We start from the raw sequence: 144,179 nt of genomic DNA, 5'->3' as shown, positions 1-144,179 counted from the left end.
TTAGACTGTGGGGGATTGAGAACTGTGGACTGTAAGTAGGAAGGTCCTCGGAGTGCAAAGCGCAAGTTAAAATCACACAGGCATGTATTAAAACTAAGTTAAAAACACCCAAAATCGCATATAAAAACCAGTTCAAATATGCCCCAGATCGGATTTTAAAAAGCAGCAAGTGCTGGGTGAGAATTCAACAAGTAGTGCAAAATATAGGCAAGTATCAGAAAGACTAAAGGACGGTCTCTCCCGGCTGAGCCTCAGGAGGACTTCACCTGGCGCGCTCGCGTCTGCATCTGCTTATGTACCGGCAGGGTCTCCCAGCGCTAGACCGCTGACCGGAGTTCAGCTAAGATGGCAGCGGTCCCGCGTTTAGACTGTGGGGGATTGAGAACTGTGGACTGTAAGTAGGTAGGTTCACGGAGTGCAAAGCGCTAGTTAAAATCACACAGGCATGTATTAAAACTAAGTTAAAAACACCCAAAATCGTATTTAAAAACCAGTTCAAATATGCCCCAGATCGGATTTTAAAAAGCAGCAAGTGCTGGGTGAGAATACAACAAGTAGTGCAAAATATAGGTAAGTATCAGAACGACTAAAGGACGGTCTCTCCCGGCTGAGCCTCAGGAGGACTTCACCTGGCGCGCTCGCGCCTGCATCTGCTTATGTACCGGCAGGGTCTCCCAACGCTAGACCGCTGACTGGAGTTCAGCTAAGATGGCAGCGGTCCCGCGTTTAGACTGTGGGGGATTGAGAATTGTGGACTGTAAGTAGGTAGGTCCACAGAGTGCAAAGCGCTAGTTAAAATAACACAGGCATGTATTAAAACTAAGTTAAAAACACCCAAAATCGTATTTAAAAACCAGTTCAAATATGCCCCAGATTGGATTTTAAAAAGCAGCGAGTGCTGGGTGAGAATACAACAAGTAGTGCAAAATATAGGCAAGTATTCATCTAAGAGCACATGTATTCAGTGGCAGCCGGCACGGATCGGGTAGTGGGTAGGAGGAGGTTGTCGGGGAAAAAGAAAAAACACTTACCTCTTCACAGCTGCCGTCTCTCTCACACTTCTCTCCCTGACAAGTCTCGGAAGTAGGAAGCACACAGGCTCCCCTAAGCTAATCACGAAGCTGCTGTCACCAGCATGACAGTAGTGTTGTGATTGGTCTGAGCGCATTGGTCCCGCGCTCAGGCAGGGAGTGGGAGCCTGTGCATGTTCTCCACCAGGCTGTGCAATACAGCCGGGTGGAGAACCTGCTGAGAGCGCATGACTGTCTGGACGGCTCCAGTCACCACTCCTCCCCCTGCTCTGAACTGCCCAGCTCCACCCCAAGAACTGAAGCACTACAAAAAATTGAAATGATAATAACATTGTGTTATTTTTTTTCCCTATTTGCACTGCTGAAAAGAAGTGGGGTGACAATCCTCTGACTTAGTGGAAGAGCAGCTGCTGTATGTACTGTCTCATCACATTCTGTGACAAGGAAAAGGTATCACTCCTCACAAAGCATAGCAGTTAAACCTTTTTTTGTGAAGTGTAACATTAAGTAATTAAATCATTGAAGAGGGCAATGTAGATGAGAAGTAAGTTTATTTATTTTTTGCAGAGTTTTATATAGCGCGAACTAGACCCGAACTGAATCAGGTATCAGAGCGCTTTACATAGCACCAGTTACGTTACATGAGGACACGCATTCATTTTTAGGCACGGGGAGATTAAGTGATTTGCCCAGAATCACAGGAGGTTTTTTTGGTGTCGTTACCGAGACTCGAACCCAGATCCCCAGGTCCGAGGTCGAGCGCCCTAGCCGTTAGGCCAAAAGTCCCAAAAGGATGAAAAGTCCCATCAATCAACCAGCTGGAGTCAGATGTAACTGACTCTTCTCAAGCACTCAGGATTCCATTACCATGGTGCTACTCAAAAGGTAACATAGCAATGACATATAGTACAGTTGTATAAGAATAACAGGAGGACAAGAAATAAGAACAATGTTACATGAAGCCTCCAAGATAAAGCAATAATGCTCAATGTCCCCACTGGCTCCAAACGCTAGACCTATTTTAGTATTGCTATAGCTAGGTTTGTGTATCAAGTGCTTAATACATAGGTGCAAAGATTTTCTTACCACATAATGTTTATATCTTAATGCCATATTCTCATAGATTTATTGTAATTGAATATATAATCAACTGACATGAAAATCTGGATTTTACAGCCGAACCAAGTGAGAACGATGTTAATAGTAAGTTGTCTTCTTACACACGGTCCCAACCCATATATTTATTTTTAAAAATATTTATTGATTTTGAATAAGGTACAATCTTCGATGATACCTGCAGGGGTCACAGTTGACATTAGATGGTACTTTGCACAGTGTATTCAGGTAGAGTAAAATCCCATCAAAAACAGAACATTTCTACAACAGAACTTACTTTCATATTTGTGACCTCCCAGAAAAAAAATTAAACAGGTCCTCTCAGGAACGCCCCCTTGGAAAAGTAAAAGAACCTCCAAAGGATTCACCCATGTCACATGTAGCATAGGGCAACTTAAAGGGGGAGTAACCTAAAACTGCCGTATAGAGTGCCTGAAGGTAACCATGAGGGTTGGTGCGGGTGGGCTGTGTGTGTCCGGTCCCGCTGGGAGCTAGCCTTGGGGGGAAGTGGGGGTTGGAGAAGTAGTGTTTATGTTCCTCTACTGAGAAAGACACCGGTAATGGTAGCTGCTTGTTATCTTTTTCAGCTTTTTTTGAGGTTGTGTATGAGTGTATCCCACTATTCAGCACTGGAATATTTCCGTAGGCAGGTCACCTTCTCCCTGTGGATTCCACAGCCTTCAGCTGCAGGCCATTATTCACAGTTTCCTGCGCCAAATGTTCGTCACTAGGGAGTGAGGGAATTCCAATCTTATGGTGATTGCCCTTTTGGTAAGGACGAGGCCAGGTCAGTGAATTTTGTGGTGGCTTTCGAGCTTTTTGGGCCTAGAATATATACCTAGCAAACAGACCTCAATGGTATCAAGGTGTGGCCTAGTAGTGATTATGGCTATAAAAGTTGTAACTGAATACCAAAAACCGTGGCATTTCTGGCATGCCTATGTCATGTGGTGGAGCTCCGCTCTGCCTCTAGGGCAGGCAGCGGGTACATTGAGGATTAATTTTATGCAGCCTATGGGGTGTTAGGTAGTCTCTATGCCGTATGTTAAATAATATATACTTAAAAACGGGCATTTCTGGATGCCTTCCAGAGTTCTACACCATTCTGCTTCATTGTAAGCTTGCTCCGCCATGAATGAATTAATGTGGGATTTGTAAAGCGGACGGTTACCTCTAGGAGTATCCCGGAGCTAAAGGACCAAGACGTTACTGCCCCAGAGAGAAAAGCCACGTTTTTAGGGCTCGGGCCTACGTCACACACTGCGAAGCAGTGTGGGCGGAGCCAAGAGTCCTATAATCAGGGTCTCCGAAAGGCTACCCAAACATTCCTGAATGCTCGTGATTTTGCGTGTTCTTTTTTTGCCATCTGCATGGCAATTGGGCCTCGCATGCCTGTCTTTTTAGAAGACAGCACGCAATAGGCCATAGGCTGTAGAGTTGCTCCACTTCCTGCATATTCCGTGCGGACACGAGCAGCAGAAGGGCATATATCATCAATTAACAGCTGTCAGGGCCGCGGTAATTGGAGCCAGATGCTGGGCGCGCATTCAGCACTCTCCAGTTACTTTTTTTTTCAGCTGTGTGTGTGCGCATGCTGGCTCCCTGCCAAAGCTTGTGTGTCTAGTTTATGTTGACTCAGATCGGCACTGCTTCAGGCAAGTCAAATTCCGGTAAATGTCCGAGTTCTCAACACATCAGAACAATGACTTATTCCCACCTTACAGTTAGTATTTATTGCGCTTGTACGTACATTGTAGATGTCCGTCTATTTACAACCACAAGCATTATTTTTATGTTGGCGCAGAACGATACTGCTCCCGGTAAGTCACATTCCGTTAATACACAATATTAAGAACTGCATACGTGATTACAGTAAATGCCGTTAACGCTCTTAAGCACTTTTTTAGCTGGTGTTTTCAGCGATCACAGTTGTTTAATATTAACAACTACCACTCCCACAAGGCACAGTAGTTTTTAGTCACGTGACTAATAGGACTTTGAATGGTATCATTACGCGGTAAATACAACGGGCGAGTATAGCGTTTTTTGGCAAGACGCGATCACCGCTTTAATACAGATTCGCTGAGGTACGTTCATGAGGCATTTATAAGGTATTGGCAAAATTAATGGTCCAGGCGTACAAATTATTCACGGCAATTCATGAATATATGTTGTTGTTTTTTTAAAGGCACGATTACTCACGAGCGTGTGAAGGACCGTTTATTTTCCAGACCATTGGATTCTTTTTTTTTCGCTATCACAAGGTATGTCAATTAAGACACTTTTTTTTTAAGACACACACTAATGTGGATGTAAGTTTGGAAATGACAGGAGCACCATATTTCTTACAGATGATTATGAAATCGGATGATTCGGCGATTGCATAGAAAAAACTTCCCTGGAATTCCTTTGGTCAGCACCTGGTCCTGCTTTAATCAGGTCAGCTACATTCTATACTTATTTGAGGGTGTTATCGGAGAGAGTAAGCAGCACAGCACTTTTCAACTCAGGTGGCAGTAGTACATTTGTTGATGTATGTACAACCATGCAACATTTGTATCAGTGCTCCCTTCACACCTCGCCATAGCCTTGTGCCCCAAAACGCTTGTATTGATCATCACGGGTCAAACTGTGTGATCCTGGACACATCGCCCACCCCTCCTTTGTCACCGATCTCTGGCAAAGGTGGGAGCGCTTAGAAGCAAGCGTATACCTGTGTTAAGCAGCATATATGGAACTGGGCCGGTACATTGGCAGCTGCGGCTAGCGCCCCCCTCCAACACCCCCACAGCTCCCCCATCCCAGATGTAAGTCTCCCGCGCCCAGTATTGACTACTTTACATGTCTCTGCCTGGGAGTTCATTCCGTAGGGACCCGGGCTCACTTAGCTGACGTCTCAGGGCAGGGAAGGATGTGCGCTGCCACGTTGCCACCCACTCCCCCCCCCGCTCTCATATAACACATGTAAGTACGTGCCTGCGGTGGCCCTGTCTTTGCATTCCTATTTGCATTCAGTGCTCTTGTAAGGACATTTGATACTCCCACAATTTAAATCATCCCTCAAGGTAGAGCTTTGTGAGTTTATCAGGCGCCCGGGAAAGGGTACCAGCATGCTACAATAGAAGTCGGACAACTCGGTGGGTCGAGTGCCTGCTACAGAGATCTGAGTAACCTGCAGGGGTAATATTCGATTATAGACAGGGCCAACTTAGATTTTCATCCTTTGGAAGTTGATGATAATAGAGTTTTTTTTTTTTTTATTTGTTTTTATTGTTGCATCATCAAACATGGGTACAGTGTATATCAGCTGCCGGCATGGCGTCAACATTCAGCCGCGGTCAGCCGTTCGCGCAACTTTTCTATACATAAAACCTGTGTAATTTGGCATTTCATCCACTGAACTTTACAGACCAATCAGACAAGTTTTCAGGCTGGGATACAGGAAGCAATCTCCACGGGGGAGAAAGAAGATTAACAATAGACATGTGAGTCCCCACCATAGGGGTCGTTGGTTCGGGGCCTGTATAGTTCGCACAGCGGTGGTGCCAAGTAACTGGGGGGACGGAACTGTGGGGGGGAGCATGTAGGCGTTGGCAAGAGCATGGCAGAAGGAGACGGGTGTCGGGCGTCGGGTGGCAAGGGGGTCCCCAGTGGTTGCTCATAGGGAGGCAGAGCGGCCAGAGGGCGGAGGTATCCCATGCATGTGGGCAACAGGACGATCGACATGGGGGCGGGGTGGTGATGAGGAGGCGTGGAGAACCGGGGTCCGACACAAGTAGAAGGGCATCAGGTCAGGATTATGGACTCACTCGAGCGGGGGAGGGGGGAGGAGTGGTCGGGGCAGGTGGTGGGGGGGAGGGGGATGTAGGTGTAGGCGGGTCATCAGTGCGCAAGGACTGCCGGAAGCTATGGAGGAGCATGGCCCATTCCATAGAGATGGGATGTTTGCGTGCGCCCCTGGCCTCCTCCTCCCGAAGGGCATCCTCCTCTGCCACCGCAGGGCCATGCTCCTCCCGGGGGATATCCGGTGGATCCGCATCATGCATTGACGTGCTATCGCGACCTGAAGGGGGTATTTACGTCCTGGTTTGGTGCCCGGGAGGAGAAGACGGATGAGCTCCGGGGTCGTGACTCTGCCGGTCGGGGTGTAAGTCTCCTGGGCATGGCGGGCCGCCGTCCAATACGACAGCCATTGGAGCTGCGCCGCCAGGAAGTAGGACTCAACGGAGGGAGTTCCGAGCCCACCCTGTGTTGTGGGGAGTTGGAGGGTTTTCAGGGCCACTCTGCGTCGACCTGAGCCCCATATAAGGGCGCCAAGGAGAGAGTCGAGGTCTCGGAAGAAGGACCTAGGTGGCACCACAGGTAGGTTAGTGAAATGATAGAGGAGCCGGGGGAGCATCACCATTTTAGCCAGGGCTATCCGCCCTACCGGGGCCAATGGGAGCTTGGTCCAGAAGGCAACAGTCGGGCGGAGGCTAGCTAGCGCCCTACAGTGATTACCGTCGAAGATGTCGGACGGAGAGTGATATAGGCGGACACCGAGGTAGCGGGGGGCCTCCGCGGACCATGAGAGTCTATGAGTCCCCAGCCTAACGTCACGGGGTGGCAAATCCGGGTGGAAGGGGTAAACCGTGGACTCACTCCCAGTTCACTCGGAGTCCCGAGGCGTCTGCGAACTCAGTAAGCGTCACCCCAATGGGGGCAAGGTCAGCTTCGATGTCCCGGACGTAGATGAGGAGGTCATCTGCGTACATAGAGACGTAGTGTGTGACGTCTGCGAGCGGGATGCCCCAGTGGATTCCCTCCTGGCGCAGTCTGATCGCCAGCGGTTCGACAGCGAGGGCAAACAGAAGAGGCGACAGAGGGCACCCCTGTCTCGTGCCCCGTCGGACCTCAAATGCAGGCGAAATGTGTTTCCCAATTCGGACTCGTGTCGTCAGATCGGTGTACAGAAGGCGTGTGTACGCCATGAGTATCGGGCCAACGTTGAGACGACGTAGGACCGAGAAAAGGTACGGCCAGGTGAGGGTGTTGAACGCCTTCTCTAGATCCAAGATGAGACAAGCGGCGCGAGGGAGTCTGTCCCGTACCTGGTCCTGGATATGGAAGACCCGGCGAATGTTCTGTGAGGTGTTCCTCCCCGGAACGAATCCGCATTGGTCGGGGTGGATCAGTGGGCATATGACCTGGGCGTATCTGTCAGCCAGTATCTTCCCGAGGATCTTACAGTCCGCCGACAGGAGCGTGATGGGGCGATACGAACCCATGTGGAGGGGGTCTCTGTGCGGTTTGGGGAAGGTGACAATCACCGATTCTCGCAGTGAACAGGGTAACACTCCCAGGTCAAGGGCCGCTGCGAACACCCGAGCCAGGCGAGGAACCACCAGGGGGGGAAACGTAAAGTAGTATTCCAGCGAAAACCGTCGAGACCCGGGGCTTTATTACGAGACAAGGCACGCAGTGCTTGGGTCATATCTGAGGGTGCTATTTTAGCGTCGAGCGTACGCTTGTCAGCGTCCGATATTGTGGGCAGCGACAGTGGATCGAGGGAGTGATCCACGAATGACGGAGAGAACCGGGTTGGGGCCCCGTACATCTTAGCGTAATAGTGTTGAAACGCCAGGAGGATCTCAGCCTGAGACCGCACCAGCACACCCTCCAGGTTGATAATGTCCGTGATCGGTTTGATCTCGGTGTCCTGCCTCGCCATCCAGGCAAGCAGCGCTCCCGTTTTGTCCCTGTCTTTATGGACTCTGGTGGCATAGGCCCTGAAATTATATTTCCTGAGATCAGCGCAGGCTGCCTGGTATGTAGACTTCGCCTCGGCCGTGAGTGCGGCGCGTTCTTCCGAGTTATCGGGTTGTTTAGTGAGTGTAGCTAGGCGCTGGTCCGTGGCTGAGAGTGTCCGCTCTAGTGTGCGGTGAACCCCTGCGATCTCGTTGATGCATTCCCCCCGTGCCACTACCTTGAACGCATCCCACTCCACCAACGCCGATGATGCCGTGTTCGCATTGCGTGAAAAGTAGTCTTGTATGCTGTTTTTGTGTGAGTCCCTGAACACCTGGTCCGCCAAACAGTCCCTGGGGAGTCGCCAAGTGGGGACGGGTGGGTGTGGGGGGTGCCAGGTCAGACGTAATATGTGGGCGTCATGGTCCGAGATGATCCGACCGAGGTAGTCCGAAGAGATCATTTTAGGGAGGATTGGTGCAGAGCATAAGAACCTGTCCAGGCGGACCCGAAGGTTGTGGGGTATCGAGTGGAATGAGTAAATGCGGGCATGAGGATGTAGGTGTCGCCAAGCGTCAGTAAGCGCCCAGTGCGTGGCCCATGCTCGAAATAGCTCCGCTTGTCGGGGGACTGGGAAACGTGCAGGGGGGGTGTGAGCGGTCCAAAAGAGGGTCCAGTGTGCAGTTGTAGTCACCCCCTAAGACCCAAGGAACGGTAGTGAACTGGGCCAAGATACCTCCAAGGTGATCCCAAAATTTATCCTGCTCAGTATTAGGGGCGTAAATGCTACCCAGGAGGATTCTCTGTCCATCTAAGAGTCCCTCTAGTAGTGCATATCTGCCTTCGCTGTCCACCACCCGTCTGAGTGCTCGGAAGGGGGTGCCCAGCCTAACCCATATTAGGGCACCGCGCGCAAACGCTGAATATGTCGTGGCACAAAGGGTCCCCCGCCATTTGGCCTGTAACCGGCCTAATTCAGTTGCATTAATATGTGTCTCTTGCAAAAGAGCAATACTGGCTGTCATGCGCTTTTTGTAGGAGTAGACGGAGTAGCGTTTATTGGGTGTGTGAAGGCCTCGTACATTTAGTGTGAGGACATTAACGTCCGAATGTGGAGCCGTCATTACTAAAGGGTCGTGTATGCGATCGGGGCCCCTTTGCTGTCCCCGCGATCAGTGTGATCATGTGTCCTACGTTGGCTCCTGTGCGCCATGCTTCCATAGGTATGGGGGGGAACTGTCGGGAGTAAAAGCAGGTAAAACCAAGGGCGGGAAACAGTCCCAATACAGGGGATATATCACCGGGGGTGGCATATCCAAACTTGTGTCCCACTAGGGGAGAAATACAACAGAATTCTGCGGGGGTGGCAGCATGTGTTACCGCTAGGCCTGTGCGCGGATCGGGCTTTTGTAGGAGATGTGTCTATCGCACGCGAGCGCACATAGTTAATTGGTAATGCAGCTTTGGCTCACAGACAGCACATAGAACGATCAAGAAAAGAGGATACAGTGATTGTCTCTCCGTCTATCATGAAGAGGTGCCAGGTTGTCCGGCCAGGGTAGCGTCCACTGTGTGTGCGACGATGAGAGGGGAACTGTAAGAGGGGACTTAGAATTCGCCAAAGCTCCTGTTTGTCTTCTTTCTGACCCACTGTCCCTCCTTAATGGATCAGCAGTGGCCGGCATTGGAGTACTAGCTTTCCCTGGCATCTGAACCATACCTGCTCCACTGATTGTAAGACTCCCTCCTGACATAGTTTCTTCCCCTTCTCTGGTCTGCTGATGATTTTCACTTACTCTCTCATTTGTATTATAATTCGAAACCACAGGACCAAATGTAACTGGTACCGTAAGAGAGTCCGGTAACTGCATGGCACATGCAATACCATGGTGCTCAGGATCTGGATATCCTGGCCCTCTAGATCCCCCTGGAATCCTTATTCCTACCGCCAGTCCCCCTCGTACTCCTGCTGTCTGCTCTTCTGAACCTGTTCGATCAACCCCTAAAGCTTCCCCAGGCTGCTGCGTTCTTTCTAGCTCCAATCTGGAGTCATAAGGTGGGGGACGTTCTGCCAGCAATCTTTCTAGAAAGCTATCATTTGTATCACTGTCTTCTGCTGTCTTTTTTTTTTTTTCTTTTTTTTTATTCCTCATCTTGCGGATGTATAGGTAATGAGGATTAGGGAGTCTGATGGTTCTTTGTTCTTAAACCTTCACTGCCCCGTTGTCGTCGGTTTTCCTTGTGCAGTATACCCTTGTCTGTTATGACCAATCAGTTTACTCCTATCACCTTTTATCGTTATCAATAATTCCTTGGTTTGGGGGAGGAGCTAGCCTATTAGGCTACTCGTCAGTGATCATTCCTGCCTGGAATTATTGTCTCCGCTTTAATCATAGGATTTTATTTTCAATTGTTGTGAAGGAGTTAATGGTTTGTCTAAAAGTGTTGTTCCCAAATTTCCCAGAAGCTTATTCTCTTGGAGTTTTTCCCTTTCCTATCAAGTTTGTTAGTTTTTATTATAGAGTTTAGCCAGCTATCGTGTGTAGGCGCTGCCGGTTTGATCCAATTTATGCAGATCTCTCTACGCGTAAGGAGGATTAGTATGAACATCAAACTTTCATGTTTGTTACTTAGCTTACCCTTACTGATTTCGCTGTTGTTATGTATCCCAAAGATAATGAGAGGGGTACTTACAGTTATGTTGACTCCCAGTACTGTGGTTAGCGTCTTACCAATCTCGTTCCAGTAGGTAGAGAGTTGGGGGCATTTCTGGAACATATGAACATCATCTGCTTTTACTTCTCCGCACTTGGGACATGATTTTATGTTTGTACCTTTAAATTTAGACAGTCTTTTTGGAGTCCAGTAGGCTCTGTGTAATGAGAATAAATGGTTTCTTTTTAGTGAGGCAGGTTTTACGCAGGACCAACATTTTTCCATAGATTTCTTCCAAAGGAGTTGTAAGTCCAGATCTTGGTCAGGCATATCTTTTCTCCACGTTTTTTCCGGGATTAAGAAGTCTTCTTCTCCTGCTTCAACGAAGGCCCAGTACCATTTCGCTATTTCTTTCTTTATTGGTGTTGTTTTAATCATTTCGCTTTCAAGGTTCTCATAATCGCTCTTGTCTTTTGGTAAGCTGTTGAACCAACTGCTTAGTTGGTAGAATTTAAATTTTGATAGTTTGCCTTCAGTGATTGTATATAGGTAGTCCCACGTGGTTAGAGTATTTTCTGTCAGTAATTGCCCCCATCTTTCGATTCCTGCATTTTTGAGTGGGATCGCTAATGAGTCTTTTAAGCAATCCGGAGTCCCAGGAGAATTCCAAATTGGGGCTGTGTTACTATAGTACGGTATGTTTACTGTTTTTCTGATTTGGCTCCAGAGTTTTGCAGCATTATATAGGATCTTTAGTTTTACTTTTTTAAAGTATTTGGGATGGCCAAATTTGAATAGGAAGTGGTCTCTTCCTCCAGTCATAATTTTTAGGAAATTTGGGTATAGTTGATGTTTCCTTAGGAGAGGTCTAAAGTTTTTTAATTGAAATGATCTATAATATTCATATATGTCAGGACTTGCTATTCCGCCTTGTACTTTCCTTCTCCTAAGTTTGTTCCAGGATATCCTTGTGCCCTTTGATGCCCAGATAAAACTAGCTATTTGTCCTTGTATCTTCTTTAAGAATTCTTTTTTAAATTCCAGTGGAATGGTGTTGAACAAATAAGTAAATTTAGGAATGATGGTCATTTTTACTGCATTAGTTCTTCCCAGAAAACTTAGTGGTAGACCTGACCAGATTTTAAAGAGTCTTCTCATTTCTTTGGTTGCTATGTTTAGATTCAGTTGTGGAATGTTTTCGAGTTCTTTTACAACTGTGATTCCCAGGTATTTTATTTTGTCCCTGGTAAATGGCGTGTTGGGGCTTGTGTTCCAACTCATTGCTTTTGTTTTGTCTTTATTGGTTAAGTATCCCGAAACTTTGCCGAAGTTGATCATCGTATCTTCTATTACTTGATTAGCTTTTTCATAATTATTTGTGAATATCATTAGATCATCTGCGTAGAGTGCCACTTTTTTTGACCAAGTTTGATATTTGAAAGGTGCTATTAGAGGATGGTTTCTGATCGTGCAAGCTAGTGGTTCAATATAAAGGTTAAAGAGTAACGGTGATAATGGGCAGCCTTGCCTTGTGCCTCTTTGGATCTCGATGTTGCTAGTCAAGTTTCCATTGACTATTATTTTTGCTCTTGGGTTCTTATAGACCTCCCTTACCATATGGCCAAAACTATCCCCTAGTTTGTTTTTCTCAATGATTTCATTTAAAAAGGCCCAATTGACTCGGTCGAATGCCTTAGCCACATCATAAGTGATTATGGTTAAGGGCAGTTTTTCACAAATAGCAATATCAGCAGCTGCCAGTAGTTCATGGGTGATCTCATGAATTTGCCGACCTTTTATGAAACCTTTCTGGTCAAGATTGATCAATGTTGGCATAACTTTGGCTAGTCTTTTAGCAATAACTTGCATGAATAGTTTGTAATCACAGTTGAGTAATGATATAGGTCTATAAGACTCACATAATTTTGGATTTTTGCCAGGTTTTAAAATGATGCTAATCGTGGCGTCATTCCAAGAGTCGGGTATTTTTTCATGGTCCAGATATATGTTGTTCATGATTTCTGTCAATTGATTAATTAGGGACTCTTCTAGTGTTATGTAAAACTCGTTTGGGAGCACGTCAGGGCCCGCAGCCTTTCCTTTTTTCAGATCTTTTATTGCCGCTCTAAGTTCTTCGGGTTTAATTTTTCTGTTTAATTCTGATTTTTCATCTTCTGTTAAGGATGGGAGTGGTACGGTATCAAGATAATTCTTAATTTCGTCTTTTGTTGGGTTTGTACTTTCTTTATAGAGACTGGAGAAAAACTCTGTGAACTCCTGCCTTATTGTAGCATCGTTCGAGCTTTGCGACGCTTGGTTTTGAGTCTGAATACACGGAATGTTATTCCTTACCTGATCAGTTTTAATTCTCCAGGCTAGCATTTTCCCGCATCCTTCCCCGTATTCATAGTTTGATAATTTGCTATTATCCCATTTTTCTTGAACTATGTTCTCCAAGTAATCATTCAGATTCTCTTTAAGTTTACAGTTTTTTTCTGTTAATTCTTCCATTGGTTCTAAATGGTTTCCACTGACCAGTTGTATCTCTACCGCTTTAATCTCTTCTTCCATTCTTTTGATTTCCTGCTTTTTAATTTTTGTTTTATGTGCGCCTAGGCTGATTAGTTTCCCTCTCATCACGGCTTTGTATGCGTCCCAGATGATTTGTTTTGATGTGCCGTTTGCATTCTCTTCAAAATATTGTTTAGAAGCTATTTCAAGCTGGTTCACGCTTTGTGCGTTTTTAAATATGGATCGTTCTACTGTCCATCTAGGGGGGGTATTGTTATCTGGCAACGAGAGGGTTAATTGTACTCCTGAATGGTCTGATAGGTGGGCAGGGATGTGTTCAATTTTTTTAACGCTATCTTGGAGAAGTCTGTTTACTAGAAAGAAATCAATTCTCGATCTATGGCCGAGTTTTTTATTGTGAAAAGTGTAAGGATGTGTTTTCTCCCCTTTTTGTCTCCACATATCCTCTAAGCCTAAATCTTTTTTATAAATTCCTAACCACTCTCTCATTTTAGGAAGATTCATCTGTTTGTTTGGGGGTAATCTATCCAATTTAGGGTCTGGTATAATGTTATAATCTCCCCCTACTATTATGGGGGCGTGGTTGTTAGCAATTCCGTATAAAGTTTTTGTAGGGGTGTCGAATCGTCCAGGTTCGGGCCATAATATCCAGCTATAGTTAAGATATTATCTTCTATCCTGATTTTAACCACTACCCACCTTCCTTTATTATCCATTATCTTTGTTTCTATCTTGGCTTTTAAAGATTTTTTTATGATGATTGCCACCCCCTTTATGTTACAGTCTTGCGTAGTATAAACGCAGGCGTCCACCCAGTTATGATTTTTTACTATTTGGTCCCACTCGGTACTTACAAGGTGAGTCTCTTGAAGGATAATAATCTCACAATCAGTCTCTTTTAGGTATTCCAGAATTCTTCTTCTTCTGTTAGGAGTTCTAAGTCCATTTACATTCCATGAGAGGACTTTAACTAGTTTTCCTTTTGTCATTTTATGCCTGTTTTTAAGTCTTTCCTTTCTGAGTTTGGGCAGGTATTGTATGAACTAGTTGACTCCCATTTTACTCCACTTTTTTTGTTTTTTGAGGATATTTTTTCCCTATTTTACTCCCCACCCGTGTCTTGTCGTTTCTGACGTTTTAAAAAAATTTGATTTCATGTTCCCACCCTGAGGAAGCCTCCCTTTTTCTTCTTTTGGGTAGTATTTCTACCCCGTTCGTGCTCCAATAAAACCAATTTTATTTAGTTATATATGGTTATGTAATCACTTTCCTTTCTTGATTCTCTGATTTTATTTTACAAATCTCTTTGCGTTCAATTATAACATTTAATTTTATTATGTTTTGAATTTCTTACAAGGTCTAAATTGGAGCTTTAAGTTTTTTTTTGTGTGCATTTTTTGATGCCTTTTGATGCCTTTTGAAGCCTTCTTTAGTTAGTTTTTTCGGATTGAATCTGATCCTTTATCAATTGTATGAGGTTTTCCACCTCGTATGGTTCTCTGATGTTATGCATTTTATTGCGCCACATGATTCTTAATGCTGCCGGGAATTTCATTTGTACAGTCGCTCCTAGGTTTTTTAGTTCTTGCATGTGCTGCCCCAATTCCCATTGCCTGTCTTGGGTGGCCTTGCATATGTCAGACCGAATTCTAAAAGACCAGTTGTCTTTATTTTGTGTTCCATTTTTTAGACCTTTGCTTAAAATCTTCTCTTTTAGAGTGTAGGTCTTAAAGTTAATTAAGATTTTTCTTGGAGCTTTTCTGTCTTTACTTTTCCTGAAGGGGTCTCTGTGAACCCGCTGGATATCGTCCGTTAGGTTGCAGTCTTTAGTCCATGGAAAAAATTCTTTGAAAAGGGAGATAATAAAGGTTTTTATGTCTGTCCCTTCTAGGTTCTCGGGTACATTTAGCACCCTGAGGTTGTTTTTTCTTCCTTGGTTCTCTAGGGACTCGAGTTTCTCCTTGATGATTTTATCACTTTCTTTCAAGTGTCTTATGACCTTTTGATTTATGTCTACCTTTTTATTGAGTGTACCAACTGCCTTTTCTACTGTGGTGACTCTTTCAGCTAAATCGTTAAGTTTTTGGTCCAAAATTTCACATACCTCCCGTATTTTGCTTTGGTTTCCCTCAGAAATAGAGAATTTCTCTCTCATCTCTCCCATTATTTTGTCCATAAATATCACCATCATTTTTCCCATTTGGTCTTCTGCTGTCTTACTCTGTCCTTCAGACCCTCCTTTTAGCAACCTGAACGGATATAAGCGTTCTCCCTCTATGGTATCTACTCTCAGCCTCTTCAATTGTGCATCCACCTAGCATCCTGATATGCCTTCATAGCTTTCTTCATTCTTCCCAGTGAAGCTTCTCTTCTCTTTGCCATTGCTGCTCTCATCCATGCATCTAATGCCTCAAATTGAGTTTGTCTGGGTGGAGGCTTCAGAGAAGACATCACTGCTCTCAGCTGGTACAACACCTCCATCCGAAATGACCCATAACGAGGGAAATCCAATTCTCCCCCTTTCTCTGTAATTTTGTGCCAATTTTGCAACCACACTATAGTATGGAGTCCTACAGTGGTTGCCATATAATGTGCCGGAGTATCCCCTGGTGGAGCTTCTTCTCCCACCCAAGTTACCACTCCTGTGTCGCCTCTACACAAATCACGCAACACCTTAAAACATTTATTGTGAAAGTCAATTATTCGCACTCCAAAAGTCAATAGTAAACTTCTGACGAAATTCCACCAATCCCAGTGCGGCATTGCACCGACCGACCAATTCCAGCGCGGCTCACACTGACGTCACAACTCCCTCCTTGCAGCGGGTCACCCTCCTTTACAATTTCACTTTGTACACTCGCTGACACATTCGCACACAAGTAACTGAAAAACCAAAAGTTAGTAACCGAGTAACTGATTCCTACTACAGCCACAATAATTTACAGTTACATTAATAAGTAATTGTCCGTCTGCTAAAAGATCGATAGAAGACTCTCACAAGAACATCTGCTGTGACCCCCGTCCTGCGTTGGTCACCTAATCACCGTAGTCTACCCCCGGTACCTGAGGCTTTCCACTGCGACTTTCCACTGCTACATTCACACAAAGATTCCTACCACAAGTGGATCGCCGATAGCGCTTCACAACACCCCCAATTTTGATCGGACAATCACATACAGAAAACTATCCCGGGATCTTGGACTTCTCTTGAGTCCGCTCACCAAAACTTCCTGATCCGCACGTGTCCAGACCATTAAACCGATTAACCCACAATCATTCGACTTGCATTCTCACTTCGCAAAACAACGCACAATTAATTCATCACCACAATCTAGCACACCACACGATTTCATACTCACACTACCACTGCTTCCGTCGCACCATCAGCATCCGCCGACCTCCGTCAATCTTCGTCTTCTGCCGACGTCTACTCCAAGTCCAGAGCCAAATTTTCCCCCGCTTTTACTCTAAATCCCTCATTTTCCCATCACTTTAGAGGCAAACCATCCTCTGCTACCATTTGATTACGCTAACTTTAGTCCTTGCCTTACCTTCCAAATTTAGCACTGATGGTCTTTTATTTGCCTGCTGAAAGCTGTCGAGGGGAATAACCACTTCAAGATTATACTTATAATGTAGCCATGTTTAAAGGACCACAGACTCCGAATTTCAATTTTATGGATTTTATTATAAGGCCAAAAATAATTGAATATACACGCATCGAAGAATCAATTAATATAGGTACATAAAAATCAATTTTAGAGCTGAATCTAATATAATTAATTCGGCACAAATGGCAGAAAGTGACAAATTCAAGAAGTAAAATACAACACTGGATTGAGGCTGAATCTACTTCCTTGTTCATTAGGAAGGAAAGCATGAATTATCTTTCCCTACACTACTCTCATCAGGGTTTCTGACTAGAATGGAATGGAAAGACATTTATAGAGCGCTTGGCTACCCGGAAGCATCCCAGAGCTAAAAACCGACACGGGGGAATCAGAAGAGTCTTCAGTTGTTTATGGAAAACCAGATGATTGGGGACTGTGCGCTGATGTAATGGCAGAGAATTCCAGAGTTTGGAGGCATTATAAGAAAAAAGCCGACCTCCACTTCTGGACTTCTTGATACAAGGTACAGGTCATCTGACCGTAGTTTCCTATTTGCTTTATAAGGGCGTATGATGGCTGAATTCATAGGAGGACCGAGCCCCTGCATCAACTTATGTGCCAGACATAGAGCCTTGAATCTAATGCGTTCCTGCACTGGGAGCCAATGGAGGGACCGGAGTGCAGGTTTTCCCAATTGTCTGTTTGTGGCTCCTGTCAGAAGTCTGGCGGCGCTATTTTGAACAGACTGAAGTTTAGAGACTACTGAGGTGTGGGCGCCCAAATAAAGCGTGTTCCCGTAGTATCAGTCTAGATAGTATGAGTGATTGGACCAGTCCTTTTTTTGCTTGGGAGGGAAGAACTTTAAGTGCCATGCTAAGTAGGCCATAGCAGAGGGCTGCCGTCCTCCTGGCCTGAGTCCTAAAGCTCAGGTCCTGGTCCAGCCATATGCCCAGGCTCTTAATTTCTGACTTCGGGACCAGGGGTGGCCCCATGCTAGAAGGCCACATGGAACTGGACTTAAAACTGAGGGGGTTACCCAATATCATAATCTCGGTTTTACCACCATTAAGCTTGAGCCCCGATGCACCCATCCAGTTTAAGATGTCTTCTAGACAGGTATAGAGGGCACTGTTTTTTGGGTCTGCTTGGTTTAACCCAACCACCAGTTGCGTGTCATTGGCAAAGGTAACAATCCGGATACCAGAGGGGGCTACAATGGCTGCCAGAGGGGCCATATAAACATTGAAATGGGTGAGGCTAAGCGACGAGCCCTGCGGTACTCCCCTCAGCAGAGAGGAGGGTTTGGATGCAATAGTTATACTCTTGAGACGCTGGGCCAGAATCATATGGTTCACCGTGTCAGACGCTGCACTCAGATCGAGGAGTAAGATGGCTGACGAACCTCCTGAGTCGAGAATTTTCCTACTTTCCTCCACCACTGCTAGCAGAGCCGTTTCGGTATTCTGACGCGGTTGGAACCCTGTTTGAGAGGAATGGAGTAGGTTGTGGGTTTCAAGGAATCTGGAGAGGGTTTGATTAACATATTTCTCTGCTATCTTGCCCATTTCAGGCAGAAGGGAAATGGGGCGGTAGTTGCCTAAATCTGTCGGATCCAGATTGGGTTTCTTAAGTAGGGCTTTTACCATAGCCCCTTTCCAGTTAGTGGGAACTATTCCTGTGGACAGTGAGGCATTAATCAGATCCGTCATGTTGGGGGCTATAATTGGGGAAACCTGTTTCAGAATGTTAAGTGGGGCTGGATCCTCAGGCGATCTGCTCTTTACCGAGAACAACATGGTAAGAAGAGTTTCCTGAGACGGGGGGGGCCCTCAAGAGTGTGTTCGGAGGGACCGAGGTTAAAGTCAGTCTGTATGTGCGGGGACTTGCCATCATCATCATCCTTATGTGGCAGGGATTCCAGCATATGCCGAAGCTTGGTAGTGAAATATTCGGCCAGCTTGTTGCACCGTTGGCCAGAAGTGTCCAGAACTATTCGTGGAACGGGGGCTTTAAGTAATTTTTTAATAATAGTAAAGGTTTCTTTAGGAGAGTTAGCGGCTGATAAAATCCTACCCTCGTAATAGGAGGCCTGGTCTCTTCTTAATTCTGTTTTATAGATATGGATGGCTGTCCTATAATCCAGTTTTTTGCTGGGTGGAAATTCTTTCCTCCACTGTCCTTCCATAATCTTAAAGCACTGTTATAAGGTGCGCAATTCAGGGGAGAACAATGGGGAGTTGTGAGGCCCAGTAGTCTTGGAAAGGCAGAGTCAAGTGACTCCTCTATCCAGCTGAGAAAATCCTCATTGGCTTTGACTGGGCACGGGTTCGAGATAGGTCTGGTCCTTTCCAGTTCCTGGGTCCATTTCTCCAAGGGGAGCTTGGTCCAGGAGCTACCATGAGTCCAGATAGCTTGCGTGGGAGGTATGATAGCCTGTGGAGACCAGGAAAGGGACACCAGGAGATGATCCGACCACAGAAGTGGGATGGGATCTGTCCCTTTAAGGTCATCTAGACTGAAGAACACCGGATCGAGGAGGTGTCCTTTGACATGAGTGGCATGCCTGATCTTTTGGGACAATTGTAGAGCCGTAAGGTCTCTGGCCAGCTCGCCTGCCATCAAAATGGAGGTTGACATCTCCAAGTATAGTAAAGTTAGGCGCCGAGCTGGCAAGATTAACCACTGCCTCCAACAGAGATTTATTAAAGGCTCCTATCAATCCAGGAGGCCAATAGATGAGAATGCCTGTGAATAAGAGAAGTGGGGAGAATTCTATGATAAAATGGGAGTTCTCACAGTCTTCGAGAGGGTTCCCCAACAGGCGACAGATAAACTGTTCCTTGTACATAATGGCGATCCCGCCACCTCTACCTGTTGATCGGTCTGTTCTCTGCATCACGAAACCAGGAGGAAGTGCTTGCACAATGTCAGACTCCGCGCTGGTGCTGAGCCAGGTTTCCGTGAGGAACAGCACATCGGGGTCATAGTCTTTAAGAAGCATCCAAATCTCTGCAGTGTGTTTGGGCAGAGACCTACAGTTAAGTAATAAGATTCTGAACTGATCTTTAGGTGAGGTGTGCCCTAGCCTTTTAGAAGGGAGGTCACACTTACAGTGTGGGCATTTTTCGGGAACTTTATCTGGAGGGAATGAGTAAGCACAAGTGGTCCCCAGGGTTCCGTTTAACTTCTTGAGCTGAGTGCTGGAATAGCAGTATTGGGTTGAAGGAGGAGATGTAGGGGTTCTGACCCCTGGGCCCGGGCGGGGGCGCGGACGGGTGCAGACGGGCTTGCCTTAGGCGCACCAGCAGTGCGCCCGCTGCGCGCGGTCGCGTCATAATGCACTTTTTATCAAGATCAAGCTGCGCCAGGAACAGCAACTAGACTGCTCACCCAGCGATGTGGAATACAGAAGTGTGAGTGCCCCTTAGCCCCCAGCGCATTGAACACAGCTCTGTCCCCCACAGAATGTTAAAATACGTTTTTAAAAGAATAAAATCACAATACGAATTATAGCAGCAAAGTGAGTTATTTTAAAAATCACTGACCTGCACATTACATTTCTTGTTAAGATGTGGAACAAATGCATTTGATAAACATAATACAATGTAATGATAAAAATAAATGCATGTGCGTTTAAACCATGAGTATAATGCACCCATACAAGTTAGTGTGCTGTAAGCGCTCTATCACCTTCATCTCCATTGAAGACCTAAAGAATGTGGTGCAATCCCTAGCCCTCTCCAAGCTGGACTACGGCAACGCAATGCTCATGGGCGCCCCAAAAACACATTTTGCCCCTTTGAAAGCTACACTCCACACAGCAGCCAGACTACAGTTGGGAGAGAGTCGCTTTGAGCTCATCACTCCCACTCTCAAGAAATTCAACTGGCTACCAATCAAGGCAATATATATTCTCAAAACTGCCTACATAACCCGCAAAGCTCTCTACTTGAAAAAGCAAACAAACTATCAAAAACAGGCCAAAAGAGACATCTTCGAAAATCTAATAGTCTACTCCTGATTCTGCCCAAATTTAAGGAAGAAAAACTTTGCACCCACTCTTTCTCTGGAAATGCTCCCAGAATCTGGAACTCGCTGCCTCAGAAGCTGTGTGACAATCACTCACTCACTTTAGGAAGAAACTTAACGTCTTCTCAATAAATACCTAACCCAACCCCACTAAACCATCTTACTGACCTGATGCTCTTACTCCACACCATCCTAATACTACTGAGCATCACTACCTCTGGGAAAATCTATGCCTATACTCTTCCCCATCCTGCCATAACTACCTCAGAACTATACCGTACTCAAATCCTACTGTATAGATTATACTTCTCTAATATACTTTTGCTATGCATTTTTATCTACTCCATTTGTATCTCATGTGATTGCTGCTTTGATAACTCAGTAAAGCACTCTGATACCTTCGGGTCTGGTTAGCACTATCGTCCCCATATACTGTTGTCCATCGTATACTTCTTTTATCTACTGTTACTATGTATTAATATTTACTCCATATCTAACTTGTGTATTTACTGCTGTGCCAACTCTGTAAAGCGCTCTGATACCTTCGGGTCAAGTTTGCGCTATACAAAACTCAATAAATAAATAAAATAAAAACCTCTACCCCCACAGTTGTGGGCCAGTAGTCCCTGCGTATCATGTGAACCCCTTTTCCACGAATGGGGTCTGATGTCGAGGAACGTTTTAACAAATGATGCTTGTTTTGGTGCGTGTGGTAGCTTGTGGCTTAAATGTGGCAGAAAATCGAAACATACACCATGTCACCTAGCTTGTAGTGACCAGTGACTGTACCACAGAACAGCACAGGCGGCAATCATTAGTTATTGCAATGACTTTGTTTTATACATACGAAGTAGCATTTGTGGGTTTGGGCTAAGCCTAGGCAGTCTGCTGAGGTCGGAAACAGTACAAATCTAAGCAAAACTGTTTGCAGGTGACAAACAAGCAGTGCTTAGTTTGTAAAATAAAATGCTCAAGCTGCCTGGTCTTGATTGTTGTACCCCATGTCTCTTTCTTTCACCTCGCCTCACTTCCTCAATTTTCACTTCACACTTACAGCCTGTTCTCTGTCCCTGCTTTCTCCCTTTATCATGGATTTCCTCAATCATCTCCTTTCTCTCTCTCTTGCTATGTTTTTAGTCCAGTTATGAATAAGAAGTCCTGGTCCACAAACATGTTTTTCGGTGCCCACCGCCTGTAACCAGTGGCCCAAAGTATACCCTGCCAAAGAAATGAATTCTCTAGATGAGCTGCAGGGGCCTCTGTTAATCTTGTACTTGTGCAAAGTCTACAAAAGCACCTCAGCTCTGACACCTAACACTCTGCTGTTTCAGTACTGACTGCCACCCACTGCTATGCTTAAGAACCCATTGCTGACACTCAGAACTCTTGCCATTCAAATACTGAATCCTACAAATTCTTTGATGAATGACCCTCAGTCCATGCCCCAAGCTTCCCATAATGGGGACCCCCGCACAGCTCCTCCAATGCATCTCATTCTTGATTTACAGCGCCTGAGGTTTTTCTGAACTGAGACATGCCCATACCTTGGACGATGTAAATAAATGTATTTTATTTTTGCCCAAAGGCATCAGAGCGCTTTACAACAGTAGCAGGATACAAGTGTACAGCGAGTTACAGTTACAATAATTACATTCAGACATTTGCATGGGTAGACCAGGACAATTGCAGCAGATTGGTCAGAGGTCGTACACACTTCAAGCACCGATTAAGATGGTGGGGTCACATACCGAAGGTATTTCGTGTCCTGGTCTGCTGAGGATCCAGCAGGGCTTTAAATTGGCCGGGTCTCACCGGTGCTGAGCACCTGTAGTTTTTTAAAGGGGGCCTCAAAACGGGTTTCTATCGGGCTCTGTTTTGTGCCCTGGCACAGGCAGTCTGTTTTCCCCCAGACTGCAGTGACAGTAGGCACAACGATGTGCGCAGGCTCACACTGCTTACTTCTCACTAGTGGAGAAGTTACGGCATGACATCATGCCAGGTGAGCGTTGTAGGGGAAGGGAAATCCTTTAAAGAGAGTCATTTTCTCTTTGGGTTTCCCTTCTCTACTTGAAACTCAGGAGAAGCAACATTGTTGTGGTGTCACCAGGCCTTTAAGTGGAAGCTTTTACAATATTATATACCAGCCATAGTTGCTGCTGATTTATCTTACGCAACTAACAACCATTGACAAAGCCAATAGTCCTGACTTGTTGTAGGTTTGATGTTACTTGTATCATATATCTGGATGCAATGACAGAAACAGCAAAATGCAAGTTGGTGGCGCACTATTCTAAGAACAGATTTTTAGCTTATATGTTTTTAAGCCACAACCTTAATTAGATTGTCCACGCCCCTTTGAGAGACCCCCAGTTTTTTCATCCCACTTATAGCCCTGGCGTCCAGTACTGAAGTCCATACACAGCTTTGCCAATGCCTGTCAATTCACAGTGCAGGAAGCCTCTAAGGTGTTAATATTGAAACCCACAGAAAAGGAGGAACTTTCCCTCACCTCTGAAGTGCAGCACTCTTTTGATAAACTACACTTACACGGTTTTGACTGTAACCCTCAGCTTAAGTTTGACCGTTGTACCCCCACTTTAAGGGTGAGCACCCACACAGTTCTGCCAATGCGCCTTACTCCTGACCAATAGTAGCTAAATGGAATGTTGTACTTGGTCGGAGTAACGGCTCTGTTTTCGTGTCTTTGTTCTGTCAATATATGTTAGCCCTATAATTATTTTTTTATGATTTACTTTTTTAAAACTATAAATTGTATTGTAGTTCTGTGGAATGTACAATAATAGTAAAACTGACGTGCATTTATTTGTTTTGAGCCAGAGTTATTCAAACCTTAATAGCAGATATATTCACGAGGCGGGCTAATGCAGAATAGAAAGTCATTCCAACTTGTCTCACTGATGAAGCTTCACAATAAAGGGCAGCGAGAGAGACAGCATGTTCTTTAATCTCTCTCCCATCTCCCTCATAATAACTAAACATTTTGTGGGGTAACCCCGAGGGCCGGCCCTCCGCACTGTCCCTTCCTTATCTCCCCCTCCATATTTGCGAGCCGGCTCGGCTGCAGTTGGTGTGCTGCCTCCGGTCCCGTCTCTGGCGGGCCCGCGGGATCCCTCGCGCCTTTGTTCGGGCCCTACGAGAAGGCGCCAGGAGGCGACGGAAAGCGCGGCAAAGTCAAGCAGGCCTCACTGCTTCATTAGCGGCATGCGTATCAGAGAGAAGTCTATTCAGAGGCAATAATTAGGCATCGGAAGCCCACTCCCCTCTAGAGAGCGCCCCTCGGCCTCTGCGAAGCTCCCCCAACCCAACCCCTTTATCCTCTGTTTCAGCTTTTTTTTTGTTTTATTATGTTTTTTTAATTTGCGCCCATTTCCCGCCATTGTTTGGCCAGCAGATAAGTGGAGCGCTTTTCATTCTTTCATCATTTTAATGGTTTCTTATAATTTTCTTTGCTAATGATAACTCTGTCTTTCCGTCCGCGGAAGCCTCTGTCCCTGTCGTGCACGCAAGAGATTGTGGTGAGCGCGTGACAGGCCGGGACACTGCAGTCCGCCTCGCGACAAGTAAGGGCCTGTTTTGCGGGGACCTGGGTAGAGGTGGGCGCGCCAGCAAATTAATAGGGGGAGCCGACCCAAGGTGGTCCGGCCTGGCTCTCAGAACCAGAACATGAGGCAAGATATCGAAGGATTCGGCGTGTAAATGATGCAGAAAGAAGACCCTGGTAAAAACATGCTAAAGATTCTTTAAAACTTAAAACAGTAAATTACATTATGAATAAATGTCACTTTTCCATTTTGATTGATTTCGACAATTTGTTCCTGTCTGCATTCAAGAATAATAAAAAAATATTCAGAAAAATACAGCAAATCAGTTTACTTTAGTGACTCACCATGCTGTTAATACTCCCAGGCCAACATCTATGCACATTGACAACATGAATACTTTAAAAAAAATGCTGGAATGTTCTTAAATAATTTTAAATGTGCACTTGTTTGCACTGTAGTGGAACTCTTTGCGCCCAACTTGGCATGAGCACTTTCACTGCAATGGATAGCTCATATCCCAGGAAGATTACAATCAAATTGCATATCCTGGATCATCTGAAGTTCACTTTATAACCTGCCTCTTTAATAACTATTCTGTCTACATGGTGAAGGTGTTCATTTAGATCATCATTAGTGATGTAAAATGTCATCTACATAAGAGATCACCCAGAAATCCTCCTGCAACACTACAATGATTTGGGGTGAGAAACCCCTGAGTAATCAAGTAAATCCACAATGTGTCCCCACTCCCCCCTCCCCCCTCCCCCAATGAATGCGAATAAGGATATATAGTAGGATTTAAGAGCTACTCTCTGGGTGAAGAACGCAGTTACTGCATCAATAGTAGTTTGGTAATTTTTGCAGGCAAGTTGTGTGATTCTAAACAGGATGTTTTACAATGCTGGTTCGTTTGAAATAGTCCAGTACTAATCTCCAGGACCTTTCGGTGTTCACAATTGGGAAAATAGAGTTGTTCACCGTAGATGCGCATTGGGTAATTATTGCATGAAATTGCAATTCCTCCAGATGTGTTTTAGATACCTGTCACATCCAGTTTCATCTGATTCTGCTTCTGAACCTGTGGTTAATCACGCATGGGGATAACATTGGGAACTGATTTTTTCTTTTGTCACAACCCCCTTAGTTCTTATAAAACACGGAGGCAGTTGTAGTGCCCACTTTGTTGCATACTGGTCATTCAGTGGCTGGTGCGTTGCTGAAGAGAAGGCTCCCATGATAACTTCCTCCCCAGAAGGAGCATAAATTATACCTTGTGGATGTAATCCTCCTCAGCTAATATGGCGTGACAAAAATATGTTAGTGAAGTGCCGAAAACGATGAATAACCTGCCCTCAATGCCCCCCCTCAATTGAAATCTGAAACTTATTAATAAATCTGGTTTATTTAAATACCCATTCGGTGTCTCCTCTGGAGCATAGTAGTTAGTGTCCTCTGTGATCAGGAAGGGCCTGAGTTTCAGCTGGGCTATTATGATTTTCACTGTAGTGTCTAGGATGAACACTGCCCATTTCAGGCTCTTCAGTGCTTTCTTGGTCCAAGGCCTCAACCCGCTTCGTCCCCTCTTCCCTGAATAAAGCATTTGTCCATAGTCAGATCCTTTGAAGGAATGGGCACCCCTGGAGTCTGGTCTTTTATCTCCATAATGTTTTTTCCCATGGAGGATAGTTTTGGAAGTTATAGTTCTTTATGAGATATTGTGGAGTCATGGTGCATCTCTGATGAATGGCCAACAAACTAGCATTGCTTTTACTATGCCTATCAATGCCATACCTAGAACCAGTGAAGGTGAGGCACCCTGCTCTTCCTGTATGCGTTTGAAGACCTCGGATAACACAGTTATAGATGGTATGTCACTTGTAGTAGTGTATAAGGCCACACATATATTTTCCTGCAACTGAACCAGTGCTTAATTTCACCCCGTGGTTGCCCGTGAGGCCCACCGGCACTCATTCTTTGGGGAACGGCACTTATTTTTTCTTATCAGACGTTGACTGAGAGCAAGAGAGGAAAAACATACAAAGGGGAAGTAAGAGAAAGATGGAAAAACTGTGACAAAGGGAGAAAGCAGGAATCTCCAAGAGTGGGTTAAAGGGGAATGGAGTGTCTGGTAGTGAATTAAAGAGGCATGAGGTGGATTCAAGACTACTGAGCCTTGATATTCGGCATGCCAACATTTAATAGCACTGGCGAGAGCTTATGACACCGGCACTCATTCTTTTACAAATTCTGCACCAAAACTGACATTGTATGGATTTCGCACTATTGTCATGGGTAGGCACATGTTTATGATCTGGGTTTTATCTTGCGGGGTCAACTAACGATAAACTACCTGCAACTGACAGGTCTTTCTATCCACCAAAATTGAATGTCATTCTGTTAGGCTGGGCCATACCCCATTGGTGCATTTCTAATCTGTGGATTAATGTTTGTCGCTTGCGTTTGGTAATGTGTCTATGACCTCAGTAACTGATGGTGTCAATACAAACTGCCTCAACTATCAATATGTTACTGTTATCTCCATCGACATTACTCTAGTTCTACTGTGGGCACTCGATCCCCTTCTGGGTGAGGTGTCTATGTAGCTAACTTGGACCGTATCTGCCCATGGTAATGTTGAGGATTCTTGTCGCACTGCATGTGTTAAATGCAGTAGCGTTAGCATGTGTTCTATATAAGTTAACGATACTCCAATAAATCTACATGAGTCACATGACATAGGATATATTATTTCATAATGTGTAAATAGCCCTGCTAGACCTCAAAGACCTGTAATTTATATTGGGTTGGCTTAAACCATTACCATGAATTCTCTTCTGGTCAATGGGAATCCTTCTGCTGGTACATGAGAGGTAAAGGGGCGGGGGCACACATTCTGAGGTATATCCACAGTTTCTAGATCTACCCACTATACATCATCTTCAATGCTTACACATTCTTAGACTGTACTAGAGACTTGAGCAGATCCTTTCCATCTGTTAAATGTTCATCAAACCTCAGTTAAGCAAAGGGACAACTTCCTGAATATTGAGGAAGATCGTAAAATCCCTTAAATCTCCCGTTAAGTTTGTGCATGCAACTTACTTTTGGGGTACTGGGGCCTTAAGGGCCAGGACCCACGTTGGGAATATCGTATTCCCAGTTTACTAGAGTCACACTGGATAGATCCTTAAGCCCCCAAAGATTGTTACAACTATCTCAGAGAAAAAGGTAATTAGCCGATGTCTCACTCCATCCACACATAGTTAAGGTCTAGTGAAAGTCAGACAAACCTGTCAGAGAATCTCTCATTCGCAGCTGGTATGTATGGGGCTCTTCCTGTGCCACTGAATTCCGTATGCACACACAATAGTTGGTATTTTGCTGTATGGTTATTTATTATACTCTACGTGTCTGCAAATTACATATATTAGAATAATTGAAAGTATTATAAACAGCGCAGTAACAATTATGCTTGCATATTAAGGCAAAGTTCAAATACGCCCCAATAATAATTCCTCACGCATCCCTATTTGATTGGTTTTACTTGAATTGGTTTACAGACAACCTTCTAGCAGCATGGTTGAGTTCGTTTTAAGTTATACAATAATTGTATATAATACGTCATGTCCCCCTGCATACTTTACAGTGCTTTCAGGCTTTAAGTCATAACTCCATACCATAGTTCTTTGCTTGCTCCAGTAATCAGCCTCTATGTTAACCACGCCCCATATATTAAACACCTTGTAAACCTTTTCCACGCATGATATTCAATAGATCTAGAAGGAGTCAATTCATGCTCTGCTCCTGTATCATTATGCAGGATATCAAAAAAATACATTTTGTGTATGTATAATCTTACTGATAGATTCCTTCCCTCTTCCTACAGCGAAAAACACAGTCATCTCCCTTGTACCTAACTGTTTAGCTTCCCCACTCTAAACAATGCATGAACCAGAGAATGTACATTTTCCTTCTTGTTAGCATGAGTTAGAAACAACATGGCAATCCAAGCACACATCTAACTGCAAAAATAAAATGACAAACTGGCCTTTTATCTGCTTCAAGACATTTCACTTGCACCTCTCACACACACACACAGTTTTGAATGCAAAATGGTATGTTAAGTCAGTACACATTACATGCTGCACGTTAAACTCCTGACACACATCTCCGCTCCCCCCTCTGGGAGAAATACAAGAACTCCTAAAATGGTGGCATGATGGATAAAGTAGTGGCTATTTTTAGGTCTCGCACCTGGCGATGCAGCGCGAAGCGCTGTCTCGCCTGCGAGACCTATAGTCATCGGCTATGCTTTCAAGGAGACAGGAGATGGGCACGCGCAGCATGCCGGAATCAGATCAGGTCGCGCGCGTGAACACTTGCTCCATTCCTCCATTGTGACTGTGAAATCGGATCTGGACGCGCGCACACACACAGACACACGCGCGCACACACAGACACACGCGCGCACACACACACACAGACACATGCACACACACTCTCTCCCCCCCACTCACCGGGCTCTTTCCGCTGCTACAGGCTCCGTCACTCCGCCGCATCACCTGGCACACGCTGCGCTTCCTGGAAAGTAAAGGTACAGCCTACCACGCTGGTTGTCCCTCTCTCCCTCGTCAGCGGGTCAGTCTCAGCAGCAGGCGGGGCTCTCCACGAGCACGGGAGCCCCGCTAGCTCACACGCTCACTTCCAGGTTCATGGGCACAGGAGCGCTGGGTAGGCTCCCGTCTGCTTCCTGTCTTTTTGCGGCCCCGTCCCCGTCCCAACACAGGTTGCCTGGCTTCATGTCCAAGCCGGGCTGAGGCGGTGAGTTCCTCAATACATGACTTGTTATGTTTTTGCTGGACATGGACATCTCCATGCAGCTGCAGACTTTGGCATACTTTTCAGTTTTCTGGTAAAGACTTGTGAGGAGATCCATGGTGATAAGCCAACTGCTATCGCAGTGATGACAGCCTTCAGTTTTTTTGTCCCCATGTTCCACCCGGATCCAAATTTGAATTCACCATTGCTTAGTTTGATTATTTTGCTTCTGTGAACCCAGGTCATTGAAAAAGTCATAACATTTTGTTAGTATCTCTTCCTGATGGTGATTGCGAAAGTGATAAGTCGGAGTGTGTCTGTAGTGTCGCAACTGAAATGAATGATACTTCCTGCTTTGATAATAAAAAGCGTGACAATGGTGTGTCACAATAGGAACAACGACTCCCTCAACTGGTATGGGTGATTTGTTGTCTTACGAAAAAATTGCTGACTCGGTTGTGGAGTCAGAACAGTTCTTGTGATGCGTTCTGTAAGGTAACAGTGATGAGCCTGTGTCTGTTTGAACCACGACTATAGGAACTTGAACATGCATCCTACGCTTCAGTGCAACTTATTTGTTATTGTCTTGCAGTCAGCCATTCATATGATATGACTTCATCTGTATCGTCCATCATATTCAACACATCCTAGCTTACTGGTTCCCCGTGCACGAATTTGACACTTTGTTAAATTGGTGTGTTGTGGCTAAATGTGGGTAACGTTTGTGTTGAGCAGCAGTCTTTGCCAAAACGAACTATCTTTCTACATGCTGAGCAAGTGTTTCCTCTTGGTAGTCATGGCGGACGCGCTGGCACAAATAAACTAAATCACTTTGCACCAGCAATTCAAGGGTCTGCTCTTCGTCATTTTCTGGATTTGGCAGCTTGAGCTCTATGTGTGACGGTTATCTGGATATATATGTATGTAAGTTTCTGATCCCTAACTGTTTCAGGTTGGTAGCTGACAACCAAACGTATTGTTCAGGGATGAAAATAGGTACATTTCCCCAATGACAGTCAGAGAACTGCTTGCCATTTTCTTTAAACCTTTGTAACAAGGAAGGTAGATCCTTATTGGAGTGGGAGATGGCCACCACAGCAGAAACATAGTCTTCACTTTTCCAGACTGGTCTTACTTTCATGGTACATCAGAAAAGATTTTAATTCACTGATCGCCGTGTTTCTGAGTACATGCAGGGGTTGTCAAAAGGGGCTCTATGTGTGACACGCAGGCTTCTGTCTCATCATGAGAGAGTCCCAAAACCAACATTCTGTAGCCTCATCGAAGGTTCCCTAATGATTAGCTGATGCAGCTTCACAGAGCAACATTTTTGGCGTTTCTGTATGCAAATTTCTTCTGCCACATTTGCCACTTCACCTTTTGTAGCCATTTTGCACCGTTGTTCATGAAAAATATTGATGAATTCTTTTGTGCACTTTTTGGCTTGAAAAGAATAAACCATTCACAGTTAAGATTAACTGTGGTTCAAAGTATACTTGCAGTGCAGAGTGCTATGCTGATTAGCTTGACTGGTGGTTAGATGCTCACTTCCACCAGGCCCACACACCACTAGCCATTAGTGCACGCTTCCTCTAGACTCACACACGACCAGCCATCATCAGCAGTCACTTTCGCCAGGCATACACACCACCAGCCTTCAGTGCACACTTTCACCAGGCACACACCACCGGCCGTTGGTTGGTGGTGTGTGCCTGGTGAAAGTGTGCACTGTCAGTGCACGCTTTCACCCCAGGCATACACACCAACAGCCATCAGTGCACGCTTCCAACATACACACACACCACCAGCCATCAGTGCACACTTTCACCAGGCACACACCACCAACCGTCAGTCCACACTTCCAACAGGCATACACACCACAAGCCATCAGTGCACAATTCCAACAGGCACACACACATCACCAGCCATCAGTGCACTTTTCCACCAGGCACACACACACCACTAGCCATTAGTGCACGCTTCCTCTACATACACACACCACCAGTCAGTGCATGCTTCCATCATGCACACACACTACTAGCTGTCTGTGCACGCTTCCATCAGACACACACCTCCTGCCGTCAGTGCACGCTTTTACCAGGCAGACACACACCGCCAGCTGCCAGTGCACGTTTTAACAGGCACACTCCTCCAGCTGTCAGTGCACACTTTCACCAGGCATACACAACACCATCTAAAATTGCATGCTTCCACCAGGCACACACACCACCGTTTGTCAGTGCACGCTTCCACCAGGCATACACACCACCAGCCACCAGTGCACGCTTCTAGCAGGCAGACACACCACCATCCGACCCGCCTAATGGTTAGACAACTATTTTTTTATGTATTGTCTTTTACACACTTTTGTTAGGCTGATCTATTTTAGTACACATTATGCTGCAATCTGGTGTTTATGAGTTTTTTTCTGGCACACCTCTACCCCAAAGCCTCTCACTGAAAGGTGTGAACTCTAGCACTGCCACGCTCGCGAATGCCTTACAGTGCAACGACACACACAACCACACACACAACCACACACACAACCACACACACAACACACAAACACAACCACACACACACCAACAACCACATACAACCACACACACAACCACACACACAACCACACATACAATCACACACACAACCACACATACATACACAACAAACACACAAACACACTCACAACTACACTGAAAACCAAACAGTCAGTGCACACTTTCACCACGCACAGACACCATCACTCATCAGTACACGCTTTCACCACACACAAACACCACCAGCCATCAGTGCACACTTTTACCTGGCACGCACACACCACCAGCCAATACGGCACGCTTTCACCAGGCATACACACACCACCAGCCGTCAGTGCACAATTTCACCATTGACACACACACCACCAGACGTCAGTGCACGCTTTCACCAGCCACAAACACACCACCAAACGTCAGTGCACGCTTTCACCAGGTAAACACCACCAGCAGTCAGTGCACGCTTCCAAAAGGTACACACACCACGAGCCGTCAATACACGCTTTCACCAGACACACACACAACATCACTCAGCGCCACCACAGCATCAATCTGTACAACCATTCAACAACAACTGGTTCAAATATGTTCTCTCAATGTTTCAAGCTTTATTACAAATGTCACAAAAAGATGTTAATACTTCACTTTTGTACTTGTATTTTCGTCACAATAAAATACACTGAACGTAATCTTCACAAAAGTTATTTACAAAAGTTTAAGCTATTGCCATTATAAAAGACCTTCATTTGCAAGACAAATACATTATCATCTGGACTATGGTAGATCTCTGCACTAAAATCGCCCATTTAATAATTTTGAGAGTTCTTCCTACTGACAGGACTCTTGCTCAGTCTTTTGTCTAACACATTTTCCATGCACATGGATTATCCATTCCTTTCTAAGTTCTGGGGCGATTCACAGACTGCTCGGAATCCTAATATGATATTCATAAGTGTATCATTCCCAGAATGAGGAACAATCAGAAAGAACCAATCAGATAGTTGAACAATATCTCTGTTGTTTTTTTACATAATAGGACCAGAATTGGTTTGATCCACTACCACTGGTGAGCTTGCGTGTGAAAACACGACTCATTCAGCTATCGAAGTTAGGTGTTGCACATACCATCCACGTACAACCCATATTTATTGCCTTTACCTTCTCCTTTTCTAGGCACCAGTGGTTTAATGCAATCCTCAAATATGGATATAAGATAATGACTTCCTTGTTACAAAGGTTTAAAGAAAATGGCAAGCAGTTCTCTGACTGTCATTGGGGAAATGTACCTATTTTCATCCCTGAATAATATGTTTGGTTGTCAGCTACCAACCTGAAACAGTTAGGGATCAGAAACTTACATACATATATATATATATATCCAGATAACCGTCACACATAGAGCTCATGCTGCCAAATCCAGAAAATGATGAAGAGCAGACCCTTGAATTGCTGGTGCAAAGTGATTTAGTTTATTTGTGCCAGCGCGTCCGCCATGACGCGTTTCGCCTCGAAAAGAAGCTTGATCACATGACATACTGCATGTTTGGAAAGACAGACTTTTAAAGTGACAGTGCAGTTGCTTTGGTAGTCAAGTTGTAAACATAGACAAAATACTGTGCAATTAAACGCAATGGAATACATAAATAAATATTGTTCCATACATACAGCAGCATAATGGGGCACATTTAAAAATATATCAAAGGTAAAAGCATGATTAAAAAATTCATAAAAACCATGGTGGCAACTGTTACAGGGCACTCTCATATTACCTTACACATTGTTATTCATGGGTCCCAAAAGGAACAGCATAACCCCAATATCTCTAGGCCCAATAACATGATGCTGCTGCATATTGTAAAACTCTCTTTCAAATATTGCACAGTCCCATAATTGAGGATAGCAACTGTCCAAGAAATCATCCGATTTCATACAGCCCAAGTGGGCAATGCCGGTAGTCATGAGCATAAGTCCAACATTAGACTGAGAACAGAAAAATCCAATGTTGCCATGCACTTTGTTGAAGCACGCCATTCCATCGCTCAATTAAAGTTCATAATCTTGGAGATTATATCCAAAAAAGAAGGCATTGATAACACCAAAACATTGCTAAAGAGAGAACTTGAATGGATTTATTTATTACAAACATTGAAGCCTCATGGGCTTAATGACCGCACCGAATACAGTTGTTACCTTTAAATCATGTATAGCTTAACTGTTTAACTGTTTTACTGTGTCCTTGCACCGCATCCACCGTGCATGTACCCCGTCACCCTTTTTAACTTTTCACGTAACCTTTACCACTTTACTTCACATTAGTCTCACCAGTTACTTCAAGATGGCCGACGCACTGTTTGTGCATGAGTCCATCATCTTTTTTCATTCACCTCACATTTATAACCGTTCGTTTGTAGTAACTTTTGAGACAGCGAGCGAACCACCGGCCGACAGCGTCGTTGCACGCTACGAGTAACTATGAAGTAAGAATCCGATATCACATTAAGTGACCGACTACTTGTGTTTACTTGCGTCATGAGTTAACTGGCACCAGCGGTAATATGTCCTCACACACCCAGTATCCTCACTATAGTACCGAGCACGTTGTTATCTAGTCAATCCAACCCACGCACCCATAGCACTTGTATATTCCCCACCCGTTCACCCTACCACGTTTCTTATACTTGGTTTTATTTTCTTCCTCCTCAGCCCTCCGTGACCAAGGGCACCTATGCCCGAAATGCATTGGAGATTGAAGTTTATATGTTAACGTTATCTTTTGATGTGCAGTCAATATCAGTTTGAAAAACTTTAAAGGAAAACATGAAATAATGGATTGAATTGAATAAATAATATTCGCAGTGAAATATTGAATCACGTTTTTTGTGACCCACAACGGAGTGCCTCATATGGGGATGTACTTGCAGTTTTCTGCAACCACAACTTCAATGCCGGTAGTCCACATCTGCCCAAAAAAAGTTTAAATTGCCAAGTGTAATGTGCAAAGTGCAAGTGAAATAGTGCAAAATATGCTAATAGTGTACAAGACAAACAGATCATAAATACATATACATCCCAAGTAACTGAACTTCGCTCAGCCTCAATCTATAATCAAAATAAATTACTGCATCTAGTCGAATCCCCCCGGACAGGCAAAGTCATACTGATTGATCCTTAAATACAAGTGTAAAGGTCCTCCCTGTCATTTAATCCATTTGGGTTTTTGCTGTTCAACTCCAATATATCTCGTCTCGAGGAGACGGAGTTTGGCCTCTCGATCTCCTCCTCTCCTGGATGCTACTACTGTATCGATGACATATTATTGGAATTGACTTGGATTACCTGTGTGTTTCAGTTCCAAATGCCTGGCAACCGGGTAGGTCTGGTCATGCCCAACAATCGCCCGTATGTGTTGGAGTATCCGTTTGTGGGCGGGTAACCTGGTACTCCCGACATACCTCAACCCACACGGACACTCCAACACATACACTGCATAATCAGTCCTGCATGATAAGCGATTGGTTCCTGCCTAAAGGGGCTGCTGTAATGCGTCCTATTACTGCCGTAATGGAAGGCTTTGCATTGGGGACATGTTTTAAATCCCTTGCTAAGGGACAACCATGTGGTGGATAGTTGGGGTTCCAACCTATTCCTAACTAAAGCCTTGGCCATAGAGGGTGATCTTCGGAAGGTAAGTAGTGGTTTACTGGCTACTTTGTGTCCGATGACTGGGTCACTTTTTACTAGGTTCCAATTCTTATATAGAATCTTTCCAAGTTCCCCATGTTGGCGATTATAAGTTAATATAATTTGTGAGGGTACATTGGAATCCTGACCTCTATCTTGATCTACCCTTGTCTTAGGAATCATGGCCTCCTGTCTGGTGATGGTTTGAGTGTGGTTGATGGCTTTTGTAAGAATTTGGTTGGAATAACCTCTCTCTAGGAAGCGTTTCTTGCTGTCCTCCTGAGCTGCTGCGCACTCAGAAACTGTACTACAAATTCTTCTGATTTGAAGCATCTCCTCGTAGGGGATGCTCCGGATCAGATGTGTCGGATGATGGCTAGCGGCGTGTAAGAACGTGTTGCCGGCAGTAGGCTTCCTATACAACTTAGTCGCAAGAGTATTATTCTCAACATATATTTCCACATCTAAAAAACATAATGAAGAAGAAATAATAGTGGATGTGAAGTTAAGATTTACTTTGTTGTCATTCATTTCTTCCACACATGACATGGCACTATCTTGGGAGCCCCTCCAGATGAAAAATAAATCATATATATATATATATATATACCCATACCATGTTGGGCGGACATGAGTACACCTGATACCGTTTTGGTGTGGGAATCGACAGACCGCAGGACGGCGGTTCCGAATACTGTATTGTGATGCGACCTCAAACTCCCATTCTCTATGAGAGCTTGTGCTGCAGGCGGTTTCCTTGCGGTGCCTGCCACAGAGTGCAGGGATTTACAGGTGGGCACCATATGTGCCTCCCAGCCCCCCAACCAGAGGCTGCTAAGGGATTGGGGCCCTGCTTGGGGCCCCCTAAGTCACTTTCCCACAGGCTTTCCATGTCAGAAAGGCCAACATGGAAAGCTTGTCGGAAACCAACATCATAATCCCTACGGCGGAAACGCAGTATGTAAAGGATTATATGGTGGATTCCGACGGGCTCTCTGAGCCCGTCGGAAGCCAGACGGAATGACCAGCGGTTTAAACTCCGACCGTCTACATTGTAATTAGGTAGTCGGACTTTAAACCATGGATGTCGGTTGGAAACCCTCCTACCTGTGGTCGGAGGCTTTCTGAGGCTTTCTGGCCGACATCCTAATGAGCCCCTCAGTCTTACCTTCACATTTTATATGCCGTGCTGTATTCCATGTGTCTGTTGTGAAACCTGTTTTATAATCCAAGCACTTTTCACGCTTTCCTGCCAACCCTCCTTCAGTACTAGTTGAAAAACATCAAGAATATGTATGAATTAAAGATGCCTGACATTGGTGTATGGGTGTGCATGTATTTCTTGATGGATTGAATAGGGAATGGGTCAGAAGGTTTTTCTTAGGTTGCAGGAAAGCATGTTACTAGGACCTAGTGAAATGTGTGGACAATTGATGGTGGGAGTAAACTAAGACTAAGTGCCATGCTTGTGGTACAGTCATCTATGTGTCACTTATTTTGACGCACCGGCGGTGCAGTGTGCCTGCCCATATTTACAAAGCCATGTAAAGCCCCCCTGCTTGGCTTTTCATGTCCTTGTAAATATGGCCCCCTTTCAGGCCTTACCCTGCGTGAAAGGGGCATTCCATGAGTGTTGTTGTGGGTGTTCCCATGCAACTTCTATCGAATCTGACGCATTCCTAGATAAATAATGTTTTGTAAATCTGGTAATGTATCAGATTCCTATGCCTCCCTAGGAGAGGCGTAAGGGAGGCGCAACCAGGAGAAATACCTTTATTTCTGCTTGTTTTTCCTTTTTCTATGTGTGCTGCATTCATCATCACACATAGAAGATGAAAACACCTTTTGCTTTTGTGCAGGCATGTGCCTTCCTCCACAAAAACAATCACACCTACAACACAGACACTCTTGCACCATGCCACAAGGTTGCCTACATTGGCGTATGGCAGGCATTGTGCACCAGCACAGGGGAAAAGGACCGGAATGTGTTGTATCTTGTAGGGTGCAGGGACAGAATATTGATTGAAAATTATCGAGTTGCAAATATCGTGGGTCAGAAATATCGACATACAGATTCTCGTGGTCAAGAATATCGATTTTAGGTAAGTAATATCATTCAGTCAGTAAAACTTTATTTGGTTAGTTACAACCATAAAAGTATACACTTTACATCTATCCTTCAGTTAAAAAACATATGCAATCCATTCATAAACAATATAGCACATGTACAACACGCATAAAATCACCCGTATCCTTTAAAATCCGAATTACATATTATTCTAAAATGATAAAACCAGATAGTTCATACATAAACATCCAATGTTTCCGATAAATCTAATCCCATACTCAATCAATCAATCAAAGACATTTATAGAGCGCACTACTTACCCGGAGGGCCTCAAGGCGCTGGGGGGGGGGGGGGGGTGCTGCTACTGCTCGAACAGCCAGGTCTTGAGCTTCTTCCTGAAGGAGAGGTGGTCTTGGGTCAGGCGCAGGTCGGGAGGGAGGGAGTTCCAGGTCTTGGCGGTCAGGTATGAGAAGGACCTTCCTCCTGTTGTCGTTCTTCGGATGCGGGGGACGGCGGCGAGGGCGTGTCTGGCTGATCGGAGATGGCGTTTGGGAGCGTAGAAGTTGATGCGGTTGTAGAGGTAGCTCGGGCCTTGATCGTGTAGGGCTTTGTGTGCGTGGGTGAGGAGACGGAAGGTGATTCTTTTGTTGACGGGGAGCCAATGCAGGTCTCTCAGATGTCCGGAGATGTGGCTGTGTCGTGGGATGTCGAGGATGAGTCTGGCTGAGGTGTTCTGGATCTGCTGGAGTCTCTTCTGGAGCTTGGCGGTGGTTCCGGCGTAGAGGGCGTTGCCGTAGTCCAGTCGGCTGGTGACGAGGGCCTGGGTGACCATCTTCCTGGTCTCGGTGGGGATCCACCGGAAGATCTTCCGTAGCATGCGCAGGATGTTGAAGCATGACGAGGAGACGGCGTTGACTTGTCTGGTCATGGAGAGGGAGGAGTCCAGTATGGAGCCCAGGTTGCGTGCGTGGTCTGTCGGTTTGGGTGCGGTGCCCAGGGCGGGGGGCCACCAGGAGTCGTCCCAGGCGGAGGGCGAGGAGCCCAGGATGAGGACTTCCGTCTTGTCTGAGTTCAGTTTCAGGCGGCTGGTCGTCATCCACTCGGCTACGTCTTTCATCCCTTCGTGAAGGTTGGCTCTGGCGGCGGCGGGGTCGTTGGTCAGGGAGAGGATCAGCAGGGTGTCGTCAGCGTAGGAGATGATGTTGAGGTTGTGTTGGCGTGCGATGGCCGCGAGGGGGCTCATGTAGACGTTTAAGATGGTGGGGCTCAGCGAGGATCCTTGAGGGACGCCGCAGATGACTTCGGTGGCCTCTGACTTGTACGGTGGTAGACGGACTCTCTGTGTTCTTCCGTCTAGGAAGGAGATGATCCATTCCAGTGCCTTCTCCTGGATTCCGACGTTGCTGAGGCGCTGCACTAGGGTGCGGTGGCAGACAGTGTCGAATGCCGCGGAGAGGTCTAGGAGGATGAGGGCCGCTGTTTCTCCGTTGTCCATCAGGGCTCGGATGTCATCGGTGGCAGCGATGAGGGCGGTCTCGGTGCTGTGGTTGGCTCGGAAGCCAGACTGTGAGGGGTCGAGGGATCCATTCGTCTCGAGGAAGGCGGCCAGCTGTTTGTTGACGGTCTTCTCGATGACTTTGGCTGGAAACGGGAGGAGCGAGATGGGGCGGTAATTCTTGAGTTCGGTGGGGTCCGCTGTAGGTTTCTTTAGTAGGGCGCTGAGTTCGGCGTGCTTCCAGCTCTCCCGGAATGTGGCGGTGTTGAAGGAGGTGTTGATGATGTCCCGTAGGTGGGGTGCGATGACATCGTCGGCCTTGTTGAAGACGTGGTGAGGGCAGGGGTCGGTCGGAGATCCGGAGTGGATGGAGTTCATCATGCGGACGGTGTCTTCGGTGCTGATCGGGGTCCAGGCGCGGAGGGTGGTGGTGGGGGGTGGTGGTTCGTTCGTGGCGTGCGTCGGTTGAGTGCTGAAGCTGTTGTGTATGTCCGCGATCTTGTTGTGGAAGTAGGAGGCGAGGGAGTTGCAGAGGTCTTGCGATGGGGTGATGTCGTTGTTTCCGGCGTTGGGGTTGGAGAGCTCTTTCACGATGTTGAAGAGTTCCTTGCAGTTGTGCGCGTTGTTGTCCAGCCGGTCCTTGAATGCAGTTTTCTTGGTGGCGTGGATTAGTTGGTGGTGCTTCCGGGTGGCAAGCTTGAGGGTGGTCATGTTGTCCGGTGTTGGTTCCCTTCTCCAGGCTTTCTCGAGGGCTCGGCAGTTCTTCTTGGAGCTCTTGAGTTCGTCGGTGAACCATGGGGCCTTCTTGCTGCCGGGTCTGCTGGGCGGGGTCCTCAGTGGGGCGAGTTCGTCTGCGCAGTTGCTGATCCACTTCGTGAGGTTGTCGGCGGCCTGGCTTGGGTTCGCTGAGCTGGCGGGAGGGTGCTGGCTCAGGGAAGCGGCGAGCTGGTCGGCTGTGATTTTGTTCCAGCTTCTTCGAGCAACCTGTTGCTGGTGGTGGTGGATCGTCGTTCTTCTGAAGGTGAAGTGGACGCAGCTGTGGTCTGTCCAGTGGAGTCCAGTGGCGTGGCTGAAGGCGATGTCTTCGCTGGATGAGAAGATGGCGTCGAGCGTGTGTCCGGCGAGGTGGGTGGGGGTGGACACCAGCTGCTTGAGTCCGAGGTTGGCGAGGTTGTCGAGCAGGGTGATGGTGTTGCGGTCGTTGTTGTTCTCCAGGTGGAAGTTGATGTCCCCCAGGAGGATGTAGTCAGCGGAGGGGAGGGCATGCGGGCTGACGAAGTCGGCGATGTCCTCGCTGAATTGTGTGCGTGGTCCCGGGTGTCGGTAGATCAGGGTGCCTCTGAGGGTGGTCTTCGGGTCGGTGCGGATCTGGAAGTGTAGGTGTTCGCGGTAGTCAGGGTGTCGTCGGTGTTGGTCGTGATGTGGATGGTGTCCCTGTGGATGATGGCGATGCCTCCTCCAGTCTGGTACTGTTATCCTTTGAATGCACACTCTCGCATTAACGTTGGGGAACACAAACGTTATTTACTCAGTGCACTTAAGGAACACTTTGACCTTACACATAAATTTTCCCATGGCACTAGCTATGTCTAAGTTCCTCATTCCCGCTAGAAGGTCAACAGCTTGCGTCCTACTCAAAATCCTGTATTTATTTAATATTGGACATAAAATATCCTTTCATATATCTAAAAATGTCAAGCAATCAAGTAAGATATGCAAAATATCACAGGGGGTGCCCAAAGTGCAAGTGCATTTCCCATCCCAATTCGAGCTTTTAACATCTCACGTCGTAAACGGTAGCTAGGTGACCTATCAACATAAGGATAGTGTTGATCCTCTTCCCAAGCCAGGATCCTATGGGACACTGAAGTTTCCCACGAAAGATACTCCCGATCATATATACGGGACATATCACGACCCAATAGCCTAAGTTCCTTCTTATCCATTTGTGGATGTCCTAGCTGCGGGCAAAGCCTTAAACCTGATACTCCATATGCTTCCCTTAATGAGACTCTTGTCTCTTTCGCCCAGGACAGCTCACTGGTGGCAATTTCAGCTTTACACCACTGGGAAATTTTACGGGGCTCTTCTGCTCCTAGTCGCTGCCAGAAACGTACTAGGGCCATACAGGCTGTAATGGCCCAAGAGGTAATTCCCAACTCTAATCTTGCTGCTTGTACCATAGATGATTTTGGCAGCAAGAACAAGCTTTTTAGAGTATTTCCCTCTTCTTTATCCCAACAGATGTTGTCACTTAAGTAAAGTACTTCTGCCCCATACATAAATTGTGGAGGGGCCATCGCTAGATAGGCCTTTATAACAGGCCTGTCCGATATTTCTCCATAAATACTATTACATCTTTTTAGTCCCCTCACAGAAGTCGCTGCCCTCATTTTTAGGGCTTCCAGATGGGTGTACCATTTTAAATTACTCGTGAACCACATGCCTAGCTATCTGTATTCTATTACCCTCTCAAGGAGTTCTGTGCCAAGATTCCAAGAAAACTTAGTTTTACTCCTCCCGAAACATAGAATTTTGGTCTTTTCCATGTTCACGACTAATTTTTTATTTAGACAATATTCTTTGAACATGTTTAATTTTCTCTGGAGATCTATCTCCGTCTGGTGCATAATCACCAGATCGTCTGCATATAGTAAGCAGGGTACATGGCGTCCTCCCACTTTCGGACTAGCCCCTCTAACCTCTCCCAATTTTCGAGGTAGGTCAGCTATGAACAGGGAAAAGAGTAAAGGGGCAAGCACGAACCCCTGCCTCAAGCCATTCCCGATCTTGATCCTCCCAGACAATCCTCCCTCCTTATTCAAGGTTATCTGGGCCCAGTTTTTAGTATGTAAGACCTGGATCAAAGCCAAAAGATCGTCCTGTATTTTATACCCTACCAGGGTTGACCACAGCTGCTCCCTGCCCACAAGATCAAATGCTGCGCGGAAGTCCACAAAACAGCAGAATAAATTGCCCCTCTGTTCAATCGACTTCCGCGCAATGGACCAGAGAGCAGAGCAGTGGTCCACCGTCGATTGCCCTTCTTTAAAGCCACCCTGTTCTGGGGGTACTATCTGATTATCATAAGCCCAATCCTTTAGCAAGCCCAGGATTACTTTGGAGAATACATTTTCGCCTATGTCCAGGAGTTTTATTAGGCGGTAATTTTTAGGGGAATTTATGTCGCCTTTTTTGTGTATTGGCCTAACGATCGCCCCTTTCCAACTATCTGGCAGGGTTCCTGTATTTAGTATCCTCTGAAACATATTCAAGAAAAACTCGGCCCACCAATCTGGATTTGTTTTTATTACGACTGCTGGCAAATTATCTGGGCCTGCAGCTGGTGTTAGGTTTAACCCCGCTATTATACTCCTAATATGACTTGGGGAGAAATACTGTTTCACATCTTCCCTGACACCTGGCCAGTTATTTAATACTATTTCCCCCCTCCTTGGCCATTTACCATAGATTTCTTTGAGATAAACTACCCACTTATCTTCCAAAACGGAGCACTGAAGAGTCCCTACAGCTTTCCCCGTGCATTCTTGTATCATTTTCCAGAAGCCTTTAACATTTTTATCTTCAATTGCCTCCAGTAAATTAATCCAGCATTTATCTTTATAACATCTCTTTTTATCTCTGATAGTTGCTTTGTATTTTATCCTTAATTTCTTAATTTCACATGATAATACCTCATTGTAACTACATCTTAGACCTCTTTCATATCGTCTAATCGCTGCCTTTACTTTCCGGCAATCATCATCAAACCATGGTTTATTATTAGGATATCCTTTAACTTTACTCTGTGGGCCTTGATTACCCCCTTTAATTTTTATCCTGAGGCATTCTACCAGTTGCCTTATTATATCCTCATACCAGGATATATCCTCTCCTTTTGGTAGATTTTCTAACTCCACTGTTAAATGGAGTGCGCTCAGTTTCTTTAAATGTTCTTCGCTAATCCTGGTTGTGAGACGCTTAGGATATTCAACCTCTACTTGCAGCACTTTTTGTCTCTGCGGGTCCTATTTAGCTGTAATTCTATGAGTAGTGGGTAGTGGTCACTGCCCTCTGCCCTGCCTATTTCGAAGTGTTTGATTAAATGGAAGCTCCTTGCCTGGATAAATACATAATATATAGGGCACTTTTGCTGCCCTATTTTGAAAGTGCGCTTAGCGGGCCGATTCGTTCCTTCCATTAACACAGACCAAACGCATGGCCCCCAACAGCTTACCTAGCTCCACATCTTGGGTTGAGCTGTCACACCTAGGGAATTTAGCAAACTTAATGTTATACACTCTTAGCAGCTCCTTCTGCCAAGAGGCGTTTTTTTGAGGGTTTAGTCTATGATTAAAATCGCCCAATAGCAATAGCACATCTCTAGTGTAATTATCTTGTAAGCCCTCCAAGTCCTTTTTTAATCGTTCCAGATCCGCTTTATACTCATTTATTCTACCTTTCTCTATGTACACATTTATAATGCATAGGCCTTCCCAATTTGGACTATTATTTAATGTCAACACCCTACTTCCTAGTGCCCAGTTACACTTAAGTTCTAGGGGTTCTATATTTCTCGCTATCCTTGTTGAAACCGGTGTCATCTGACCACCTGATGGCCTTCCTAATATATTCTTTCTTGCAGGTTTTACATGGTGCGTGAAGCCTTCCGTAACCGGGGTTTCGTCGCACAGCCAAGTCTCCTGTAAGCAGACGATATCAGCCATCCTAAGAATATCTTTAAAACTTTCGTGGCTCGATATTCTTTTATATCCATTGATATTCCAAATCAAAATGACTAGGCTGCGCGACGACCCTAGTTCCTAATCCACATTACTCAGATACCCGTCTCCTTCACCATCCATATAAGCCAATTCTCTATATCTATTCCCGGCCAGAACATCTGTATCTTCCCACCCGGAGTTTTTAGGGTCTATAGTGATTTCGAGGGCTTCCTTCATACCTCTTCCTGAACTGATCATTTTTATTTGCCGTTCTCCCAACCCCACGTGGTTCTTAAGGAATGGTTTCCCTTGTTTATCCATCAACACATCCTCTCTTTTTATTATCCTAATTCCTTCCCTTTGCATCTCTGCTTCTGCCTTTTCCAATGCAACTTTTATTAATGCTGAATGGAGTAAGACCTTTGTTATTTCTTCCCCTTTGGTGTTCATCAGGACCCCCACTTCTTTTAGATCTTCTGTACTAAAGTATCTTAGACTGGGACATTTTGCAAATGAAGGGAGGAGCTGGGACCGATTTAGGGGGTTTAATTTCTTAACTCTTTCCCCCCTTTCCCTGTCCTATTGGTTCTACAAATAGCCAGGTATCTAAGGGCCTATTTGACTGGATAACTGGTGATCTTTCCTCTGGCATTACTCCCCTACCTTGGTAAGATACTTCTTCTCTGCCTTTGTTCCTGCGCCTTACCCCAGGAATTGGGTTACTAGGCCTTGCAAATCCGGGCAACTCCAACCCCCCTTTTTGTCCTACATCCTCCTTTTCTCTTGGGTATTTCCTCCTGATACCCTTAGAGCTCCTTGTCATACTTTTTCCTGATTCCCACCTTGGATGTCCCTCGGGACTATAGGTACTCGCTCCTGTATCTGCAAAGGTTTGCTTTTTTGTTTCTGGCCTTACTAACTTATCACTTGGCCTTTGATCTAGAGTTACTCCCTTCCCTTTCTCCTGTTGCTTTATAGGTTGGTTTTTGGGTGTGACCTTTTTCTCCCTGCTTCGCCGCCAGGTATTTTGTTTAATATCCCTCCTTTCCCCTTATCTCTTTATAATCATGGGGCAATGGAATATATACTGATGGTTCGTTCTCCTTCGGACAGCTAACTCTTACTACATCAGTCCCCCTATCTGCCTTAGATTCCTCCTGTATTTCTACTGATCTTACTAGGGAGGGCATTAGACTTTTAATCTGTGTCAGTTCCCCAATTACATTCCTGAACTGGATTATTTGTGTTTTTAAAATCTCATTATTTAAAACAGAAACCTCTAGAATGCCCTGCAAGGTTTTCTGCAGCATCAACATGACTTCAAGCATAGACAAACTGGAGGAACCTGTCACTTCCAAACTATGAGGCGGAAGGCCTGATAAATCAATATGGGCGGCATTGAGGATTCCCAAACTTGCTTTCCAAATCGGACTCTGGGCAGAGTCTTCCTCACACAGGGATTTACACAGTTTTTCTCTTTCTTCCTCCACCACCTCTACTTCCCTGTCATGAGTGGATAACAACTGAAATAACCCTGGCGAGGAAGACAAACGTGGTTCTATCGGAATTTCAGCAATGTCAAAATTAGTCTGGTTCAAGGACTCCACGCTTATGTCTGCAACGTCCTCTGTGGCTTGCGGAGTCTCTATCACTCCCATCTCCTTATCTGGCATCTCCTTCGGTTTGAAATGCTTGCCAATAAAGTCTTTGATGGATTTTGAAACTGCTGAGCCGCCTTTTGCGCCTACAGTCTTGGAAGGTATCGGCGTTTTTTGTGGGCTTGCGCCCAAGGGAGGGTTAAAACCCCTCACTGGTGTTTTACTTCCGGAGGGTGACACCATATCACCATGCATATTGTTCGAACCCTTAGGTAGTTTATTCACATCCTCCATCCCAAGGCTTTTGTTTCCTAATTTCTTTAGGTTTTTTGTGACTTTCCGGGGTTTAGTTTTCCCTAGGGCCATTACTTCTGCTTCTTTTGGCTCCTTCCTCGGGGATATGTGATTTTAAGATTACCTTTTCCTTCACTATCTTCAAGTTCCCGCTACTCATTAGGTGCACTACAACTCCAGGCTCCCTGTGCACTTTATCTTTCCCTTTGTTATTATTATAGGGAAGAAGAGAAGACGAGAAGTATTTTCCACTTACCTCTGTTCTGTGAACCCGCACTCTTGCCTCCACCTCTTCTCAATTACAGCCTGCTTTTCTTCCTCAATCTGCTTCCAGTCCAAAAACTCTGGCACACTGCACTTCCCCACCTGGGTCTTACAGCTGGGTTAAGCTTCCATGGGCTGTTTAACGCCAATTACCCCTTCGTTTCTTACTTTCTTTATTCAATGCCTCCTACATAGGTTTGAAGGCAATTCTCAACATTCACTCCTTCCGACTTCTGATTCTGTTTTTACCTGCTCCATCCCCATATGGATATTGCTGGAAACAAAACTGCCCCAGAATCGCGGCTCGCACCTCCCGCACTGCCCGTTACCGGGCTCGTGGTCCACAGCGCACCCTTCCGCGTTACTGCCTTACAAGGGACAATGCTGGCTCCTCAGACTCGCTGTACTCCGCGAGTTAAAGCGCCCCCTGGCACAGATCACTGGTGTGCTCCCGCTGTGCGGCTCCCAATGGCGGCGTCAAAGACGGAAGACGGGAGACAGCGGTCGGAAGTGCTGCGTGAGAAGTGGGAGGTAGGAGGATCCCTTGCAAGAGCGTGTAACGTAGCCACACAGAGCAGAAGTAAGTAATATCGATGTTGAAAATATCAAAGTGTTTAATATTGTTTGCAAAAATATTGCTGTTAAAAATATTATTTATTAATGTTATGTATTTTAGTATGTATTTTATATGCATGTGTTTTATGTTTTTTTGTATAAGAATTGTTTGTATTTTTAATATATGTGTTACATTTTTAGTAGTTATTATTTTTTTTATTTGAATTTTGCATTTTTAGTTCCCGTAGCGGGTTATGGGTTTATAGGGGAATAGGGTGGAAAGTAATTTAATTATATTACATTTATTGATTATTGTTAATTTATTAATATTTGTTTAATTGAGATGTTATAGTGTTAAATGTTTAAAGGAATTTAATATTAATTAATAAATGTTTGTTAATTAATTTAAATTAATTAATTGGTAATTAATTATGGTAATTGTGTAATTTATTTTAGGTGTGTGTTGTAGTGTTTATAGGTGTTAAGGGTGGGAAGTAATTTATTTTTAATTGATGAATTAATAATTGACTTAATTAATTTTAACTAGTTAATTGGAAATTAATTATGGTCACTGTGTAATAAATTTTAGGTGTTTGTTTTGGTGCTTATAGGTGTAAAGGATGGGAAGTAATTTGTATTTAATTAATTAATATATAGTTGTTAATTAATGTTAATTATTTCATATGTATTTTGGGTAATTGTTTATTTTTTGTCTGGTGTTTTTACTTTTAAAGGGGTGAAGGGTGGGTATTAAATACATTTTAATTACTTTATTATTACTTGTTAATAGTAATAGTTTTTAATTTATAAATAAGTTTTAATTGTGTTTTATTATTTTAGAGTTAGATTTGGGTGTGTGTTGTGGATATCAGTGTTACAGTGTGTGTAGTCAATGAATGTTTATTCGTTTTGATTTATTAATAACATTTTTTTAATTGATTTTTAATTATGTTAATTTTGGGGGAAATTAATTAGAAATGTTGAAGTCTTTTTTTATTGGTGTGGTGCTATAGGGTAGGAAATACAATAAATACATGTATGTATTAATTAATTTAATTGTAAATATTTTCTAGTTTAAAAGAATGTTATTTTATAAATCTATTTATTATTATATATTTATTACTTGTAGTTTTTTCATATGTAAAAAATATTATTTTTTTATTTTTTATATGTTTAATATATTTGATTTTTCATGTCAAAATTTGTTTTAATGTTTTTTTATTTTTTTTTATTTTTTTTTAACTGAGTTTGAATCCAACTCTTTCCTTACGGTTGCACTTACTTCAGTGGGAATAGTAATTTTACCTCGCTATCCAACACTTTCCCTACTATTGCATTCACTGGAGTGGGAATAAAAAATGTTAGCCCTCTGCTATCCAACAGTTATATTACTGATGCATTCAGTTGAGTGGGAATAGTAATGTTTACCCCTCCGCTATCCAACACTTTCCCTACTGTTGCACTCTTTGGAGTGAGAATAGTACTTTTTCCCCCTCCGCTTTCCAACACTTTTACTACTGTTGCTCTCACTGGAGTGGGAATAGTTATTTTTACCCCTCCGCTATCCAACACTTTCCCTGCTGTTGCACTGTTTGGAGTGGGAATAGTAATTATTTTGCTTCTGCTATCCAACACTTTCCCTACTGTTGCTCTCACTGGAATGGGAATAGTACTTATTACCCCTCCGCTATCCAACACTTTCTCTACTGTTGCACTCACTGGAGTGAGAATAGTAATTTTTACCTCTCCACTATCCAACAATGTTTCTACTGTTGCATACACTGGAGTGTGAATAGTAATTTTTTCCCCTCCGTTATTCAACACTTTCCCTACTTTTGCATATACTGGAGTGGGAATAGTAATTTTTTCCCTCCGTTATTCAACACTTTCCCTACTGTTGCTCTCACTGCGGTGGGAATAGTCATTTTTACCCTTCCGCTATTCAACACTTTCCCTACTGTTGAACTGTTTGGAGTGAGAATAATGATTTTTACCCCTCCGCTATCCAACACTTTCCCTACCGTTGCACTCTTTGCAGTGGGAATAGTAATTTTGACTTCTCCGCTATCCAATACTTTCCCTACTGTTGCATTCTTTGGAGTGGGAATAGTAATTTCTTTCCCCTCCGCTATCCAACAATTTCCCTACTGTTGCTCTCACTGGAGTGGGACTAGTAATTTTTACCCCTCCGCTATCCAACACTTTCCCTACTGTTGCACTGTTTGAGGTGGTAATAGTCATTTTTCCCCTCTGCTATCCAACACTTTCCCAACTGTTGCTCTCACTGGAGTGGGAATAGTAATTCTTACCACTCCGCTATCCAACACTTTCCCTACTGTTGCACTCACTGCTATTGGAATAGTAAATGTAATATTTTTGTTATCCAACACTTTCCCTACTGTTGTATTAATTGTATTGGGAAATCTAAGTTTCAATATTTTTTAATTGTTTAATGTCTTAAATTATTGTACATTGTTTTTTTAATTTTTTTATTATTGATATATATCTTTTATTTTTATATAATTTTAAAGTTTTTAAATAAATTAAAGATAATAGTTTATGAATTATTTTAAAGTAAATATATATGCATTATTATGCTTGTGTGTTTATTTTTTATTACGTTTATTTGTTATATTTTGTTAAAATGGATATTAAATTTAGGTTATTTTGTTAACATTAATATTTGCCTTTAATATATATTATTTTATTTTATATACATATTTAAATTGATTTTTTTTTACATCTATATTTTTACATCAATATTGTTGTACTTACCTGTGTAGGTATGGGAGTCAATATTTTTGTATTCTATATATTTTTTTGATATTTTTAACATAGTTGTTTTTGTCATTGATATTCTATCAGTGAACCACATGTGCAATATGCTCAGTGTCACGCAAGTTTCCTGACAGCATTCTTCCAAGATACAGGCAAGATTTGACTACTTCTAAGGTAGAATCAATGATCATCCAATTATACTTTATGATAAGGCATCAAGACATCTCTGAAGACCTTTAGGTTTCAGATCTAACAAAACAATATTGTCTACATAAAGGAGTGGACCTAAAGGATACAAACCTAAATTTGGGGCATCAACAGCTACTTTACTCAGCACATCAGGCAAATCTGTCATGTAAGTGAGAAAAGTCTTGACTTGACTTGACTGACTTGAGAAAAGCAGGGGGCCAACAGACATCCCTATTTTAAACCATTTCCAGAAGTGATTCTCGGGGGTCATACCCCGCCTACCTCCTAACATAACCTGACACCAAATTTAGGTATGAAGAGAGAAAAGAAGTCTCAAAAGTCCCTCAGATATTTCCATTGCACTCAACTTCCTCCAGAGGGTCTGCCTGTCAACCATAGCAAACGCAGTTGAGTAGTCAATATAGGTTGCATTAACAGGCATCCCCCTTCGCTTCACATATTTCCCCAATATAAAATGTATTGCAGTTATATTATCCAAAGTGGAATATCCTGCTCTAACCCCTGCCTGCTCCAGTGGTATAATATTATTTTCCACCGACCACTCTAAGAGATTAACTAATACACAGTTCGAAAAAAAATTCCTTTGGTGTCTAAAAGGTTAATCTGCCTATAGTTGCTAGGAAAATTTGAAGGGCCTTTTTTACCTGGAAAATAAAACTACCCCTCCATAATTTTCATTGGCATCCACGTATAATAACTATACATTTGTAGTCAATATCATTTTTGTGTGAGGTGGAGCCTTTGTTGCCTTCACAGACTATTGGTTTTTGTTTTAATAAACTTGCCCTGTCTTCAAGTAGGCTCAAGATATTATATTCTTCAACAGTTGCACTCTTTACTATCCCTCTTTGCATGTACTTCACCTGTTTATGTGTCCTATTTTCGGCTTTGTATATACCTGTACTGGACTCTCCTTTCTTAATTTGCATTTTCACGTGCTGCACTATTTCCAATACTCCATTGTATTAACCTACATTTTGTCCTCTACCTTTCAGCTATTGCATGTGCAGGGTTATCGCCCTTTCCCCCCTTCGAATGTTCATGTGTTGAAATCTTCTCTTTCTTCGTGTGTACATGTCACACCACCCCCTTTGCTTGTACATTAATATCACCTCTCTCTGCCTTTGAATGTATGTGTGCTGAAATCTCCTCTTTCTTGTAAATATGTAAATATGTCTTTGCAAAGAGCGAACCACTCATCCTTACGGGTCTCAAGGCGCTGGGGGCCGTTGTGGAAATTAAGTGAGCTATTGCCCAGAGTCACATGTGTGGTGTGCGAGGTCAGGGCCTCGCACGCAGCCAGATAACAGTAATGATGGGCACACACACAATAGCTGGAGGTATGCCGGAAAGACCCCGAGCGGTCTTCCGCGCTTTTATTATATACCTCGGGGCGTGCCCGTCCCGAGGGTGAATGCGTGCGTGGGTGCATTGGATACATTGTTGTTTAGAGACCGGGTGGCTCTCTACATCCCTCCTTCAATTTAGTTCCTCTGACAGATTGTTCTTCCGCTTAGTTACGGAGAAGTCCACACAAAGTCTCGTAGCCTCTGACTGGGCCCTGGATTGGGCCATAGGTGATATCGGTGATTTTGGCGGACGGGAGATCCAGCAGCCCCGGCCGGGGTTGTATCACCATCACGATCGGAGGGTGTATGCTCAGATGTTTCCATTCGGGGACTGATGGGTTGACGTCCGTCTTCGCCGGACCTGTCAGGGTTCGGGCGGGACATCGACTCTGGGTCCCTAGGTCTTACGTCGCCCTGACGGTCTGACTCGGCCTCGGTTGTTTCTTCCGTGTCTCTGGGATTACCATCCAGTCTCCCTATCCTTTTGAAACACGATACATTGCGGGTGACAGTCTGTTGGCCGAGGCGGGCGGTCACCAACGTCCCTCGGATCTTTTCCACGATCCATCTTTCCGGCTCAAATGGGGTCCTGAATTTCCACCCTGGGTGGCGATCTTGCACCACCACAGTGTCTCCTTCCTGCAACTCCGGTCGTCTGGCATGTCGTTCCTCGCTTGCCTTTTGGTTTGTAAGGGTTCTCCTTGATTGGATCGCCTCACTGTCCCTTACCTCCGGTGTCCAGGTGGGGGACGTGGGGATGTTTCCCCTTGGGGCTCTTTTGAACAGGACGTGTGCGGGCACACATTGTATGGTACTATGCGGAGTCTGCCGGTAGGCACTTAGAAATTGGTCCAAGGCGGCTTCTGGGTCTTTTCCATCATTGACGGTGATGCGGAGGGCCCTATTGAGGGTCCGCATGAGTCTTTCTACTTCGCCGTTCGCTTGCGGCCACAATGGAGTGATTCTCCGGTGTTTGATCCGAAGTCCTTCCAGATATGCTTGGAACTCTCTCCCTTGAAAAGGCGGCCCGTTGTCCGATTTCACTTCGTCTGGGAGCCCCATCGTGGCGAAAATGTGGTCTAGCGCCCTTTTGACCTGCCCGAATGCTGTGGATGTGAGCAATTCTACGACAGGAAACTTTGAAAATGAGTCTACCACCACCAATGTGTGTCGGCCGTCCGGGAAGCTTCCAAAGTCAATGCTTAGCTGAGTCCAGGGTGTCGTCGCTGCCTCTTCCGTAATGACCGGGGCCGGAGCTGGATCCGAACCCGTGATGGTGCATGCGTGACAGGATCGCACCATGTCGTCCACCATGCGATCCATGGCGGGAAACCACACTTTGTTGCGCAACCGGGCTTTTGTTTTGGCCATCCCTTGGTGGCCCACGTGTGCTATCATGAGCATGTGTTGCTGAAGGCTCGCGGGTACAACGATGAGGTGTCCTCGCAGCACGATTCCTTCATCTCCTGTGCTCAACTCATGGCGGATCTGCCATAGTTGTTGTCGGGCGTGACTCACTTCCGGTCGTAGTCCTTGTATTCCATCTAGGAACCGAGTCCAGCTCCCATGTTCTAGGGCTTTCTTGACTCTGGCCAGAGTCTCGTCGGCAGCCGTGGCTTCCCCTATTTCCGGCAGGGTGAGAGTGTCCGGGCATGCAGCCATGGACACCATGTGTACAAACATTTCTACGACCTGCCCATCTGCAAGCGGGAGTGCCTTCCGGGTCACATCGGGGTGTCTGGAAAGGTAGTCCGCCGGATTGTGGGCGCCTGGCCGGAAAACCAAGGTAAAGTTGTAGCCTTGTAGCTGGACTGCCCATCGCTCAATTCGTGGGGGAGCGAGCCTGGAGGATCCCGTGAATAGTGGTAGGAGTGGTTTGTGATCAGTTACGACGGTGAAGTTTTGTCCGCAGAGGTATAAGTGAAAGTGGTGGCAGGCCCACTTGATGGCCAGCGCCTCTCGCTCAATCTGAGCGTATCGAGTTTCAGTGTCCGTGAGGGCCTTGCTCGCATATGCCACAGGTCTCCACTCGTCTCGGCCATGTTCTTGCATCAGGACTGCACCGAGGCCTACCGGGCTGGCGTCTACTATTAACTCAGTTTTCCTGCGCGGTTGAAAGTAGGCCATTGTAGCCTTATCCAGAAGGCTTGCCTTGATCTCCTGGAAAGCCTGGTTCGCTACGAATGTCCATTCCCACTCCTGGTCCTGTTTTGTGAGTGCTCGGAGGGGCTCGGCCAGATCCGCTAAATTGGGTATGAATCGGCCACAGTATGTGGCCATCCCGAGGAAACTTCTCACCTCAGATGGGTTTCTGGGCGTGCTTGCATTCTGGATGGCTTCTGCTTTCTTCGGGTCAATCCGGAGCCCTTCGCGCGTGAACCGGTAGCCAAAGAAGTCGACGGCTTCCTGATAGAACGAGCATTTCGCTCGGTGGAGAGTCAACCCATGTTCTTGGAGTCTCTGTAGGGTGGCTCTCAGGTGGGCGTGGTGCTCCTCCAAGGTGTTTGAGTAGATGAGAATGTCATCACTCAGATTGATGACTCCATTCAGTTCGGATAGAACTTCCCTAATCGCATTTTGAAATACCTCGGCAGCCGATGATACTCCGAAGCTCAGCCTCTTGTACCGTCGGAGTCCGACATGAGTAGAGAACGTTGTGATATATCGGCTGCTCGGTTCAAGTTCCAATTGGTGGTATCCCGCGTTGAGGTCAAGTTTTGAGAACCATTTCGCCCCGTTGAGGTCGGCGACGATGTCATCCATGGTGGGCGTGATATGACGCTCCCTCTTCACGGCGGCGTTCGGCAGCCTCATGTCGACGCATAGCCTGATGGCGCCAGGCTGCTTTGGTTTTGGGGCCACTACCAACGGGGATACCCAGGGGGTCGGTCCCGAGACTTTCTCGATGACATCTAGGTCCTCAAGCCTCTTCAGCTCCTCTTCTACCTGAGGGCGGAGATTGAACGGCACCCTTCGGTGTCTTAGCGCGACAGGACGAATGGAGGTGTCTATGTGCCGTTTGATTTTCTTGCCTTTGAGCTTTCCAAGGCCACTGAACAGTGCAGGGAATTCTTGTATCATGTTGTCGGCGTGCGATTGATGGACTTGGTTGGCGAAGAAAACCAGTCCCAGATCTTCGGCTGTGTTACAGCTGAGCAGTGTGCCCTTTTTTCCTTCAGTAATGTGGAACCTTGCCTCTGTGGTGTAGTCTCCATTGCTGATGGTGGTACTAATGACTCCGCGCAGCGGCAGGGGTTCCGTGCCCCCATATGTGTATATCCGGGCGTTCGACTGGGCGAGTGGAGGTCTGGGCGACATTTGTTCATACTGATCAGAGTCCATGACATTCACTGAAGCACCAGTGTCAATGAGAGCTCTGATTTCCGACCCTTCGACGGATATCGTGCACATGGGGGGTGGTCTCTTCCTGGTAGAGATCCGGCTGACATACGATATCACATATACTTCGTCGTCGTCCTCATCCTCATAATGTGGCCTCCTGTCTTGGGCCTGCGTGTCGGGAGGTGGGTGTTCAGGTTCTAGCGATAGTTGTCTCACCCTTGAGGTCATCGACCGAGGCCCGTACCCGCCCCGTGACCTCGGGGCATTGGGCCTGTATCTCCCTCCTTGGCACACGGCGGCAAAGTGGTTGAGCCTGCCGCACTTCGAGCAGATCTTCCCTTTCGCGTTGCACACAGCTGTCGCTGCGTGGTCACCACCGCAGTATGTGCATTGAGCCTCCCGGGGTTGCCACTGTCGTGTTCGCCCACCCGCTGGTCTTCTGTGTATTGCGTCAACGGTTTCTTCCTTGATCTGCGCCATTTTGGGCGTGGCTGGTGGGGCCATGGGGGACCGGAGCGCCAGCTCCATCTCGTCCGCTCTTGAGTCTGATAGTTCATGGGAGCGAGCAAGGACTAGGATGGCGTCCAATGTGATGCCGGGCTGTCTGAGGATGAGCTTTCTGAGTAGTTTCGACCGACACCCCACGATAATTTGGTCCCTTATCTCCTCACGCGGGTCGGTGAATGGGCAGCTGCTGGCCAGCCGGCGCAGCCTAGCGTAGTACATGTCCACCGATTCAGCCTCAGTTTGCCACGCCCGCTTAAATTTGAATTTTTCATAGTCGGTGTTCACCTGGGGGTCAAAATGTGTGTTCAGCGCGGTCACCGCCGCGTCATAGTCGTCTTCGTCTCCCGTGTTCGGGAGGGACTTGAAGAGGTCATATATTTCTGGGCCCCCATAGAGGATCAAGAGCGATCTCTTTACGGTGTTGTCCGTTTCTCGGGTCCCTCTGAAGTACAGATTTAGACGCCCCAGCCACGCCTTCCACCGCGGTGCCGCCGTTGCGGGGTCTGCTGTTTCACTAAAGGGTGGAATGGGGGCCACGCCGGTATGAGCATGACTAATAACATGCGTGTCGGCGTCGCGGCGTTGAGATGGGCCGGCGGGCCCTGGTTGAGTGGCATTGTTGACCGGCGCTGCGGTCGCGCCTCCAGCGGCGTTGTCATTCATGCTGACGTCCCTTCCCTGACCTCACTCCTTCCAGGCCTTGAGTGTAGGCTTTGATCTGGGGCGGGGTGATGCCTTGGCAGGCTGCTAGTGCGCTGAGATGGCAGTCGGCCTCCTCTAATGACCTCAGGCAATGTTGGTATTGCCAGTGCTTTAATGTTGGTTTTACCAGTGCTTTATTTCACCTTTTGATTTATTTATTTTTTTCCAAAATGTGGCCAGGAGCAGTGAAAGTGTAGATGTTGCTCTATTCCCCCCTTCAGTCCGTGTGAGGTCGCAGGGCAGGGTGGGTGTTGGAGCCTTCACTCGTCAGGAGCCACGGGGTTGACGTGCAGCGTCTCCCCTCTTCACCCCTCCCCCACCGGGGCCGCGCACCAAACGAAGCGCGCGCGAGCACACGCGCCACACACCGGGGCAGAGGACGAGCCCCCAGGCAATGACACGCGCAGCGCGGGGGGCCACAGCAAGGCCGCAGGAACAGCGCACTCACCCGGCACCAGGAGGAAGGCCAGGCACAGCTCCTGCCGGCTGAACACGCTCCGCTACAGGAGGCGCGTGGGCGGGAGCCGACAGCGAGCCAAGGCAGCAGGCCGGCGGACGAGCTCCGCGGCCAGGGGACGTCACAGGCAGCCTCAGCCTGCAGAAGGCGGCAGGTAGGGAGCGGATAGCTCCGACAGACGGCAGGGCACGCGCGGGGGCGGTACCGGCCTTGTCGCCAGTGTGGTGTGCGAGGTCAGGGCCTCGCACGCAGCAAGATAACAGTAATGATGGGCACACACACAATAGCTGGAGGTATGCCGGAAAGACCCCGAGCGGTCTTCCGCGCTTTTATTTTATACCTCGGGGCGTGCCCGTCCCGAGGGTGAATGCGTGCGTGGGTGCATTGGATACATTGTTGTTTAGAGACCGGGTGGCTCTCTACATCATGGTGCTGGGCTGAGCAGCCGCTGGAGCCGGGGATCAAACCGTTAACCCTGTGCTCCGAAGTCAGCTGCCCTGGCTGCTGCACCACACCGCTCCACTTTCTTCCTTTGCATATACACGTGTCACACCATCCCCTTTGCATGTATTTTGATCTCACCTCTCCCTGCCTTTGCATGCACGTGTGTTGAACTCTCTTTTTATCTTCCTTCGCATATACACACGTCACACCACCCTCTGTGCAAGTATGTTGATCTCACCTCTCTCTGCCTTCAATTGTTTGCCTATATACACGTCACACCACCCCTTTTGCATGTGCCTTGATCTCACCTCTCACTGCCTTTGAATGTACGCATGTAGAAACCTTCTCTTTCTTCCGCCACATATACACGTGCACACCGCCCCCTGTGTGTATATGCTGATCTCACCTCTCTCTGCCTTTGAATGCATGCATGTTGAAATCTCCTCTGTTTTCCTTTGCATATACATGTGTCACACCACCTCCTTTGCATGTATGTTGAGCTCACCTCTCTCTGCCTTTCAATGCATGCATGTTGAAATCTCCTCTTTCTTCCTTTGCATGTACACGTGTCACACCACCCCTTTGCATGTATGTTGATCTTACCTCTCTCTGCCTTTGAAGTCACGCGTGTTTAAATCCCCTCTTTCTTCCTTTGCATGTACATGTGTCACACCAACCCCTTTGCATGTATGTTGATCCCACCTCTCACTGCCTTTCAATATACGTGTGTTGAAATCTCCAAATCTCCTCTTTATTTCTTTGCATATACACGTCACACCACTCCCAGTGTGTATATGTTGATCTCACCTCATCCTGCCTTTGAATGCACATGTATTGAAATCTCCTCTTTCTATACACGTGTCACGCCACCCCCTTTGCCTGTACGTTGATCTCACCTCTCTCTGCCTTTGAATGTACGTGTGTTGAAATCTCTTTCTTCCTTCACATATACACATGTCACACCACCCCCTTTGCATGTATGTTGATCTCACATCTCCCTGCCTTTGAATGCACGTGTGTTGAACTCTCTTCTATCTTCCTTCGCATATACACATGTCACACCACCCTCTGTGCAAGTATGTTGATGTCACCTCTCTCTGCCTTCAATTGTTTGCATATATATATATATATACACGTCACACCACCCCTTTTTGCATGTGCCTTGATCTCACCACTCACTGCCTTTGAATGTACGCGTGTAGAAACCTCCTCTTTCTTCCTCCACATATACACGTGCTCACCACCCCCTGTGTGTGTATGCTGATCTCACCTCTCTCTGCCTTTGAATGCATGTGTGTTAAAATCTCCTCTGTCTTCCTTTGCATATACATGGGTCACACCACCTCCTTTGCCTGTATGTTGATCTCACCTCTCTCTACCTTTGAATGCACGTGTGTTGAAATCTCCTCTTTCTTGATTTGCATACACGTGTCACACCACCCCCTTTGCATGTATGTTGATCTCACCTCTTTCAGCCTTTGAATGCATGCATGTTAAAATCTCCTCTTTCTTCTTTTGCATGTACACGTGTCACACACCCCCTTTGCATGTATGTTGATCTCACCTCTCACTGCCTTTGAATGCACGCGTGTTGAAATCTCCTCTTACTTCCTTTGCATATACAATTGTCACACCACCCCCTGTGCATATATGTTGGTCTCATCTCTCTCTCCCGTGTGTTGCACTAACCCTTAACCATCCTTTGCATGCACTGTTGTTGTTTTCTCCTCTTTTTCCTTTGCATGTGCAGGGAAACATGTATTGCACTATCCTCGATTGGCCTATGCATGTATTCATGTGTTGAATCGATCAACTCACCGGCTGCCTTTGCTTTTACAAGTATTGATCGCACTGCCGTTTTTGTGACTTTATAAGTATGTTAAACCATCCTGATTCACCTTTTCACGTAGTCATATATTTTTCTGTCCCTTTTCTGCCTTTGCAAGTACTTGTTTGCTGCACATCCTCCATTGGCATGTACCAGTGAGGTAGCCTCCTCTTTCGACCATTGCATGTACATGTGTTGCACTGGCGCCAATTTTCCTTCACATGTGTCTTTGTGTTGATTTCTCTCACCTTTGCATGTAGTAGTATGTTGGCGTTACACCTCAGCACATACATGTACCACCCTCTCCACGGCCCTCCTTTGCGTGCAGTTATGTATCGCTCACCCCTTTTACTTTTTCCTTGGCATGTATACATCAGTTGCCTTCTCCCCTCCCTTCCTCCTTTGCTTTTATATCAACTCTCTCTCTCTTTCACCTTTGCATGTGCTCGTGCGTTGCATCGTCCTTCTGCTACTAATAATAAAAGCATCACTTATCTCTCTGACGCCTTTTTCTGCCTTATTCTCGATCTGCCCAGAAGGAAGCGTCGCTATCTCTTGGACAGCGGCTATGAGGTTGAGACAATTGCCTCAATTCAGGGGGAGAAAAAAGATTTCTGTCTATCATTAATTGAAAGAACTGTGCGGGAGCGGGGGAGGCGGAGGGGGCCAGCGAGCTGTCCCTTTCACGAGGCGGCCTTATCCCGCCATCGCTCCTATGAGAGCTTCATTAAACACCAGCGCCTCCGCATTAGGAAAACTTTGCAGAGTTATCAGAGGGAGCAGCAGGGCCCGCGGCTCGGGGGATTCAGCAGAGGACACATCAGGCAGGAATAACTCGCCATTGATAGAGGGGTAGGGGGGGGGGCGTATGTGGCCTCCTCCAGCCCAAATGACTGGCCCATTTGCGGGCACCTCCCCGGCGCCCTCGGCCTGTAATGAGAGATGACATCTCCGCGCTCTCTCTGGTCCCTCCTGCGCAGCGGCTTCCGGGCCAGGGTCCCCCGGGCTTCCTCTAACAACCTGCCCGAGGATTTTAAAACCAGCAGATAACATGAAAATCTCAGATGGAAAAGCTTTCGCCACATGGGGCCGCAGAGGGAGGGGGCGTGCATGCTGGGCGGCTCAAGGAGTGGGAGGCCGAGGGTCCCCAGAGTGCGGCGGAGTGACACAGATTCCTCGTGACATGAGCCTCTGTGCTTCGCTCTCAGGCCGGAGCTGCCCCTCGCTGACCGCTCCCGCGCCCCCGGAGAGCCTTCGGTCTGAGTGAGCAGAGTGCCTTCACGGCGTGGGCCTCGCCTTAAATAAGTCCCAGCGCTGCAATGGCACCGCGCGTCATAGCAAATATAAAATAGTGCCCACCAAACGCCACCCCTCTGGAGTTCGTCGTGTCTGTTTTAATGTTGAGTTGTAGCCTTGAAGCAACGATGGGGCCTTTAACATAGTTTTGAGTAACTACAAAAGGTAGTGACGTCCAGGGACGACCTGCCCGGAGCAGAGCTGCAACCTGCGCAATGAGTGGGTTAGGTGACGCCTATCGTCACTATAGACCCAATAACCCATCTTGGCCCAGTTTCTTCCTCAAACCTTTCCGAGCCTGCCTGGTCAACAAGAATGCTCCGTAATCTGCAAGCATGGGCGTCACAGACTTCTGTGGGGCTTGAAGGGAAAATATTTGTTGGGTCCACACAACAACTGGTCCATAGGGCATAGGGTGGGTTCCGTACTTGCTTAAAACTGTTATTTTTCGCTTCAGCTTTTATCTTGCCTGACACTAACTCCATGGACAAGCCCTGTTCTTCTCCCGATCACCCATCTCTCTTCTGCATGTCTGTCTGTTCTCTTGCAAAACCAAAGGGGATGATGGACGGAGTGTTGAACATTGCAAGCACTCACCCCCAGTCAACTGATCTGGGTTTAATCCATCATCTTTCTTTAGCTCACTCCGCCACCCCAGTTCAGACATGGCCATATGCAAATCAGTCTGACTCTGTGCCTCATGGGAACAGTTCAGCCCGAACTGCCAAGCCATGTCTTCCCTGGACCGGAAACAAGCATCCTGGGACCAGTTTCTGGTTAATCAGCTGTCATCAGCCAGGCTAGCTTGAATCCAGTGGCAAAGTGAGCAAGGGATCCACGTTTGGGCCAACTAGAGCGAACAAAGCAAAACCAAAGGGGATGATGGATGGAGTGTTGAACATTGCAAATCCCTTGTTCACTTTGCCACTGGATTCAAGCTAGCCTGGCTGACGACGGCTGATTAGCCAGAAAGCGGTTGTTGCCAGACATCGTGGCTTCATAAGGTAGCAGCCTATGGTGGTCTTATTGCAACATCAGCGATGACTTACCGAGTGACACAGCTGGACCCACAAAGTCACGACACCACCATCTCTCCCCCGTAGCATCATTGCTATTCCAGTCCTTAGGCCCAAAGAGAGCCTTGATGGCACACCTTGACCAGGCAATTCAGCAAATATTGACTGACAAGCAGCAGTCCAGCTATTTTAGTGCTTGTTCCTTCTAACACACACACCCACTGTAGACCCAACTCTGACTAGCAGCACCCCTTGATTTTCCAGTTTAAAACCTACTCACAGCTGTGCCAGTGTGCCTGGTCCTGTTAGATGGCACACCAAAGACTCTTAACAGCACTGCCATTGCATCTCAAGTGTGACATGAAACACCGTGTGCAGCTTCTATAATGAAACCTTGACACACTATGTCAATATATAAGAATCTCAGAACATATTAATAAACACTTGCCCAGCAAGACACGCAGTGGTATTTTAAATAGAGATGGAAGTAATGCACTACAGTATAACTCGTGAACTGTACACATTCTGCAAGGAGGTTATGCAAAAAAACTTCCAAAGCAACATCCTAAAAAGAATACGCCTCAATTATTCTAAAATAAATAATTTGAAAAAGAAGTGCTTGCGTAAGTGTTTGTACCTAAATCAAATTGAAGTAAGGACAGTGACCCAGGGTTAGGGGTTAGGGGTTGAGGGCATTGCAGTTTCTGCCCCTCCCCCATTTTGTGTCACAGGCCCACTCTGGACAGGCCCAGAGCTTCCCTCGGCTGGACCATGGTTTTGGCAGTGACCCATCTTTATTGGAGTTAATAAAAAATAGGTCCATGGACGGTATTTGGAGATAGTCAAGGGTCGCAGCTATGACCTCTAGCTTGCCACCTGCTTCTCCTGGCACTTTCTTTTTGACCCCGCCTCAGTGGGGGCAACACTTTTGCCTCCTCTGAGGAGGGCAATTGCAAAAAACAACAACAAGTGATGGACTGAATGTGGATCAATGTCACACACTCCCCCACACCACTTGGAGTCAAGCTAGCCGGGCTGAAGAGAGGTGTTACCTCGAAACCGGTCCGGTCCTCGGATGCTTGATTCCGGTCTGGGAAAGATATGGCTGTTGTAGTTCGGACTGGACTGTTCCCATGGGGCAACAGGGTCAGAGCTGATTTGCATAAAGCCATTATCTGACCCAGGGTGGTGTGGAGTGCAAAAAAACGATGGATTTGGGCCCAGATCTTTTGACTGGGGGAGTGTGTGACATTGATCCACATTCAGTCCATCACTTGTTGTTTTTTGCAATTGCCGCCCTAAGTGCGCTGGGGATGCCCAGACGTGGGTCCCAGGCACTCCACACCACTTGGAGTCAAGCTAGCCGGGCTGAAGAGAGGTGTTACCTCGAAACCGGTCCGGTCCTCGGATGCTTGATTCCGGTCTGGGAAAGATATGGCTGTTGTAGTTCGGACTGGACTGTTCCCATGGGGCAACAGGGTCAGAGCTGATTTGCATAAAGCCATTATCTGACCCAGGGTGGTGTGGAGTGCAAAAAAACGATGGATTTGGGCCCAGATCTTTTGACTGGGGGAGTGTGTGACATTGATCCACATTCAGTCCATCACTTGTTGTTTTTTGCAATTGCCGCCCTAAGTGCGCTGGGGATGCCCAGACGTGGGTCCCAGGCACTCCACACCACTTGGAGTCAAGCTAGCCGGGCTGAAGAGAGGTGTTACCTCGAAACCGGTCCGGTCCTCGGATGCTTGATTCCGGTCTGGGAAAGATATGGCTGTTGTAGTTCGGACTGGACTGTTCCCATGGGGCAACAGGGTCAGAGCTGATTTGCATAAAGCCATTATCTGACCCAGGGTGGTGGGGAGTGCAAAAAAACGATGGATTTGGGCCCAGATCTTTTGACTGGGGGAGTGTGTGACATTGATCCACATTCAGTCCATCACTTGTTGTTTTTTGCAATTGCCGTCCTCTGAGGAGGGGGCAAAACGTTTGCCTCCTCTGAGGCCAGGGGTCACAAAGGAAGTACCAGGAGTAGCAGGGATGCAAGTTAGATGTCACAGCTGCGACCCCTGACTACTCCAAAATGACGTCCATGAATAGGTCCCCCCTCAGGGGTTCCACCACCACAAGGGTGCCCGGAAGTGAACAGTACCGTTTGGGATTTATGATGCGGTGGGCACCGCTATCCTTCCAGGCACCTCCTACAGTGCTAATGATGCCACAAACTGGTGGTTATTTATTTGTTGACTATCTCACTCCCTGGTGCACCGGGGATGGGGCCAGGGGGTCGGGGAGTTGGCATGGTTTACCTAGTGGTGGCCTCTAATTACAGTACCAACTTCCAGGGGGCATCTGATCCTCAGATATTGGAAGATCCTCTCTCTCTTTGTCCTTCCTGCATGGCTGGCTCTGCATTTCTAGATGGTGTGCTCCTGCAGGGCACTCAGGCAGCAACTTTCTCACAGCAAGTTGGCCTCTTTCCTCAAGGCAGATGCAGCTTCTCCATCCGGGTGAGGACAGAAGCCCCTTGCACAGCTCCTTAGTCACCAGGCAGCTGCGCTAATGACGATAAATGGCAGGCCTCTTCTCTCAGGGTTGTAGTCCAGCAATCTCCTTTCTCAACCAGGCAGTACCTCCTTTACTCCAGGCATTCTACATCTCTCCAGGCATGAGTCTTGCCCGGGTTGTCCTTACCTGAAAGGAAGCCAGTAATCAGAAATCCTGGCTCTAGTGCTCAAGTAGGTACTGACTCTTCTTCAGGGGGATTCTGTTACTGATCCATGAGAATGCAGCCACAATTGACCTGGGATTCTACTAAGCGTTTATCTAAATTTTTTCAGACAACTTTGTGCATTATACTGGTCCAACACTTTGGACCAGTTTGAGGCAGGTCCTAACCTTTTGTGTATCTCTCCCAGAGTGGTCTAGCCACAGTCTTGGTCCTATGGTGTCACCAGGAAGGTGAAGATGGGAGCTCTCTGAAAAGAAGATCTAGAATAAAGGCACAAAGGAGGGAAAGTCTTCCTCACTCAACTGCTTCTCAATTTGCTGGGGTAACATCTTGGAGAAAGAATGGAGCAGGAAGGGGACAGGGCCTGTCCATGTATTTCAAAGGGGTATCTGTCTCCATCCCTCTTGGCTTGGCACCTGGACTGACAGAGCCACTGAAATTATGCTGGCAGGGAGGGTCAAATTATGCGGCAGGGTCAACTAAATTATGCAGCAAGAAACGCAAATTATGCAAAGTAATGCAGCACATTCTGTGATAGTATTACTTCATTGTTTTCAAATTTTTTACACTTGTTAACACTGTCTGGACATAAGTTGTACCTCATTAGAACCGGTTTAACACCCTAAAAAAAAAGCAAGAGAAAGGTAACCAGTCATTCTTTGCAAAGGGCCTTCCACCGTGCTACAACATGTGTTGCTGTATTTTTAATAACTTTTGAACCGTTTGAGGTAGATACTAATTTTCTTTTGTTAAAATTAGCAGATGATGCAGATGGAGATGGATTATGTGGCAAATGCGGCAAATTCATAATTTTGATGAAAATTTCTGGAGACATATAATTGTATAATTCTAGTGGCCCTGCTTAAAGATGGAGACTTGGTCCGCTCTTACTTGTGATCCGAGGCCCGTGCTGTGTGTAATCCAGTCCAGATTTTCCAATAACAGACCTGCAGTAGAAGGCTTTCACCTAACCTCTGTTTCTCCTAAACCTGAGTCCTCTTTACTACCTTTAACACTTTACCAAGGTGGTTGGTGTCTCCTGGGAAAGAAAAGGAGGGACTGACCTTGACCTCCATATTCAGAACTCTGAGATTGTGACAAATTTGCTTCCTGATCAGCACCATACTCAGTTTCCTTCAGGGATTCAGGAGATGTCAAAGAAAGCATTAGACCTTACTTTCATCCCAAAAAGCTACTACCTGAGCTGTGTAGAACACCTGTAGGCCACACTTCAAACCAACTCCCTTTCACTCATACATAATGAACATACCTAATGGGGTAGACACTCGCCCATCCTAAAAGGCCTTTTAGCCTCATGAGGTGTAACAGAGCAATATATAAATGCCAACACAATACTTATACATTAGGAGGCCTGTGAAGATAGTTACTCATTGCATAACATAAATGCATAAGTAAAAACTCTGTTTACTACTTGTTTAGTGTTGTAGGTTTACGGGTGCTACATAAATTGTTCAAAGTAAACAATCATATTTATTGGCTTTGCTAGTGTTGTGTCTGTATTTGGCACCAGCCTTCAGTCCACTTATTTTGGACCTTAGGCCTTTTTTGCCCAAACACTGTAACACCTCTGCATCCAGGTCTGCAGCAGCAGCATACAGCATATGCAAAACCACCTTTTTGAGCTGCTAGGCGCCCTAAACTCCATCGTGATTTGGAGAAGAGTTTGTGAGTCTGCTCAGATAGGTGTGCCTACCATTGCTTTGCCGTTCTGTGGTGATGTCCCTATGTCACAACTCATCAGAGGTGTCTTACAGGGTTAGCAGGGCGTGAAACGTGCTTCAATGCTGCTTTACTGCTATGTCATACCAATGGTGGACTTTGTGCTATAGAAATGCCAATAACATAACAGAAAGAGAACAACACCAGCCACCATTGTGAAGAGATGATACTTCTTGTTGAGGTATCTTTTGTGTCGCACTTCTTTTCAGGGGCGGCTCCTCCATGTGGGTGGAGGAGCGTCGCCCCACTGCTTTCTCGCGGTGCAAGAAGCAGAAACATAAAATGGTATTATAAATACCATTTTATGTTTCTGCTTCTCACACTGCGAGAAAGCAGAAGGTTTGGTTGGGGGCGGGCGGTCCTGCTCTAGGGCAGGGGAGGAGTGGCCTGCCCACTCTGAAGGCGCTGTTTGTTCGGCCCCGGGTCTAACCAAATCAGTCATATGCACTCTCCCTTTTCTCCATGTAGGGTGTATGCAGCCTACATGGGGAAAATGGCTTCCCCATAGACACATGTGTGGTCGGCGTCCCAACCAATCACAACGCTGCCATTGCAGCGTTGTGATTGGCTTAGGGGAGGGGAGGCTGCCTGCTTCCTGAATCTGCGGAGACACGAAAGCAGGAGCAGACCGAAGACCCGGGATCCAGAAAAGTAGGTACGTTTTATTTTTTTAATGTTTTATTTAAACCTCCCTCCTCCATGCGCGACCCCCCTACCCTTGCAACCACTCGCCCATCACCCCCCACGGATCCCCACACTGCACAAGCCTGTGCCCACCCGTGACCCATGCCAACTGCTTCTTTGGAAGTAGTTTTTAGGTCTCGCCTGTCGATGCGCATGCGCATCGAGCAAGGCGAGAGTATTGCGAGTTATCCACTCTTTATCCACACTGCAAGGAATCGTGGCGATTCCTTGCAGTGCCCGTGACTTTTAAGCTCAATGCGCATGTGCATTGAGCTTAAAAGCGCGTGCACAGCCGCCCGCATTCCTCCGACACCTTTGAAGTGAAGCTTAGCTTCACTTCAAAGGCCCGGCTTCTTCACACCCACATGCCGCTCTGCCCCGCTCCGCCCCCTCCCCTGAGTCATCCTGCCTGCCCCTTCCCGCCGTGTCGCATTTCTCCTCCCCCCTCCCCTCTCTTCCCTCCGTCTTGTTTCGTCCATGTACCTTTTTCTTTTCTTTTCTTTAACGCATTGCACTTTCGCTGGTTCTGGCCGCTGAATCGACTAAATGCTCCCGCATCCGTAATCAGTGTTTTACCCTGAGGGTAGGGTTTAAATCCTGGCGTGTCCTCTCACCTATTTCTTTTGTTTTCCCCAGCTCCGGTTTTGTAATCTGCCCCAATGAGACGCTTGCCCTGAATGGCGGAGCGCAGCGATGTCAAGGTAAGTTGTACTAAGCGCTATCTTATGTTTGCTGTAGCAGATTTGTCTCTGTAATGTTTTGTAATGCTTATTTCTTTTGTTTTCCCCCAGCTCCGGTCTTATAATGAGCCCCAATGAGACGCTTGCACTGAATGGCGGAGCGCAGCGATGTCAAGGTAAGTTGTACTAAGCGCTATCTTATGTTTGCTGTAGCAGATTTGTCTCTGTAATGTTTTGTAATGCTTATTTCTTTTGTTTTCCCCAGCTCCGGTCTTATAATGTGCCCCAATGAGACGCTTGCACTGAATGGCGGAGCGCAGCGATGTCAAGGTAAGTTGTACTAAGCGCTATCTTATGTTTGCTGTAGCAGATTTGTCTCTGTAATGTTTTGTAATGCTTATTTCTTTTGTTTTCCCAGCTCCGGTTGTGTAATGTGCCCCAATGAGACGCTTGCACTGAATGGCGGAGCGCAGCGATGTCAAGGTAAGTTGTACTAAGCGCTATCTTATGTTTGCTGTAGCAGATTTGTCTCTGTAATGTTTTGTAATGCTTATTTCTTTTGTTTTCCCAGCTCCGGTCTTATAATGTGCCCCAATGAGAGGCTTGCACTGAATGGCGGAGCGCAGCGATGTCAAGGTAAGTTGTACTAAGCGCTATCTTATGTTTGCTGTAGCAGATTTGTCTCTGTAATGTTTTGTAATGCTTATTTCTTTTGTTTTCCCCAGCTCCGGTCTTATAATGTGCCCCAATGAGAGGCTTGCACAGAATGGCGGAGCGCAGCGATGTCAAGGTAAGTTGTACTAAGCGCTATGTTATGTTTGCTGTTGCAGATCTGTCTCTATAATGTTTTGTAATGCTTATTTCTTTTGTTTTCCCCCAGCTCCGGTCTTATAATCTGCCCCAATGAGACGCTTGCACTGAATGGCGGAGCGCAGCGATGTCAAGGTAAGTTGTACTAAGCGCTATCTTATGTTTGCTGTAGCAGATTTGTCTCTGTAATGTTTTGTAATGCTTATTTCTTTTGTTTTCCCAGCTCCGGTTGTGTAATGTGCCCCAATGAGAGGCTTGCACTGAATGGCGGAGCGCAGCGATGTCAAGGTAAGTTGTACTAAGCGCTATCTTATGTTTGCTGTAGCAGATTTGTCTCTGTAATGTTTTGTAATGCTTATTTCTTTTGTTTTCCCAGCTCCGGTTGTGTAATGTGCCCCAATGAGACGCTTGCACTGAATGGCGGAGCGCAGCGATGTCAAGGTAAGTTGTACTAAGCGCTATGTTATGTTTGCCGTAGCAGATTTGTCTCTGGAATGTTTTGTAATGCTTATTTCTTTTGTTTTCCCCCAGCTCCGGTCTTATAATGAGCCCCAATGAGACGCTTGCACTGAATGGCGGAGCGCAGCGATGTCAAGGTAAGTTGTACTAAGCGCTATGTTATGTTTGCCGTAGCAGATTTGTCTCTGGAATGTTTTGTAATGCTTATTTCTTTTGTTTTCCCCAGCTCCGGTCTTATAATGTGCCCCAATGAGACGCTTGCACTGAATGGCGGATCGCAGCGATGTCAAGGTAAGTTGTACTAAGCGCTATGTTATGTTTGCCGTAGCAGACTTGTCTCTGGAATGTTTTGTAATGCTTATTTCTTTTGTTTTCCCCAGCTCCTGTCTTATAATGTGCCCCAATGAGAGGCTTGCACTGAATGGCGGAGCGCAGCGATGTCAAGGTAAGTTGTACTAAGCGCTATCTTATGTTTGCTGTAGCAGATTTGTCTCTGTAATGTTTTGTAATGCTTATTTCTTTTGTTTTCCCCCAGCTCCGGTCTTATAATGAGCCCCAATGAGACGCTTGCACTGAATGGCGGAGCGCAGCGATGTCAAGGTAAGTTGTACTAAGCGCTATCTTATGTTTGCTGTAGCAGATTTGTCTCTGTAATGTTTTGTAATGCTTATTTCTTTTGTTTTCCCCAGCTCCGGTCTTATAATCTGCCCCAATGAGACGCTTGCACTGAATGGCGGAGCGCAGCGATGTCAAGGTAAGTTGTACTAAGCGCTATCTTATGTTTGCCGTAGCAGATTTGTCTCTGTAATGTTTTGTAATGCTTATTTCTTTTGTTTTCCCCAGCTCCGGTCTTATAATGTGCCCCAATGAGAGGCTTGCACAGAATGGCGGAGCGCAGCGATGTCAAGGTAAGTTGTACTAAGCGCTATCTTATGTTTGCTGTAGCAGATCTGTCTCTGTAATGTTTTGTAATGCTTATTTCTTTTGTTTTCCCCAGCTCCGGTCTTATAATGTGCCCCAATGAGAGGCTTGCACAGAATGGCGGAGCGCAGCGATGTCAAGGTAAGTTGTACTAAGCGCTATCTTATGTTTGCTGTTGCAGATTTGTCTCTGTAATGTTTTGTAATGCTTATTTCTTTTGTTTTCCCCAGCTCCGGTCTTATAATGTGCCCCAATGAGACGCTTGCACTGAATGGCGGAGCGCAGCGATGTCAAGGTAAGTTGTACTAAGCGCTATGTTATGTTTGCCGTAGCAGATTTGTCTCTGTAATGTTTTGTAATGCTTATTTCTTTTGTTTTCCCCCAGCTCCGGTCTTATAATGAGCCCCAATGAGACGCTTGCACTGAATGGCGGAGCGCAGCGATGTCAAGGTAAGTTGTACTAAGCGCTATCTTATGTTTGCTGTAGCAGATTTGTCTCTGTAATGTTTTGTAATGCTTATTTCTTTTGTTTTCCCCAGCTCCGGTCTTATAATCTGCCCCAATGAGACGCTTGCACTGAATGGCGGAGCGCAGCGATGTCAAGGTAAGTTGTACTAAGCGCTATCTTATGTTTGCCGTAGCAGATTTGTCTCTGTAATGTTTTGTAATGCTTATTTCTTTTGTTTTCCCCAGCTCCGGTCTTATAATGTGCCCCAATGAGAGGCTTGCACAGAATGGCGGAGCGCAGCGATGTCAAGGTAAGTTGTACTAAGCGCTATCTTATGTTTGCTGTAGCAGATTTGTCTCTGTAATGTTTTGTAATGCTTATTTCTTTTGTTTTCCCCAGCTCCGGTCTTATAATGTGCCCCAATGAGAGGCTTGCACTGAATGGCGGAGCGCAGCGATGTCAAGGTAAGTTGTACTAAGCGCTATCTTATGTTTGCTGTTGCAGATCTGTCTCTATAATGTTTTGTAATGCTTATTTCTTTTGCTTTCCCCAGCTCCGGTCTTATAATGTGCCCCAATGAGAGGCTTGCACAGAATGGCGGAGCGCAGCGATGTCAAGGTAAGTTGTACTAAGCGCTATCTTATGTTTGCTGTAGCAGATTTGTCTCTGTAATGTTTTGTAATGCTTATTTCTTTTGTTTTCCCCAGCTCCGGTCTTATAATGTGCCCCAATGAGACGCTTGCACTGAATGGCGGAGCGCAGCGATGTCAAGGTAAGTTGTACTAAGCGCTATGTTATGTTTGCCGTAGCAGATTTGTCTCTGTAATGTTTTGTAATGCTTATTTCTTTTGTTTTCCCCAGCTCCGGTCTTATAATGTGCCCCAATGAGACGCTTGCACTGAATGGCGGAGCGCAGCGATGTCAAGGTAAGTTGTACTAAGCGCTATCTTATGTTTGCCGTAGCAGATTTGTCTCTATAATGTTTTGTAATGCTTATTTCTTTTGTTTTCCCCAGCTCCGGTCTTATAATGTGCCCCAATGAGACGCTTGCACTGAATGGCGGAGCGCAGCGATGTCAAGGTAAGTTGTACTAAGCGCTATCTTATGTTTGCTGTAGCAGATTTGTCTCAGTAATGTTTTGTAATGCTTATTTCTTTTGTTTTCCCCCAGCTCCGGTCTTATAATGTGCCCCAATGAGAGGCTTGCACTGAATGGCGGAGCGCAGCGATGTCAAGGTAAGTTGTACTAAGCGCTATCTTATGTTTGCTGTAGCAGATTTGTCTCTGTAATGTTTTGTAATGCTTATTTCTTTTGTTTTCCCCAGCTCCGGTCAAAGGCCCGGCTTCTTCACACCCACATGCCGCTCTGCCCCGCTCCGCCCCCTCCCCTGAGTCATCCTGCCTGCCCCTTCCCGCCGTGTCGCATTTCTCCTCCCCCCTCCCCTCTCTTCCCTCCGTCTTGTTATATTTATCTTGATTGGCTGCGGGTTTGAGGATTTTAAAACGTGCATCACTAAAATATGCCCAAAACTTCCTCTGCAGAATTTGTCCATGCCTTTCCGAACCATAGTTAATATATTTTTGTTGGTGAATATGAGGGCTTTTCCAAAACGCATCCTCGCTGGGTTCCAGTTATCCTGGTTAAAAATGTCCGTTAGGAGTGTCGGCTGTATGTGTATTTGAGGTAGCCAGGTCTGCACTCCTATTCAAATAAGCACACTGACCTTTACCAGAAGTTGTGTAAATGCCCTGGCTGTCGGCACGTCCTGGGCAGGCTCTGTATTTGTATCGGATAGCTCAGCTGCTGTGACCCCGGCCGAGCCGCTGGTTGCCTCTATACAGGGGTCAGCTGCTCCGTGCTTTCCTGGGTGGACTGGTTTCGTTTCTTCACTTATCCGAAGGCCGCTGAAATAACCCAACGCTCTTTGATTTCAGAAGCGCTTCTCTGTGGTCGTCTGACGTTTGGGCCTATATCTACATGAATTGTCGGCTCGTTGGTTTTCTAGACAGCTGCGGGCGTCTATCACTTTCAGTTTTGTGCTCCTTTTATTAAAGGTGATTCACCCGGAAGGACATTGTGTACTTCACAATTTCTGTAATGAGCGTCTAAGCTGTGGAAATACCACCTATCATTACCAGTGTTTATAAATATCCCTCCCGGCTCTCTATGTGTTGTGTGTGTATGTGTAGAGCAGGTGTGTGTGTGTATACATACGTGTAGTGCAGATTTTCCAAAAGCCCCAACGTTACAAAATTAGCTTGGACAAAATCTATCCAGGATTAGAGCCACGTGCTTTTTGCTACTTCCCCTGTTACAAGCACATGCTTTGTAATTCATCATGTTTCAAGAGCTCCCCGAATGCCACTTAAAGCCAGAAAGCGTTGTTATAGATATGGGCGTTTCTCTCAATGGCCATAGATGGCTGTGACTTTGCACATGAAATAATAGCTCACATTGTAATGCCAGATGCCGTTGGTGGTGCAAGTGTACCCTAATTATTTTCCACATCTGAGCACAATCGGTACAAAAAAGCGCCCCCCCCCCCCCCACACCCATGCCTTTGTGCGGCATTGTGATGCTGAATAACGTTTTTCGCCTCGAACACCGGTGTTGCTGACATTACACGGTCTACTGGTGCATATGTGTTAGGGGCGGTCATTTCATCCTCAACCTCAACCCATCACCCTCACTCACCCTCACTCACCCTCACCCTCACTCACCCTCAACCCCTCACCCTCACTCACCCTCAACCCCTCACCCTCACTCACCCTCAACCCCTCACTCACCCTCAACCCCTCACCCTCACTCACCCTCACCCTCACTCACCCTCAACCCCTCACTCACCCTCACTCACCCTCAACCCCTCACCCTCAACATCAACCCCTCACCCTCACTCACCCTCACCCTCACTCACCCTCACTCACCCTCACTCACACTCACCCTCACTCACCCTCACCCTCACTCACCCTCACCCTCACTCACCCTCACCCTCACTCTCACTCACCCTCAACCCCTCACCCTCACTCACCCTCACCCACCCTCACTCACCCTCACTCACCCTCAACCCCTCACCCTCACACAGTGGAATAGGTCTCGGAGCATTTGAGTTAGAGCTTTTAGAAATGTTTATGGTTTTTTTTTTTAATTCTTTAGCATTGGCTACAGGAAACAAAAATGCTAAAGATTTACAAAAAAACCCATAAACAATTCTAAAAGCACTAACTCTAATGCTGCGAGACCTATTGCATTTCCAATGCTTGTTTGCTGAGGCATTGGCAGTATGGTGGCTTTCTTGTGCTTTGTGAGCTGTCCTCCCCTAGTCAATCAAGTTGTTGTTATTGCAATCCATGAGGGTTTCCAGGCGCTTGCTACAGGTCTCAGTCGAAGAGCCACGACTTGAGCCCCTTCCTGAAGTCAGGCAGCGAGCATGCGGTGTTTGGGGGGGGGGGAGGAGGGATGGGAGGAGAAGGAACGTCCTCCTGGGTGGGAGCGGCGTATGCGAGGGATCTGTGCACGTCTGCATGCACATTCGCCCTCTGTGAATGCGTTTGTGCAGCCGGTGAACATACACGCACTCCTGCACATGGCAGTTTCACATTTGGCTAGTTTTCTGGGGATCAACAAAATGTAATTGTGCACAGTTTCTGTGTTGTGCATTTTTGACTTGCTCATGCGAAAGTTACACTCTTTGGCCTTTTCCATAATCTTTGTACTTTTATTTTTCTGTACTTTCTGCGTCTGCAGTCTAACCTATGTGCCTGCACTGTGACTGATGACTGGAGACATCTGACATGGTGAGTTGGCAAGGCTTACTAAAGTCCAGTGAGGAGTGGGCAACCACCGTGTAACTACAACTGCTCTCGCACCCTGGTGGCTCCCTCCTCCTCACCCGAACCAAAGCTGCATCAGACCTTCTTCGGACCCAAAGAGACGACAAGGCCTAACGGAGCAGGTGTCCCCTCTGACCCGGGTATTGGTGGTGTAAGAAGGGCGCCAGGGTCCCTAATGCTAGGTAGACAACTGAGTGCCCGCCACTCCTTGCTGAATATGAAAACGCAGCTTAAATTGGGATGCAGTGGACCTTTTACGTCTCTTAGCTCTGGTGCTGCTGCATCTGCTGTACCACTGACAGGTGCGCTCTGTCAATAAAACATTTATTCAGATCCGAAAACCACTCAACTCCCTTTAGACTGGTGTTCCTCTTACTGTTCTGAAGTTGCTATCAGCCCAAACTGAAACGATTCAATATAAAGATGCCCGTAGTCCCGAGCAAAATGGCATTTTGCCATCAGTGTGCTCCATGCAAATAACGTCATTTTCTAGATTATTTGTTGAAATCTGGTTCCCTCTTGTGGCGAGGCCGTAAAGCAGCTGATTATAGTGGCCCAATAGTAGCACAGCCCCTGGGGCAAACCAAGACACCTGGCAGCCACGAAGCAAACTCCCATCCTAGTAGCTCTTTTGAACCGTCTGCAGTCCCTGATGCACTTACTAACTACTGTGTTGTGAGCCCCGAGGCCCTGTAAGGTCCCGTGCATCCGTGCAATAACTGCCTTTACTCCCCGCTCACAGCCACCTTCGAAGTAAGGCTCGGCTCAACTGATTGAGACCTTTTCTAGCAAAATTAGCTGGCCCAGTGGCCTGAGGTTGACAAATTGATTCGTCAATCAGAAGCAAAGAGCGGGAAATGGTCTACAGTTCCCAAGAGGCATTCAGGGCTTGACTGTGTGACATGCACGTGCCCACAGGCGCGAGAGCAAGAGAAGCTCTGCTTCTGGTGTTTGCTGCACACTGTGGTGACGTTTCCACCCGCACGTATTATAAAAATAGGACACGTGGCCACTGGATGGATTCCTCTTTCAGCACCGAACCGGGATGAGCCAAATGATTCTGTCAGCAAAGCTTTGTGAAGATAATACTTTGCTAGCTGAGACAGTTTCGAAGTTGGTCATCATTGAGTAATTTTTTTTACCTGCAAGCAAAATTTCGTAGAATTGATATTGCTGGAGATTTTTTCGGGAGAAATATCTTTTTTCCAGACTTGCTGAATTACTTTTGCTGGAGATTGTTCACATATTGTTTTTTTCTTCAGGAGAATGTACCATCTTCTGTCCACAAGCAACACTACTCTAGATTCAGGGGATTAAGGAGATGAAAAGCTGTTATCCAAAATCTAGAATGCATATTCTATTTGCAAATGAGATCTAAGATTGCAAGAAAAATCAGGCTTTTCTGGTTTACCCCAAGACCTCCCAGCATATATCTGGAGTCCTGAGCTCTAGCCAAGTTCTAGAAGCATTAATTAGTGATCATTCTCAATGTCTTTCTAAATTTGTGGCATCCGAACTGTCTCATCTGATCTCAGTAGTTAAGCATGATTCATCCTGGTTTGTACCTGGATGGGGACCGCCTGGGTATACCGGGTGCTGTAGGCTATCCCCTGGTGAGGGCTGGCCCATGGTGTTGGCGTAATAGTGTGGGCTGCTTGTCTTCATCTCTGTCTTCCTCCCACTTTGGGTTCCCAGTGTGGCCTGGCTGTGGTTGGTTCCTGTTCCTTTCTCTGCGCCCTCAGTGGTTGGGGGTTTCGGGGTTGTGGCTGTTGGCCTTGTGCCGCTACTTCCGGGCGGTAAACAACCTTTACAACGCAACTTTTACATCGCAGAGCCTTTACAACGCATCCATTACAAAGCAAACTATTACAACGCATTGCTCTGGGGGGCGCTCTAGGATAGGGAATAGGTTAATGTACTATCCAATAACCTTCCCTAGTGTCCACGGGGACTGGAGTTGGAATAGTAAATTAAACTATTCACTATCCAGCACCCCAAAGCACTATGCGTTGTAATGGACTGCGTTGTAATACTTACGTTGTAAAGGCATGCGATGTAAAAGCATGCGTTGTAATGTCATACATCCCTTCCGGGCCGGTGGTGGCGTCGTATTGGTGGCCTCGTGTCTTGCTGGCGTGTCTGTTGTACAGTCTGCTGGCTTCTCGGTTATCTGTGGGGACATCGGCGGGGTTGGGCTGTGGGCCGCCTGTTTGTCTCTCCTGTCTTTGCCCTTTGAGACTGTTGTTGGGACTCGCTTGGGGTGGTTCCTTGGTGTCGTCCTTTTTCCTCCGGGCTGGTTCGATGGCTGTTTGTTCGTTGAGGGTTTACTGCCTTGCATGTTCTGGGATCTTCTTCAGTGGCCAGTGGCTTGGTCTTCCCGGTCCTGTGTTTCTCGCCTGTGGATGGCCCCCAGGTTTGTGGTTGTGGGTGTTGCCCTTGGTGTGGGTTGTTTGGGGCGGTATCTTCCCTGTTGGCCCTGTTTGGCCTTTGGGTTCCCTGGTCTCGGTGGCCTTGGGGGTTTTGCCTCTCTCTGCTCTTGGTGCTGTGCCCTGGTTTGGTTCTGGGTCTGCTGGGAACGCCCCTTGCTTTTCCTTGGGCGGGGTCCTGTTGTTGGCCTCCTTTTGGTGTGGGTTGTGCTTCTGGCCTCTCCCTTGCCTTTGTTGGGAGGTGCCAGGTTTGTGTCCCGGGGACCCCTGAGTTCGGAGTGGTTGCCTCAGTCCTGGCCTGTCCCTGTGTCCCAAATCCTTCTCCGGGTGTGGGCGGTTTGGGCTGTTGTCCGGTATCTACGCTGGTGGTTGGTGCTGGACCGTTCCTGACCTAAGGCCAGGCCTCCTCTGGGGATTTTCTGTGGCGGTGTCCTCTGGGCTCTCTGGTGGATGTGTCTGCCGGTTGGGGGGGTTGCTCTTGGTCGCTGCTCCCTCCCTTCCTGGATTGCTCTTTGTAGGCCTGCACTTGGTTGGTCCTCTGGGTCAGTGCCATGGCTCTTTCGGCAGGCCCTGTCCTCTTTTTTCTGGGCTGGTCTGCTGTTGGCCTCCCCTGGTGTGTTGGGGTTGGTCCTGTGCTTGGGCGTGCTGACCTTTGTCTCCTGCTTTGGTTGGGGCCTGTTGGGTCTCTCCTTGCTCCCCCTCGGCTTTCTGGTGGGGTGGTTATGGGGGTTTTTCGGCGGTGTTGGGTGTCCTTCCCTTGTCTTCTGGCGGTCACTCTCTGTCGTTTCTGCTGTTGGGTCTGTGGCACTGCGTGGTGTTCCTGGACTTGGTGGCTTTCTTGCAGGTTGGGTGCCCTTTCTGGCTTTTTGTGCCCTGTGAGTGCTTTGCTTCTTCTGGGCCACCTTGTGCTGGTTGTTTCAAGGGGCCTGGTTGCTTTGACCCCTCTGGGGGTTTCCTTTGGGCTTGGGTCTCTGTGGTTTGCTTCCTCTTTGGCCTTTGCTGGTGGTCTTGTGTCCCTGTTGGTGTTGCCCTGGCTTTCTTGTCTGTCTGGTCACCTTGGGTCTTCTTCTATGGGTGGCCTCGCCGCTGTCCTTCTGGTGTGGATGGTCTCTGGTGCTTTCTTGTTGGGTTCTCCTCCTCTGTGGTCGGTTCAGGGGTGTTCCCAGTGTGGTTTGTCTGCCCTTTGCTTGGCGGCTCCGTGGTTTGGCTCCTTGTTTTGTTCTTCTTGGTTGTCTTCTGCATGTTTTGGGGGGGTTCGGCCCTGTTGTTTTGTTGGGTGCATTGCGGCTTTTGTGCTCCCGTCTTTGTGTTTTTTCCCGGATTCTCCCGTTTGATTCGCTTGGGGTTCTGCTTTTCAGTGTGGTGCCTTTGGTGTTCTTGGGGGTTCAGAAGGCCGGGTTTATGGCTTTGCTATGCTCCAATTGGTAACGTACTTACCGGTAATCTTCATTACTCCTGGCCCGTTGTCCTGGTCCCATTCCTTACGCCACTCCGTCCCTCCTGGACAGCCAGCCTTCCTGTTGGTGGCTTGGTAGTTTCGGCGGAATGCTGGGTAGGTACTGCTAATGTACTCCCAGTGGGAGAGGGTGGGGTTAGGTGTCCCAGACTTCCCTTGTTTTTCTCTTTCTGTCTTGGCAATGGTCGTCTCCAATTAGCAAGGAATGGGACGAGAACAACGGGAACAGGAGTAATGAAGATTACAGGTAAGTAATATGTCTATCCTTTTACTTGTCAGAAAAGCAACATCAGCTTCTTCTTTCCCTGATTCAAGCTCCCAAGCCAGCTATTTGTTTAAATGACATCACAGGACAATCTAGATTGTTTCTTTATTGGATGCTCAAAGGTTAACTCCATATTGTCCTAAAATGAGCTCTTAGCAAATCTTCTTTATTCATGAATTTGACTTCCAAATGAGCTTCTGTCTCTTTTTTAATTGAGCTCCAAGCTAGCTGTTAATTTTCCTGTGTTCTCAGGTTGGACATTTCGATTGACCAGTTACAGTGATTTCTACGGAATACTACTTTAACTTATGGGTATTCAGACTACTGAACGTCTATTGAGAAAATTTCATTTCATTCCAGTTCCAGTAAATTGAATATAGGTTTCTAAATGTGCCAATGGTTTCAGCTGGTATTTTCAAATAACCAGTAGGATTCGATTTGATTTGATTTGTTTTGTTTTGGTGGGCATATGTGCTTGTGTACAAAAGTAAATGAGCTCAAACTGTAGCAAAAAGAAGCAATGATTAACTGGTTGACTGTTATGTCAACCACCATTGGTATAAGGCCTCTTTCTAACTTTGTTGATGTGAGCTCCCAAACGTGTTTGGAAGGGGTATGGGCCTGAGGATCGTATGTGGGAACCTGCTGGTCACCCCCATGCCCCTCGGTTGCTGTGACTCAACAGACGTTATCCTCACAAACCTAAACCAGTTGGGGGAGTTCTTGTGAGGTGTACTCTCACACTTGCTCAGCTCCCGGGTGGGTCTACAGCAGGTGTGGAGCACTTTGACTATAAAGCCAGCCTTCACAGGCAGAAGAGTGCTTTGTGTTCTAGTGTTCGCACGTGCACTCTTCCACCCTTGGCTCACTCACCTTTCCGCTTCCAGGGCACTGTTACTTCGCGCCCGACATCTCCCGTGGGTCCCTGTGCGTCGATTGCTTTTCCGACTTGCTTGGTGTTCGCCTCTGCTCTCGACTTGCTCTGGCTCTGATTTCGTGCAGACTTGCAACTACTTAAGACAAAGACATTTTAAAGGAATCAGAAGGTTGCATAGTATAATGGCTGTAACTCGCGCTGCGATAATGCCATGATTGTTGCAATATGTTTTTACCTGTACTTATCCGACATGCTTCTGCTGGCTTATGGAGATCCTGTTCTTCCACAGTACTTATCTTCCTGAAATATTTATAAGATAAAGAAAGTTACTGCTCAGTACAATGTTTCTGCCTTATTAGGATACATGTAAATGAATTGACCTAAAACACCCTACACGTTTTTGTTAGTTTCTTTTTGTTTTTTAGTAATTTTGATATATACAAGAAGTAATTATATATTCGCTCCCAAGCTTTGGAATTTCAGCATTTTTTGGACCTTATATTTTTGCCTGTTACAGAAAACTTTTAGGTAGGCTTGTACTCTCATTTATAAATACATATAGTATTATAACCTGTTTTTTGCTCCTCAAACCCTAGATAGTTGGGTAGACTTTTTATGCAAAACTGTGGACTCTTGTTGGATGAATGGGCAGGTGAGGTTCTGTTCTGGCCCTGATGCTCATTTCACAGAAATTCAACCTCAACGGGAAGCACTTACAATTATAAACATAGCAGGTGCCTCAGTTGAAGCTCTATTTCTGTAAAGGATAAATTATCCGAACTTCCTAGGCTTGCCGAAAGCAAAGCAATTGTATGTTCTTGGCAGTTACACAGTGAAAAGCGATCTGAAATCCTTTGTAAAGGTGAATGCATTGTTGATCTATTAGAGGCAATCTGTAGTGGCTGTAGCCAGTGGGTACTTTCTTGGCCTTTTCTGGTGAGAGGAGTCCATGGTTCTCCCATTGGATTCCTAGGAGTATGCACATGTGCAAATCATTTAGAAGCTTCACCCGTTTGGCTTGACCCACCTTAGTAGTATGCAAAGTTTTTTTTGCCTTTTGCCAGAATGATGGACAGCTTAACAAGAGGCCCCCCAGCGCATTTCCCGCCAATTTTGGTGACGTGTTCTTGATACCTAGAAACATGAGGACATCCCCATCAAACAAAGAAGCACTTGTTTCATATAGTTAAGAGGAAGTACCCTTGTTTGGTGGAGATTTACCTCTTTGTAGTCTTATTGACTGCTGTATATAAGGATTTACGTTATCACAGATTTCTGGATGGAGACGTATGAGAAACAATCACATTGCTAAAATACACACAAGGTCTCTGGCGACATTTCCTCGTGGTTCATTACGCAGCTGTAGTATAGAATATGCAGTAGGCATTTACCCAACAAGTTAGCACTTACCAAGTAACAAGTAGAAAGTACTTCAGTTGGGTAGACATTTTGTGCTAAGCTGTGGACTCTCACTGGATAAAGGGGCAGGTGAGGTTCCATTCTTGCGCAGTCACTGACACAGCTAGTTATACACCCATAAAGGCACTCTCACACCCATTCAGCCACTCTCACTTATATTCAGAGACCTAATCAGTCACTCCCACAATAACTCACTGACCCATACAGCCGCTAATTATTAGAAAAAAGGGGACCCCTATATACTTCTCTTTCACTTGCTATACATAGGGAAAAGGTACGTTAGGAACAGTCTATAGCTAAGTGACAGAAACTAGCAACAATTACGTGGTTACATATAATTGATAGTAACCCTCTATCTAATATCATCCATCTGTATAAAGATCAAACATCAATAGATACTTCAAATATAATTTTATTTGTATTTAATGTACGTATTTTATTTATTTATATTTGTATATTTTTTCTTTTCACTATTTTAGAGCGATAGACGGTCACCTGAAGAAGGCTTAAGAGCCGAAACGCGCGTAGTGTCACCTACCGCTTTGCCTTCAACATTTGTACACTCTGATATCTGTTTATTGTCAGTGTTTTTTTAGCACGATTTTAATATATGGTTGAAAAGAAGTTAAAAATATTTCTATATAAAAATTAACAAAATATCTGAAAGCAAAAAAGGAAAAAAAGGATATATTTGTACTGGTTTATATATTTAAAAAAACAATGGATGCGTACATTAAATACAAATAAAATTATATTTGAAGTATCTATTGATGTTTGATCTTTATACAGATGGATGATATTAGATAGAGTGTTACTATCAATTATATGTAACCACGTAATTGTTGCTTGTTTCCATACAACCGCTAACACACCCACTCACTGACTCATACAGCTACTCACATACCCACTCACAGACACATACAGTCACTCAAACACCCATTCACCAACCTATACAGCCACTCACACACCCACTCTCAAAGGTTACAGGTTACAGTTAGGAAATACAAATTCTAAAAACCTTAGAAATTGACACAAAAATCCAAAAGGTTACAGGGTTCATTATAGTTAGAAAATAACATTTAAATAACCAAACAAAACAAAAGAAGCACACCCATATCACCTAGATACATGAAATGTCAAAAAACAATGGTGGACATGAGTTAAATAAATTCCATAGTCTAGTTAGTCTCTACAAGATGAGGATGATACAGTAAAACAAATAATGTATGTGGCATTCAAAATAATCAAATAAGATCATCAGTAGTAATCCCCCCAATCATTTGCATGATGTCAGAAAGCCCCTACTAATGATATAAAATAACTCCTATTGATTGAATTAACCATTGGAATTGAACGGCTATCCTTGGGTCCTGAAATAGTGTAAAGATCTTTAAAACCTCAACAGGGGTTGTAAGCGCTGTATAAAAGCAATTACAACACAACTGTGTCAGGTGTCGCTTCTGGTTTAGTACACAAGACAGTGAACCATGGTGATTTAGTCCCTTTTTCTATAGATGCTATCCTAAAATAAAACCAATAATCAGTGAGCATGCCAAGCTGCCTTAATAACCGTCGCAAACAGTTCTCACACGAGTCTGCCGAACAGAGATCAATGCTTAATAAAATGCCAAACACATAGAACCTAATATAACAAGCTGCTGTGGAGATCATTAGTAACACAGAAGGGCAGGGTCGTGTGGGTGACACAATATATCTGCACTATGAATGGACTTCCAACCCTCCTACAGCTAGTTTTTAAAATATACCACTGACATCTCTCCTCTGAAGTCCAATATCCCAAACCAGAGGCTGTATTCTGGCAGGAGTTGGCTGTTCTGTTTATTATTTTACTCCTGAAGAGCACGGAATCTCCCACCTATGCCAGCGATGGGCGCCATTTTGTCACAATTCCTGAGGTGTTGTACCTGTGCGTCACCTGCTGAGGCTCCGATACTTGACTATTTTATGAAAGGTAAATGGTGTGAAGTGCCCTCTGCTGTTAAGAGCTTCACAGTCCACACCTCCTGGGCCATTTGATACTTCCTCAGGGAGGGGGTTAGAAAATGCCCTTGGAGCCCACACTGCATGAATTGGCTGTGCAACATCATGAGGGTGATGCCACCCTTTACCACTCCAGGTCACCATAACCACCTTCCTGGACTTTGGATTAACCACTCATGTCCACCCACGACGTGTGAGCTGATATAGGAAATTAAAAGCACCCCACAACCCAGAGGCAGAGCTGCAGAATATCTAACACCAAGTGAAAGTATAAGGCACCGCAGACAGAGCGCATACCTGGCAGGGGTGTAGCTATCAGTAGTGCAGCAGTTGCAGTGGCACCAGGGTCAAGGGGTGCTAGGGATCCAATACATCTAAATTATGGCTGTATTTTACTGTCCAGCTAGTGGATGGGATAAATGTACCTTGCTTGTACCAGGGTCCATGGCATCATTGCTACGTCATTTGCTCCTTTCTGCTGGATCTTACAGCCATGATCCAGCACTGTGTGATCCAGGAGATGACCCCCACCCTAGTGCTACGAGGTCCCAGTCAAGGAGACAATGACTACTCCCACCCCCAACCCTCAGGCCGCACAGCTGTGGACCATGGCTGGATGGTCCAGGAGTAGGGGGCTATTTGGAGGAAGGTGTAGCTATCAATAGTGCAGCAAGTACAGTGGCACCAGGTCCATGGGTGTCAGGGACCAATGCACACACATTTTTGGATTTTAGTCGATGGGCGAAGGGTCAATTTCTTGCTTGCATGGGGCCCCATGACTGCTCCACTGGTAACCTACCACCTCTGTGCGGACCGCTCAAAGCACCTTACGCCTACAGACACGGCTGAACAATACCTGACTTGGTGTGACACTGCAAAACACCCAGCCATGGCAGGACTGGCTGGACAGGGCGTTGGGCGTTTCCCTGGGAGTCTGGAAGGGTGGGGGGGGCAGTTTTGTAGCAGTTCAGCAGTTTTAAAAGCACTGGGCTTGTTTGTCTAGTCAATCAATCAGTCAATTTATAAAGCGCGACCACTTACCTGTGAGAGTCTCAAGGCACTAAGTGGATGTGGGGGTTGGGTCTGTGATTCAGGTGATGAGCCAGGTCTTGAGGTCTTTCCTGAATTGCGACGGCGATGCTGTCTGAGGTGCAGACGCAGAGAGTTCCAGGGCTTCACAGCGAGGTAGGAGTAGGATCTTTCTCCTAATAGTTTGCAGGCAGCAATGAAAGTATCAAGATAACTCTGGTGAATAATGTACCTGCTGGAGAGAGATCAAAGTTTTGTCTTGTGGCAGGTTTGACTCATCTAAGGTAGCACGGAAGGTTAATATGAATGCTGCAAAGGGCGCTGATCATAGAACAGTATTTTATGTGCATATATTGGTGGGTTACTGCTTTTGTCACAGAGAGCCTTTTGTTACTGTGCAGCTCATAAATTACAATCGTAATCTAGCACAGTGAGCTATGAAAAGACCTACATGCAAACCATGTGGTACATGTTAGAAAGGTATGTTTTTTCCGAGTCTTGCATTCATTATCCTAATGTTGCTCTAAAGGGTATGTTTGTGTAGAAATAAGTTCTTTGTAGTAAAGCTAAACCCTAACCACTGTGTTACGTTCTGAATCCTAAGCTTGTGCTTCTCCAGACCAAAAACTCTTAAAAAATGCCAACCAGTATGGATGACATGAATTCTACACCTTGTAGTCCCCTTTGTAACTTTTTCTATACACTGATTTACACGTGTTCGATTCATTGTCCCTGCATTCATGTGTGATGTAAAATACTCCCACAACCTACACTGGTATGAGAGGCGCTATAAACCAAACTAAATACAGGGGCTATGGAGAGACGAGGGGTAGCACTGTTGAAGGGTGATAGTGAGGGAATCATTGAAGGGCCACAACAAAGATTGTCATATCCAGGTGCACTGTAAGGTCATCATTTACTATGCTTTACAACCTAATACAATGAGTATATGATGAAATAAAATATGTGTTGTAGAATGTGCCATTTTTGCCCACATTTTCTGGGGGGAAGAAACTCCCCATCCCTCCTCTCTTCCCCCCCACACACACAATCTCCAGGCTCACTCCCTGCACACACTATTCACCGTACAGGGGGCTGGTCTGATAACATTTGCAAGGGCTGCTTTGGGTTCCCTGTCCGGCCCTGCACCCAGCACTAGCAGTCTAGAGATAACCCCGCAGAATGTACTCCGGATAGTACAACACCATGCCCGGCTCTAGGGCAGTGCGACCGGTGCCACCGCACCGAGTGCTTGCTTCCTGGGGGCGCAAAGTTTGCAAGTTTATTATGTTTTGAAAGCACTGCTGCCCGTTCCTTTCCTCCGGCAATTACCAGGCCTCACAAAAATGTCAAGTTAACTCCTGTGATTAATGTTCTTCCTGGAGAGAGATTCGAGTTTTGTATTGTTGATATTTTTACTTATGTGAAGGTAGTGCAGCGGGTTAATATGCCTGCTGCAAAGAACGTGCACTATGTAGATTACAGAGTGCATATAATGTAAATAGATCAGCAGGTTACTGTTTTTAAAAGACACATCCTTTTACTACTTGCAATGTATAACTTAAAGTCCTAATATAGAACAGTGAGGTATTAACTTTCATCATAGACCTGCATACACACTACAAAGTATACATTAGAGCATAGATTAATGTTGCAAAAAGGGTTAATTTGGGTAGAAACCAATTCTTATTGTTAACCCCTTGGCTGTGGGGTGTTTTCCCCCCACTGTGCAGGGGGGGCGCAGCTGTCCTGTTGACGAGCTCGGCTCGTCATGAGGCACAGCGGAGCTGCCCTCGTGACGAGCTGAGCTCGTCACACCACACCCGTTTTTAGAACGTTCAGCACAGCGGGGAAATTATCCCCGTGTGCGAACGTTCCAACGGCTGTGATGAGCTGAGCTCGTCATGAGGGCAGCTCAACCGTCCCTCATGACGAGCTGAGCACGTCAACAGCACACAAGGGGTTAAAGAAAACTCCCAACTATACTGTTTCTTTTTCGACTCTGAGTTTGTGCTTCTCCACAACAAGCACTCCTAAACTACACATCCAATCAGTATGGATGACGTTACTCCTACCCTTTTAATCCTTTGGCTTATGTACATTTCCTAAAAAGCTGATTTACACAAGTATGTTTGATTGTCTCTGTGTAATGTGTGTGTGATGCAAAGTGCTCTGGCATCCTTTACTGGAATGAGTGACGCGAAATAACTAATTCAATGCATCTGAGAGAGTGGTTATGGAGACTTGGGGCCATATGTATCAAGATACCCATTAGCGATTCTCAAATAGCGATTTTTAAGAAATCGCTATTTGAGAATCGCAAATGGGTATGTATGTACAAATTCACATTTTTTTGCGATTCTTTAAAATTCCTTAATTGCGATTAGCAAATTGTGAATCGCAATTAAGGAATACTTTCCCATTCATTTCTATGGGCCAGGAGGCCCATAGGAATGAATGGGAAGTTATTCTCAATTTGCAATTCGCAATTTGCTAATCGCAAATTGAGAATAATTTCAAGGGTGCAGGGGTGTCCAAAGGACACCCTGTTGCACCCCTGAAATATGCATGGGTGCACATGTGGCGCACATACATGCCCTAAGGGCATGTGTGTGCATCACATGGTACTTTGAAAAATGCAAACATGCGCATTTTTCAAGGAATTCGCAACTTACCAGTGGTAATTTGCGATTCCTTAAGGGCATTGTGCTAATTTTTTTTGCTACATACATTGCATTTAAGGAATCGCAAAATTTGCGAATCCTTAAATGCAATTGCAAAATAAGGAATCGTAAATTTTGCGATTCCTTATTTTGCACCAGTTTTGCTTCATACATTCCATTTAGCAAATTCGCATTCGCAAAGGCCATTTGCGGTTGCGAATTTGCATGATACATATGGCCCTTGGTCACTGTTAAAGGGTGCTAGTGAGAGAATCCGTGGTGGAGGTGGTCATTGGGGGCGGGACCTAACATTGTCTTGCACTGGGCGCCACCAGCGCTAAAGTCGGCCCTGTACAGCACTGCAGTAAGGGCACGGAGAGCAGGCCCCGCTGAAGGATCGAGGGAGTAACGAGGAGAGACAGGCCCTCTCTGGGGCTGCTCGTCGACACTCTCCCCGCAGCGTTCCTCTCAAACAAACAGGGAGCAGGAAGAATGGAGCCCTCAGAAGTGATGGACACGGGCGAGGCTGAGACGGGTTTAATGATGTGTGCTCACAGATCAGATTGGAAAAATGACAGCGAGAGGCCGCTGCTCCTGACGCGAATAAATTGTTCTGCGCCGTAAAAAGCGCCCGTCCCGGCATTAATACCGGCCCAAATACACAGGTCGGGGTTAAGTCATTTTCTCCGGCAACTTAAGCGAATAATGAAGATGGCGCCGCGCAGTGGCGGGGCCGGGGCGGCCGCCCCTCGCCGGCACTTTGTCTTCATTTATTACGCCAGGTCTTATGATGCGGGCGGGAAGGCTCCGGTGGGGAGAGATGGCTTCATTTATGGGAGGTAATGGAAGTGCAGGCGGCGCGGGGAGGGCGCGGGGCGCCAATTTCCAGGCTGCCACGCGGAGCAGTGATTTGCGAACTTGCGAGGAGAGGTGAGTACCGGGGGTGGGTATAAAACACCGCTGGAGTGCGAGCTGGGACAGGATCGGGTAAACCTTGGCTAGGAAAGCTATTGTTCACGGGGTCACTTTGTGTCTCCAGGAATGCAGGGACGTATTAAGAGTCTCCTAAAGGCCGGGAGCAGCGGAAGTGACATCACGCATTCTGGTTCATTTGACCCCTGAGGCAACATGGCGTCCATTTCACGCCCCTATCATGACCCCAGCCCTGCTTCCTAATAGCTGCTCTGTGGCTAGGTTATTGCCAAGGACTGAAAGTATTTAAGGGCTCTGCAAGCCTTGTTTACAGTTTCTTTCTACCACAGCCCGTATAATCCTGGACACCAGGGATAGCAGGGGTAATGCTAGGTATGCCAAAGGGCAAGCCAGTGGTAGCAGCAGTTAACCTTAGCTATGTTCTTGACAGAGCACTTCTAGCCAGGAGGGACTCGCACATGCCAACCTCTTCCATAGCACGCACTTTATACCGTCAATGTCTATTTGTTTATTATTTCACAATAAGCAGCAGTTATATGTGTGCTGGCATCGCTCTCTCACTGGTTTCTCGTTTTCCTAGCGCCGGGAACTCCTATGAGTAGCCGCGCGCTTTACAAGTGCCCAATAACATTAACATTAACATTCAGTGTCACTCATTTAATGGACCTCTGAAAGATGGAGGGCTGAGCCAACCCCGCCAGGAATTAATCCTGTTTGCTGGTGCTCCTTGATTGTTCACCGGTGTTTGCTGCTATAGTGTATGAGGCCCCCCTCACACATCTCTATGCTTTCAGTGGCCTTGGGTGGCACAGTACCGGATCAGTTCCTCTCCTTTTTGTCTGGACAGAATGATTTTTCCATGTCACGACCCTCAGAACCTCATCTCCCTTCACAATCTATTGGAGATACCGCAGGGCTTGATTTTATCACCCATATTGATAACTGTGTGGATTCTGCTAAATTCAGGGCCATCTCTATCCACCAGTACTAGGGCACCTCCTTGCTCTATCTCAAGGCGACTTCTTTGGCAGAAACCGACCGTCTGCAGGACTATCATGGTGTATCACGGTCTGGATGCCGGGGTGTGCATGTTCTTCACTCCATCGCATTGCCCTTCTTCTACTCAATCCTTGCTTTCTGTTTTCACTGGATATGGTGGGTTATAATTAGGGCTCCTGGTTTTATGGTATTTATTTTTTTGACATTGCTGTCTGTATTTTTCCATTTTTATTTTTTGTTGATTGTATCTGTATTTATTCATATTTATTTTGCGCTTAGAGTAAAAAATGATGCAGTAATTGGTATATTTCCACATTCATTTAATCGACAATTGTTTATTCACATTTAAAAGGTCCAATGGATTTGAGTTGTTTACAGCCCAATACATTCATTGGAAACCATTTGCATTGTAGAACACGGTAGACAGCTGCACTGCTGCTGTTATTTCAGCTTCATTAGAAAACCTTTTACATTTTTTAGCTTCCCTGCCTCTCAATCTGCACAGGTATTGACCTAGCACACATGATTGACAGTAGTGAGTATCGCCCAAAAGAAAACCTATTTTCCTTTTTTATCTGTATTTAAAAATAAATACAGACCGGAAAATAGATGGTTTTCAGTCTGTATTTATCTGTAAAAAAAAGTAAAAACTGAAAACTGGTAGTGTTAGTTATAATAAAAAACTAATTGAGGACTCCATTGGTACTCCCAATTATTAGCAAGTGTTGTTTCGCTCCCATTTGCAGCTTTGCTTGCAGTCCTTTGAGTGCCACCTCATCCTTCCTAAACAGCTGTCAATCAAGTGCCTGACCTTGACATGGAACTGAGCCTGTTCTGGTTGCCGCATGTAGCGTCTTCACAGTCAAACTCGTCCTCCTTGACTTGTCAGTTGTCTTCAGCTCTTACACCTGACACCCTCGCTAATGGGTTAACAGTGGTGGACGTCACATGCTCAAATACTTCCTCTAGAGAAGGGCCACTGGAATTATACTGCGGGAGGTGACCAAATTATGCAAGAGTGTTACCTAAATTATATGGCAAGAAAAGGCAAATTATGCAGTATAATGCAGAATCTTTACAATCTCATTATTTTGGAATTTAACATTATCTAGCTAAAGTTTTAAACTCATTAGTACCACTTGGCATCCAAATACAGACATAAGTGAAAGAAAGGTGACCAGTCAATCTTTGCGATAGGACTTCAACTGCGTGGCAAGACACGTTGCCATGCTTTTCGTAGCTTCTGATCCATGTGAGCTAGAATTTGTTTTTGTTGCTGAAATCTGCAGATTATGCAGCAGATGGCAAGTCCAAAATTATGCGGAAAAAGCAGCAGCCGTAAATCCACATAATTCCAATGGCCCTGCTATTATACAGTGAATCAAACTTGGTAAATTTACTACAAGCACCAGTTTTGTTACCTGCAGTGTCCTACATGTCTGCCTTGCACCATCCCAAAGAGCACTGCATGTTGATTTCACTTTGATCCGCTATTGGTTGCCGGTACTTGTAGTTGTGTACCAGCTCATTAGGTCAGTGAGAAGTGTGTGTCAGACCCCACCTCTGACCACCATCTATAAACAGGCAGAATACAGAGGTGCTCAGACTAGTATCTCTCTCTCTCTTCCTCTCTAACTCCCTGCCCCTTCTCCTGCAATGCCTTTGTTAGCCGCAAGTGTAAAAGTTTCCTTCGGTGTGGTTACACCACAATTCCATTGTAAAACTGCCACTTTATTTGCAAAACCCTAACTAAGAAGAATCATCAACAGCCCCACCTGACTGGCTATCATGAAGGTTGCTCATACAAGTTGTGTGTATATATGTAAGGTTCAGTGCGTGTTACTTCCTGTTATTAGAACCATCACTTGTTTTTTGACAACGGGCGTTTTGGTGCCTTTAAGCAACAGCTTCACACACATTGACCTGCCAGAGCCCGGGTAGCAGACCAGCATATGAGCAGGCGTCTCCCCGGCACCTCTCTGCATTGCCATGCAGGGATCCCTGTGAGAGCAGCAGCATGTGGGGCGAGTGTGATGAGGGTCCCCTGAGACTCCCATATCTCCCAGATATTCAAGTCCCCTGAAGAGCTGTGGCCCGTCTAAAGGCGTGCCCCCATCCCTTACTCGCAGGGGCTGCAAGGGCCTGCGTTACCCCCCTGGTGGGCAGACTTACCTGCAGAGGTATTTCTTGTAAGAGAAACTGCCTGGACAGTATCAAGACTAAAAAAACGCTTCAGAGTCACAACCACCCAGTCCAAAGGCAACAGCGCTAGTCCCTTTAAAAACCCTCCCCTTTGCTCATGATTGCCCGTGACCACCTTGCATGGGATAACACCGAGAAAGAACTTCAGGACCTTGGCCAGAGACTGCGCTGTCCCTGGTGCTGATACCTCTCTACACTAACATTGCCTCATAGATTAACATTGCCAACATTCGCCCTCTTGTTTCCAGTGTCATAGAGTAAGTGAAGTATCACCTTTTCTGAGGTCATTCGTATTATTAAGCATGAATTATTCCTGACTCTGCGTATCAATAACACATGGGAGCCTGAAATCCCAATATGAAAATAGAATCTCTTTGCCTTTGTCTACACATTCTGAGCACCCACACGTTCTAAATCTGGCTTACATTAAACTGATAGTAATTTTCTTGCAAACGTATATTACAGTCTGCTTTTTGTGTGCTGATTTTAATATTAAAGTCCTTTTTAGGTCTCGCGCCTGCGATGCATATGGCGTAGCCATATGCATCGCGCAGGCGCGATACTATAGTTGCGGAGTCTGCTTCCCAGGAGACAGGAGATGTCACGCGCACGCTCTGGAAAGCGATCGGCGCCGGCCGCGCGCGCGCGTTCCCAATCTCCTGTCTCTCTGGGAAGCACACAAGCAAGCCCAGCAAGCCCCGCCAAGGCACCACGAGCACGTCCCACGTGGGCGCCTACCACGAGGACAACGGCAGCAGGGTAATGCTTTTTTATTTTTAACATTTTATTTTGTACTGGAATAAATGTCAGTATGGTTTTCTATTGGGCTACTGAGGTACAAAACATGTTCGCTGATGAGCTGGTTATCTCGATGGGCAGACCGAAAGGGTTCAAAAGCACCAACTCCTCTCCTATGCACGCGTGTTTTGAGCCTGATTTAAAGGGGCTCATGTCCAATTCTTACAGGCGGGGGAATTAGCTCATATGGTAGCCTTTTCACTTAGCATGCGAGAGATAGCAGGTACGATACCCGCATTCTTCAAAATACATTTTGGAACATTTCAAGTCAAATGATAGATTATTTGAATTCTCGTAGGTGTACAGTGGGGTGCGTGGCACAAGAGCGAACAAAATGAGGAAATACGCTCAAAAGCCTGAAATATTTGATAGCGCTGCAGCGAGAGAGAACTTTTCACAGCAGTTTAAGTCGAACTTTTTCAGCAATAGGATTTTACTTCTACAACCACGACCCTGCCTCTTCTATTCCCTTTCATAGTTCACACTCCATTCGCAAAACGAACTGAAACCAATTCCAAAATGAAAGGAGAAGAGCGCTGGTGAAAATCGGTGCTAATTCTCGTCAACGGGAGCCTGCAGCACACTCTGTGTGCCACGTGCTAAGGCAGAAGCCTTGTTTTTGGGAGTGTACTGCCCTCAAGATCTGTCGTATACATTTGTATGTCTTTCTTCTGGGATGGGCACATACATATTTTGACTCCCCCCCCCCTCTCCTTTTTAAAAGATTAACCCAAAAACGTGATAGAAATTATGTGAATATGAAAAAAAGACTATACTACTTTTTTCACAGATTTGTTAAAAATTATTCTCACCAAAACATGAGTTACAATTAGGCAATATGAAGCGGGCTGTTTGAAGGTTTGCCACCTGGAGGGAACTTTACCCCTCCAGTCCTAGTCCTAGTCCAAGTTAGGAAAACGTTTAAAAAAAGCATTTACAATACAATAGATCTTGCATTACGAGAGTTTAAGCTATTGGCATTGTAAATGACAATACCTTTTATTTATGTTTTAAAAACGAAAACAAAAATAAAAGGCATTGTCATTTGCAATGTCAATGGCTCAAACTTGCGTAAATGCGAGACCTATTGCATTGCAAATGCTTGTTTAAACTTGTCTGCAACCATACTACTTCTTTTAAACGAAAGAAAAATATGTCAGAGTCTTAAGTGGTTTGCAGGAAGAATGATGGTGTACATCTTAAGGACATTGCAAGTCACCTTGGAGTGCCTTGATTTTATATAAGGACTCAACCTCGTTCCTCTACATGGGTATGGAACCCCTCGTTGGCTTGTAATATTCTTAAATTTTATGGTAGAGTGTACTTTATCCTGTATATACACTGGGCCAGATTTGTTAACCTTTCACGCAACGCAGTGTATCAAGGCAACTTGCTGACTGCATTGCGTGAAAGGGAGAGAGCAGAAATGTGCCATATCTACTAAGATATGGTGCACTTCTGCTCTCTCATAGCGCTGGCATACTTCAGGCAGCCTAGCGCCAACACAAGCACAACTACACCACTGTGTAAGGGTGCCTGTTTCACGGGGAGAATTGTTTTTGTGCAAGAAGGTATATCTTCCTGCACAAAAACAATCTCTCGAGGCATTTTCCTCTTTTTATGTGTGCTACAAATTGCAGCCCACATAGAAAGGGGAAATAACGGGGATAAAAAAAAGATTTTCTCCTCGTTACACCATCCTCAGGGAGCCGTAGTGATTTCACTCAGTCCCAGATTTATAATCCTTTGTAAATCTGGGATTGGGTGAAATCCATGGGTGGATGCATGGGAACGCCCATGTTTCCCATGGAACGCCTCCCAGGATGAAATGTAGCGCAATGAAGCACAAGCCGCTGCATTGCATGTGTTGTTTTTTCACATAACCATGCAAGGTAGTGCAAATCGCCCTTTGCGTGGCTTTGTAAATATTTACTAGGATTTTGCGTCATGGATGTGCCACAAAAATAGAGCAACCATAATGCATAAATATGACCCACTGTCTCAGGCACCAATCCAGGAACCATCTTCTGCAGAGTTTGCTTCGTGATAGTTCACCATCACTACCTGAGGTGAGTCAAACGTTTGCTCAGCTTCTCTTTTCCTAACATCCAGCATCCATACTCGTCGTGATAGCATGCAGTACCACCTCGGGGATTAGTGAATATTCACTGTTCCTTAATAAATTGTGGAAAGGTGAGCAACAGGCAGTGGGTGGGCCAGACTGGAAGGTGGAAGGGTTAGAATCTGTGAATCCTTGTCTCACTGGAGACAATGCACCGATGCGACTGATGAGGATGCTGCTGAGCAAGGCTTGGACTGACCTTACCTGCTCACCAGGAGTGGGTCCTTGCACTGTCCATCACTTGACCTCTGGTGAATCTAGTTCTAGATTCTAATCTTGGATGATGAATGTATTTACATCCAAATTGGAAATTTCGAAAACATTATATACGTCTGCAGTTTCCTTCCTTTTTTGTTCTCTCTCTCTCTCTCTCTCTCTCCCTCTCTCTTTGTTTACAAAGGATTTCCTCCTAAAATCCCCTTACCTTCCTTACTATTATTTTTAGCTTTTTTTCTGTAAAAAAACACATTTGTGCATTCTCACACAGTATCTTTTAATTAACTGTCTCTGTTTCTTTCACTATTTCCTTCCACTCATTCTCCACTCCATAAGCCTACAAGGATGGGGAAACATGTATTTGTCATGTTCCTGTTGCTATACGGTGCCTTGAAAGCATTGAAAAAGAAAAAATATATTGTTCAATTTGTTTGTGGACCAGGCCCATGGATTCCCTTGATTCAGTGTCAGGCTCTCTGCATTAATCATAAGATATTTCAGAATTCGGTCCTAGGTTTTCTCATTTAATGCTTCCATCCCTTCAGTCATAAAAGGCTAACTGGTATGGATCCCGTGTGTAGGGATTCCACACTTGGAGTAGACCATCTCAATCAAAGGCACGAGAGCCTGGAATGTTCCAATAAATGTTCCGTGTCTTGGAGGAACATTCCCAGCCTTGTATGCCTCCTGGACTGCTCGTGTTCTCCAGTCGCCCCAGCACTGGGCTGCCTCATTGAGAAACAGAGCCCTCAAGGGGCAACCACTGGTCAACTGAAACGCTAAATTTCCTACCAATTACACTACCAAGAGGATGCACTCAGTGCTCAGCTTTACCTGCCCTCCCCACAACCTTTCCTGTACTTTTTGAATTGCAGAATTGTAAACAAAACCTCAGACCCTTAAAGGGAAGGCAAACTCCTCCATAACATAAAACATGTATTTGTAAAGCACACGTTCACCCCTGATGGGACATCTTGGCGCTGAATAACAGATGCTTATTGTTACCCAACTCAATGGTACTCATTTTATCGACCTCAGATGGCTGAAAGGCTGAGTGGACCCACCAAGATTTGAACCTGTGACCATGAGGTCGAACACAGGCCCCTGCAGTGGATGCATTAGTCCACTGAGCCACCAGGCTTGATCTATACATAATCTATTTCCATTCTTCTAGTTAAAATCGTGCAGTTAGAGCAAGGCATGGGTCCTAGGTGAAGCAAGGCCCTGTGAACTTCCCCAGGGTTGCATGGTGCAGTCCAGATGGCATCATCTGTCATTGGTCAGTTTTGCCATGGACCAGATTCGTCAGCGAAAGTGCGCCATTTTAGGTCAGCAAGAAACCGGAAGCTAACCTAAGGCCTCAGACTCTGACATTTGAATACGAGATAGCCCCTCTCCCCCCGGTGTAATGGCGCCAGCTGAGCTCCCAGTGCTCTCTCTCAAAGAGGCGAGCGCAGCTGGGACTCTGACAGCCGTGGCTGCAGTCGTGCGGGCCCTGGGGGCACCTGTCACTCCCGGCACCAGGCACACACTGATTGACTTGTCAGATCCGGAGCCTGACTCTATCATGCCTGCCCTCCCTGCTCCAATTCACCTGCCAGATTAAAGGTGACAGGCAACACTGCTTTCCATCAGTGGGGATCAGACACAGCGCTGCTCTTCATGTACTGGCTCCCCTGAGCTCTCTGGTGAGGTGAGGCGAGGGGAAGGGGGGCCACAGTATCACAGCAAAGGCCTTCGGCGCACCCACGCGTACACCAAACGCACCACAAGGATCTGTAGTGGTAAAATCGAACGGATTTTACTTTCACAACATCATCCATAATTCGGCTCCTGACCTTGAGCCCCCGGAGCTTGACGGGTGCCATCATCCAAAGGCGGGGTTCCCAAACGAATGCACCTAGCGCCAATGAGCTCTTCAAGGCGCCTTTGTGCAGTGCATTATGAACATTTCCGATGATTATTTTATTTTACAATCCACATAAGGCCTCTTGCAGCCCTCTTCAAAAGAACTTCACCCTAGAATCAAGCCCCGAGCACTAATCATCTCCAGATGTCATTTGCTTAATTAATAAGCACAATATTAAAAAATATCATAATTTGAAGGCACTGTCCCAGCTAACATGACTTCATCGGCCGCGCACAGCTACTGCTCAGCGATGATCAACAACCACAGCTGTATTTTGCCTTATTTGGATACTGTTAACATGTCCATTGGTCCGAAGATATGAAGCAGTCACAAGAATATCGAAAGTAAAAGAAATGGAGAAAAAGATCTCCTATACGTTCAAAAGATGCATCCACTTCAGAGTGTGCCCACCAGACAGCCCCGCCGCCTTTACACCAGACCAAAACACAAGCAGAAGCTGTGATTATGCACACTGTATAGGGAAACTCCCGCTTTCTGCTTCAAATATGCCAAACAAACACGCCCATTAAAAAATTGGAACACAAGGGGCAGTGGCACTTAAACGTGGTTTGATGATGCAGGTAGGGAAAAAAGTAAAACACTAAAGTGCACTGTATGATGAGAAAAAAATAAAGGCGAAATGAGTTTTCTTTGCTCGTGAAATGGCCTCAAATCACTCTTCCTTTTAGAAGGCATGATGGTAGCAGAGTTTTGGTGGAATTGCCTTCCATCGATTAGTGGAGTTGATTGATTTAGACCTCAACAGAGATCAACAATTATAAACATTTAAAACATTGTGACCTGTAAATTAATTTCCGCACATCATGGCCAGTGATAGTTCAAAAAGTTTCAAGAATGTACTAAAAACTGTAAAAATATTGTGGCATCCATACTCATTCGACTGAGACAATATTAGAGCAATCAATTCATCAACTTTTGTTAAATTAAATTTAAGATACCAGGGAATTAAATAACGGCTACGAGATATTGTAACCGCAGGCCATACAAACAGAGCATGTTCTAAATCCATTGAACAGATCATAGAGGCTAGAGTCATTTTTCAAAATAAAACAATGGCTTTTGTGTGCATTTAGTGGCAGAATGCCCGACCTAAGTGCAAGTATAACCCATCTACCTCCATGGTCTAGATACATGAGCGATACTGATGCATGTTCTCTATTTTATCTAAAAAAAAAAAAGATGTATACTGCTTCAATTTCTTGCAGTGATTACTGTCATCAATATAATTGAATCTGGTGATAGCGTTTTACATTTTTTTAAATGCCTGATTTGTCCAAGAGTACATAACTGTAAGCATTCTATTTTACAATCCAATTTTTCTAAAACAAACTTAAGGTTTCTGAAAAAAGTAGAGTTTTTCTTGAGTACTGCAAATGTTTTGTGCTTTAATACATCCCAAAGAGTGCCTTCCGATGCATGCAGCAGACTGTAGGCCAATGTACTATATTTGACACTGCAATAGCAAAATAACTAGTAAGGGCAAGTTCCAAATCCTACATGTGGACTGGTTTTGCTTGGCCAACTGTTGTAAATTTATTCAGGACCATCCCTTCATATAGATGTAAAGGTGTCCATCTGCCATTTGGGATATACTCAAGTGCATATGTGAGAGCCTGAGGAATTTTTACTCTATACATTTCTAACACATGATTAAAATTTCTCCTTCCAGAAGGTGTATACGATGTATTTAAAACTCTAGCGTGTGCAAAAGCCTTATTTCTAAATGAGAGAGATGTAGTTTACTATCTAAGTTTTGGGAAAAGACTCTACCAAGATATGTGTAAGAGTTTAACATTTCTACAGTGTTTTATCTCCTAGCATCCAGGAATTTTCAACTCAAGAAGTTTCCTCTATAAGATTGGATTGCCTTCAAATTCCCATGAAAGAGCCATTCATTTTCTAAAACTTTTTTAGAATCAACGTTTGTTTGTCATCCTTTTAACTACAAATATGTGGCTTACCTGGCCTGTGGGTTGAGAGATGGACCCTTCATTGTTGCTGAGAGTGCAATACCCTATATTGTAGACCTCCTCTGTGCTGGAACTTACATTCAAGGAGGAGAAAGAGGTCATACGTCATTGACCATTAAAGAGCTTGTCACTGGAGAAACCACTTTCACTTGGTGAAGAAAGGCTCCCGTAGCTGGGTCCATTGATCCCTTCCTTTTTTAGAATGATTAGCAGGAGGGAACAAAACAGTGCACCCTGAATGTATTTTGCATCCTTTATTATCTTTGGGTCAATCATGTCTATGTGGAATTGCATCCCCCTAGGACTAACATGTCACATCTGTAGGTGCTAGAGGACATTGAACACCATGCCCTGGCCTTTCGTTCTACAACTCACTGGTATCACGTGTATTAGTCCAGTTGCATCAAATGAAGCAAACATAGACTAAAACTCCATGGTTGCTGATTTGGTAAACAAAACCAAAATGTTGAGAAATGTAATTAAACAGTATGCTGCTATGTTTTACAAATTACGGGTACTGGGTTTAATCTTCCACAGCAGTGGTTCTTACCCTTTTGACTTCAGTGGGCCAGACTTACTCATTACTTGAATTCGGGTACCCCCGCTCAATAAATACTGGAATCTGGGGAGCCTGGGCCTAAATAATTTTTGATGATTTGAATTGCAAAATAATACACCAAATTATGGTATGCCGCATTTATCAAACAAATGCACATTTTTTTTAAAATTTAATTCACAAACAAATACAACAGAATACATATTTTATTTTTTATTTTTTTGTAATTTTTTATTATATAGAACAAAAGGAAACAACACATCAAACATACAATCAAGGCAATACAGTAATAATAAAGCCATTTGGTCTGCGCTCAAGGAGGACGGGAGATACATAATCACAGGAGAAAAGATTCTTTGAATACAGATGAGGGGAGGGGGCCAAAGGTAGAATTGCAAATGTACAGCACAATATACCACAGCTAGAAGGAATGTAGGTCAGGGCGACTGGGGAGGACTAGGAATAGCAGTGAGTGGAGGCGTACAGATATCTCCACGGTATGAGTTCCACGGGTTCCAAATCTTCCCCCATTTTTGGGGCCTGCCTCTTGCCATATACACTGTCTTCTCTCTGAACATGCACCAATTCCAGACTCTCCTTCCAAGCAGTCACTGTAGGCGGCCTCGGGGACCCCCATAACTGTGCAATGTCCCTCTTAGCAACCATATTGGCCAGAGTCACCCACCGAAGCTGCGACACGTCATAATCATTCGGACCCCACACATTCAATAAACATTGTCGGGCTTCCGGCAGCATCACAACACCCGTTACTTCATCCATCACCTCATGTATACGTTTCCAAAATCGCACCACCTCAGGGCATTAGCATATGATATGGAGATAGGTGCCAAGGAGACCACACCCACGCCTACACATGCCATCCGTGGAATAGCCCATATGGATTAGACGGGGACCGGTGACATAGATTCTGTGGAGGATCTTGAGTTGGACCAGACGGAGGCGGGCCGGAATCGCCACCTCCCTGGGAGAGGAGATCGCGGACTGCCAGTCCTCATCATCCAGTTCAATACCATCAGCAATCCAGGCTTCATGAAGGCGATCGAGCAGACTCGATCGGTCATTAATCATTTTCTTATAGAACAGCGAGATAGTACTGTCTGGCACATAACCGTCTAGTATACGATCTTCGAGGGGGGAGGAATCCGGAATATCACTACCCACTGGCAACACAGAGTTCAGAGCATGGCGCACCTGGACATAACAAAATTTTTCCCTGTCACTCAGCTTGTACTCTGTTTGCAGATCCGAGAAGGTCTTCACCCCTCCTTTAACCCAGAGATCACGCACTTTACTAATACCGATCGTGTCCCATTTATCAAATCCCTTCGTCTTCCATAGGCCACCCAACTTCGCAGAGGCATAGAGCGGAGTTGCACCAGTTAATTTATCACTCCAGCCCATAGCCGCCGTTGCGCTATGCCATACCCGCACGGCTATAGCGGTAGGTCCCGAGAGTAGTGAACGGGAGGGTCCCGAATAAAGCGCCCTGTAGTAATCACCACCCAGCAGCAGCCACTTATCCATTTCAAATGCTGGATTCAACGCCGGGCCATACATCCCGTGGTTGATGGCAGCAAGGTGGGAGGCCCAATAATACAGACGAATATCCGGGAGCGCTATACCGCCATCATACCAGGGAAGTGTCAATTTTGGAAGAGCAATGCGTGAACGTCCGTCCTATATTAATTGCCTCTGCAACGATTCTACTTCTCGAAAATATGTTGACGGGATGACATCAAAACTATTCTGAAGTGCGTATAGGAACAGCGGTAAGGACATCATTTCAAAAAGGGCCGCACGCCCCAGGGGAGATAGCGGTAATTTACGCCAATGCGCTACATCGGAGCGCAACCTCTGGAGTGGGGGGAGTAAATTACGTTCATAGCGAACCGCCGGATCCAATGAGATAAACACACCCAAGTACTTAAAGCCAGACTGCGACAACTGGATGGGACAGCCCCGCGGCAAACGAGGGACATCCCCCGCAAGTACATAAACGTAGGATTTTGACCAATTAATGATAAGGCCCTAGTTCTTCCCGAAGGAGTTAAGTACGTCAAGCAATACGTTGAGTGATTTTTGGGGAGATGTAAGGTATAATAAAATATCATCCGCGTATAAGGAAATGCGATCTTCGAATTCCGGCGTCCAGCGTATACCTTTCATCGAAGGTTCCTACCGTAGCCAAGCGGCAAGTGGCTCCAACGCCAAAGCAAAGAGGAGCGGGGACAACGGACAACCCTGCCGCGTGCCCCTCCCAAGAGTAAAAGGCACGGAGACACGGCCATTAACCACCACCTGTGCCAGTGGCGTTTCATACAGGAGTTTGACCCAACCAATAAAACCAGCGCCGAATCCAAATTTGGCGAGTACCGCCCAAAGATAAGACCATTCGATTGTATCAAAGGCCATCGTGGCGTTCAAGGACGCCAAGATGGCCGGTTCACGCAGCGTCGGGGCTCTCGCGAGAACACCATGCAAACGTCGCAGATTTAATGCCGTGTTACGGTGCGGGATAAAACCCGATTGATCCGGATGAATCAGGTCGCTAATAACCGCAATCAAACGATTAGCAAGCAGTTTGGCGAGGATCTTGGGCTCCGCATTTAAGAGCGAAATAGGTCTATAAGACGAGCAGCGATCCCGTGGTTTACCCTCCTTATGGATCACCACAATAGTTGCAAGACGCTGATCTCTGGGGAGGGAGCCACTGTTTCATGCAGCCAAAAACATATCACGGAGATAGGGAGCAAGAGTATCAGGGCGTAATTTATACAGTTCAACAGGAAGGCCATTGGGACCCAGAGCCTTGCCGGAACGAATGGAGCGTAGCGCGAGAGCCACCTCATCCACCAAGGGCGTGGCATCCAAACAGTCACGATCCGATTCCGACAAACATGGAAGTGTTATATCTCGAAGCAACAACTGCGAATCCTCCTCGGGCCTGTCGGACACCGAGGTATAGACCTCTCGAAAATAATCAGCAAAGCATTCAACAATTTCAACAGGGTCCGTTACACGCACACCACCACATGTCTCAATCACCGGAACCACTCGACTCGCTCTCTCCCTTCTGTCCAGCCAGGCAATCAATTTTCCTGCTTTATCACCCACATCATATAGCCGTCCCTGCTGTTCCCTACTCATCGTCTTTGCCGCATCAGCAACCAAAGTTTTATATTCTAATTGTTTAAGGTGGAGGACATGTAATGTTTCTCGAGACACCCCCCGTTCCAATGCAGTCTCCAGGTCTGTGATTTCAGTCTCGAGCTGAACAATTGCCTCATTCTTACATTTCTTAGCACACCCCACCAAAGACAATGCCTGTCCCATGATCACAGTCTTAAAAGCTTCCCATAACGAAACAGGCGAGGATACAGAACCAGCATTCTCAGTAAAATACAGATCAAATGATTTAATCAATTCAGTGCGAGTCTTAGGGTTAAGAAGATACCAGGGGTTAATCGGGGCTACCCTCCCTTCGGCGCCGATGCTAAGATTAAAATGAAACCAAATAGGGGAATGGTCTGATATACCCCGGGCCAAGTGTCTAATCTCTCCAATCGAGGGGGACAGGGCAGCCGGTATCAGGATATAATCCAATCTAGAAAGACTACCATGAGCTCCCGAATGGAAAGTAAACTGTGTTTGCTCTGGATGCATTAGTCTCCAACAATCTACAAGTCCCAATGTTTCCAGGAAGTCACCCAACCAGGCTTGCGCAGCAGGAAGATCTCGGGGCGGATATCGGTCTATTCTGCCAGAAATTACGGAGTTAAAATCACCACCCAATATCAAAACACCCTCCGGGAGACTCAGAACCATCCGCCCCAAGTCCGTAAATGTCGTGGATTGTAAGCCCGGGGGGACATACACCGACACCAAAGAAATTGGTTTTCCCTCCCACCGCCCAACAAGTGCAACATATCGACCCCTGGCATCAATGATCACATCGTCAATCTCGAGGGGGAGGGAAACCCTAAGCAAAATACCCACTCCTCTAGAACTAGATGTAAATCCGGAATGGGCGGCAAGACGATAACCCCGTCTATTAAGAGCGTGACAAGTATTTCCTATTAAGTGAGTCTCTTGTAGCAAAAAGACATCAGGCGAAAGGCGCCGCAACAGCTGCATAACCACCCCTCTCTTTATCCGATCACCCAACCCATTCACATTCCAGCATAATACCCTCAACCCTCTGCCCCCATCTAGAACCACAATGAACTCCCATCGCAAAACGAGCATCACACCAATGTCAAAGATAATGAAAATACCTTGCCTTGAAAAAGAAAAGACAAACAATCCCAAAACATGTCCCTCCCTCCCCCCAAGGTTCCCAACACAACTCCCCCCCACCCTGGCCCCCTGCACCGACTCAAAAGCCACCCCAATTTGCAGTGTGCCTGTCGCCCCAACACTTACAAACAAAAAACTAATCTACACAAAGAAAACCCCAGAGGAGGAAAGGGTCCCGCCAGCCCCGCTACCCCCCAAAATACGAATGGAATGATCAAAGAAGTCAGTGAGCCTCAGCTGGTCACGTGGAATAGTGTTCCGGACACAGGCACTATAATCATTCTTTGTCCATCAGTCCCCCCTCAGCACCACCAGCATGGTCCTGGCCAGCACGGCGAGCCGGCAAAGTGTCCAACCAATCACTCGCTTCCTCAGGCCTGACAAAGAAGAATGTTCGATTGTCATATTCAACACGCAACTGGGCCGGGAATAACATAGCGTATTTTAGTTCCATGTCTCTTAGTCGCCGTTTCACCCCTTGAAATCCCATTCGTTGTTTCTGGACCGATTGAGAAAAGTCCGGATAGAAGTTCACAGCAGCGTTCTCGAACTGCGTAGGGCCGCTCGTCCGTGCCGCCTGCAAAATGGCGTCGCGATCTCTAAAGTTGAAGATCCGTGCAATAATCGGACGGGGAGGAAAACCGGGCTTCGCCTGTCCCCCTGGCACCCTGTGTGCACGTTCGATGGCAAAGAATTTGCTCAGGCCTTTGGGTGCAAGATGATTAAGAATGAGGTCCTCCACTCGAAGATCAGTGGCGAGTGAACTAGAATCTTCCGGGACCCCAATAATACGCACGTTGTTGCGCCGTGCACGGCCTTCAAAATCCTCCAAGCGACGAGCAAAAAAGTCATTAGCAGATCTAAGGTTGCGTACTTCTGTTTGCAAGTCGGACACATCCGTGGTAAGGCTGGATGTCTTTAGGTCCAATGACTTCACCTTCTCGTTCGTCTTGGCCAAATCAGTTCGAATGAGATTAACATCAATAGCCACCGTGTCCAACTTCAGAGCCAAGGCTTCATACTGTTGGCCAATAGAAGACTGAATACCAGCAATGGCGCCCATCACGTCCTGTAACGTTAATTCCGCCAATACAGCAGGATCGTCGACAGCCTCCTCCCGGGTCTTAGGTGCGCCACCAGGGGATCCTTTAGAAAGTGTGTAGCGATCCATGACATTCGTCTGGGTTGAACCTCCACGGGTGGTGGTCTTGACTTTCCGTTTTGTCACTCTCAGGCTTGCCCGTCATGGTGAGCCGGGTACCCCGGAGGGAGGCTTGGGATCTGGTCCAAATGGCTCCTTAAAATTCACACACAAGAGTACAGGAGGCGAAGTTGAGCCAATTTGAGTCCACAGCCAAACAGTCGCTAGCTCGAAGCTCAATGAGCTGGCATCGGAGCTCGTCCGATCCACAGACACACCGCAGATAGGAGACAGTGCGCTGGAGAAACGAAACCGAAAGTTAAGTGAGGCTGTGGTCTGATCCCCTCAGGCCGTTGTTGTTAAATTACGACCTGGGCCCTGCTACAACTCAAGGTCCAGGCTGTTCCATGGAGAAGGCCGCAAAGTTCAGGACGGCAAAACTCGGGGACCCTGTGTCCGATTTCGACCCAAAAACCTGCTAGTACATCAGCCGGGTTGTGTCTTCAAAGACCTTCCATCAAATCAGGATATTATCCAGGATAAATGCGGGAGGCAGCGAGGGACCTCGGGAGCCCTGTGCTCACGCGGCCATCTCGGATGCGCGCGAAGCTCCTCCCCCCACATATTTTAATTTTAATGGGAAGGTTGGCGCTTTTCTTAATTCAACTGAGGCCAATCATCGTCCATACTGTTTTCTGATTGATGCATTTGCACTGCTCCCATGAATCAATCTGGGGACACCAACGTTTATTTAGCCTCCAATTTTAAATTGATTCACATTTGCAGAAAGTTTACAATTTAACATTACGCTTCTTTTTTATATACAGTTTATTAAGCTGGTAATATTATTTTATGTTTATAGAAGATGCAGATCCCCAGGGGTCCCTGGACCATAGGTTAGGAGCCACTGTTCTATAGTAAACATGCCTTTGGTTTTAATTTTGACAAATTAACTTAGTTGAATTTTCCTCCTTTAAAAGTGTTTTCTATTGTCATTTTGTTACAAACTTGCATAGCAGGTATTGGTGGTTGATAAATAGGGACCCCTGTGTGATTATTGGTTCCCCAAAGAACAGGTTGAGTAAGCGTGGTTTGTAATAGGGACAAGAAACAATATAGCTTCAAAGGGAGTTTGTTCAAAATTCTCCATCTTGCTGTGGAGTGAGTGAAGTGAGTGTGCCTCGAGTGAATCCCTGACATCGTCCAAGACCATGAAAAAACCACTATGTCCATTGGTGCAAAAAGGGCCCTCTGGATAATAAAAGCTCAAAAGAAGACCAACATCTCAAGTAAAAACAGGCCTCTCTCCAGCCTCACATCAACCTAGATGTCAATTTTTGAGACGCAGGTCATAGGAAGCCAACTGAGCCATGCCTGGAAACAAACAAGTAGGATACTAAAAGTGAGCATTGATTCAGATGCAAAGTAAAGCAACCAGAGAACCAAAAAAGACAATGGGCCCGAATCACAAAGAAAGTCGTAAACCTGCACTCCGCAGGTTTACTACCTCATTTTGGCCCATACTTATTGTTGTCTGGAACTGACAAAGCTTTCCAAAAATATGCCTATATCTACAGCAAGATTCCGTGCGTAACCTACAAAAGCTGTTGTGAATCCCTTTTTCGTCTGCAAAAGTAAACATCCATGTAATACGGTATACACACATATCAGGGCAGATGCAAATGCACTAGCCAACTTCATTTCTCTCCCCTTATGAAATGTATTTCCTTGATGAGAAACCACTTCCTTTATACTCTCACCATGTTTTCCTGGGTGGAAAGGTCCATTCCCACCCAGGAAAGAGGTTTCCTCCTGTCCTTGAGTAATGTAAATCTTAAGACTTTCTCTACGGAGACAGGGTTGGAAAATATCTGGAGAATATTTTGCCAGAACCCCAAAATTGGTTGATGTGCACAAACTTCCAGGTCATTCCTGCCCTAGAACACCCACTTCAGACCAACAGGAGTAGATGTATTCACATGGAAACTGCTTCGTCACCCCAGTGCTACTATACTTTTCTCATTCCTACATATATTTTGAAAAGTAGCTTGCCTAATAATTTAAGAGCACCACACCAATATATATGTGTTATCGAAGGAATATATACAGAGGTAGCATCATTACCATTTTACTTAAGGTTATCCATAGTTGAAAGGGGGAGATGGGTCCACAAATCAACTGAACTGGTATCAGATTACACTGTGTTGTTCAGGGTGAATGAGAAATTTCCTAGTTAGCACAAAGGAAAGTTTCAATTCTATTAAGGACGCGGAGGTGAGGATTATGCATAACCTTTCTTCATTTTATTGACAGCAAGTTCAAAGGTGAAGACAAAAAACATTCCTTGAACTACATATCCCATGAGACCCAGTGGTAACCATGGGGACCAAGTAACCAATCACAGTCCAACAAAGTCCATATATTCAATCCATCGGCGTAGTCCTTCCTCTTTTGCTGCTGCAGGAAGTTAAGCCATCCACATTCTATTCCGCTTTTTGATCAGAACCTAGGAGAACAGAAAACAATATAATCTCCAGTCCCGGTAAAACTCATAAATGAGATTAGCAAAAAACCATAAGGCAAAAATATCATGCAATCAAGGAGACTATCACAGATGAAGTACATAAGAACATAATCTGGAAAAATAGCAATGCATAGGGAACAATAATAGCAATGGAAATGCTCATTGAACAAAATTGAAATCAAACAGTTAAAAAAAGAAAAAAGAAAGGTAACAGCACTTCCCTGATACGTAGGAAAAAACGTTAGAACATCCAATAAAACAGACATATCATCAGGGAGGGAGGCACATAAAGGTGCCAGGGGGGGATAATCCTCGCCTCTGCGTCCTTAATAGAATTGAAACTTTCCTTCATGCTAACTAGGAAATTTCTCATTCTATATCAGGAAGTGGAGGCGAGGATTATGCATGTTCAAAGCTTACTTACCACCAGTGCAGCGGCTTCGTGATTTGGTTTGAAATAAAACTTTTTAAAAGTGGATTCCGAAGACCAATAAGCCGCGTTCATAATGTCTTCCAGCCTGCCTCCGACCTGGACAGCCTTGGAAGCCATAGCTCCCTAGTAGAATGAGCACCAAATTGTCTGACATCAATGCCGGATGCCGACATATTCCATTTGACCCACCTAGCAATGGTTGGAGAGGATACCACCTGAAACAGTTTCTTAATGGCAATCAAGAGTTGCCGTTCACCAGGAGGCCTAACCTCCAATGTCATATACTCATATGATTTTAAGCATCTGACCACACAATTTTGGAGAATCAGGGAAAGCAGGATAGGTTACTGACCTTGTACTCAATTTAGTCCTCCTGGAAATGGTAAATGTAACCCCTTCCGGGGTAAAAACCCGAGCAGTAATATCAAGCGCTCTGACGTCTGATGCCCTCTTGCAGGAAATGAGACAAAGGAGGATAGCTAGTTTAGTCGAGATCTCCTTTCTAGATAGAAAATCATTATCTTGCCAAGAGATGAGCAAGCGAAGGACTAAGTTAACATCCCAGAGACCCGAATATCGAGGCTCAGGGGGACAAGAAAGTCTAATACCCTTCAAAAGCTTACAAACCCATGGATGTTCACCCACTGGAGCCCCATCCACCACAGAATGACCAGCAGAAATGGCTGACCTGTAAGAATGAATGGTGCAATAAGCTAATCTCTGATGAAAAAGTTCAGCCAAGAAATGTACAACTTCAGCAATGCTGGCGCCCACGGGATCCAGGTGTTTCGCCACACACCAACTAACCCATTTTCTCCAGGCAGATCTGTATCGCTTGGTTTTACCTGGGGTCCAGGCTTGTTGGATAAGGAGTTCAGCCTCTCTCGAAAGCGAGAGGTCAGACCATCGTCTCCTGAAACCCTCCATGCCATAAGATGTAGATGGCCTTGGAGAACCAGGGGGTGAGGTTGACCCAGGGGATCCAACAGGATTCCGTGGAAAGATGGCAACCGTAGAGGTCTGTCCAATGACAATTCCAGAAGGGACGGAAACCAAATCTGGGCCCGCCAAATCAGGGTAATCAGGATCAGAGAGGCTCTCTGTCGACGGACCTGGGCTGCGACTCTTTGAATGAACAGGAAGGGGGGAAACACCTAAGCTAGGATCCCTGACCAATCTTGAAGGAAAGCGTCCACAGCTTCCGCTCCCGGGTCCGGTTTCCAACTGAAAAATCGGGGAAGTTGGGCATTCCATCTGGAAGCAAAGAGATCCACCAGAGGAAGACCCCAAAGGCTCGTAATCTGAAGGAACACGGCAGGGTCCAGCCTCCAGTCATTGGCATCCCTGAAATATCTGGAGTTCCAATCCGCCACACAATTCTGATCCCCCGGGAGATACTCTGCCGTCACCGAAATCTGACGCTGAAGGCAGTAATGCCAAAAATCCTTGGCTAATTCCTCCAGAATTTAAGAGTGAGTACCTCCCAGACGGTTGATGTATTGCACCGCCGTCGTATTGTCCATTCTGAGAAGGACACAGCAGGAGACCCTGTTCGTTGAGAAGGAGCGAATGGCAAAAGAACCCGTCAGGAGTTCCAGACAATTGATATGGAGAAGTTCCTCCTCCGTCCATCTGCCTCCCACAGAGAGAGTCCCGCATCTGGCTCCCCAGCCCAGGCGACTGGCATCCGATTCTTTCACTAGATCTGGACGGGAACCAAAGATCGCTCTCCCGTTCCAAGCCTCCATGTGATCTATCCACCAATGAAGTTCTGACCTTGCCTCCAAGGTTAGGGAGATCAATTCCGAGTAAGTGAGGCCCCTCCGAAGATGTGAGGCCTTCAACCTTTGAAGAGCTCTGTAATGCAGAGGCCCCAGAAAAATGGCTTGTATCGAGGACGATAACAATCCCACAATCCTGGCCAACTGCCGTAAGGAGATCCTGTCCCGTCGGAGAACCTTCTGAATCTCCTTTTTGCTTTTGGAAATCTTCTGGGACGGGAAATTCAAGGTGGCATCCCTCGTGTCGATGCGAAAACCCAGAAAAATCATGTTTTGTTGGGGAACCAGATCCGACTTCTGGGCATTGATGGTAAATCCCAGATTGTGCAGAAGGGAAATTGTAATCCGCAAGTGGAGGAGAAGCTGATCCCTGGACTGTTCCATCAAAAGGATATCGTCCAGGTAGATAATCAATCGGATGCCCTTTGTGCGGAGATGTTCCAGTACCGGTCTGAGAAGTTTGGTAAAGCACCAAGGTGCTGAGGAAAGACCAACAGGAAGAGTTCTGAACTCGAAAATCTGATCCCTCCACAGGAACTGAAGGAACCTGCAATGTGGAGGAAAGATGGGGACCGACAGATAAGCATCATTGAGGTCCAACCGAACTAACTAGTCGTTCTGGAGAAGGAGGACTCTGAGGAGATGGATCCCCTCCATCTTGAAGTGACGGTAAACCAGCCACTCATTGAAAGATCTGAGATTGATAACCGTCCTGAAGCCTTTTTCTTTCTTTTCTACAAGAAAAATGTTGCTTAGAAAGCCCCGCGGATGAAGTCTTGAAAGAGAGATTGCGCCTTTGGAAAGAAGATCGTGAACTTCCTGATCTATCAGAGACTCTTCTGAGGCTGAAAATACCAAAGGAAGAGGGCGAGAAGTTTGAGTGGGAGACCCGTAGAACTCTTTGTGAAAACCTTGAACTGTCTCCAACACCCAAGAATCTGAAGTGAGAGCCGCCCACTCTGCTAGAAACAGGGAAATTCTGACCCCCAACCGAACAGGAGAGAAAAGATCTAGGCTTACCATTGTATCCTCTGCAATTAACCTGGCCTCCACCACGGGCTCTGTTCTGTCCTTTGCTGCCACGTGAGGGGTAGAAGGTGCCTTGTCGACCATCATTCCATCCGTTGTTGCGTTTTGCCTGTGCTCTGTTGGGGCCTTGGTTGTACTGACGGCCGGAAGAGCGACCCCTGCCTCGTCCAGCCCCGCCAAAAACCTTTTTAGGAAAGATCTTTTTCATAGAAGCCTGAGCCTTATCCAAGGCGGAAAAGGTGGCGATAAACTTTCCCAGTTCTTTAACAAAAGGGTCGCCAAAGAGGGAGCCCTACACCACTGGTCCAGCCTTCGAAGAAGACAATTCCCTGAATTTTGGCTCAATCTTCAACAAAAGAGAACGGCGACGATCAGCCAAGAGGGCACAGTTGGCGTTGCCTAAAAAGCACATAGCCCTCTGCGCCCACCCTGCGACGTCATCCGTCGGGAGAGGTTGACCAGATTCACGAGACCTTTCTGCCAATTATATAATTTTAGTGATGGGGTCGACAATATGCAAGAGCTTGTCTTGGCAAGCTCTCCAAGATCTATCTATACCCTTTTTAGGATCCTTCATATATTTGGCAAAAAATCTACATAGCTTAGGATCGACCTCAGGGGTAGCTGTGACACCATTGGGAAGGGAAGGCCTAAGGCACTCACTTCCTGGTTAAGGGGTTGCCTAATCTTTGCGGCTACATAGTCAGCCGTCTTCTTGTCGGGGACCCAATCTGAAGAACGCGGACGAAAGATACATGTGGGGTCAAACATGTCTGAAGGAAGAGACTCCCCATCTACCATTTCCGAGCAGGAAGACCGAGGACGCCACGACCTGCCAGAATCTTGTAAATCATCAGAGGAATCATCCTCTTCCTCAAAATCATCACCCTCTCCGCCATCGGGAAACCCTTCTTCAGGGTCAAATTCTGGGGTGACATCGTCACCAGTATTCCTGGGTAAAACTTCCTCCCGGTAGGGTGCGCTTCGCAGCATGCGCGCACTCTTATGGAAGACTTGCGCTAACCGACTGAAGCCTTCGAGGTGCCCCGCGTCACGCTTAACAGCAGGGCCGGACTGGGAACCACAACCAGCCCTGTCAAAGTGCTCGGCCGGCCCCCCCTCCCCTCTCCGGGGGGTTGGAGGTGCCGCCGAGCTCTTTGCCGGGGCCGGTTTTCAGCCGATTTTGGTACAGGGCCGATTTTGCAGCTACGCTGCAAAAACGGCCCTGTAACAAAATCGGCCCCAGGGGCCCAAAACCAGCCCCCACCCGCGCGGCGCACTGGGGGATTGCCCGGTGCCCGCTACAGCCAGTCCGGCCCTGCTTAACAGCCTTGCGTGGCATCACAGAGTGCATGCCACTAGGCCCAGCTCCTCCGTCACCCAGGCTGCCAGAGCTACTCTTAAAAACATGCGCAGACAACTTATTGATGCTATCCTGCAGAGGTGCAAGCGCCTGGGCAATGGCCGAAGAAAGGAGCTTGTCCACCTCTGCAGGAGGACGCCCCTGGGAGGGCTGTTCCCCAAGTGAGGGTACTGCGTCATAATCATGCTCGTTATGAGTCTGCATTGTAGTCGAGGGTCGGGCACCCATAAACTGTAGACATCCTGTAAAATATAAATGGATTTCCCCAACACCAGTGCCCTGATAGTAAAATGCCCAGAGAGTTTATTTGTAAGACAGGAAAATAATGCCAATATGCTCAAGAAAAGTGGGCAAAGCCCGTCAATCCTACCGCAAACACAGTGTCAGGTGAAGGGGGAGAGACAGAAACGTCCTGGGAGGAAGCGCTGAGTGTCTCTGCTCGTTCCTACCACACGCGCGCAAAGGGCGCTGTGGAGGAACCGAGAAGCGTTGGAGGCGCGAGACAGCACCACACAGCGCACTCGCGCTAAAATATACAAAGACGCTCGGGTTAAGCCTACCGCGTCGCAACTCCAAGCGGGAGAAAGCCCGCAACACCAAACGGCCACAAAAATATACTTTTAATCAACAAAATACCCCACGCGTAATCCCAAAAGGCAAATAGATGCGTGAAGGGACTTAACAAGACCAAATAAGCTTCAATTGTTTCAAATTTGAATCGTTTTAATAAAGTGGAACCACTTAATGTGACCTTTACCAGGCTGAAGGGTAATAATATTAGATCAGGAGTCCAGCCCTGGCAACTAAATAAATGGTACCTTGTGATGTGGAATCGGGGCCTTGTGACGAGAAGTACTTAAGAGGCACTTGTTACCCCTCCCTTCTCCAAATCGAAGCTTGTTGAGCTTGGTGCTGATGTCCTGGGATGCTTGTACACTCCTTAATGGACAGTGGCTGTTAATAGCCTGGAAAGACAAGCTGGAAATCCATTCTTTGCAGTGGTTTCCAACTCGTTTGCCCTGTCACTGTGTGATAATAGCTCCTCAAGGGGTGACGGCTTGAAGGGAGCCGATATATTGTGACACACAGTGACACGGTGTGAGTTGGCAGATCTGAGAGTTATATGTACAGTGACTGGAAGAAAGTAATGAGAGTGGAGGGAATCTTCCAGACTTTAGGAGATGCAAGAAGAAGTTGATGGAGACAAGCATGACTAAGTCCGTTTTGTTTTGCCTCTTTTCCTCCGTGACACCTACTGTGCCCCCATCACCTTGAAGCCTGAACACTTGTAATGGATTGTGGAAAGGCCATTTGGAAAATGTCAAACTGCTGTTGGACTTCTGGGAAGAACCAGAGATAAGTCAGGTGAGCTCCCTTCTCCAGTAACCCACCCATCTGTCTACTCGAGAATGTAGGACATTACAACGCGATCTTTACATCGCAATACGTTTACAACACGGTCATTACAACGCAAGTCGTTACAACGACTTGCACTAGAGGCGCTGGACTTGGGAATAGTATTATTTACTATTCCAACTCCAGCCTACGTAACAGTAGGGAAGGTGTTGCAATAGTAATTCATACTATTCCTTAGTGTATAGTGCCATCCAGCGCAAGTCGTTGTAAGGACTTGCTTTGTAATGACCACGTTGTAAACGTATCGTGGTGCAAAGACCGCATTCCAATGGATGTCTCCCCTACTAGAATCTAAATCTGATCTACTACAGATATTTATTTCTTTTTGTTGTATGTTCTGCCTTCATAGTTTGTGGCCAGATATACAAAATGTTTTTGCATTTGTCAACACTCTGATTTGGAGTTTGCAACCACAAAAACATTTAGGGCCATTTACAAACCCATTATAGGAATGTGTAAAGTTTTACTGAGTATTGAAATTGGTTTGCAACTAGATACCGAATCAGTATTTGGAAGAGGATGTTTTTGGGCTTCCCTTCCAAATACAGATGCAATATTAGATGTTCAACGGTTTGCACCCAGAATTGGAGTCAGAAACAATTTGAAAGTTACTGACACCCAAGTTGGGGTGGTAACTCATTCACCCCATGCTGCTATCGGTAAGGATTTGGAGCAACCCAAAAGCAGGCTTCTCAAGGGAGATTTTAAAGGATTGCTTATTTCTCGATCATGTAAGACCTATCCCATGGTTATATTATGTGAAAGTACTCTAAATTCACTAGGCTATCCAGAGTTGTACTCAAACCCAGGGATTATAGATGTACACCCTAAAACATGGTTAGAGATACTTTTTTACAGAGTCGGATGAGAAGCTCCATGCTGGATTTTGGAAAGCTGAAGTCCAGAACCTATTATGGACTCATTAAGCAGATATCTGGCATGGAATTTTATCTTCAAAATGTTATAAATACTGAATATTTGTTATCTCATCTGCCTGTGTTTTAATAATCAGCTGCCAGAGAAGGACACATTCCAGCTAATTGTACTCCATTTGTATTACATTAATAGTGAATTATGGAATATTCTATTCACTCTAAGTGTAATAAATATTGACAGACAACAAGGAGAGGGAACTCCACCTGTCGTCCATAAGGATGAGCTGCTGCTGTATTCCAGGCACTGATTTTGCCACTTCTGAGGTCAGGGGTTACAAAAGATGTGCCAGGGGTCTCAAGGGGCAAGCTTGACGTCCATTGTTACAGGATTACGGTTATGCCTCCTGGTGCATGTCCTGGAAGTGTGTAGCTTACGTTGTACTTTATAGGTGTGATAGACTTTAGCAGCAAAGTATGGTCTGCAGATGGCACTGAGGCTTGTATGTCTATTAATACAAACAGTGGAACCTACTGCAGCCCTGAATGTTAATACGAAAAGTATTATTAGGTCTAGTGACAACACATTTTCTGGAGACTGAGTTTTCAAGCCAGTCCTGCAATGACTGTACCTCAGAAATGAGGACTAACATACCACACTAACCCCCTATGTTTAGCTTTTTTGAAAAACCAAGGTGACAAGAAGGGATTGGATGCTGGCTGGCCAGGATGAGAGTTCAAGGTCTTATGGGCAAGATGAGAGAGAAGTCACCCAGCCAGCCAAAGGAATCCAGAGGTGGACCACGCATAGAACACTCACCAGAGACCTCAAATAGTTGCCATAGGACATTGATAAAGTGCAGGTAAGAAGGCCATACATGCGCGATGATGGATCCTGCTGTGCCCTCTTCCCTGCTCCAAGTTACCCTGCATTAAGTGGACACCCTTATAGCAGCTGTAGTCATAGTCCAGTGTGGAGTAAACATGTCTACCCATAATCCTTTCATGTAGGTACTTGCGGTGTCCTGAGCGACACAGGTGTGCTACCCTGACTCTGCTAGGACATGCAGAGGTTTAGTAACTGGTAAATCACTAGGACCCCATTCCAGGGCTTATATTACAGTATGATGACTAGGTCCAGTTTGTGACTTTTACCCTCCCGGGCTTGATTATAGTTTATCCATTTTGTGGTTGAAGCCAATCCTATTGCTATCTATATGCTAGAACTCCTGTATCCAAAGGCCACTGACCTCATATAGCTTTTGATCATGACCAGGAACACAGGGATGGGGCATTGCAACTTTGTTCAAGAATTTATGACCTAGTCAAATAATGAGTCCAGCCATCTGGAGAGGCTGTGTAGCAGGTACCCCAGGGTTAGCCTCATGCATTACTGCCTGTGACTTCGAGCTACCTTACACCAGAACGCCCCCATGGATTTCAATGGGAAAAGCATGCAGCACTCTGGATGGATACAGAGCTGTCCATGGTGCTGAACTCAGGGAGGATAATATTGGTACCAATGTGTAAGTGTTGGACTGCACGGCATATATAGTTTTTTCACACTTTACTGCTTTGCAAACCTACCTTTTTTGCGCTGCAACTGATGTATTAAAGGGTCACAACTCAAAATGGTCATTGTCAGCAAGTCACAACTCCTACCTCATTAATACTTATGAGATATGGAGCTTTTCTGACTCCCTGCGAATACAGGGATGGAGATCTGTGAGGGACAGTGGACCTCTAACCCAGCGTTAACATTCAATGAATGTCTATGCTTTTTAAAGCAGCCCCTAAGAATGCAACAGGACTGGCACCACTACCCTGATGAAAGTCACTAGAACCATTGGCTTCTGCGGGTCAATACTCTGCCAATGCATGAGCTGTTTGCCTTTGCATCTTGATCCTACGTATCTTAACGCACAAAGGGGCTTTGGATCAGCACTCTTCATCCACTGATATGGCATTCATATGTTGCTTCTGACCACCACAGAATGCAGCATAGAGCGATAGATCCGCCCACTTCAGACATTGTCTCGCTTGCACTGAGTGTGACATACCTTGTTTGATTAGGTTTACACACTCCCCTAAAAGAAAGTGCACTTGAGTGTCAGGGCTGGTTGGACAATGTTTGACTTTGCCAATGCTTTTTTCCTTTCCATTCTTTATCTTTTGTATTTTTTATTTATGCTTGTGTGTTTAAACTATTTCTTCAGGTTACAGTTATTCAAAGCTAATTGGACCAGTGATGTGCCTTAAAGGTGAAAGAGTTTGTACATTTATTCTAACTACCCCTGCCATAACGCAGCCATACTGCTCTATTGAAATTGCATGCGCTGGTGCATTTTATTTTATTTCAGCTTATTATTTCAAGCATATTGTCCCCACACTGCACCATGTTTTCTTTTTTAATTTTTAGCTGCATATGCTAAAAAATAAAACGAAAAATGTAACAATCACACCAACTTGGGAATGGCAGACTTACCGGCTTTGCCAAAAATTGTTATTTGTGTGGAGTAAACATGTCTACCCATAATCCTTTCATGTAAGTACTTGCGGTGTCCTGAGCGACACAGGTGTGCTACCCTGACTCTGCTAGGACTTGCAGAGGTGTAGTAACTGGCAAATAACTAGGACCCTATTCCAGGGCTTATATTACAGGATGATGACCAGGTGCAGTTTGTGACTTTTACCCTCCCGGGCTTGATTATAGTTTATCCATTTTGTGGTTGAAGCCAATCCTATTGCTATCTATATGCTAGAACTTCTGTATCCCAAGGCCACTGACCTCATATAGCTTTTGATCATGACCAGGAAAACAGGGATGGGGCATTGCAACTTTGTTCAAGAATTTATGACCCAGTCAAATAATGAGTCCATCCATCTGGAGAGGCTGTGTAGCAGGTACCCCAGGGTTAGCCTCATGCATTACTGCCTGTGACTTTGAGCTACCTTACACCAGAACGCCCCCATGGATTTCAATGGGAAAAGCATGCAGCACTCTGGATGGATACAGAGCTGTCCATGGTGCTGAACTCAGGGAGGATAACATTGGTACCAATGTGTAAGTGTTGGACTGCACGGCATATATAGTTTTTTCACACTTTACTGCTTTGCAAGCCTACCTTTTTTTGCGCTGCAACTGATGTATTAAAGGGTCACAACTCAAAATGGTCATTGTCAGCAAGTCACAACTCCTACCTCATTAATACTTATGAGATATGGAGCTTTTCTGACTCTCTGCGGATACAGGGATGGAGATCTGTGAGGGACAGTGGACCTCTAACCCAGCGTTAACATTCAATGAATGTCTATGCCTTTCTAAAGCAGACCCTCACTGCCTCCAAGAATGCACCAGGACTGGCACCACTGCCCTGATGAAAGTCACTAGAACTATTGGCTTCTGCTGGCCAATACTCTGCCAATGCATGAGCTGTTTGCCTTTGCATCTTCTTGATCCTACGTATCTTAACGCACAAAGAGGCTTTGGGTCCGCACTCTTCATCCACTGATATGGCATTCATATTTTACTTCAGACATTGGCTCGCTTGCACTGAGTGTGACACACCTTGTTTGATTAGGTTTACACAGTCCCCTAGAAGAAAGTGCACTTGAGTGTCAAGGCTGGTTGGACAATGCTTGACTTTGCCAATGCTTTTTCCTTTCCATTCTTTATCTTTTGTATTTTTTATTTATGCTTGTGTGTTTAAACTATTTCTTCAGGTTACAGTTATTCAAAGCCAATTGGACCACCGATGTGCCTTAAAGGTGAAAGAGTTTTTACATTTATTCTAACTACCGCTGCCATAACGCAGCCATACTGGTCTATTGAAATTGCATGCGCTAGTGCATTTTATTTTATTTCAGCCTATTATTTCAAGCATATTGTCCCCACACTGCACCATGTTTTCTTTTTTAATTTCTTTTTTAATTTGTTGCTGCATATGCTAAAAATAAAACGAAAAATGTAACAATCACACCAACTTGGGAATGGCAGACCTACCGGCTTTGCCAAAAATTGTTATCTGTGGCTCTTAAACTCTGTTTTGATAGATGTTAAGATTGCCCAACTCAATAGAAGTTCTTCAAGGACTCTGGACGGATGAAAGTCTAAGTCTAGTCCATTGGGTTTTCAATCTTTGACTTACAGTTCAAAGCAGTAGGCACATTTCTGAACTATCTTACTGGGACCAGAGCCTGTACCCTGAAAGTTATACATATGTGTCTGCACTGGCACACGAACCACATGACCAGTCTTACTGGGGTTGGAAATTGTGACCAGCAGGTCAGGTGCAGGTCGCTGTTCGGCTATCTGCTTTTTCAGGGGTCCTGCTTCCCCGGAATTGCTGATTGGCTTGTCTTATCATGCAATAAAATAGACCTGTTCTGGAACAATGTTAGGAAGTTCTGTGTTAACTCCCTCCCTCTAGGCCTCCCTCCGTCCCTCTCGCAGGCACTTACCTGCTCTACCAGAACAGGCCGCAGTAAGTCACCCTCTTGATAATTAGAGCCCAAACTCCCATCACGCCACCTGCTGCTGACCTCTCATCCTGCTTTCGTTCCATCACGCGCGCCATCACTCACCTTGACGTGGCGGCAGCTCCGACCACGTGACCCGTCAGCGGCCGGACGTGACTGATGGAGCGAGGAAGGCGGGGCAAGGCTCGGGGAGTGAGGCCATAAATACGGATCGCAGCCAAAGGCGGGAAATGGGCTCCAAGCCGTGGACAGTGATAACAGCTTCTGGGGGTCTCGTTATTCGGGGAAGAGTTATGATGAGGAGGAAGGGGCCTGAGGTGAAGTGAGCTGATCTATGCAGAGCCTACCGAGGCCTTAAGGCTTAAGGTGTCCCTGCCGAGTCTCACACATACAGTTTAGGCCAGCAATGATAGGGGGGGAGGGCCTGGGGGGGGAATTGTGAACTGGAAATGGCACTTGAAAATGTAGTGATTCTAAGCACTTTGGGGCAGATTTACAAGCCCCTTGCGCCACTTTTGCGAAAAGTGACACAAAAGTGGCGCAAGGGGCTTGTAAATAAGCCCCTTTGTGCTGTAAGCACCTCTGCGAAAGAGCAGTGTGGTCAGGCAGTTCTGCATGATAGTGTCTACGTCTGCCTACTAGTCTATATGGTCAGTGTATTGCTTGAGGCCCACATAGGGGCCGATTAGGATGGCGGACGGATTGCCCCCGTCCGCCATACTGACAGAAATGACCCCCCGCCACATAAGGGTGGCTGGGGGGTCCGCGGCGGACAGGAAGACCGTCCGCCGCTTTTCCGCCGCGGTCGCCTTGCGACCGTGGCGGAACAGGGCTAATATGGTGGCGGTGTCTATCAGACACCGCCAGCCATATTAGGATGTGCTTCGGGGAATGCCTTTCCGTGGCAGCAGGCATACAGTCTTTGCTTTGGGGGCCCGTTGTCGGCCCCCATGGTGAAGGGGGGGTGGGGGATGCACATGGGGGGTACCTATGGTACCCCCCTGCGTTTCAAAGTACAACATGGCAGGCACCGCGCGGTGCCTGTCATGTTGTGCTTTGTAATGCACAACATGCATTTTTGGCATTGCGGCGGACGGTGCTTTCAGCACCGCCCGCCGCAATGTTAAAAATGCTGGATGCACCCGCCACTGTGGCGGGTGCATCCTGATTCGAGGCACGGCACCTCCGCCTTATGACGGACGGTCCATGCCAACAACAGGATGGCGGACGGACAAAGTCCGTCTGCCATCCTAATGACCCCCATAGTTCGGCCCTGGTCGTGTTTTGTAACTGTGCCTCGGCATCTATTGAAATGAAAAGGAGTAAGATCTGGGGGCTAAGCTGTTGATGGTAGTGTCAGAATGCAATGGGTGTGTGTGTGTCGTGTGGCCTATAGGAAGTCTTTTGGTCTCGTACATTTATAATACCCCCCAGGATATAGCGGCATGGAGTAGGGAATTTAGCGGCACAAAAATGGAAATTTAGCGGCACAAATATGGAAATTTAGCGGCAATTTTGCGGCATTTTATTTGGCCATTTTTCCTACAACAAACACAGATATCTTCGTTTTTTTTGTTATTTAACAACATGAAGCTATGTATGTATACTAATGTAAGCATTCCTCCATAGAAACACTCTTGATTATAGTTAGGGACAGCGAAAATGACATCACATGCTCCTTGACCTTGATGCCATCTCAGAAAGGGGCACTGAATGACCTTAGTGATAGGCCTCGAGGCTGCAGCGTCTTAATAAACAGGTGTCTATAACAAATACAGATAACCAGCTGCCGAATCGAACAAAAGCCAAAGGTATAAGGACTTTTAAATCACCAACAGCCAGGCTGATAAAATCACAGTAGTTGCAAGCAGCAACATAGGTGCATGGTAGTGTATTGTAATTGGATAGATATAGCGCTTACTACCTTAACGAGGCGTCGTGCACAGTGCACAGTACTCATGCCACGCTTTGGGTGATGCCGCCTACAGAGTTCAGCTTTTTTTTTTTTAAATAAAAAATGACCAGAGAGATTTTATTTTTCAGCCCTGCCCTGCTCATAGGGCGAGTTGACAGAAAATTCAGTCGAGTTGTTGATAATAAGGGGTATTATAAAATACAATAATCTATGATGAATTTTGAAGGCGTCTTATCTTTGTTTATTTTGTCTCATAGTTGCAATCCACGAAACAGGTAGTTAGCTCTGCTGCTTTAATAAAGCAATGAATGCTGCAAGACGATTTCCAACTGGCAATTGACAAACTCAGGAGGTAATTAAATGCCCCACACCACACTTTGCCTCAAAGCATTAACTTTTAATTTGTGCTGAGGAGCGGGAGGAACCTGGAGGCCCGAGCAGGGCCGCCACATGGCTGCCAGGCCAGGAGTTTAGAAACAGGAGCGCCAGGTTTGACATTCGTTAGTTATGAGAAGCATTTGCATACAAATCACGATACGGAATGCCATTAACACCTTGGCTTCCCAAATTGGACGGCGTATAAAAGGATGCCTGTTTACTTGCAGACAACTGAAACTTCCATAAATAGGATTAAGTCGAGAGGCCTGCCAATCTTCCCTCTCTGCCTCTCCGCCCCCACCTCCGACCAGCCCTCCATTCATATGCTCCTGCGGCTGAACAGAGGGCTGAGAAACCCAGCACTTGAGAAGTGATTGCAATCAGACCCCCCAGGATATAGTGACTTTAGTAAAAATGCCGCGATTTCTACAAGAGTGCCGATTTCGCGGGCACTTTTGTAAAAATCGCGGCATTTTTAAGAAAGTGCCGATTTCGCGGCAAATCGCGAAATCGCGAAATCCTGGAGGGTCTGATTTATGGCACACACAGCTCAAACCAAGTCCCAGCAGTCATCTAGCTGCCCATATTCCTGGAAGTAGGACATAGAAGAGACCCGATTGCGCATGTGCATCACCTGAGTTCTTAGTTGTGAAGAACCGGGTTTTCTTAGAACCCAGCGGTGCCAGGGACACACCCGAAGTCTTCGAGTTCTCCTGTTTTGGAATACAGAGACACGGAATACTTCTAGGTGGCGTCAGAGATCAAATTTATTAGCTGCAGCTAGTAACAGTAAGCCAAGCAATACAACACGGTGTACAACTCAGGAGACTGCTCAACTTTCGTAGAGCAAGACATCACTTTTTATGCTGTTTTCGATTAATTACAAATGCACACCCATTGCGGCAAATTCTGACCAATAGAACACAGTTTCACACACATTATTACATTCCAAAAAGCTCACTTTACATCGTACCAACCCACAAGTTAATTATTAGGACTGTCACAAATTCGATTACCACAAGCCGGACAATCCCATAATTGAAAGCACTACCCATGTAATGAAAAGTCGTAAGGAAAGAAACAATTCAGATGTTGAGTAGGATAAGATATGTGTAAGGCAACTAAAAGTTAACGATATCCTGAACATTGATTGGGAATTTCAGACAACGATCAACTAGAGAAAACTGGCTTCGCAAAGGGTCAGTTTCAGGTGACGGGGTCAGCATCTTTGCAATTCACTCGCAAGTCAAAAAGGGCCTGTTAATGCTTAAATGAACAACGAGGCCCATGCAACTTAGTTCGTTTGTTCGTTTACCACCTAGGCCTACGTGAGGGCAACAAAAAATGGCGTCTCGAACAACGCAAACAAAATGGAGTCCGGTCCCGAAAGCCACGGAACCTCAGACCCTCCTTTTGCCATTACGTAGGCAATAACCTAAACTCACATCAATCTGAATCCAGGTCTATGTCTATTCTCATCAGGTCATCAAGGTGTTGCTGTAACATCATCTTATTATCCTTCGCTTCTCTCGAGACGGGTCTTCTCACACAGATTGTAGCACAAAGGCCACAAATGGCTGGACCACACTGGATGCATAAGCAACATGAGAAAAGGATTGCTAAAGCCATACCAAGAAACATCAGAATCTTCCATCCCCATTTGGACAGCAGTTCCCAAAACCATCCTATCAACGACCAGTTCCCTTCGTCTACATGTATAGACTCAGCGGACTTATGTAACCTTAAGATGGCTTGGTACACTGTCGGGCGTTATCTGGAATGAAAACGCAGCAACTAGACCCGATCAATTTACATACTCCACCTCTATCTGCAAGTATAATATCTAAAGCAAAGCGGTTCTGTAATGTCATAAGGCGATCCGCTTGAAGCTCAGCTGTAATATTGCTAAGGGCACCTGCGGTCTCATTTATAGTGGCCTCGACCACTCTCGTAAGCTGACGAATATTCCTACCATTAGCCATAGGACCCCAAAAGGGCAGGAAACCCTTGAAGAAGTCTCCAACTTCTTGTGCGACAGTATCTTTCCCATCGATAACACCTCTACCATATCTTGTCTTATGATAGTTGAAAGCAGCTGTGTATGTAGGGGGAAGCAAAAATGCCACATAACATGTGCCTGAAAAATCAGAAGGCAACCATGTATATGCTCTGTCGTGACAAACAAAATACGTGCCTTTAGCTGGCACGAACGGTGGAGATGTCTGGGACGTATAGACATAGGTGTGAACACACACACTCTTACCAAGCTGAGCTCTCGGATTCTGACCATTATCTTGCAGACAAAGATGACCTCGATGGGGTACAATCCAAATGGGAGGAGACCTTTTCTGTCTCTCTTTTTCTGTCAGACTAATGCTATATCTCGTCTTGTTCCACCCAACATATGCTCGTACCTCATCTTTAGGGATAGCATTATATGCATCAATATCTCTGACCATATCTACTATTCCCTGTATCAAGGCATTATTATTCACACTATCTTTGACAGAACGCACAGGAGATGCTTCATTCGCATAGATAAACATTGATTGGAGTGCCCATACTGACCCATTAGGCGAAAAAGGCAAAACCAAATATGGCATTCCCTTATCTGTCGTATGTGGCATAGGACCACACACCCAACAATTCGTGGTATTTACAACTAGCTGATGCTGATGCAACATCTGTATAAACGAATTGTTCACAAATTCTAATCTTCGTGTCTGTTCATGTTCAGGCAACGTATTAAACTCATGTGGGGAAACAGTAGAAAAAGAAAGAGTAGGTTGGGAGGTAGATGCAAGCGTCTGTTGTGAAGCATAGATAATCCAACCCACACAAACCAACGTAATATTCAAAAGCATTAGAAAACACAGTATTAAAAAACATTTGTTACGAACCAATGTACACATTTTCGTCTAAAATCAACTCTTTCAACACCCTTATCAGACTCAAAAGACTCCATTCTCTAACGTGCTGCTCACGGCTATTACCTTCTTCACTTAAGTGTGTGTCAAGATCGTACTAACGACCATGAACCACAGACCTTATGTCAATACGCGGCTCACCCCTTAAGGCTGTACCGCGACCCTGCCGCTGAGTCCGGATGGTGGCTCGAAAAAGAAAAAAGTAAAAAAGTCTTTTGATCTGACAAGGTGTAATTCACTACATAAAAAAAATTCAATCTTTATTTGTCCATTTAGGTGTCTTTTTCGATCTCAGATTGTAGCGCTCTTTGCCAGGCACAGTTTGATCCTGAAAAAGGACTTCCGGATTCGTTGTGTCGAGTCGTAGGTGCGGAGGCACAGCAACTTGCAGAATATCGTCATCCGCACGTTCTGACTGAGTCCATGTCAAATGTGCATCACTAAAAGGTACAAATCTAGGAATCCTTTCACATTCGGAATCAGCTATTCCATCCCTCACCCACTTGTCATACGGTAAGGGCAACGGGACTCTTTTACAATGGGTGGCATGCACCCAGTTTTTTTACCAGCTTCTCTAACAGCAGTTCTAGTGGCCAAGAGGACCAAATGTGGTCCAGTCCATCTCGGCTCCAAGTTTTTGGTTAGTTGAAAGTTCTTGGTCAAGATGTACTCTCCAGGTTGAATCGTATGGCCTGGATCTACAGTAGCTGTCGGCAAACTGTCATAGACCTGTTGGTGGAGAACACGTAATTTAGCAGTCAAGTCATGTAAGTAATCCACCAACATAGGGTACTCAATCTCACTATATTTCTTAGGACGAGGCACACCCCAAACATTCGCTGGACGGCCAAAAACTATTTCGTATGGGCTAAGTCCCACACGAGAATGCACTGTCGTCCTTGTTGACAAAAGAGCCAACGGCAAGGCATCCGGCCATGTAAGACCAGTGCTCGCTTGTATCTTAGCTAATTTCAGCTTCAGAGTGCCATTATAGCACTCGACAAGTCCAGCAGACTGTGGGTGATTCGCAGCATGGAATTTCTGATTGATACCCAAACCAGCACACACTTTCTTCATGATCTGGCCCACAAATTCACTCCCATTGTCGCTCCATACAATTCTCGGCAAACTATACCTAGTGAAATACTCTTTGAGCAAAACCTTGGCTGTAGACAAGGCAGTATTATCCTTTAGTGCAGAGGTCTTCAAACTATTTTGGTCTGAGCTCCCCTTTAGCAAAATTTTGGGAAGCTGGGCCCCCGCCAAACCTCTAGGGCAAGAATTTGGGGAGGGATGATCACAGAGGTCAGAGATCATGACACTATTTCAGGGGTGATTTTCCGTAGCCTGTAATCCACACTAAATGTAGCATCAGACAAGAACACAATTGACCACAAACACTACTGCCCATAATTGGGGTGCTGTGGGCCCCAATGCACTCCACCTGCTGCACTACTGATGGATGTAGCCCTGAGAAACAAGCTATTTCCTCTTCTTTCATTTCTTCTGTTCCATGTCTGACCATCACTTCAATCTCCAAACAGGTCCAGTCTGTCTGAACGTAAATAAGCTACTGCATGCTTCCCCAGTTGTTTTGCACCAATGGCACCATCTGCCCTAATGCTAGCAAGGAAATTGAGCCCTCATGCCCAAATTCTATTGTAAAACATTCATACTTGTGATACAGTAGGCCCCTTGACAAAAGTGTCACTGTACTTGCTTCATTAATATTAGCTGCTGCCTTGCTGTTGCCTCTGCCCTTTAACAACATGGGATCCCATCCCACACCAACCCTCTCCCTCCCATCCCTACTCACCCTCTCGTCTCTCTGATGCCCAAATCAAGGAGTTGCCTCTGTTTAATTTTCCCCCTCCCTTGGATCATTGCTCCAAGGCTCAAAGAAACAGTGGCACAGGAAGTGTGCCCCAGACCTCTTCAGCAGCTGCAACATCAAAGATGCCTACGGCTCTGCAAAGCAGGCTGTCTACTCTGCCCACTCAGCTGGTCAATTACTTATAGGTCAGATGCCCAAAGCAGGCTTTCTGCAAAAAATAACCACACAAATAGCAAATTTAGCCCCCCTTCCATTCGTTGCTTGAGCCCTGTTCCTTGCAGAACAATGGTGTCCTGGGCCCTAATGCTAGCAAGGAAAATGCATCCCATGTTCTTTTTCTCAGAAAGACTGCCATAACTGAGAGCTAGCCCCCACTCAGTGTGTGTGGAGGGGGAGGGCTCACGTGCTGCAAAACAGATAGAGAACTAAAGGAACATGCCTTCTCACCAAGGTACCCACTACCTAAAAGAAATGCAAATGTGTGGAATGGTTGGAGCCAGTGTAGGCTTTAATTAATAAAGACAAATACTTATTCTTTCTGAGGGGAAATATATGTGTCTATTAAAAGGAGTGCGCCCTTTTAATGGGCATATATAAAATATTTACATTAGATATAGTGTGGATTCTTATCACTAAAATTTATATTTTTAAAGCACTTGTTTTTATCTTAAACAGTATTTTGCTGCAGTCTGTTTTATACAGTGTAATACAGTTTTAAAAACAATGACAGTCACAGTGCTTTCCCTCACAGACTGGGTTCTTGTAACACTATAAACAAGCCACTATTCCTCATTGCACCGATCAGGATATAATTCTGTGACTCAGTCGTCACACACAAAGACATCTGCTATGATCACATTAGCTAACTCAGGTTTCATAAGGTAAGAGTATATTTCCTTTTGGTTAGTATGACTTGCATTCATTTTTCAACTGAGGTGTGTGTGTGTCTTTATTAGCAATATAATTGCATCTTCAAAAATAGAACATAAATTAGATATTGCATTTTACAAAAATGTAACTTCGTCTCGCAGATAGTAAGTCGTAGTTTCTATGACAAACCAGATGTCTCTAACTGTATAATCTCAAAGTCCTTTTAGAATGGTCACTGTGGTGCAGTAATTGTGTGCAGGACAAGTGACCATCATGTCTGTCAGTGCCCCAACAAGCATGCTAGATGACAAATGCCATCCATTTACCACTCTCCTCCCTGCAATCTCCCCACTTGAAACAAAATCTGAAACATTGAACGCACTTTATCCTCACCAGCTCCAAAATACAAAAATGCAGCAGTATGTCCTGTGAGGTTGTACTCGTGCAAAGTTAATTTTTCACAAAAAATAAAAATCCTTGTTTGTTTAGCCTCCCAACAAGTCGTTCTTAAAGACTTTATTCAAAGTCCTTTGCAGTAACAGCTTCAAAAGCATACATGCATTTTAGTTTGGTAGCAACTGTTCACAATTCTCAAAGGTGTACAATGGTTATAAAAAAGCATTTTCTCTGGATAAAACCTGCTTTAATGTTAAGCAGTCCGTATTAGTGCATAGCAGTCTGTCTGTTTCTGCTAGTTATTGGTCAGATTGCAGCCAAACATCTCCTGTGATGCATGGGTCATGTATAAGAAGCCATCTTCATCCCAATACACTTCTGACATTGTGACAGACATGAACGGTGAGGTCTTGTTATTCACCATAAAGAAAACAGTCTTTTCAATGACCACTGGTAGTTTGGATGGAAACTCACTGTTTATATAACCCACCATACCTTACCGAGTTGCTAAACACTTCCACAGTTTAAACAGGATTGGGTTTTAGTTTCATTGCAGACTTTCCATTCCCTGTCAGATTTACGTTGTTGCCTGCTGACCTCTACGCCTAATGGAGAGTTAATTGATGATTTGTCCTCGAATGGTGTGCGTGTTTTTTAATATGCAGTTATTCCAAGGTGAACAGAAAACAACGGAATGCAATCTTTTTTCTTCTCTTTAGCCTGCTCTTTGACCCCAACTTCACACTCACTGGCCTGCCCAGTGCCACTTAGTAGTACAGCTATTTCTCTTTTTTGTGGCATTTAACTGCTGCATGTAAATGAAGACAGCCTTGAAGGGCGCCTTTCGCTATCTTCATTTACATTTAATTGCAGACCTATTTGCGCCCCCCTGGCAACACATCCTCGCCCCCTCAGGGGGGCGCGCCCCACAGTTTGAAGACGTCTGCTTTAGGGGGTAAGCCTCTATCTATCTGGAAAAGGCGCAAACAACCACAAGGACATACTTCAAATTATTGCATCTCTCCATGTGTATGTAATCTAACTGTATCACTTCAAACGGATACGTCGGAGGAGCAAAATGACCAGCTGGAGTTGGAGTTCCCTTGCCAGGATTGTACTTCAAACAAATCATACAATGCTTCACCACATTCTCAGCACATTTCGGAATTCCAGCATTCTGCCATACTGAAGCCAACAACTTGCATATCCCTTTCGAACTGATATGAGCCATTCCATGAGCCATAGTAACCACTGGGAGCACATACGCATCTGGCAACAACCATCGCTGGTGTTCTGACAACTCAACCCAACATCCCGTCGGATCCAACATACCCGTAGTTTCTCTCCACACACTCACTTCTTTTTCCGTAGCTTCAGCCTGAATCATCTTCACACTTTCTATTGTGTCTTCACACATTCCACTTTCCACAACCCATCTTGCAGGGCCTGCTACATACATACGGCTCATCATGTCTTTCGCCGTTTCCTTCGCAACTTCATCCGCAAACGCATTTCCTCGGCCCACATCATCCACAACTTTCTTATGCGCACTATACTTCACAATCACAATCTGCTTTGGGAGAGTAAGTGATTCCAAAAGTTCATTCACTAACTGCCCATGCTGAATTTTCGTGCCATGGGAAGTAAGAAATCCTCTTTCTCTCCACAAACGCCCCAAACTATGGGCAACACCAAACGCATACTGGCTATCAGTATAGACATTCACTCGCTTTCCCTCTGACAACACACACGCTCTAGTCAATGCAATAAACTCTGCTGCTTACGCAGAATTCTGTGCTATGCGTGCTGTTTCAACAACTGTATGTAAAGTTGTGACAGCATATGCTGCAGTCGTCTCACCATTCGGAAGCTTGAAACACGAACCATCTACCCATAGGGTACCATCAACATTCGTAAGAGGAGTATCTTTTAAATCAAGTCTAGCCTTCGTTCCTTCCTCTGTTCGAAGAAAGCAATCATGCCGTTCTTGAGCATCTGTCTCTACAGAAATCGGCGACAACGTAGCTGGATTCAACACATTACATCTTTTGATGTGTACATGGCTAGCTAAAAGCGTCAGCTCATAACCTGACAGACATGCACTAGTAAGGTGCTGTGTCTTGGTCCTGTTCAATAAGGTATCCACTGCATGTGGGACCATCACAATCAACGTATTATCCAATACCAAACCAGCAGACTGTCGGATAGAAACAGCCACTGCCGCTGTAGCTCTCTAACAGCTCGGCAACGCTTTAGCTACCGGATCTAACGTCGCTGAAAAATACGCACATGGGCGTTGCTTATCTCCAAATCGTTGCGTCAAAACTGACAATGCACAACCTTCTCTCTCGTGCACATACAGTGTAAAAGGTTTACTGTAGTCAGGAGTACCCAACACAGGAGCCGAACACAATGCATCACGTAATTCAGAAAAACTCTTCTGACACTCATCAGACCAAGGGAGAGGATGCGGAGTATCTTTAAGAGTCAGCGCCAACAGAGGTTTCGCTAGCAGGGAAAAATTAAGGATCCATTGCCTACAATACGAGGTGATACCTAAGAAAGCACCCACTTCTCTCTGTGTGGATGGCACACTCATTTGCGCAATTGCTTGAATTCGTTCTGGGGTCAACCTTCTTCCCTCCTTCGACAAGAGATGACCTAAGTAGGTTACTTCTTGTCGGCAATACTGTAGCTTTGAAGGTGACACTTTATGATGAAGGTCAGACAAATGTCGCAACAAAGAAAGAGTAGCCGTTTTACAAATTGTTTCGTCATCAGCAGTAACCAACAAATCATCAACGTATTGAATAAGAGTAGCACCAGAAGGCAACACAAAACTATCAAGCTGAGTTTTCAACGCCTGACTATAGATGGAGGGACTTTCACAATAACCTTGGGGAGCTCTCTTAAACCGGAAGCTTCGACCTCCTAATGAGAAGCCGAAAAGATCTCTACTCTCTTCAGCAATTGGAATGCTAAAGAAAGCATTCTTCAGATCGATAACAGAAAACCAGGCTGCCGAAGCAGGAATCAGAGTCAACAAAGCAGTGATATCAGGGACAACAAGAAACTGTGGCACAACAATCTTATTCACTTCCCGAAGATCGATCACAAACCGATACACAGGTGGCTGAGAAGCATCAGTACGTTTAAGGACAGGCAAAACAGGACTGTTACACACATTACCTCTCGTTTCTTCAACTACACCCTTTTCAACCAAATCATAGATGATCGCCAAAAGAGCTCTTTCGCCATCACTAGAGATTTTATATTGTGGAATACGAGGTAGCCTAGCATTCGATTTGAGGGTGACAACATATAGTGGAATCTGTAAGAGACCAACATCATTGGGACCTGTAGCCCAAAGTGTATCAGGAAGAGAACGCAATTCCAGTGGAAGACAATCTTTAGACAAATACATCGGAGAAATCACTTTCTTACCCAAGGTAAGATGTACTCCCGCAGGAGAACAATGTAATGTTGCATACAATCTTTTCAGCAAGTCCAAACCCAACAGATTCTCACCACAACCAGTCGTCAAAATAAGAGGAGCTTCCAATTCACAAGGACCAATAGAAAGGGGCAAAGGACTAGAAACCGGATTACGAACTGGGGCGCCAGAAAATCCTACTGAAACATTGGTCAAGCCAGACAAAGGTGCGCCAGGGAGTTTAGAGTGCATGATAGAACTCTTCGTCGCACCGGTATCCAAAAGAAAAGGTTCTGTCACACCTGATGCAATCACTTTAACATAAGGTCCACTCTGGTCTACTGGAATTGACACTACTCCCTCTCTTTGCCCATGGCTGTCCTAACTATCATTATAACCAACACTCGCACTCTCGACATAATAATCATCAACGTAGTACTGTGCAGACTGACCACTCGGAACATTCTGTCTGTCAAAATAATTCGCAGAATTCTGAAGGGAAGAGGAACGCTCATTCTGGGGTAACACACCACGCCCCCTACCCCTAGGAACTTGCTGGAAACCACCACGACCTCTCTGACCAGATACGCCATTCGCACGCTGCAACAAAGCCGGGCAATTATTCTTGAAATGACCTTCCTCTCTGCAATAAGCACACTGATTAGGTCCAGGAAAGAATCGCGGAGCATAAGGCTCAGGCTTCTGTAACAATCTCTGAAACTGTGGAGGTTGCTGAAACTGAGGCTGATTCTGACGAGGCGGATAAGCTTGCTGCAAAAGAACTTTCGTCTTTAAATCTTTAGTTTTCTTCTCTGCTTTATCCTTTTCATCTTTATCCCTATTCTCATAATATTGTGCAGTAGCCAATATCTGGGCCGACGAAGATACAGCCCATGAACTCTCAGAGTTTTTTAATTTATTGGAAAGCTCGGGAAGCAAATTAAAGACAAATTTGGCCACAAACAACCTTTGACCACCTTCCGTACTCATGTCCTGACCACTATGATCGATTAACACCTCTTCAAACCTCGTGAAGAAATCAGACACACTCTCGTCTTTCTTTTGTTTGCATGCTGCCAAGTTATCCCAATTCACTCGCAAAGCAGGCATCATAGTTTTCATTAGATTAATAATTCTACCAGGTAACTCTGCAACTAAAAGCTCAGGTTTGGCACCTCCAACCTGTCGACCATCTGCAGCAACAATATTAGCCCATGTTTCACCTAATTCTGCCGCATGATTCTCATGACGAATCTTCGCCCACAAAGGTTGAGGAACTACATTACCCATCAACATATCTATGTCAGCTAAATTCATAATACATGCTTCAACTGTCTGGGACAACTCTTTGTAATAACCGGCAGGATTCTTACGGGGGTCAGGTAAGGTCTGCTTAAGAGCTAAGACCTCTGCTCTTTTCCAAGGAACATGTACCCATACTCGCTGAAAATGTGCCGGGACGGCATCAATGTTATGAGCGGCATCAGCCTGAACTGCGTCTCTCCATACTGGAGAAACTTCTCTCATAGGATACTGCTTCACTTTCCTCCTAACAGAAGAATCAGGTTCGTACAATGTCTGAGACGGTAGTCTAGACCTGAAAGCAAGTATCGTCTCTACAGCATCTACAACATCAGATTCCACTATCGTCCCTTTAGCAAACTCTGACTGAACATCAAGCACTTCTTGTGGAATCGGACCCAACTCATTATCTTCCCATTCCTGACGCAGAAAAGTACACATTATATCAAAAACATACCTTTGTTTAGGCGGCTCCCAGTGAAAGAAAACATCCATAACTGCTGGTAAATTATACCTAGAAGCATTTAAAATCCATCTACGAGCCAATAAATCCAACACTGCCCGCTCTTCAGGACCAGGAAACTGACTACGACTCTGCTTTCTTACCAAAACAGGGGTCCTATTCAGTGCCCCAAAAAGTGGAGACAACAAATTAGCAACAGTCTCAGTCATTCGTTTTCGAGCAGAAGGAGAAGAAGTAGGCGTAAAAACAGGAAAATGAATATCTTGAGGCAAAGTAGGAACAAGAGCAGTAGGAGTCTGAGATACAGAAGTAGAAAGCAAAGGAGTTTGAGGCAAAGCTGGTAACAAAGCTTGCGACCCTAGAGTGGGTTGCGCAGTAGGAGGCAAAACCATCTGTGGAGCACCGGGTGGCTGAACAACAGCAGGAGGTTGAACAACAAAGGGTGGAACAACCGGGGGTAATGGAGGCGCAGTAGCACCCTGCACATAAGGGGGTGGCAATCTCAGTAAATGAGAGATCAAAGGATCTTTTTCAGGGTCTTCCATCACTTTCGAAGGAGAAGACGGCAAGGCCGGATAACATTTATCTATGGCCATGCAACGCTGTCTATCTGAAACTTCACTTGCACGGTCTTCTCCATCTTCCCTAAACTGCCTAGCAGCTTGTAGTACTGACATATTCTTATCTTTCCTATCTCTTTTTGCTTGCTTAATTTCTAACTGTTTGACTTCCTTACGCCAAAGGCGGAAAGAGTCAAACATTGCCGGCCGGGCTTTCTTCTTAAATAGCGCAACTTCCAGATTATCTAAAATATTTAATTAGAAACTACCATGTTGGGGCCATCGTAAAACACCATCTTTCTTCGTATAGCGGACCCACACTTCATTATAAGTAATAGGACCCACTCCGTGTTTTGAATAGAGCTCATAAATCGGAGTTCCAACCGGAGGTATCGAACACGAATCCTCCAATCGGGAATCCCTGTTGCAACCACAACTAAACCATTTCCTAATTTTGCTAAGACCAGGCATCTTATAGCTTACTAATCTAGCTTCAAACTTCAAGGGGTTATCAACTATCGATACACTCATAAATATACGAGCCCCTCGGCTTCGATTATTGCAAAAACCGAATCAAAACCAAGAACCAAAACAAAGTCGTGGGAGCGACCCACTTATACTTAACCAAAGTATCTGTCACGCCACCAGAAGACCATCTATCGTCTCGCTCTACAAAGGATCAATCAAGGGTCCAAAACAGGGCGACAGTCAGGGCAGCAGTCCTTCGTAGCCGTCGGAAAGCAGGAAGCCTCGCAGTAAAGACTTTCGGTCCACATCGACATACAGGGGTCGATGAAGTGGCGGCCTTCCTCCAGAATTTCCTCACGTGGCTCCTCACGATCCTCGGGCTTGGACCGGTACCGCTGAAGTCGCCCTACGTTGGGCGCCAACTGAAGAACCGGGTTTTCTTAGAACCCAGCGGTGCCAGGGACACACCCGAAGTCTTTGAGTTCTCCTGTTTTGGAATACAGAGACACGGAATACTTCTAGGTGGCGTCAGAGATCAAATTTATTAGCTGCAGCTAGTAACAGTAAACCAAGCAATACAACACGGTGTACAACTCAGGAGACTGCTCAACTTTCGTAGAGCAAGACATCACTTTTTATGCTGTTTTCGATTAATTACAAATGCACACCCATTGCGGCAAATTCTGACCAATAGAACACAGTTTCACACACATTATTACATTCCAAAAAGCTCACTTTACATCGTACCAACCCACAAGTTAATTATTAGGACTGTCCCAAATTCGATTACCACAAGCCGGACAAACCCATAATTGAAAGCACTACCCATGTAATGAAAAGTCGTAAGGAAAGAAACAATTCAGATGTTGAGTAGGATAAGATATGTGTAAGGCAACTAAAAGTTAACGATATCCTGAACATTGATTGGGAATTTCAGACAACGATCAACTAGAGAAAACTGGCTCCGCAAAGGGTCAGTTTCAGGTGACGGGGTCAGCATCTTTGCAGTTCACTCGCAAGTCGAAAAGGGCCTGTTAATGCTTACATGAACAACGAGGCCCATGCAACTTTGTTCGTTCGTTTACCACCTAGGCCTACGTGAGGGCAACAAAAAATGACGTCTCGAACAACGCAAACAAAATGGAGTCCGGTCCCGAAAGCCACGGAACCTCAGTTGGAGCAAAAGGGAAGAGTGTTAGCAGGGTACAGCCAGGCATTGGCGGATGCTGAGGATAGGCAGCTGGGGGCTTGTGAAAACAGATCACAGTACAGATACCTTCCTGCTCACCAGGAGCACATCTAAAGCAACAGCCATAAAAACTGATGGAACTATATGAGTAAATAAAAAAGTGCTGAATGAAGGAATACGCTTTTACAGTGCATTATTCGGAATGGTCTCTGCCTTATAACTGGGACTAAGGGCAAACTGGTTTACGACCCAAAAACTACCATATTACTATGTGCTAAAGGCCAAAAATTATGAAGTTGTTAAAACTGCATATCAAACCAACAAAATTGTGAGTCAGTAATTTTGAGACACTCCTCAATTTTGATTACCAATTAAACAATTAGAAAATTCAGTGGCTGCTCCTCCGCTAAGGTGGTGAAGCGTCGCCCCACTGCTTCAGCTGCAAGCTGAATACAAAAAATAAAAGAATAATAACATTAGTTATTATCATTTTGTTTTTTGTATTCAGCTTGCAGCTGAAGCCAGGCGGCTGGGCTCCCCCGCATCACAGGGGTAGGAGGGGTGGCAGCACCTAAAGTGCACATGAGGTTTTACCCAGCCATCTTGGGCCAGCCAACCCGTCATGCGCAATGTGCATGTTCTCCATGCAGGCTGTATTACAGCCTGGGTGGAGAACATGCACAGCCTGCCAGCCCCTGTCTGAGTGCCGAACCACGGCACTCAGACCAATCACAATGCTGCTACGGCAGCTTTGTGATTGGTCAGGGGATTCGGGAGGCTGTGGGCTTCCTGCCGAGAAGAAGACGGAGAAATAAGAGGTGGCAGCCAGCGGTCAGTGGTAAAGAGCAGGCCCGGACTGGCAATAGCGGGCACCGGGCAATCCCCAAGTGCGCCGCACGGGTGGGGGCCAGTTTTGGGCCCCTGGGGGCCGTTTTTGTTACAGGGCCGTTTTTGCAGCATAGCTGCAATATCGGCCCTGTACCAAAATCGGCCGAAAACCGGCCCCGGCAAAGACCTCGAGGGCACCTCCAACCCCCCGAGGGGGTAGGGGGGGGGGGGGGGTGGCCGAGCACTTTGCCGGGGCGGTTTTGGTTCCCAGTCCGGCCCTGGTAAAGAGCTAAGTGGAATTTTTTGTTTTATTATCTCCCCCTCCCAAGTTCCCTGTTCCCCCCATCTCACCACCCCTGGTCGGTAGCAGCCGCTACTCTTAGAAATGCTATGCACTAAAGATTCATAATTTGTGAATGGTGGCAAAAACAGTATTTTGCACTTTCAAATTACCATCAAGTGGAAGCATGTGATACCTAATTGCAAAGTTTTTAAAAATTGAGCCCTGAATGCATCTGCCTTTTCCAAAACGGTAATGTAATGGTGAGAATGATGAGGATTTTGGGAGCACAGCAGAGGAGAAAGAGGAAACAGGAGAGGATTTTTAAATTTAAAGTAACACTCGTTGACCAGCACGAGGAGGAGATTTATGGCAAGTACAGGTTTAGCAAATGGGTTCAACTTCAGCCCATACAGGACCTGGAACCTGTGTTTGGGACACATACACTTAGATGCTTGATTTTACCAACAACATATTCAGGTCCCATGCTTACTGCTATATACATATGAGGGACAGGGAGCGCATAAAAGTCCAGCATACATGCTCCAAAGAGTAGGTTGGTAACAACAAGAGGAATGCAATTCATAAAGAAACAAAGAACAGAAACACAGACAGGTAGGTGCTAGAAACCTGAGGATCCAGAAGGAGGGCATCTGAGTGCTCAAGAGCCCTCACACACCCAGATGGGTGTCATTCTTCATCATAGGGTGTTGCTCCTTGTTGGGCACTGCAATGATATACCATGCAGTGAATTGGATGATTGACCTCCTGCTCCATTACTTCCCCTCTGATACGCCTGAGTTGGCCACCTATAGACTGTGACATCTAACATACCTTATGTTCTATTTAATTTCAATGCACAATATACCTATATACACTGTACCTTTGATTTTCATTGGTTGTCCTGCCAAACAGACATCTTTTGCCCTCATATGATAACTGGAGTTAATGGCACATAATGACACTTGGTGTATTGGCTTATACTGATCCTTCTTTCCAGTGAGGAGATTTTCCCTCCTTATTATATTATCTGCTTAATGAGTTCCTCGGAAGACATCCTATTTGAGGCCACTACAGGCAACCCCCCACTTTGTTTCCAGGAATATGACATTCACAATACCCACCTCCCCACAAGGGGCTTATTGCATGGATATCCAGGTACTGTGACCTGGGTTTGCCACCCCACTGAGATTCCTCCTATGAGTTGTGGCAATACTGTCCCTCCCCAACGTAGCGCCCTCACCTAACATGGCACCCATGACATCACGAAGTTCTGCTATTGGGCGTACCTTTGACCATAGTATATATTTAGAGCAGTTAACCAGTAGGCAGTTATCCCCACATCTACTGTTGTCACTGTTACCCCCTTTCCCTGGGATGACCTTTGTAGTAAGGAAGGGGTATTCACCTAACTCAACCTTCCAAGTGGTAATTCACCCCCTTCCAATATAGCGCCCACAACGGGTCGCCTTTCCATTGCACATGAGCCACGTTCCAGGTGTGGCTACAGGCAGGCGTAACTGCGCACACCTACTCCCACAATCCACACATACGTATTCCCGCCCCGTTCTCTGAACCCTCACCTCCGAGGTGGCAAAGATGGGGTAGGTTTGCATCCTAACTTCGTACCAGGACAGAGTAAGTACTATTCGATAACCACAACATTTAAAATCCTGTTCACAGTTGTGTCTCCAGCCAGCTAAAATTTGGATTGGTCTCTTCATCCACTCGAGGAGTCCCTCTACCTTCCCCAATTGGGTGAGTGTATCCTATGGATGCAGTGTTTGTTTGTATTATATGGTGTCTTCACGTGTGCCACTTTGTTTGGTTTTAAACGTTTTTCACGCTTGCGATCTTGGTACCTCCACTATTAAGGGCTGACACGCAAGCACATGTGTTTTATCGGTAGCATTTGTATTCCCTTGGCTGTCTATTATTCAACTATATGGTAGTTGTCTAAACAGTTTTTATGTTTCCACTACAGGTCCATCACTGAAGGTATAAATATTTCTGCTACAATTTGATGATAGTGATTGGATAAATATACATTGATCAAGACAATATTCTGATTCACAGTGTATATTTGGAATTTAGGTCCTGATGAATTTCCCTTGATTATTTTCACTACTATGGCAAGAAACATGTCGACCAGCTCATGCATTTTCCTAAAAGCTGATTCAGATCATGACTTTATGGTTACAGCCATCACTTCTGTTCATACCCTAGACAAGGGGACACAGAGAATAAAAATATTAATAGGGTACCTCTTAGCCTATTTTAACTCACTCATACCAATCTTCACTAGAGAGCCCATCTACATACACCCTAGCTTCACATCAGTGGCGGCTGGCCCAGGTAAGAGCGGTGAGGCAGGGTAAGGTAAGGTAGGGCGAGGTGAGGTGGGGGTTGGGGAAGTCAACAGGGTAAGTAAAATTAAATAAAAAATAAATAAAACCACTTACCCTGCGTGAGTGATGAGGCGAGTGCAAGGTAAGTGGTTTTATTTTTTTTTAAATTTCATTTTACCTATCCCACTGTCTATTGGCCTCCTCAACCACCATCCCACCCGCCCGACCCCACCATCCTGCCCCACTGTGCTTACCTGTACTGACCGACACTGCTTCACCTATGTCAAAAAACAAAAGATCTTCAGCAAAGCGCCCTCTTGTGGGTGCCCGTTGGGCATTTCAGCTCAGGCCCGACGAGGATCAATGCTGTATGATGAAGCATGACACCCTTCTGGTTGGGGCGTGGCTAGGCACGCGATGGCGGAGGTCGCAATCGGGTAGAGCTCCGATTCGAACTCCTTTTCCCTGGGCCGATTCTTCGCTACATTATATCGCAGCCGCCTGAAATTGCAAGCGGACCTTCGCGGTGCTGTTCTCGGCATTCCAGCCGATTTTTGCATTTGGGACCCGACACTGCCCGCAACGGACTTTCCTGCGGGCCTCCTGCGGGACCTGCTACTTCCCGGCTGGCAAGTGCGATAACGAGAGGGCGCGGCTTGGGCCTGGCACCTAGGCCTCAACCTGCGGCCTACTGCCTAATGTGCGCGGCCTTCCCGTCCACCTAGGCAAACTCCTGGGTGCCCTCCTGCCGCTCCAGCCCTGGTTCCTCATTGCACCTGGAAACCTACGGAGAACTGCATTGGAGAAAGGTGAGGACCCGACCTGCTTATTACAGCCGACATGCTGATGACGACCGCATGATACCTCGCTCGCCGCCGCGGCGACTCCCGTGGTGGGACCGGCGGAGCACCGGTACAGCGAGAGAGCCAGTCGAACGGCCCCCCCTCCGGACCTTGCTAGACAACCAGGACCACCCGGCGGGATCCCTCCTCATATGTGGGCGTCGCAGTGGTGAGTGGCGGATTCTACTGGGGGGCCGGGACAGACACTGAGACTCGCACGGGGTAGGCGCCGAGCACCGGCTGGAGCCGCACGCCCACTGTGGGACACACACTCCACTGGTGGGGGCACTACTGGACTCCGTGTGCTGCGGGCTCCCCCCCGGCTCTATTGCATTGACTGACTGTGGGGCCCCGGAGGGAGCCATCCGACTGCGATTCTGTCGGAGGACGGACCCCACCGACACTGAGTGGCTGAAAGAGGGCTCTGGACCCGGTGGGGGGGGCAGAGACACGCATGGGCCTTGTGCTCCGGATCTCCGCGGCCGGAGAGAGTCTGGCGCCCCTGCGATACACGAAGGAATGGCGTGGCCACTGCCACGTGTCCCCGGGCCCTCCAACAAACACACAAGGACACTGTGCCCACCTCGCCCGCACCGGAGGAGTCGTGGCTTTCGCTGGCAAAGGATAGTTTGCTACCACGCAACCAGCTACCTGCAGCGTGTGCATGCCCTCTGAGAGCTATTAACGGGGTCTACCCCGCGGCACTGCCACACCAGCCTACTCTGCGGATTGACACGACCAGTGCGTGGGGTGCCGGCTGGCCATTCACGCGGAAACCGCCGCGGGCGACGCCGTGCCACTGGCCTCAGGCACCACTGAAATCGCAGCCCGGGAGCGCCACATCCTCCTGTGAACTGAACTGTACCGCTGGCCGGGCAACTCTGCATATGTCCGGAGGGGTAAGGACTCGAACTGGGACTGGAGGAGCCCCGCTGAAAGGGAAGACTGACAAATTGCTGAACAAGATGGCCGCCGTTCAAGTAACCACGAGGCTGGACAGTGTGCTGGCCGCTATGGAACGCATGGAACAGTCGCTCCAATTGACCAGAACGTCCTTGGAATCCAAGATAGACAGCGTCGCCATAGATCTTACCCACCTGAGAGATGGCCACAGGAAATTGACTGATCGGACCAAGGCTCTGGAAGTAACAGTGACGGAACTCGAACCCAGAGTCACCCAAGCGGATAAGCAGATACAAGACCTCCTGAACAGAGTGGAGTTCCTGGAAGACCGCGCTGAGGGCGCGGAAGGACGGGCGAGACGCAACAACATCAGGCTCGTGGGGGTCCCAGAAAAATGGGAGGGCAACCATCCTGCCCAACGTGTGGAGGACTGGCTGAGGGACATACTACCCGAAGGTGCGCTCTCGCCCTACTTCGTGGTGGAACGAGCGCACCGTGTACCCACGAGACCACACACCACTGGCTCGAACCCGAGACCGCTACTCTTCAAGATACTGAACTATCGAGACAGGGACACGATCCTGAGAGAAACTCGACGGCTCGGAGACATTCGTATCGATAATGCCAACGTGATGTTCTTCCCGGATTACACTGTCCAGGTGCAACGTCAAAGACACAATTACCTGGAGGTGAAGCGACGATTACGCACAGCAGGCCTCAAATATTCCCTACTCTTCCCTGCGAAGTTGAGGGTAGTGGCGCGGGACAGGACCTACTTCTTTAACAGTCCTGAAGAGGTCAGTGACTGGCTCGACAGTGGCACGGACACGACACCCAGGCAGGCACAGAGCTATGAGGCGAGGCCACGTGCACGTGGGCCGTGGCGTCATCGAAGAAACAGAGACCAGGAGAACGGCCGCCCAGAGGAAGCGACACGCCACTCCCCACCAGCGGACCAAATGATCCAGGAACAACGGGATGCGCTCCGGAGAGTCTCCCAGCTGAGCAATTCACCAAATTCGGACGTCATCCAGGATACCAACCCACAGATAGAGCCGAGCGATGATGACGCTATCTACGGAATACCAGATTCCCAGCTGTCCGTGGACCTGACGGATGTCACACCGCAGACGGCTGACTTGCCCCACTGACACCACACGAGTGGTCCTGGCAGACTCTACCGGGGCGACGGAGATGGCCCTGGGGACCGGATGAACAATGGAGCGTTGTGACTGCGAGCCATCGCTCGAGATGTCTCCTGCCGCCCCGGTGGTGAATGGAGTGACCTTGATGCAGTGAATATACCCCCAGCCACATGGACATTGAAAAGGTAAAGTGGCGATGGGAACATGCCACAGCTTCTCCTCCTCTCTCCTCCCTACCCGCTGCCCCTCCCGCCTACAAACCTTCCTGCCACAGAACATTGGGGAGCAAGGTCTGCTTCCCTCTCCCCCTCGCGTAAGTAGATATATAGAGGCCGTGCAACAAGGGGCGGTACTGTATCCCCGAGTACTGACTTTGGCTGCTTGGAGTACATAATATATGGCCCAGGGGAGGCCCAATGATCCCCTTCCCTTACTTGAATACGCACACCTCTGAGTCTGCGACTAGCACATTTACCCCCTAGACTTGAGTACTGTTTTCTTGCCTCTTTGGTGTGTTTGGACGGCGTCATGTTACGAAGCAGACCTTTTGGTACTTGTCACTGTTTTGAAATGTTTGGACATTATGACTCTTATCCCACCCTAACCCGTGGAGATTTGCCTGGACTATTCCTTCATGTGCTAGTGCCTGTGACTGGTCCGGGCGGGGGGAGGGGGCCAGGAGACCAGTGGAAGTTCTCGCCTGGGGGACGGGTGGTGGGTGGGGCGGGTACTCCTTGCCGAAACGATGAATATGGCTGAGATCAGGATATGTACGTGGAATGTCAGGGGCATGCACACACCATCGAGGCGCTATCAAATCAATTCTTATCTGAAACGCCACAATTTTCATATAGCATTGTTACAGGAAACACACCTTAACAGGGTGGAGGTACACGCATTGCGCCGCAGATGGCGCGGACAACTTTATGCCACAGAGTACTCCTCCTTCACTCGCGGGACACTCATATGGGTCCGGCCGGCCACTCCGTGGGCGGTCACTGACACACAGATTGATACAGAGGGTAGATATGTGATGGCTCGAGGCAAACTTGACGGACACCCTGTGGTACTTGCCTCTTTGTACTCCCCGAACACTGAACAGGGCAAATTCTTCGATGGCCTTTCCACGACACTGGCGTCCTGGCATGGAATCCCATGGATTCTTGGAGGCAACTACAACTGTGTCCTGGATGTGGACCTGGACAGATCTTCTGTACCCCCGGTCAATGCACAGGTACACACCACCTCGAAAACTCTCCTTACTTGGGCCTTGCAATGGGACCTACAAGACCCATAGAGGACACGCAACCCCACAACACGAACATACTCATACTGGTCAGGTGCGCATGCACTACATGTAGGCTTAGATCGATACATGATCACCACCGTTCTCCTCCCACTGGTCAGGGACTCACAATATATGGGCCGCACACACTCAGATCAGAACCCCCACACACTGACAATTGTTTGGGAAAACCCCCACCCGCCTATCCCCACCTGGCGCCTCAAACCGGACCTCTTGCTAGACGCGACCTTCCGTGACTCTCTACTCGCACAGACGGCTCAATACTTTGAGCTCAATGCTGGCACAGCGTCCTCCCCACAGACCGAATGGGATGCGTTCAAAGTGGTGACCCGGGGAATATGTCTAGGTACACAGGGGCACATTCGGCGGCAGCTTGAAAACGACCTGACACGACTGGAAACTGAGCTACTGGAACTTGAACGTGCAGCGGAGGGGGATGAGGGCACTCGCCTGTCCGGGGCCAGGGTGGAACATGGTCGCCTCTTGGAACGCTTACGTAACGTTAACTTCGCGGCGCACTCTGCCCGCGTGTATCAGCAAGGTGATAGGCCTGGCAAACTGTTGACTTGGCTGATTGCTTGGGAGGACTGTTCGACCCCCATCTCAGCAATACAGACGGAGGGGGGTGGTACCCTTTACACCCAGCGCCATATACACGAGGCATTTATTGGTCACTACTCGGGGCTGTACCGTTCCCGGCTGCGTGTCCCACTGTCTGACATAGCCGAATATCTCTCGCCCTTGCAACTGCCCACCCTAATGGCTGCGCAGCAAGATGACCTTGGGGCACCTCTGTGCCCCGAGGAACTCCGCGACACCATTTTCAATCTCACGAATGGCAGGTCCCAGGGACCGGATGGCTTGCCAGCCGAATTCTACAAAGCCGCCTCGGACATCCTTATCCCCCACCTGTTGAAAATGTACGCTGCGGCCACAGACAACTTCTCCCTGCCCCCGGTGCTTGATGAAGCCACCCTTGTATCCCTGCTCAAACCCGACAGAGATGGCGAACGCATGGGATCCTACCGTCCTTTAGCCCTCCTCAACACGGACTATAAAATTCTCGCTTGGCCGACGACTAGCCCCTATGGTGCCCACACTGGTACACCACGACCAGAATGGGTTTGTAGCGACGCACCACACGTCCCATAACATCCGCCGTCTCTTACGCATACAAGAGTACGCCACACACCGATGGCCACGCACCGGGTGCCTGGTACTAGACCTGGAGAAAGCGTTTGACTCGGTGGAATGGCCTTACCTACGAGCAGTCATGGACAAATTTGGACTGGGCGACGATTATGAGACCATGGTTGGCCTCCTATATCGCAGGCCCACGGTCCGCGTCTGCATTGGTGCACTGCTCTCTGACCCAATACGGGTACAGAGGGGCACCAGGCAGGGCTGCCCCTTATCGCCCTTACTGTTCGCTTTAGCTGTGGAACCCCTGGCTGCGACACTCAGGTCCCGAGGGGCGGAGTGGGGTATACCGATGGCGGATGGCCTACATGCGGTGTCATTATATGCGGACGATCTCCTCCTCTATATCAAAGACCTGAGTGATGTTCCAGCGTCCCTAACTGACATCTTTTGCACCTTTGAGGAAATGTCGGGCTTGAAAGTAAACTAGGCAAATCAGGGGCTTACTCCTTTGACCCGAATGCTCCCGAGAGCGAGATACGCATCGGTGGCGAGAGACTACAATGGTATCACATGACATTCAGATACCTTGGGATTCACATTTACCGTGACCCTAAAGACATACTGGAGGGAAACCTGATGCGAGCGATCGCATCCATCCGATCACAAATAGGGTTCTGGAAAACGTTACCACTGAACGTTCCCAGCCGCGTAGCCCTAACAAAAATGATAGTCCTGCCACAGCTACTGTACTACTTTGCCAATATTCCATCCTATGTCCCTAACCGAGTGTTTCGCGATCTGGAAACCCTGCTGCACGACCTGATCTGGAATAAGGGCCGGCGGCGCATTGCGTTGGCGAAACTGTATATGCCTACCGAGTCGGGGGGACTGGCTGTTCCCAACATGGAACTATATTACCTGGCGGCACCAATGCAATGGGTGTCAGGATGGCTAGGTGGTAAGAACTTGGGAGACACCGCCACGGACGCCACTGTCTGGTCCCAGCTACAGATCCAAGTCCTGTTTCACCCGCTGGCCCAGACTCCCCGCCCTTCACAACTGTACCTTGCGGTGGCGCGCAGATGTTTCCTCCGCTGCCTGCGCCTAACCCGGGAGACAGTACCGTATGCCCCAATACTCCCTCTACTGGGCACCCCGACTGCAGCGGGGACCCTGACGGCCGTGCAGCTTGACAGCTGGACCGCAGCAGGAGTGGAAACACTAGGGGACCTGTACTCTGATGGGGCCCTCCTCCCCTTCGCCAATCTCGTAGAAGATACATCTCTTCCAGCTGGGCAGTTCCTCTTACACGCGTCCCTCACCCACACGCTGACTGCCGCCTGGGGCGACATCTCTGACGAGCTGCCCACACACCATTTTATACAATACCTCCATGTTATGAGCAATGGCACGCACATAATCCACTGGCTGGCACAAGCTCTCCTTCTCCCCACTCATCCCAACACTGCGCAACTGAGGGAGAAATGGGCGACGGACAGGGGGAGGGACTGGACGGATAAGGAATGGGCGAGGATCCTGACTGGCCCAGTTAACATCCCACGAAACCCTCGCTTCAAAATCATACAACTTTACATACTTCACCGTGCATACCTCACCCCGGACAAAATAAATAGGTACTTTTTGGTCACAGATACTGCCTGCAACCGCTGCTCCTTGGTGGGAGCGGACCTCCTCCACATGCTCTGGCTCTGTCCTGCCCTTCAACAGTATTGGGATGGGGTAACCACACTTCTCACGCATTGCACCAAAGAACAAGTGCCGAGAACTTGGGAGGCCTGCATATTGGGATTATATAAACGCACAGGGCTGAACAGGGTCCCGGCCCGGTACTGGGATCTTGGGCTAATCCCGGCCAAACAACTGCTTACCAAGCAGTATAAAGCTGCCACACCCCCACACATCCGTCACTGGTACCTATCGCTCACAAACTGGGCAAGAGCGGAGAGTGCTCTCCTGCGCCGCGAAGAGACGGCAGGCCTTAGGAAATTTCCGATTGCACAATACTGGGATGACATCCTCCAGTCCTTTCAACAGAAATGTGTGGAACAGGGTATAACGTGAGGTGATGTACACTGCCCCCCCTTCCCCTTCCCTACAATGGACGCCATGAGAAGCAACCACACCCAATGGACTCCACTACGCATATGACCTTCCTTCTCCCCCTCCCCCACCACCGGCGCACGATTGCATCTTCACATATACCGCACTGCTCCCTGCCTGCATGTCCACCATGTCTTGATCGCCGCACGCTATGAATCTGACTGTCCCGCACTGGCGAGTGTGTTGCCCCTCCCGCGTCCACGTCCCCACACGTCCAACCTTCGCTGGGGGTTCTGCCACCGGTTGCCACACGACCAATCCTATATTACCATACCTAGCACGTCCCCATGACGGTGACCCCCCCCTTAAACACTTGGCATGCAGGCGAGCCACCCGCCATGGTCTCTTGCCTACCCGCCCGCTAGACCACTACCGCCACATCGACGCCGCACTTCCCTTCTCACACCCATGGCAATCTCTACCTCCATTCCCTTCCCCTCTAGCTTATATTTTCCATGTTCCTGTTCTAAAGTTTATTGATACACTGGTCCCGTTCCCCTTTGAACCAGGCCTTTCCAAGTTGGATGTTATACACGCTACACCATGGGGTCTTCGAGAGTAACAGTCATGACTGAAGTGATCCTTTCTGATTACAGGTACAAACACCAGACACCCTCAACAGAGTGGACTAGCTGTATAGATGTTCGCTCACCGACACACTTAGGATGCTGACTAGCCTCATCCCTCACTGCTGCTACCTCACGTCCCCTTGGGAGGTGAGCTCCACTGACACTCCTCCTCATGCCCCACATGTACCGAAACAAGCCACAATTCACTTGATGACATCGATGAGTGCTAGCATAGCCCTACACCCGCGGGTTCACACATACTGCACACAAAAAAGAAAAAACTCTACAGACCCACCTCTTCACATCACCAATTGTATGTCTAATTGTACGATGTTCAAATCAACCGCTTACGCCGCCGAACCTCAGGGTTGTCGGCCTTGAGGCTGTGTTCACTAAACGCCTATGAAACGACTCAATATACATGCGGCTGGCCCGGATGGGTTGTAAGCGGAACGCTGTGTAACGCTCCTGTTGCTTAATAAAGGTCTTAAAATATAAAAAGAAAAAAAAAATGACACCCTTCTGGTTGTGTGAGGACTCTTGCTCCTGAGCACTCAGATGCCCTCCTTCTGGGTCCTCGGGTTTCTAGCACCGACCTGCCTCTTGTTCTGTTCTTCATTTCTTTAATAACTGCATACCCTTGCTGTTACCATGTTACCATATGCTTACTGCACCTCCTTGCCTCAGGTTATTATGAAGGCATAGTAGCTCCAGCAGGTGGTACGGAGTGAATTGTGCAGGGTATTACCTAACTTTCTGGAAGTCATGTTGGGTAGGTTAAACAGCCGCATAGTCTTTTCTAACACCCCTAACCCCTTGAGCTCCATGAAAGTGACCTCCACGCCCATAGCACTTACAGCTGGGCATTACGGACAAAGAGGTTGCATCCAAGTGCAAGTAAAGATCCAATATCTGTGGGGATTCATACATTTGCCACCCCTCCAAATTCCCACACTTGTCCCAAAAATGGTACACCTCCTGTGTGGATGGGCTAAGCTGCCATGAGAGGAAAGACCCCAAAACGCAACAGAGATATAGCAGCAGTTTCCACTCAAAAGCAACCTTTTTTTCAATGTCTGTAGCTGTGGTTTTTAAGTCTGCTCTCGCTGCCACAAAGGGAAACCAACCAAACCCATGTATTTCTGAAAACTGAACACCCATTGGAGTCCAGGGTTATTTGGCTTGCATGGATCACTCAGTATGATTTTCTTCCCCAAA

This window comes from Lissotriton helveticus, chromosome 9, assembly GCF_964261635.1.
Source record: "Lissotriton helveticus chromosome 9, aLisHel1.1, whole genome shotgun sequence".
In the NCBI taxonomy this organism is placed as follows: Eukaryota; Metazoa; Chordata; class Amphibia; order Caudata; family Salamandridae; genus Lissotriton; species Lissotriton helveticus.
The sequence above is the reverse complement of the archived record's forward strand: the minus strand, read 5'-3'. Positions refer to the sequence as shown.